The 121,896-nt window shown below is 44.8% G+C and overlaps 4 protein-coding genes across 7 annotated transcripts; 1 reads left to right on the top strand and 3 right to left on the bottom strand.

The window, feature by feature from the left end:
• The first annotated feature begins 8,492 nt into the window (after positions 1-8,492).
• Positions 8,493-20,449, top strand: SFTPD (surfactant protein D). Of its 2 annotated transcripts, XM_016192832.2 has the most exons (8): positions 8,493-8,864; positions 10,176-10,377; positions 12,936-13,052; positions 13,281-13,397; positions 13,672-13,788; positions 14,724-14,807; positions 17,468-17,548; positions 19,986-20,449. In XM_016192832.2, the coding sequence occupies exons 2-8, from the start codon at positions 10,179-10,181 to the stop codon at positions 20,360-20,362; spliced, it is 1,092 nt and encodes a 363-aa protein (XP_016048318.1). In that variant the 5' UTR covers positions 8,493-8,864; positions 10,176-10,178; the 3' UTR covers positions 20,363-20,449. The 2 variants fall into 2 exon arrangements, with proteins under 2 accessions (XP_016048318.1, XP_016048320.2); XM_016192834.2 differs by lacking the exons at positions 8,493-8,864; positions 10,176-10,377 and adding an exon at positions 11,600-11,806.
• Positions 15,478-54,120, bottom strand: LOC103123160 (mannose-binding protein A-like). 3 transcript variants are annotated; one of them, XM_060193861.1, is made up of 5 exons: positions 53,371-54,120; positions 52,181-52,373; positions 51,774-51,890; positions 50,050-50,124; positions 15,478-15,799 (listed from the first exon to the last, which is right to left on the bottom strand). In XM_060193861.1, exons 2-5 carry the CDS (start codon positions 52,362-52,364, stop codon positions 15,501-15,503), a joined length of 675 nt encoding a protein of 224 aa, XP_060049844.1. In that variant the 5' UTR covers positions 52,365-52,373; positions 53,371-54,120; the 3' UTR covers positions 15,478-15,500. The 3 variants fall into 3 exon arrangements, with proteins under 3 accessions (XP_060049844.1, XP_007533859.1, XP_060049840.1); XM_007533797.3 differs by lacking the exon at positions 15,478-15,799 and adding an exon at positions 38,477-38,935 and having other exon boundaries at positions 53,371-54,112; XM_060193857.1 differs by lacking the exons at positions 15,478-15,799; positions 53,371-54,120 and adding exons at positions 38,477-38,935; positions 52,907-52,976.
• A 4,745-nt stretch (positions 54,121-58,865) lies between these two features.
• SFTPA1 (surfactant protein A1) lies at positions 58,866-62,288 on the bottom strand. The gene is made up of 4 exons (XM_007533798.3): positions 61,789-62,288; positions 61,417-61,536; positions 60,620-60,697; positions 58,866-59,585 (listed from the first exon to the last, which is right to left on the bottom strand). The coding sequence occupies exons 1-4, from the start codon at positions 61,958-61,960 to the stop codon at positions 59,209-59,211; spliced, it is 747 nt and encodes a 248-aa protein (XP_007533860.1). The 5' UTR covers positions 61,961-62,288; the 3' UTR covers positions 58,866-59,208.
• Positions 62,289-69,505: 7,217 nt separating this feature from the next.
• Positions 69,506-96,860, bottom strand: MAT1A (methionine adenosyltransferase 1A). Its single transcript, XM_007533800.3, has 9 exons — positions 96,556-96,860; positions 88,674-88,751; positions 87,268-87,390; positions 81,099-81,211; positions 80,659-80,802; positions 75,370-75,588; positions 74,261-74,443; positions 72,724-72,857; positions 69,506-71,573 (listed from the first exon to the last, which is right to left on the bottom strand). The coding sequence occupies exons 1-9, from the start codon at positions 96,647-96,649 to the stop codon at positions 71,471-71,473; spliced, it is 1,191 nt and encodes a 396-aa protein (XP_007533862.1). The 5' UTR covers positions 96,650-96,860; the 3' UTR covers positions 69,506-71,470.
• Between the last annotated feature and the right edge of the window lie 25,036 nt (positions 96,861-121,896).

The following is a 121,896-nucleotide window of genomic DNA, read 5'->3' as shown; positions in this document are numbered from 1 at the left end:
GGAGGTCACCCCGCCAGAGACCCCGACAGTTGATTTCTAGATTTCAACTTCTTCTACCTTAGTGTTTGCATAGAGGAATGCCACTGACTTTTGAATGTTAATTTTGTAGTCTGACACCTTACTGTATTGCCTGCTGATTTCCAAAAGCTTCTTACTGGATTCTTTAGGTTTTTCTATGTATACTATCATGTCATCTGCAAATAGGGAGAGTCTGACTTCTTCTCTTCAGTCTGCATCCCTTTAATTCCTTGTTCCTGCCTGACTCCTATGGCAAGAACTTCCAACACAGCCCCACCGCTATGCCACCGATGTGTAGATCTTCTCCTGAGTTTCCTGGTTAGTTCTCTGTCCTCCAATGTCATCTCAGGGCCTCCCTCATGCTGCTCCAGTCTCTGACAGTGACTAAAGAGTCATTGTTAAAGTATGCCAGTATCTTGCCCTTATTCAACTTTTTCAGTCTTTGCTTTGATAAAGTTATCTTTAGATTAACTGAGGGAAATGTAATAGAAAGTAGGGTGAGGAGGGTATCTAGGTCTAAGTAGAAACTATTTCATTGGGCACTTTATGGTGTTGTTTTAGGTCTTTCTACTTGCTTGCTGCATATATTGACTCACTGTAGACTATTGTGTACTTTCGCTTTTAGGTATATATATCCCTAATTTATGGATACCTGTGCACATATGCCCTATCTCATGGGACCTGGTCTATATGTAGGTTTTGGGACTTTGTTAGAAAGTGAGCCACCCAAAATGGAATTAGAGCATCCTATGAGAAAGGAAAGGTCTCACCCGAGTAATGATGCTGAAGGGTTGACATTCCGTATCTGACGTCTCTGGACACAAAGTGAAGCATGCTGAGGTGGTATGTGTTGCATTGATTAGATTGGGATCAGCAGATGCTGTAAAGTTGATGTGAATTGAGAGAAGCATGTAAGAAAGTGATCCTCATCCTAGATGTTCCAGGACTTGGGGAAATATAGATTTTATAGAGGAAGTGGGAGGTTCCTATTGTCTTAGGGTTTAAGAAGGCAATAGATAGTTATTGCTATAATGATATTATTCGGCATTTGGGTTAACTTGGAAAATCCCTTTGTTAGCATATTCTGTACACACATGACATCACCATAATTTATGTCCTTTGGCATAATTTATATATAGCTGTGTCTTATAGAGTAATGCCACCGGTTGCTTCTCTTCTCCCTGGTCTAAACTTTTAGAGGAGTCAAAATTTCAAAGAACAAGTCATTATTAGAAACATATTAAGAATTTGAGATCACTGTTTAAATTCAGTCCTTACGCCGGTCCCTGCGCTTTGCACCACATGCGCTTAACCTACTGCGCCACCGCCCGACCCCCTGAGTTTCTCTTTTGTGTGTCTTAATTCCAAAGTAAAATGCTCTTTCAACTCTTGCTTAAGTTTTTGTAGAGTTCTCATAAGTTCTCTTTAGTCTGTCTCTGTTAGACTGTCTGTGTTTGGAATTTCTTGGATTTTGTCTGATTTGCTTGTTTGTTATGGCATATTTAGTTGTTTGCCTTTGTTTCCACATGTATGGTGTTATTTATTGTTGTCCAGCAGATGGTGGTGTTGTGATCTTTGGGTTTCATTTGTTTGTATAATCTGAGGTGGTGGGGAGGGGAGGGGTGTTTTGGACTATCATGTGTGCTATCTGAGTTATGTGTCCTAGTCTTAAACTCAGACTGAGAGAAAAAAAATCCACAAAACCCAAAAACAACCCTGAGTCCAAGATTGAGAGGTTTTAAGCTCCAATTTCTTTTCTCCTGGAGAGTCTGATAACTGTGCTACTGTCCAAGATGGCATAGGTTGTCAGCACTAAGCCATCTACCCAGAGCTCTGATTTTGACTGTGTCTTCCAGCCCACTCCCGTTTCCCCAACCACATGCACGGGCACCCACCTGAGGCTATAGATTTTTCAGCTGTAGATTATATGTCCAATTCATTTTCTTGTGTTCAATAGTTGTTTCAGGGAGAACAGAGGTCAGATCATGGCTACTCCATAAATCACGCCTCCCAGACCTCTGACATGAAGTATTTCTATTTTTATTTGTTTGAGGACTTTCCATACAATTTGCATTCCCACCAGCAGTGTAACAGATTTTCCTCTTCTCAAGTAACTTTAGTTCAAAATAATCAATGTTCCCAAGGCAGCATTATATGGGACATTTTGGTCTGAAGCCAATCATGTCTAAGAAGACATAAAATGGACGAGAGTTGAGAAAGTGATTCAAAGCATGGGCGTGAAGGTTATCTGTAAGCATGTTGTGCAAGAAGCATCAGGGCAGAGAACAGGCTATCTGAACTTTGAACAGGGGATGGGGACAGAGAAATACGTGCAGGTTCAACTGTGTTAGTTTGTTCTCCTTTCTGTCTTCAAACTCCTCCAATACTTACAGCTTCCCAAATAGTCTTCTCAAGTTACCCCTCAGGCACCTGGCACTACCTCAGTGAAGTAACTGAGCTTTCAGTGCCTTTCACAAGTTGGCAGTATAGGCTCACCATGAGTAATAGTCCATTGCCATGACCTCCTGTGACTTGACCTGCCCCCCACGTCAGCATCAAAAAAGCAAATGACCCAATCCAAAAGTGGTGAGAAGATATTCACAGAATATTCACTATAGAAGAAATTTGAAGAGCCAACAAACATGAAAAATAGCTACAGGTCACTGATTGTTAGAGAAATGCAAATAATGGCAACAATGAGATGCCACCTCACCCCTGTGACAATGTCATACATCAAAAATGACAGCAGCAACAAATGATGGTGAGGTTGTGGAGATAAAGGAACCCTCCTGCACAACTAGTGGGAATGTAAATTGGTCCAACCCCTGTGGAAAGCAGTCTGGAGAACACTTACAAGGCTATAAATAGACCTACCTTATGACCCCATGATCCCTCTCCTAGGAATATACCCTAAGGACTCAATCACACCCATACAAAAAGATATGTTCGTAGCAGCACAGTTTGTAATAGCCAAAACCTGGAAGCAACCCAGGTGCCCAACAATAGGTGAATGGTACTCAATTAGCCACCTACTTCAACCCATCTTGGATGGAGCTACAAGTAATTACGGTAAGTAAGGTAAGTCAGAAAGAGAAAGAAAAGTATAGGTGATCCCACTCATAAACAGAAGTGGAGAAGGAAGAACAGACAGGGAAAAGCAAAATAGAATTTGACTGAGTTTGGAGTATTTCACCAAAGTAAAAACTCTGGGTGGAGGGTTAGGTTCGATTTTCAGCTTTAGTATAGGGGGGATAGGGGTAGGACACAGATCTTTGGTGGTGGGAATGGTGTTAATATATCATCTACATAAATTACTATTTAATCAGTATGAAGGGGAAATAGATTAAAAGTCTTGAACTTTTTGATACATAGACCCTAGTTCCTTCAATCTAAGAACTTAAGGTTTCAAGTTGGTAACCTGACTGAAATTTAACGATGGGCTTAAATTGTTTATACATTTCTCAAAATAACTATTTATTTGAAATATTAAATCACTTATAGTCTTAGACCAGGGATATCAGAAGCAACTGGTTGTGTCACTCTATAAGATAACAGCTATATGTAAATAGCTTTAAAAGGCATAAATCAAGATGAGGCCTTGTACAGTACAGCAAATCCTAAACATGGGATTTTCAAAGTAAACCAAGTTCCCAAATCACTTGGTTACAGTAATAACTATATATTTCCTTCTTAAATTCCAAGACAGCAGAGAATTCCCCATTCTCTGTTTCTCCCAGAAACCCATATTTCTCCCAGTCCTGGAACCTCTGGGGTGTGGCTTGTTTTCCCACATGCTTCTCTTGATCCGTTCCATTTGATACTGCATCTGATGATCTCAGCTTAATCAATGCAACCAGTATCACCTTGACACGTTTCACCTTGGGTTGTGTCCAGAGATGCCAGGCCTGGAATGTCAACCCTTCAGCTCCAGAACTCTGGTGAGACCATTCCTAGGTCATAAGACTCCTCAATTCCATATCAGGTGTTGCACCTTCTAACAAAGCCACAGAACCTAGATATAGTACCAGGGCCCATGAGACAGAACACATAAACACATGTATCTAGAAGTTAAGGTAAAATATATACCTTAATGTAAAAGTACACAATAGCTTGACTTGCAGTGACTCAGTAAGAGCAACAAGCAAATAGAAAGACCTAAAAAAGATACTTTTTGTATTGGTTACCATAATAATCAAATAGTTTCTACTTAGACCTAGATACCTTCCGCACCTACTTCCTGTTTCACTTCTCTCAATCACTCCAAAGATAAGCTTGTCAGACAATGTAAGGATTACAAAATCTGGGTATGGTCAAGAGACTGGCACACTTGAATGATGCCTCTTTTTGGCCACTATTCGGCCATTCCGTTGTCCAGAGCCCTATCTGGGGAATCCTGGGATTTCCACATAGATAGAATGGGCCTAGACTTCTAGCAGATAACTATCCCCACTATCACTGGTCATCTCCATCAGGAATAGTATAGTGGACCCTGTTGAGGGTCTCTACAGGACCTTGCCCTCAATGTGGGTCAACATTGGTGGGGACTGCTCCATTCTCTGAAGGGAGTTTGGGTGGGCCTACTCTGCTACTCAAAGAAGATGGGTTCTGCAATCAGTGCAGCCTAGAATGTTCCTAGCTATGACCATAGAATGAGAGCTCATACCTATAGGGATGCAGAGGTTACACAGGCTCCAGTGCTGAATATGGGACCCAGATCAAATCAATGAGATTTACAGTTAACAGTATTTGTGTATTTTCCCCATATTGGGAGCTATTCTCTTCCTTGTTCCAGCTTTCTAGTCCTATTTCCAACTCTGACACCATCTCCTGAGACAGCACATTTGGCCCACCTGCATGTTAACTATTGGGCTGCAGGGAGCCAGTGATAATCCTGGTGGCAAGTAAATGAATGAATGAATGAATGAATCTTTACTCCACCATGATTTGTGTTCCTTCAAATATTTTCCCTTCTGGGGCCGGGTGGTGGCACATCTAGTTGAGTGCATGTGTTACAATGCCCAAAGACCTGGGTTTGAGCCCCTGGGCCCCACCTTCAGGTGGGAAGCTTTTTGAGTGGTGAAGCAGGGCTGCAGGTATCTCTTTTCCCGTGTCTCCCCATACCCTCTTGATTTCTGGCTTTCTCTATCCAATAAATAAAGATAACAATTTTTTTAAAGGTCCTTCCTTAATTTTTTAAAAAAGATTTTATTTATTAATGAGAAACATAGGAGGAGAGAGAAAGAACCAGGCATCACACTGGTACATGTGCTGCTGGGGACCAAACTCAGGACCTCATGCTTGAGAGTTCGATGCTTTATCCACTGCCCATCTCCCAGACCACCCTCCTTGGTTCTTAGTTTCTCTGCTTTGGTATGTAATGGGTATAAATAATCTTGATCCACACAAGGTCACTACAAGATTTAAGTTAGATAATACACGAAATATTTACCCGTTGGGCCTATCACTTGGACTTATAGCAATTTGTTCAAATAGAAATGGGACCATGTGGATTCCTTTGACATATGAATTAATCTGAAATAGATGTCAAGCATGAATTGCATTTCCTATACCTTGAATACTTAACAAAAAAAAATCTAGACATTTGGGAAAGTTCTATAGTTTTGCAGAAAATCCCAGTAAACTCTAATTTCCTTACCTGTAAAAGAGAGGTGTGGGTTATCTCCTTTCTTTGCCATTCTCTTCCCCTCTCTCTGTCTCTATCAGAACTTGAAAGAAAAAAAAGTTGGTAAGGGGAAGTGAGATCATGTAGACATGAGTACCAATAATAATAATAATAATAATAATAATAATAAGGTTGCCAAGGTCCTCACTGGAGGAAGCTTTGGTGCTATGATTTCTCTCACACACATTTATTATCATTCTGTGTGTGTGTGTGTGTGTGTATGTGTGTGTCTTTCCCTTGTTGCAAAAGTCATCCCAGACTGGTGAAGTGCGCCACCCTGTCACGAACGCCAGGGAGCCTGACAGGGTCATCTCCTCTGGATCTGCATTCATACTTCAAGGAAGCTGGGCAGGAGGATGAGAATGGGTCGACGCATTCTCCCCCCCACCCCCGTTATTGCTACAAATAATTATACTGTCACAATTGATTAATAGTGCTTTGGCAGTGCCTGGTGGGAATGGAGAGTCAGAAGCACCCCCTCTCCCTTACACAGGGGCATATTTGAAAGTCACATTATGAAAGTGGGGAAGGTGGGTCAGCATAGACAGACAAAAGAAGTCATGTTATGACTTTCCCCTCAAAGAAAGAATGCAGAGATTGAGGCCTCCCTGGTACAAGTTGACGTATTGAAACAAAGAAAGATTAATAGTTAAACTGTACCAGACCTAGATGAGCAGTGGTCCACGACTAGGCAAAGATCTGTATGCCCCCCATAGAAGATTAATGATAGAAGTAGCCCTCCGCAAAAGTCAAAAAAAATTCTGGGTATGACCTCCCCTGAGAACAGGGCGATACTAAGTATTGTACCATTCTTTACAGTTATAGGGGAGTAACATGTAGCTTGCCAAAGCCACAAGACTAAGCTGGTTGTTTAGGCAACCTAAATGTAACCTGAAAAAAGTATAAAAGCTAAAGCAGTTTCACTATTAAAATGAGTCCAGATTCACCCTCCAGTAGAGTGTGGTGTCTATCTGTTCTCCCTTGTGCTGACTCCTGACCCACCGGGAGGTTGCCTTCAAGACCCCTGACCCTCCTGCTGCTCATCCACTGTGGTGGTCCGCGGCAGTGAAGCCCAAGTGATGTCAAAAAAGGAAGAAAGGAAGAAAAAAAGACATCCTATGGGCATGGATTGCCTGTAGCAGAGGGACCGTTTCAGGAGCAAATGACCATTGTAGGTGGCAGCCACTGTGTGCACAGTCATGGGCGGGAGCTACCTGCTCTAGGGGACATATGTCAGACAGCCACTGGCAGGACTTCCTTCTTTCCTGAAGACAGGACAGTGTGGATGGAGTGGGGTCACAATCCAGGAAGGCAGGCACCAGGTGCTCCACCAGTTTTTTTCCCCAAGCAGTGCTCAGCTCTTTCTTACGGTGCTGTGGGGGATTGAACCTGGGTCTTTGACGTCTCAGGCATGGGAGTCTCTTTTTTTTTTAATATTTATTTTATTTATTTATTCCCTTTTGTTGCCCTTGTTGGCATGGGAGTCTCTTAGCATAACCATTACATTATCTCCTCTGTCCACTCTGCCTCTATTTTTTTAAATAAATAAAAGTACATATCTTGTCTTCTATTCCTGCAAAGCAGGTGCTGAGCAGTGAGGGCCAGGTGGGAGGTCAGAGGAATGGTCCCAAGTTGCTGTGGGGGCCAGATTTTGGGAAGGAGGCAGGGGAGGAGCCACAGGGCTTCTGGGAGCCAGGGCCTTCTTGGGCTGATCAAGGTACTGGGTGCAGAGTTTCCCTGAGCCAGCACTGGAGTTTGTTGGCAGTGGGGCTCTCCTGCCACTCCTGTGGGGGGGTCACTGAGGGCCCCCCTGTCCCCTGCTCTGTGTGAGGTCAGGTCCTGTGTGATACCCTGGGTGGAACTTTGTGAAGATAAGCCCAGCAGTCACACACACCCCTCAGTGCCCCCTCCCCCACCAGCCTGTCCCTGCCAGTGTCCTCCATGTCCCCTCCCACTCTGACAGGTAGGGCTGCGCTGTCTTGGCCTACACTGGCACCTGACTTTTTTTTTTTTTTTTATTTCTGGGTTATTGCTGGGGCTTGTTGCTGTCACTATGAATCTACTATTCCTGGTGGCCATTTTTTTCTACTTTATTGGTTAGGACAGAGAGAAATTGAGAGGGTAGAGGGAGATAGAGAGGAGAGAAAGATAAACACCTGCAGACCTGCTTCGCCCCTTATGAAGCGTCCCCCCTGAATGGGGATGCAGGGGCTCGAACCCAGATCTTTATGCCTGTCCTTGCACCTAGCAGTACTGAGGACAACTGGAATTATAGATTCCTCAATACATGAGGACCACCCAAAGTCAGGAGACATCACTCCATGGTAGAGTGGCCAAAGGAGAGGGCTGGGTATATGGGGCTGCTGGTCTTTGTGCACAGACTGGGCTTGATGCAAGGCATGACATTCCAGAGACATGGGGGCAAGCAATGATGGACCTTGCAGTTACTAGAAGTCAATATCTCCTTGAGGATGGCTGTCACAATTTTTCATCAACTCAGGAGGCCTGTGGCATCACCAGAGCCATCAGCAGGGCAAACCCTGCTAAGCAGGTAAAGGATGAGGGCAGGGTAGTTAAGGGAATGTTACCCCCCAAAAACAAGTGGAGGATTTGACTAAGATGGAAAGCAAGAAGAAAAAGCCACCCCTGAAAAACAGAAGCCGTTCAGTTTCTACAGTGCCTCCACCTGCCCCACTCTGCCAGCAAGTGCCAAGGAGCCCCCTGCTCTTTCCCAATACCTGAGCAGGAATGCCAATGTGAAGGAGGAAGAGAAAAGGTTCTCACAGCCCTAGCCCTTGCAACCTACAGGTGCAGAGTGCTTTTGCAATTGCTGTGGGCCTTCATGCAACCTGCCGTCTTTCCTGGAATGCCTGCAACACGCGGACACAGGCCATGTAGGAAGGAACAGATGGGACTGTAGGCTGACCTGGCTCTGCACACACGAAGGTGACGTGTGTGGCGTGGCGAGCACTGGTGGCAGGTTTCCAAACCCAGGTGGGGGTGAGAGTGAGTCAACAGGAAGAAAATGACCCCACTTCTGGAAGAGTGATTTAAAAAAACTCAGGGCTGGGCAGCTCAGATTACAGTGAGGGCATAAATAAGCAGTGCCCGCCAACAAAGGCCTGGTTTGCTAGGAGACCCTGGAGCCTGGAAAGAAGTGAAGGTGAGTGTTCCTGCCCTGGCCTCTCACTGCAACTCCCCAGAGCCCGGGAATGTTTCCCTGCCCATGTGGGGGCTGCCCCACCTGTGTGAAGGAAGCAGGGGGCTGTGTAATTGTTCTGGTCTAAGAGATGGGAGGTATGGGAGGTAAAGACAATAACTCTCTGCCCTCTCTCTCTATCTCTTATCTATTGCTTCTAATTTTTAATCTTTATTTATTGGATAGAGACAGCCAGAAATTGAGGGGGGAGGAGAAGACAGGGAGAGAGAGAGAGATACCTGTAGACCCGCTTCAACACTCACAAAGCTCTCCCCCTGCAGGTGGGTATAGGGGGTTTAAACCTGGGTCCGTGTGCACTGTAACGTGTGCTCAAACAGGTACACCACCACCCGGCCCCTCTTCCATCCCCTCTCTGCTCCCTGAGTTCAGTGGGATGCATTGGATCGACCTTCCCGTGGTGCATCTCGTGAGTACCCATTCATTGGGGAAACTGACGATCCTTCCTAGCCGGGCAAACACTAGAAGAAGTGGGAGACTTTTCAAGCTAGGAGGGGCTAGGTCAGTAGGCTGTGACACTCACGCAGACCCCAGACACTGGAAGCTTCAGTAGGAAGACAATCCCATCTCTCTTCTTGGTTCCCCCCATCCCTGATTTCTCCAGAAAGAAGGGAAACACTCAGACACTCATAGACCAGGGTACTAAATTCATCCCAGCAGCTTTTTATTTTTATTTTATTTTTCACCACAGTGCTGCTCAGCTCTGGCTTATGGTGGTACGGGAGACTTCAGAGCCTCAGACATGAGGATCTCTCTGTTTTCTTTTAATTATCTTTATTTATTTATTGGATAGAGACAACCAGAAATTGAGAAGGAAGGGGGTGATAGAGAGGGAGAGAGACAAAGACATCTGCAGCCCTGCTTCACCACTCACAAAGCTTTCCCCCTGCAGGCAGGGACCAGGGGGCTCAAACCTAGGTTCTTGCACACTGTAACCTGTGCAGTTAACCAGGTGTGCCACCACCCAGCCCCTTGAAGATCTCTTTGAATAACCATTATGCTATATCCCCTCCCTTCCCCTTCACTCTTTCACTTTCCCTGCTTGTCTTCCTCCCTTCCTGCCTTCCTCCCTCCTTTCCTTCGACAGAGAAGACAGAAAAGCATTGAAAGAGAAGAGAGAGAAAATGTGAAAGAAACCACAGCATGGAAGCTTTCTTCTGTGCATTAGGGGCTGGACTCACACCTGGGTCACACTCTTGGCAAAGCAGCACTGTGCCAGTCCCTGAGCATTTCTTTTCTTTCTGTCCCCCTGCCTAGGCCATGTCGCTTCTCCCCATCTCCCTGCTGATCCTGCTCACCCAGCTGCCAGGATCACTGGGAGCAGAAATGAAGACCTCTCTCCAGAGAATTACCACCAACGCCTGCACCCTGGTCATGTGCAGTCCCCTGGAGAATGGCTTGCCGGGTCGAGATGGACGGGATGGAAGAGAGGGCCCCCGGGGCGAGAAGGGGGACCCAGGTAGCATTGGGACCATGGGCTTGTCCCAGTAGGAAGGGATGGGCACTGGGATTGTCACTCTAGATAGTCGTCTGTGGGAGCTTTGAAGATGGATTCCTCCCTAAGGGCTGGGCTTGCCCCACAGACCTAATCTCCTGAGAACACTGATTAACTGGCCACCAGGGGATTCATTGCCTGAGTGCCCACGAGCCTCCCTACATCAGCTAGTTATGCTGACTCCTCTGCTGAGGTCTTTTGGTTCCTCTTCTGTCGTGACTGAGCAAATGACCACTATCTGGGCACTCTGGAACCCTGCTCCAGCACTTGGCAGCTGCAAGTCCTGATAGAACAGTGCCTGTGCAAGGTGTTAGCTACTTTTAATATTTACTTTGCCACCAGAGTTGTCACTGGAGCTTGGTGCCTGCCCAGTGGCCGTCTTTCTCTTTTGTTTTGATAAGAGAGTGGGGGTGGGTGGGTGGGTGGGGAGACACAGAGATGGAGAAACACCTGTAGCACTGCTCTGCTGGTCTTGAAGATTCTACCCCACCTGCAGGTGGGGGCCCAGGGCTTGATAATGTGTGTGGTATACTAGTTACCACCACCCAACTCCTTTAATATTTATTTACTTTCAACAAAGAGTTATTTATTTATTTATGAGAAAAGAGAGAACACCAGAGTATCACATCACTCTGGCACAATAGGTAGTAGAGATCCAGCTCAAAATCTCATGCTTGTCCACAGCTTTGCACATGGCGCAAAGAGCAAGCATTGGTATAAGGATCCCATTTTGAGCCCCTGGCTCCTCACCTGTGGGGGAGTCACTTCACAGGCAGTGATGCAGGTGTCTATCTTTCTCTCCCCCTCTCTGTCTTCCCCTCCTCTCTCCATTTCTTTCTGCCCTAACAAGTATGACATTAATAACACAACAATAACTATAACAACAATAAAAATAAGGACAACAAAAGGGAAAATACATAAATAAATATTAAAAAATGCATTTAACAGAAAGAAAAGGTCATAGACTTCTGTGTCAGACAGGTCTACTGGCTCTGTTTCTATAGCAATGACCACCTGGAACAAGTCATTTAGTGTCCCTGAATGAGAACAAAGTCTGCCACACAGTGGGGAAGAACTGAGTCCAGACTTTGCTTTTTAAAATTATTTATTAGTGATTTAATAATGATTAACATGATTGTAAGATAGCAGCGGTACAATTCCGCACAATTCCCACCACTGCACAGTTCCTACCACAAAGTCCAGTGTGCCATCTCCTATACTGGAAGCTTCCCTGTTCTTCCTCTGGGAGTATGGACCAAAGATCTTTATGGGGTGCAGAAGGTAGAAGGCCTGGCATCCGTAATTGCTTCTCTGCTGGACATGGATGTTGGCAGGTGTATCCATGCTCTACACCTGTTTTTATCTTTCCCTCATGGAGAAGGGTTCTGGAGAGGTGAGGTCATCTGCTCATGGAGGTCAGGATGGCATCATGATAGCATATGCAACTTGGTGGTGGTAAGATATAAAGAAAATTATTCAATAAACAGGAACACAAAGGTAGGAATAGAGCCAATGACTAGGGGTCTTCATGTGGGAAGAAACTAGGAAGTCTATTTTCGGGGCCCATGACTTTAGTAATTTTTTAAAATTTTCATTTATTTATTTATTTTTAATATCTTTATTGGGGGATTAATGGTTTATAGTCAACAGTAAAATACAATAGTTTGTACATACATATGTGTGCACTCAACCAGATGAGCCACTACCTGGCTTCTTACATTTTATTTTTTTTAAATATTAAAAAAATATTACTGGATAGAGACAGAGAGAAATTGAAAGGAAGAGGGGGAGATAAAGAGGGAGAGAGACAGAGAGACACTTGCAGACCTGCTTTACCACTCATGAAGTTTTCCTCTTGCAGGTGGGGATCAAGGGCTTGAACTTGGGTTCATGTGCACTTTAATGAGCCCTTAACCGGGTGTGCCACTGCCTGGGCCCCCATTTTAATTTTTATGATCTATTTTTATGAAGTTGAATTTAAGCTCAACAAAAATAGAATTTAATTTGCATTTCCTTGATGATTAGTGTCATTTCTTCAAATATTATAAACTTTTGTTTGTTTTATTAATGAGAAAGGGATAGTGAGAGAAAGAAGAGATCAAGCATCACTCTGGCATGTGGCAATGCCAGGTACTGAGCCCAAGACCTCAGGCTTGAGAGTCTCACAGTCCATTAAGCTATCTCCAGGGCTGCCATTTCCAATAGGTACTGAGGTCCTGGGAAGGGGAGAACTAGGAGTCTGTGAGCAGAATAATCACTGACAGATCGTCGGCCATGCAGACTGTGGCCTGGGTGCAAGGTCAAGGTGTACTGTTGGAGGAGTCAGACAGGTCTTGGTCTGAATCTTCCTCACTTCTAGCAAGATATTTCCTCACCTGTAAAATGGGGGTGGGTGGGGGGTGGGGAGAGCATCTACATCCTATAGGGCTCAGAAGGAATGAGCAACCAATGTGACTGACCCTGCAGGCAGCTGACCTCTTGGCCTACAGCCAATTTCATGCCCATTTCTTCTGCTGATACAGGTTTGCCAGGACCTGCAGGGCAGACCGGGATGCCTGGCCCAGCCGGCCCAGCTGGGGCAAAAGGTGAAAACGGCTCAGCTGGAGAACCAGGTCCCAAGGGAGACTCTGGACCACGGGGTGAGCAGATGGGCATGGAATGCAGGAGTCTGCAGGTGGTACCAGGGCCTCTGGGACAGGCTAGGTGGCCTGCAGAGAACCCACCCCAGGAAGCTAGCACTGGCAGCTCAGGGGAGACCAAGACCATTGTGGGGCATCATCTTTTGGATGCAGCTGCGTCATCTCATCAGGCAAAACCTCCTTCTAAGAAGAGGTGGAGTTGCTAACAGCCTTGGACCTTTCCCCCAGGACTCCCAGGACCTCCAGGTACGCCTGGCCCAGCTGGAAAAGAAGGTCCTTCAGGGAAGCCGGGAAATGTGGGAGCTCAAGGCAAACTGGGCCCCAAAGGAGAGCCTGGGCCCAAAGGTAGGAAGCTGGGTTATGACTGGACTGGGATGGGTTGGCGTGGGACATAGTGGCTGTTCCTATGTGATGGGAGACAATCTCAGAGTCCAGAACAGCATGTGGTAGACCCCAACCCCACCAGAGAGACTATCAGTGGTGGGATGGGGCGGGGGGTAACCCGGGCAGCAAAGAGTAACTTCCTTGATTTATTCTCACCCTAGAGGTGTGAGTGCCAAATTCCCCTACTGGAGAGGGCTTGGTGCTAAATACTCACCTCACTTTGTTCATTCCCCAGGAGAAGCAGGAACCCCAGGTATACGGGGCTCTGTGGGGGCACAAGGCCCCCCTGGACCCAAAGGGGAGAAAGGTGATGCTGGTGCACGTGGAGCCCCTGGAAGTGTGGGTGTAGCAGGTGAGTGAAGGGCTATGCTGGGGCTGGGCTCCTGGTACCCCACCTCCTGCCCCTGTCACCCATGAAGTCAGAGCTGCACTGCTAGCAACAGGGAGCATCTCTCCCAAAGAAGGTACATTTCTCGGATGTGAGATAAGTAGAGTGAAGTGAGCAGTGGGGAGGGTGTGCTGAAAAGGCTCATGGCTGGGGATGGGAACAGCCTAGGCAAGAAAGGTCTATTGCAGGGCAGCCCGCCTACTGGGAGGGTAGAATGCTGGAAAGTGCATAGAGCTCGGGCCAGGCACTGGCGCTCCTGGTTAAGTGCACATAGTATGAAGGGCAAGGACCAGCACAAAGATCCAGGTTTGAGCCCCTGGCACCACAGCTGCAGGGGAGTGGTGAAGCAAGTCTGTAGGGATCTCTCTTTCTCCCTTGTTGTTAAAATTCGGAGTCTCCAGCTGGCCGGGCTAGCTTCATAGGCGGGTAACAGAGACGACCAGAGACATACGGCTGGGCAGGGAAGCTGTATTTCTTTATTCAGGAACAACGATTCATAAACTAAACCAAACTAATCACCAAACAGAACTCTGCTGCCTCTTTCCCGTGGCGGTGCCAAGAACTCTCTCTAACTCTGCCACTCTGGAACTCTGTCGGGGTTCCTAGGGGCGGGGAGGCCCGCGAAACTAACAGGACTGATCCAATTCTCTTGGCGGGGGAGAGCTAGAACAAACCAATGTAAAGCATACAACACTCCCTCTCTCCCCTCCTCTCTCAATTTCTCTTTGTCCTGTCCAATAAAATGGAAAAAAATGGCCACCAGGAGTGGTGGATTCATAGTCCTGGCACTGGGCATGGAGCCCCAGTGATAGCCCTGGAGGGAAAACAAAAGAAAGAAAAGAAAAACAAAAGAAAGAAAGTGGGTACAGAGCCCACTCAACTCTCCTCTCTGCCCCTAGGAAACAGTGGCCCACAAGGTCTGCCTGGACCACCAGGACCCAGCGGCCTCCCAGGAGCCAAGGGGGACAAAGGTGCTTCTGGAGGTAAGGTCGCTACCCTAGCACTAGACATGAGGTCAGTGTGACATTAGGAGTGTAGCTCTCACACTTCTTCTTGGACTAGAATCGACTGCCCTAAGTGGAAGGTGTTTCCCTACTCTATCTGTCCAGCTCCACATTGTAATAGCAAAGTCAGTTCTGGCAGCTAACAATAGGGGAGGCAGAAGGTGCATGCCTTAGCTCTGTTTAGTGTCAGATCACACAAGGCTTCATCCTGACTTCATTCTTCTCCAGTGATAGTAGCCTGGCACTATTTTTCCATCTGATCATCAGGAAAACCACAGCTATTTATTTAGTTATTCCTTTTGTGCTTTGAAGGTTATCACTGGGGCTTGGTGCTGGCACTATGAATCCACTGCTCCTGGTAGCCATTGTTTCCATTTTATTGGATAGGAAAGAGAGAAATTGAGAGAGGAGGGGGAGATAGAGAGGAGAGAGATAGACACCTGCAGACTTGCTTTACCACTTGTGAAACTTCCTCTCTGCAGGTGGGGAGCAGGGGGCTTGAACTCGGATCCTTGCGTGAGTTCTTGCACTTCACACTATGTGCGCTTAACCAGGTACACCACTGCCCAGCCCCCATATTCAGTTATTCTTTTTTAATTTTTAAAATTTATTTGTAAAATAAAAATATAAAATATTGACAAAACCATAGGATAAATTTTTTTTTAAAATTCCTCATAATTTCCACCACCAGAGTTCCATATCCCATCCCCTCCTTGATAGCTTTCCTATTCTTTGTCTCTCTGGGAGCATGGACCCAGGATCATTATGGGGTGCAGAAGGTGGAAGGTCTGGCTTCTGTAATTGCTTCTCCAATGAACGTGGGTGTTGGCAGGTCGATCTATACTCCCAGCTTGTCTCTCTCTTTCCTAGTGGGGCAGGGCTCTGGAGAGATGGAGTTCCAGGGTACATTAGTGAGGCCATCTGCCCAGAGAAGTCAGGTTGGCAATATGGTAGCATCTGCAACTTGGTGGCTGAAAAATCACTGAGATGTAAAGCAGAACAAATTGTTTAGTAATCTGGAACCTAAAGGCAAGAATATAGCGGGTGAGATTTGGGGTCTCCATTTTGGAAAAAGTTAGTAGGTCTATTTTAGGTATATTCCAAGGGGCCCATGACTTTACTAATTTTTGCCTGAGCCTGACAGCTAACATGCAGGTGGGCCAAAGGCATTGTCTGGGGAGATGGTGTCAGGGTGGAAATAAGACTAAAAAGCAGGATCAGGGAAGAGAGTAGCTCCTACATCTGGGAAAACATATAAATATTGTTAACAATATCAATGCCATTGATATGATCTGGGGCCTATATTCAGTGCAGGAGCATGTGTAACGTCTGTATCCCTGTAAGTCTGAACTCAATATTCTGTGGCCATAGCTAGGAACATTCTAGGCTGCACCCATTGCCAGACCCATCTTCCTTGAGTGGTAAAGGATTTTGGTCTAACCTCCCTTTTGAGAATGGGGCAGTCCCTACCATTGTTGATTCACATTGAGGGCAAGGTCCTATTGGGGCCCACATTGGGGTCCATTATGTTGTTCCTGATGGAGATGAACAGTGACAGTGGAGAGAGGGATCTATTAGAGGTCTAGGCCCATCATGTCTGTATGATTCATTTATTCTTGCCAGGATCTTGTGCTTACGTGACTCCACTGCTCCCGGTGGGCTATCCTCCACCTTTCCAATTTCAGTTAGGAAGAAATAGAGAAAGAAAGAGAAAGAGAAGAGAAAATACAGTACCTCTCCACTGTTCACACAGCTTTCCTTTGGCTCCGTGCATGGTGCTTCCAGGTGGCTCTGGGGGCTCAAACCCCCGGTCCTCACACATGGCAAAGTGTGTGCAGTACTGGGGGAGCTATCTCCTGACCTCCTTTCCAATCCACAGGATAACTTTTTAAATACCTCCCATGGCAAGTCCTTGAAGATCATGCATTCCTGGCCTTATCCAGCCCCCAGCCCCAGCCTGAACTCCCAAAAAGGTGTTATGAGGTTCTCCAGACCTGGGGTTAAATTAGTATTTGGTTCAGTGTAACTGAGATAAAGAAACTGTTGGGGGGGGGGGTTGGTTAGAGGCTAGGTTTCCTGTTTTTGTCATTGACTTTTTCAGATAAAGGAACAAGGAGAGGTGGGGGTTGAGGGGAGAGAGAGAGAGAGAGACAGAGAGAGAGAGGAGAAGCAAATGGGTGGGGAGTAGATAGCATAATGGTTCTCATGCATGAGGTTCCAAAGTCCCAGATTTAATCAACCCCCCCCCCCCACCATCACCACCACTACAACCATAAACCAGAGCTGAGCAGTGCTCTGGTAAAAATAAATAAATAAATAGGCACAGCACCAGAGCTCTCTCCATTGTGGTGGAGGGTGGGCTTGAACCTGGGTTGAGTGCATGATGGAACAGGTGCCCTATCCAGGTGAACTGTCTTGCTGACCCTCCCAGTTTATTGCCAGTGGGAGCACAGGATAGCCCATGGCAGCAGGAGCCAGAGTGTCACCAAATGTGGGGCTTCCTGAGATCAATTCCAGCTCCTGATACCACCCCCACCCCCAATGTGTGCCTGTACCTGGGGCACCCTTCCTTGAGACCCAGGTTCGCAGCTGACCCCTGGCTGCATGGACTGATTTTCACTGGCTTTTTTCTCTTGCAGACACAGCTCTGAGGCAGCAGGTGGAGGCCTTACAAAAACAGCTTCAAAACCTCCAGGAAGCTGTCTCTAGAAATGAGAAAGGTGAGTTCCTTGAGCTGAACCCGAGGCTGGCACCCAGGGTTAGTCCCCTAGGTGATCAGCTGAGGGTAGACTGGGATCCTGTCTGGGACTGGAATGGGCTGGGCCTGAAGCTGGGGCAGAAAGTGAGACTAGGAATAGTACTGGGATGGTGCAGTGCAGACTCCAGGCTGCAGGCTGCAGGCTCCAGAAGCTGGTGCCAGTGGGGTTGCAGCCCATGCCCTGACTCTGTGAGCTGCTGGAAGCTTGGAGGAGGCTGTTAGGCTTCAAGACACCCCCTGGTGTCACAGCCACCTGCAACTTGAACTAAACCAATGCCCTGAGTCCATTGTAGTTTCATAGACCTTCACTCCTGCCTGCCCCAGGCTGGTCTCTGTGACAGGCAAGGGGCTATCTAGCCAGGAGTCATGGCTTACCTATAGGAGGGCACCTGCCCATGGGGTCAGCTATCACTGTGAAGCCCAAGCAGCAGAGACTTCAGACCTGAGAGGCAGGGCTGGGTTCCTACCCTTGGGGTGGGGTTCAAGGCTGGTGGGGACCTGGCCCTGGAATGTCACCATCAGGTGTCTCATCTAGACAAACCCTTAGATCTAGCAGACTCTGTGCATCTCTCTGGGTGTTTAAAGCAGACCCCCCCCAACACAATACACACACACACACACACACACACACACACACACACACACACACACACACACACACACCAATTCTGGACTCCTGGAGAGTCAGAGGCCACCAGAAGCACATTGCAAAATGCCCTGTCACTTTGGAATCACCCCCTCAACCCTCAACTACCCCAATTACACCCCCATCTTCCCCTTTAAGTCCATGTCTTCAGGCAGATCTCAATTTATTGATATATCAAATCTCTCTCCCTCTCTCACATACTCTCTCATTCTCTTTTATTGTTGCCAGGATTATCACTGAGACTTGGTGCTGGCACCATGAATCCACTGCTCCTGCAGCCATTGTTTTCTTTCTAACATCATCATCATCATTATTATTGTATAGGACAGAGAGAAATTGAGAGAGGGTGAGGAGATAGAAAGAGGGAGAGAAAGACACCTGCAGACCTGTTTCACCACTTATGAAGCATCTCTGCTGTAGGTGGGAAGTGGGGGCTTGAACCTGGGTCCTTGCACTTGGGTAGTATGTGTGCTTAACAGGGTGCATCAGTTTCTGCCCCCCTCAAATCTCTAATTAAAAAATGGAGAGTTTATAGAGATAGGGGAGGCAGCATAATGGTTATGCAAAAAGGCTCTCATGCCTGAGGCTCTAAGGTCCAAGGTTCAGTCCCCTGCACTCTGCTCACTGCACCTTCCCATGCAAGTGGCTTTAGCAGGGGCTCAGGGGACAGATTCTCCACAGGTGCAGAGTAAACTTTGGTCAGGGTCAGTGCCAAGGGTCACATGCCACTCCTGAGTGTGTGTCCCCTGTGGCTGGGTGGGCAAGCATGTGCACACCTGAATATGATCAGGAACCCATCTGCAGGAACATGGGGGAATTATGGCTCTGTGTGTTAATGCATATTTATATGTGTAGACACGAGCAGTCAGACATGTAGATGGGGTGGAGTGAGCGATGTTGCATCAGGTACACATGCAATATCATGAGATCCCCTCAGGTGCACCATCATGCACATGAGTGAATGGAGGCATAGACAAATGTGTTTAGGGTGGGGAGGCAGACCAAGTCCTTGGTAGTTACTCAGTTGGCCTGTGCACTGAGAAGTCAACCCTATGCCATTGTCAGGGGTCATTATGTTATATTCCTTCAGAAAACTAAACTTTATACTCCTGTTCTATTCTATTCTGCTCTATTCTGTCCTGTCCTGTCCTGTCCTATTCCTAGATTACCCCTTCACATTTCCTTGACTGAACTTTTCTGCCAATTCTGCACAGTGGTTGCAAAACTAGTTCTGAGAGCCAGGTGGTGGCTCACCTGGTTAAGTGCACACATTATAGTATGCAAGGACCCAGGTTTAAGCCCCTAGTCCCTACCTGCAGAGGGAAAACTTCACAAGTGGTGAAGCAGTGATGCAGGTGTCTCTCTATCTTCCCCTCTCCTCTCAATTTCTCTCTGTCTCTATCCAATAATAAATAAATAAAAATAATTTTAAAAAAGAAAAACCAGTTCTGGCATATAATGTGAATGTCTAAGCTCTGCTTAGTGTCGGATAAGACAAGGTCCAGTTCCTAACTGTATTCCATTACATTTGATAGCTGTGTGGCAGCCTCTCTGGGTCCTAGTGACCCCACCTGTTACAAGAGCCCACCAAGCCAGCACACAGGGACAGCTCTGGAACCGATGGTTTGCTTTTATCCCAGTAGAGGCCCTGATAGCCTGCATGGGCATCCTGGCAGAGTTCAGAAGCCTCAGAGCTCCCCAACTCTGGCTCAGTGATACCATGACTTTTCACCCAGCTCTCCTCTTCTCCTAGTGGAGCTCTTTCCTAATGGCCGTCGCGTGGGCAACAAGATCTTCAAGACCGGACACTTTGAGAAAACGTTTGAGGAGGCGTGGAAGGTATGTGCTCAGGCTGGTGGGCAGATGGCCTCCCCACGCTCTGTGGCTGAGAATGAAGCCTTGCAGCAGCTGGTCATAGCTGAGAACAAGGCTGCCTTCCTGAGCATGACAGACAACAAGATGGAGGGCAAGTTCATCTACCCCACAGGGGAGCCCCTGGTCTACTCCAACTGGGCCCCAGGGGAGCCCAACAATAATGGCAATGGAGAGAACTGTGTGGAGATTTTCACCAATGGCAAGTGGAACGACAAGAGCTGTGGAGAGCGGCGCCTGGTGATCTGCCAGTTCTGAATCATTCCAGGTGGTGGGCTGACTGGCAGAGAGGCGCAAACCCAAGGCCTCATAATGTCCCATTAAAGAGGTGATGCACTTCTCAGAGGTGGGGGTTCCTCTGTTGAGTTGTGTGACCAGGCTGAAGGGTCAGGCTCTCTCCCAGACCCTTCCCTCCCTCAGAGCATAACAGGAAACTAGCTTCCTATGCAGAGGGAGGCCTGTTTGAGGAAGAGAGCACCAGCCCACTTTCTAGATGGCAAAGGTAAAAACTGAGTCTTCCAGACCTCTGTCCATCACAGTGCTCCCTCCTCGGTCTTTCTCTTCCTGAAACCCTACGTTACGAATGGTCACTTCCTCTTCCTTCACACTCTCTGACCTTCCTGGCAACTGGAATACCATTCTTGCCTGCTGTTATCTGAGCCATACGGTGGTTCTCTTGGTTTTTTTTGCAAATCTTCCTCCTTTCTCCTTTTCTATTCTAGGAAGTGGAGTGCCTGAGTGGCAACTCTCAGTCCTTGGCTCCAAAGGTGAGCTCACTCCATCTCATGCCTCCATATTCCATGTCCAAGCTAGTGGCCCCCATGAATACACCCTGTTCAGGACCCTTCCCTGAACCTTGAGCTCCTGTAGCTAATGCAAGCTGGAGACCTCCCTATCCCCAGCTGGAAGGACTCAAGGTCTGTCTCTTGTTTTAAAGCCTTAGCCCAAGCCCCTGCATAAACACAGAGGGGTGTCATGATAGCAAGCCATGTCAATCCACTTGGCCATGAGCCAGGTTGTGTGCCCCCTGCCCCCTGGAAATGCCACCTCATCCTTTCTGTCTATGCCCATTGTTGCTGCCAGTTGGCTCATGGGAGTGAGTAGAAATTTCCCAGTCTCAATTCCTTCTGGAATCTGATGTACAGAGAAGGTTCAGTCACACTTACATGAACCCCCCAGCTTTCTACTTGCCCAGAGGTTCCAGAAATATTTTCCACTCTGCCTCCCAGATAATCTAGCCCAAGCCTCTTCCTCCTCCTTGCACAGACAGACATGGAAACCCAGAGAAGAGAGAGGATTTGCCCAAGGGCTCAGGGAGTATCAGTCCCAGAGCCCAGTCAGGACAAAGGACAACTCATCCCAAGGTCTATGTTTCCACTGCAAATGTTTAAGTGTATTTAGGTAATTTAATTTAATTTCATTTTACTTTACTTTGTGTGTCTCTCTCTACCCTTGTCCCCTCTCTCTTCTTTTTCTACCTCTCTCCAAAATGAATTTTAAAAATTGGCCACAGGCATATGCTTAACAATGGGGTGATTTTATTGATACATTGCTGTGAAGGTGATTTTTTAAAAAATATGTGCTTATGTATTACAACAGCCACAAGCTCACAGGAAAACAGGTCCCTCCCCTGCCCCCTACTTTCAACCAGACACTGTCCTCTGGCCTGTTTCTGGCCCTTCTTCAGTGGAGCTCCCCCCGTCCCACACCTCTGCAACATTGGGGCAGCCACATCTCATTTCAAGGGCAAATCATCTGGAAACTTCTCAACAGCTGCCTGCTGAGACTTTTCTCCTGTTTCTGACCAAAAAAAAAAAAAAAAAGACTCAATTCCCGGCAGCTCCTGAAATGTAAAGTCAGTTACACAATCAGGAGCAAACAACCCACGGGCAAGAGGCCACACCTGGACACACTTATGAGGGAGATTCAAAAGGTCTTTTCATAGAAGCAAGGACAACTGCATCTAATTTAGCCAGAGACAAGTATTGTTCCAAGAACTGGAAGGGGGCGAGTTAGCTTAAGAAGGACTGAGGGGAGGTCAAACACCAGGCTCTCTTCCTGGTGCCACTGGAAGCTGCCACACCACTGTTTGCATCAAAAGCCAATGTGCAGAGAGAGGCAGTTGTTTCAGGGAGTTTTTACAGAGATGTGTGTGTGCGTGTGCGTGTGTATGTGTCTTAGAAACTGGGAGATCTGTTTCAGGGCAAATAGAACCAAGGCCATCAGATCTTTCTGCTTCCTGGACCATGATATATCTCTGAAAATTTTCTTCCTAAAATCAAACTTGCAACAACTTTCCTCTTTGCCTTAAAGAGCCAAGGCAAGAAAGAAAGAGGGTGGAAGGGAAGAAGTCTATGATGTTGTTCCTTCTGTTTCACACATTCCATGATAGATAGCATATTAATTATTCCTTGCAAAACAATTCCCCAAGGACCTTCCCTCATTTCAGTTTAATACTATTTTGCCAAGTCTGTTACTTCTCAGAGCCTTAGGCATGACAGCCTTTTGCATAACCATTCTGTTGACACCCTCACCCAGTGTCTTGGTTCTCAAGGCTCTAGTTACTAAGTCAGCCCACAACTCACTGAACAGCCAGTGGAGAGCCCCCCTTGCTTGCTTTTCAAGAATTCTATCATTGTTCTGAAACCCCTGGATCTAAAAGGCAAAGACAGACAGTGAAGTAGCTCAGGTCCTAATGGAATTCTTAATCCTACTTGCTTTCTGGATGTGGAATGGTATCCTTGCCCTTTTCAAGTCACCTCTGTTTTTCACTCTAGAGCAAAGAAACCAGGTATGTCAAGCATTTATTTAGTGCTGGTGAAATAGCTCACTTGGAGAGTGTGCTGCTTTGTCATGGGCACAACCCAAGTTTAAACCTGGACCCCCCACTTCAGCAATTGGGTGGTGATACACCAGGTTGAGTGCACATGTTACAATGCACAGGTTCAAGCCCCTGGTCCCTATCTGCAGGAAGAATGTTTCATGAGTGATAAAACAGGGCTGCAGAGCCTCTCTCTGTGTGTCTCCCTCTGTCGCTTTCTCCCTCTTTTTTCAAATATTTTTAAATTATCTTTATTTGTTGGATAGAGATAGTCAGAAATCGAGAGGGGAGGAGAAGGTAGACAGCGAGAGAGACAGAGAGACACCTGCAGCCCTGCTTCACCACTCATGAAGCTTTCCCCCTGCAGGTGGGGACTGGGGGCTCAAACCACTACCCAACCCCTCTCTTTATCTTCTTGCTCCATCTCAGTTTCTCTGTCCCTATCCATTAAGTAATAAAAATAAATAAAATATTAAAAAAAGAAAACTTCAGTGCTGTGGTGTCTTTCTTGCTGTCGCTCTTTGTCTCTTAACTAAAAACAGATGGAAGCAGCAGTTCTCATGGATGTGATGGCCTTGCGTGCTCCTCGTCTTGGAGATGAACAGTAGAATTCTCCTCCAGTAGTGGGCCTTAGAAGTGTCAGCAAGTAGCAAGTGACCTATCAGACTGCTTAGCCAGGAGACTAGAGGAGAACCAGGTCTTTGTGTATCTACCATGCTGCTCAGAGAGCAGTTGCTTCTTCCAACTCTTTAGTCTGATGATTGTAACCACCAGGCTTCCATAGGACTAAGAGCAGGTGTTTCTGGTAGATGATATGGTTCCCAGTGATGTTTCCACAAGAGGTTTCCTGAAGACAGCATTACCCTGGGACAGGTGTCTCTTCTGGGTGGTAGCAGATAAGGATCAGTGTGCATGTCTAAAATGCCCTCTTACCCTAAGATACGTGGGGCACATTGTCCCAGGGCTCACCTGTGTCCACTTAGACTTGGAATAATATTTGAGCGTCATTCCTGAAACAAGTCTAGCCCATCCTTTCCAGGTACATTTTAAATATTAACAGACTTGGTCTTATTTTACTTAATCAGCCTACTTTGTCATTACGACTACCCTACTGCTCCCATTAATTTTTTTAATTAGTGGTTTAATGATGATTTATAAGATTTTAAGATTACTAGAGTATACTTCCACACCAAACTCACTACCAAAGTTCTGTGTTCCTGGTACCCCAAGGATATCCACCACAGTTCTCCCAAAGTCTTTCTTTCTAACAGAGGTTGAGAGATAGAAGTAGAGAGGGAAAGAGGAGAGATACACAGAGAGAGACTTGGAACACTGTTCCACCACTTGTAAAACTTCCTCCTGCAGTTGGGGGCTGGGGATATGAACTTGGGTCCTCAAGCATGATAATCTGTAAGCTCTACCAGATGAGACACCACCCAGCCCTGAATTCAGAGAGTAGACAAAATGAATGGAATAAATACATGAAAGATTTGTGAAGGAAAATTCTTCATTCCTGTTCCAAAGTGCTTTTGTGGGGCTGAGTCAAGTGGTTTTGAGATGTTTTCAGACTCTCTGAGCTGAGGAAGTAGCCCTGTGACCTCACTTAGAGTCATGTAGAACAGTGATAGATTCCCCTAGGACCTCAACGCAGGTAGAAGTGGTAGTGGTGGTGGTGGTGGTGGTGGTGGTGTGTGTGTGTGTGTGTGTCCAAGGGGAGGGGGAAGCCCAGAGGGCAGATGGCAACTTCAGGAGAAACACATGCTGGATGAGAGCAAGGAGAGCGTCAAACCAGTGGGGAGTTTTGAACAAGTCTTCGATACCTGATTCTTGGCTGTGCAGAGCTGGAAAGAAAAGAGAGGGATGTGAGTACTCCAAAGATTCAATCCTGGAAGAGTGATTGAGACAATGAAAGGATCCCAAAACATGTATGAGAAAAAAAAATCAACATCCTATGACACCTGAAAAAATTACTTAAAAAAAACACGTATAGGGAACTGGGCTGTGGTGCAACTGGTTGAGCACACGTGTTACAATACTCATGGGCTTGGGTTCAAGTCCCCAGTCCCCACCTGCAAGGGGAAAGCTTTGCAAGTGGGGAAACAGTGTTGCAGGTGTCTCTCTGTTTCTCTCCCTTTCTATATTGCCCTCTCTTCTCAATTTCTGGCTGTCTCTATCCAATAAATAAATAAATAAAGATCATAAATGTAAAAAATACATACAGAAACTAAAAAGGTTGGGAAGATAGCAAAATGATTATGAGGAGAGAGTATGCCTTGTCATGCAAGGCCCAGAATTGAGTCTTGGCATCATATTTGAGTACTTGCCACAGAAAGTGATGGTCATAGAGGTGAATGCTTGTTGGGGAAGGAAGGGTCTGATGGTGCTGTCTTTCTGAAAACATGAGTCAGAACAGAAAAATCACCCATGAATAAGGCCTCCATTCCACAAGGAATCCAAACAAAACAAACAAACAAGCAAACAAAAACCCTTTCCTATCAAAAAGGTAAAATACATATAAAATGAAAGTGGTGACTTAGTTGCCAAATTTGTAACAGATAAGTTATCAAAAAGGAGATGAACACATGAATAGAAAACAAACAAACAAAAATGAGGTAAGGATCCCAAGAGATTTGCAAAAGAGAAAACAACATTGAAATATGAAAATATTCACACTTTGAGTCATGATTAAAGAAGTTAACACTGCAGCAAGTATCCAGAACTCAGAGGAAGTTCTGTTTTTACTGTAAGTAAAAAAAAATGTAAAAGCAGAACATGAGTGTCATTTAACTGTGTTCATTCATGATTATTATTTTACTATTTATTTTATGCATGTGTGACAGAGAAAGACCAATGGGTAGGGATAGATAGTATAATGGTTATGCAAAGAGACTTTCATGCCTGAATCTCCAGTGTCCCAGGCTCAGTCCCCCATACCACCATAAACCAGAGCTCAGCAGTGCTCTGAAAAATAAAAATAAAATAAAAATTAAAATAAAGAGAAAGACCAAGAGAGGTCTCATGCATGTAAAACATGTGCTCTGTCTGCTCCCCAGACACTTAGTTCAATCTTTTAATCAAAATTTAAAAAGAAAAAAAATGAAGGACAAAGTATGTAATATACTTAAAGAACTCTAAGTGAAAATAATAGCAATATAAGGTGAGCTCTCCAGAGGACCCTCTCACAGGGGAAAGGGCCCCTGTGCACCTCTGTGCTTGGCATCTCTTTGTGCTTTTGTGGTTGACAAGGCCACAGGTTCTTAGGCCAACAGGAAGTTGGACTTGACAATTGCAACATGTGACCTCTGCAGGCATTATATTGTATCCCTTATTAATAGCTTCAGGGCCAGAGTGTCCCCAGGGGCTCCTCCTGGTTGAGTAGGAAGGAGGAGGTTAACTAATCACTTGCGCTTCTGACATGGTGGGGTGGGATAGGCAGCTTGTACACTAGTGTTTGCCATTCTCAGCTCAAGTGAGCTCTGTTCTGCAGGACCTTGTGGGCCCCCCTCCCACCCAACTTCATCAGTGAAGCAAGTAAAAGCACCCTTGCACATGCTTCTGTCTCCATCATCTGAATTCCAGGAGGCCCCAGGACAGACTGACAGCTTGGGTGGGCAGGGGCAACTTCCTCTTGGCTTGGGGTCTACAGGAGACCCACCATCTTGAGCCTTGGGTGTGCTGGCCCCTCTGATGGCTGCTGCCTTCCTGGTCCAGGAAAGTCTCTCAAGTATCCTTCAGGGCCTCAGCCTGAACTCCTCTGTGCTTTTGAGAGGATGTGGGGTCACCACAAAAGTGACAAGTAAATACTTGACGGAATTCTCCAAAAACACCTGACATCTTCCTGCTGCTGCCTGGAAGGGGTGGAGACTGGGGCTAGATTCTGACGGGCTTTCAGAGAGGTACCCAGAAATTTCACAAAGGTCTCCTCTCCCTTCCTGCACCTCCAGGAAAAACCCACAAACCCAGGTTCTGTAGGGCCCAGGAAGAGCACTGGGCAGTCCTGTCTCCCAAGGGGCCTCGGAAATTGTCCTAGGCATAGAGTTCTGAGGCAAGCGGATAAGGAAGAGGCTGGGCTCTGCCCTGAATAGCTCTCAGTGAAGGTTAGAATGTGAAACAGACAGGTCATATGCAGAGGGCCCCCTAGGACTGGGCCTGCTGGTGGTGTGCCCTGTCTAGAACCCAGTGTTAGAGTATGAATCTGGATCTGAGCTTGCAGGGCAGGGGCAATAGGAGAAACAGTCCAGCATGGGGGTAGCAATTATGGCAAAAGGGACTGGTGGAAAGCAGCATAAGCTTCTGAAGTTGCAGACAAGAAGTGGGTGGGTCCTCCAGGACCCCCTCATGATTTGTAAGCTCTGACTTAGAGACAACCAGCAAAGAGCAGCATGGGGCTATAGCTCTCTTTGCAGAACCATTATGCTATCTACCCTCCACAAGACATTTATTTATTTATTTATTTATTTATTTATTTATTTATTTATTTAATTTCTTTATTTTACCAGAGCTCTGTTCAACTTTGGATGATGGTTGTACGGGGGACTGAATTTGGGAATTCAGAGCCTCAGGCAAGTTAACATAACCACTATGCTATCTACCCTCAGCCCTGAACCTGAACCCCTTTTATTTTTTTATTTTTTTTTTTTGCCTTCACTTCCTTTTTATTTTATTTTATTTTTAATTATTTCTTTATTGGGGAATTAATGTTTTACATTCAACAGTAAATACAATAGTTTGTACATGCATAATATTCCCCAGTTTCCCATTTAACAATACAACCCCCACTATGTCATTTATCGTCCTTCATGGACCTGTATTCTCCCCACCCACCCACCCCAGAGTCTTTTACTTGGGTGCAATATGCCAATTCCATTTCAGGTTTTACTTGTGTTTTCTTTTCTGATCTTGTTCTTCAACTTCTGCCTGAGAGTGAGATCATCCCATATTCATCCTTCTGTTTCTGACTTATTTCACTCAACATGATTTTTTCAAGGTCCATCCAAGATCGGCTGAAAACGGTGAAGTCACCATTTTTTACAGCTGAGTAGTATTCCATTGTATATATACCACAACTTGCTCAGCCACTCATCTGTTGTTGGACACCTGGGTTGCTTCCAGGTTTTGGCTATTACAAATTGTGCTGCCAAGAACATATGTGGGGAGTCGGGCTGTAGCGCAGTGGGTTAAGCGCAGGTGGCGCAAAGTACAAGGACCGGCATAAGGATCCTGGTTCGAACCCCGGCTCCCCACCTGCAGGGGAGTCGCTTCACAGGCGGTGAAGCTGGTCTGCAGGTGTCTATCTTTCTCTCCTCCTCTCTGTCTTCCCCTCCTCTCTCCATTTCTCTCTGTCCTATCCAACAACGACGACAACAACAATAATAACTACAACAATAAAACAACAAGGGCAACAAAAGGGAATAAATAAATAAAATATTTAAAAAAAGAACATATGTGTACACAGATCTTTTTGGATGGATGTGTTGAGTTCCTTAGGATATATCCCCAGGAGAGGGATTGCAGGGTCATAGGGTAGGTCCATTTCTAGCCTTCTGAGCGTTCTCCAGACTGTTCTCCACAGAGGTTGGATCAATTTACATTCCCACCAGCAGTGCAGGAGGGTTCCTTTGACCCCACACCCTCTCCAGCATTTGCTGCTGTTACCTGTTCTGATGTATGACATTCTCACAGGAGTGAAGTGATATCTCATTGTTGTCTTTATTTGCATTTCTCTGACAATCAGAGACTTGGAGCATTTTTTCATGTGTTTCTTGGCCTTTTGGATCTCTTCTGTGGTGAATATTCTGTCCAAGTCCTCCCCCCATTTTTGGATGGGGTTATTTGTTGCCTTGTTGTTGAGTCTGGCAAGCTCTTTATATATGTTGGTTATTAAACTCTTATCTGATGTATGACATGTAAAGATCTTCTCCCATTCTGTGAGGGGTCTCTTGGTTTGGGTAGTGGTTTCTTTTGCTGTGAAGAAGATTTTTAATTTGATGTAGTCCCATAGGTTTATACTTGCCTTAGTCTTCTTTGTAATTGGATTCATTTCATTGAAGAGGTCTTTAAAATGTATGCGGAACAAAGCAACAATTGCCATCTCAACATGCTTCACCTCAGACTGTATCCAGAGACTTCACGTGTGGAATGACAACCCTTCAGCTTCATTACTCGGGTGAGACCTTTCCTTTAATAGTACACTCTAATTTCATCTCAGGTAGTTCACTTTCTAACAAAGTCCCATAACCTAGATATACACCAGTTTCTGTGAGAGAGAGCTTATGTGCACACGTACCCATAAACTACTGCAAAATATATACCTGAAAGCAGGATTACACTAGAGTTTGCAGTGAGTACCTCCCTAACACTTCCTCTCCACTATTCCAAGCTTGGGATCCATGATTGCTCAACAAATTGTTTGGCTTCATATGTTAACTCTCTTTTCAATCACCAGGTTCCAGATGCCACCAGGATGCTGGCTAGGCTTCCCTGGATTGAAGACCCCACCAATGTGTCCTGGAGCTCCGCTTCCCCAGAGACACACCCTACTAGGGAAAGAGAGAGGCAGACTGGGGGTATGGACCGACCAGTCAACGCCCATGTTCAGCGGGGAAGCAACTACAGAAGCCAGACCTTCTACCTTCTGCAACCCTCAACGACCCTGGGTCCATGCTCCCAGAGGGATAGAGAATGGGAAAGCTACCATGGGAGGGAGTGGGTTATGGGGATTGGGTGGTGGGAATTGTGTGGAGTTGTACCCCTCCTACCTTATGCTTTTGTTCACTAATCCTTTCTTAAATAAAAAATTTAAAAAAAAAAAGAAAAGTTATATTGGTTTTAAAAAAATGTATTATGAGGTGCTATACTCTTTGAAACATTTTACTACTTTTGACACTGTATATACAGAGGTTGTTTTACTCATACACTTAAATATTTTCTATTCAATCTCTGGAGTAAGAGGCTCTTGTAATTTATTTGTTGTCTCTACTGACAGTTTATATATTGCCTGCAAATGTTGACTAAATGTAATTCCTGTTCAATGTAACTCTTATTCACAAAAAAACTCATTTTTGGAATAATTTTTATTTATTAATAGGCATAAGTCTGAAAAGTATATCCTTATTGTTTTTGTTTCCTCACAAATAAGAAAATTAGTAATAAAATATTACTTATGTTGGTCTATCAAAAAAAAAATGTATGCGGAAAAGAGTTCTGCCAATATTTTCCTCTAAGTATCTGATAGTTTCTGGTCTAACATCCAAGTCCTTGATCCACTTGGAATTTACTTTTGTATTTGGTGAAATACAGTAATTCAGTTTCATTCTTCTGCATGTTTCAACCCATTGTTTCCAACACCACATTTCTGGGCTCTCAATTCTATTCCACTGGTCAGTGTGTCTGTTCATGTTCCAGTACCAAGCAGTTTTGATGACAATGGCCCTATAATACAGTTTGAGATCTGGGAGTGTGATGCCTCCGGTTCTGTTCTTTTTTCTCAAGATTGTTTTGGCAATTCTAGGTCTTTTCTGGTTCCAGATAAACATTTGTAGCATTTTTTCTATTCTCCTAAAAAATGTGCTTGGGATCTTGATGGGGATAGCATTAAATTTGTAGACGGCTCTGGGTAATATACTAATTTTGATGATGTTAATTCTTCCAACCCATGAACATGAAATATCTTTGCACTTCTTTGTGTCTTTTTCAATTTCTTTGAGTAGTGACTCATAATTTTCAGTATACAAGTCTTTCACTTCTTTGGTTAGGTTTACTCCTAGATATTTTATTGTTTTTGTTGCTATAGTAAAAGGAATTGATTTCTGGATTTCAATTTCTTCTAACTTAGTGTTTGCATAGAGGAATGCCACTGACTTTTGAATGTTAATTTTGTAGCCTGACACCTTACTGTATTGCCTGATGATTTCCAAAAGCTTCTTGCTGGATTCCTTAGGTTTTTCCATGTATACTATCATGTCATCTGCAAATAAGGAGAGTTTGACTTCTTCTCTTCCAATCTGTATCCCTTTAATTCCTTGCTCCTGCCTGATTGCTATGGCAAGAACTTCCAACACTATGTTGAATAGTAATGGTGATAGTGGGCAGCCCTGTCTAGTACCTGATCTGGGTGGAAATGCTTCCAGTTTTTCACCATTAAGTATGATGTTGGCTGTAGGTCTGCTATATATAGACTCCACTATCTTGAGGAATTTTCCATCTATCCCCATTTTTTGTAGTGTTTTGATTATAAAGGGATGTTGTATTTTGTCAAAGGCTTTCTCTGCATCTATTGATATGACCATGTGGTTTTTGGTCTTGCTTTTGTTGATGTGGTGGATCACATTGATTGATTTACGTATATTAAACCAACTTTGCATGCCTGTGATAAACCCCACTTGGTCATGATGAACAATCTTTTTGATATACTGCTGTATCCGGTTGGCTAGAATTTTGTTCAATATTTTCGCATCTATGTTCATCAGAGATATTGGTCTGTAGTTTTCTTTTTTGGTTGTGTCCCTGTCTGCTTTTGGTATCAGGGTGATGTTGGCTTCATAGAAGCTGTCAGGGAGTATTCCAGTGTCTTCAATCTTCTGGAAGACTTTTAAAAGTAGAGGTATTAGTTTTTCTTTGAAGGTTTTGTAGAATTCATTTGTAAAACCATCTGGTCCAGGACTTTTATTTTTGGGGAGATTTTTGATAACTGTTTCAATTTCATTAGCTGTGATGGGCCTTGAACCCCCTTTTCTTTCCCAGTACTTCACCAGTCACTCAGGGTCACTAGGACAACATCATTTTGCAAAGTTTACTTCTTGGTATCTGTAGCCAATGACCCAGGATAGTATTCTGTCTTTTCTAGTTAATGAGAAAAAAAAAGTTTCCAATTCCTGGCAGGTTCCAAAGCACTGATCAATTACACAATACAGAGCAAACAACTTGACAGGTCAGAGGCTCTCAGCCATGAATGTATACTAAAGGTGTGGACCCAAAGCCTGACTGTGCTCCAACTACAGAGAAGGAAGGCAGCTTGCTTCTGAGCAGGAAGTAAATCCCAGAAATGTGAGTACCAGGCCTTCAGTGGGTGCCATAAGCTCCTGTCATCTGATCTGGGCATGGTGAGAAGTGAGAAGAACAGAAGGCAGAAATCCCAAGAAAGGTTTCCTTACAAGAACAGGACCTTGCAACCCCAGGGTCTATAACCCAAGCCAGAGGCCAAGCCTTAAATGTCACCAATCTTAACAAGTTTCTTTGTTTTGGGGGCTAGGTGGTGGTGCACCTGTTAAGTGCACACACTATAGTGCACATGGAACCAAGCTCAAGCTCCTGGTCCCCATCTGCAGGGGGAAGGCTTCATGAGTGATGCAGGGCTGCAGGTATCTCTGTCTCTGTTCCTCTCTATCTCTTCCCCATCCTTTCTCAATTTCTCTGTCTCTATTCAATAATAAATAAATAATAAACAAAATTTAAAAACTACTACAAGTTTGTTAGTTTTTAAAATATTTCCAAACTATTTTTCAATGGTGGTTTACAAGATTCTAAGATGACAGGATAGGCCTGCACACTGCCTCCACCACCAAAGTTCCACCTCCCAACACAAGCACCACAGTGCTCACAGAATCTTAGAGACTGTTTGTTTTCTTTGTGTGTGTTGACAAGCTCATGTGTTTCAGTTCTCTAGATTCCACATATGAGTGAAATCATCTGGTAGTTTTGACAAGTTGCTTTTATTTGAACCCAGGAATGGTATTGGCTGTGTCTCTCCCTCCACAGAAGATGGCTGATCCACAAACATCACTTGTGTTTGAAGTCACCATTTGAACATACATGCAACAGATCTCTATGGAATGAGAAATAGGTGGTAAGAGCAAACAGTTGTCAGATTCTGTAGTTTTGCTCATGAAATGGGCCATGCTAGCATGAATTGCTGTGTAACATCAATTCATACAGCCTTAAAAAGGAGAAGACTTTATAGGTCATATCTTTTCTTTTCTTTTTTGCCTCTAGGGTTATCACTGGGGCTCGGTGATGAATCCACTGCTCCTAGCGGCCATTTTTTTCCATTTTATTGGACAGGGCAGAGAGAAATTGAGAGAGGAAGGGAAGATAGAGATGGAGAGATAAAGATAGACACCTGCAGACTTGTTTCTCCACTTTTGAAGAGACCCCCCCTTCCAGGGGAGGAACAGGGGAAAGAACTGAGGTCCTTCAACTTTGTACTATGTGTGCTTAACCAGGCACACCACCAACCGCACCCCTAAGCTATTTTTCTTTTTTTCTTTTTTTTTTTTTTCCCTAAAAACTGAGACCACAGCTCAGTTCTGGCTTATGGTGGTGCTGTAGAATGAACCAGGACCTCAGGGCATCAAACATCACAGTCTTTTTGCATAACCATTATATTGTCTCCCAGGCCTCCAGGACAGTTTATAGGTGAGGCCCAGGGTGTCCATTGGGTCCATTAAGGTGTTGACCTCAAACCATAGCCTGCTGCTTCCAAATCTTTCAGTTCTCACTCACTGAGTGGCCTATCCTTCAGGTCTAACAGTGACCCAAGCCTTGTAACCCCCCTCACCCCCAGGCATGACCCCCAGAACCAGAACCCAGAGTCCATGGACCCTGGACTCCAGCTGCCTCTTTGGGAAAATTCTGAGATACAATCTTCAAGTTTACAACCATCATGAAGGTCATGGCTCAGAGCAAGAGGGAGCAAAGGAAAACAGCATTTCAGATATGACTGTCAGTTTCCTCCCTGTTCCCGAAACCAACTCTGGGAAACCATAGACAGAGACTTATGTCCCATCAGAACAAACAGGCTGAAGGTGCTGTTTAGAACCACCTCAACTCTTGAAGTCCCAAGGCTGCCTGAGGTCTCCCTCACAGGTCTCTTTTCAGAGTACCCAACCTCACTGGGTCTCACATGCAAGACATGCCAGTCATCTTATGTCTCCTGAAGTTTGGAAGGGAAATGGGAGAATATGAGCTTTCCCTACAGACTTTTATTGTGTTTCTTTGACTTATGGGGGTGGAGAGAGACACATTGAAGAATCACCCCCCACACGCCCATACACACACACACACACACACACACACACACACACACACACACACACCCCAGAGTACTGCTCAGCTCTGGCTTATAGTGGGTGATACAAGGGGATTGAACCTGTGATTTTGAAGCCTCAGGCATGAGAGTATCTTTGCATAATCATTATGCTATCTCCCCTGCCCTAGAAGGGTAAGTTAAAAAAAAGATTTTAGCAACTCAGGTGTCCAACAGCAGATGAGTGGTTGAGAAAGTTGTGGTCTATATACATAATGTAATACTACTTATATATTAAAAATGGTAAATTCACCTTCTTCACCCCATCTTGGATGGAGCTTGAAGGAATCATGTGAAGTGAGATTGGCCAAGAAAGAGAAGGATGAATATGGGATGATCTCACTTATGAACATAAATTGAACAATAACAACAGAAAGGGAAACACAAGCTGAGCTTGGACTGGGTTTGGTGTATTGCACTAAAGTAAAGGACTCTGGTAGAGGAGGTGGGAGCTTTCAGGTCTTGATGCATGACAGAGGAGGAGGAAGATGAGGAGGAGGAGGAAGAGGAGGGGGAGGAGGAGGAGGACCTAGACTGGGGATGAGAGTATTTTGCAGAAAATAGAAATTTTGCACATGACCCAAAACTGTATTTAACTGTCACCTGTCAGCCATTAATTCCATTTTTAAAAAAGGATTTTATTTAAAGTATTATTTTATATGCGAGAGAGATAGAGAAGAGAGAGAAGAGGGAGAGATCAGTGCTGGATCTAGCCAGGAGCCCCTAGGCATGCAAGTCCCTGGCTGCTGGACTTTGAACCTCTCATTTCTCTCTTATCCCCAAGTTTTCACTGGGGCTACATGCCTGCATAATTCCACCACTCCTGGTAGGCTTTTTATTTTGGAGGTGGGGCAGTGGGTAGAGGACAAAAGACAGAAATGGTCAGGGGTATAGAGAGACACAGTGGCATTGCCCACTACCTGTGAAACTTCCCCTTAGTGGGCTACTCCCATGTGATGGTTGGACCCAGGTTCTCATGTATGTCAAAGTATATGCTTTACTGTGTAAGTTGTCTGCCAATAAAATTCCTTTCTAAAAAGGGAGAGAGAGAGACACACACACACAGAGAGAGAGACAGAGAGAGAGAACTGCTGACTTCTGGCATAGATATTAGGAATTGAATCTGGGGCTCTTTGGGGCATCAGGCATGGAAGGCTGCTTTGCCATCTCTCCAGATCTTAAAAGCTTCTGGAATATAACTAAAAGAGGTCTACTATTTATAAAATGGAAACCCCTGATTCTTCATCTGAACTATTCCATCATTTAGGTTCATGATTAGTCAACAGTTGGTTTGGCACTATATGTTAACTCTTTTTTTTCAGCCACCAGGTTCCAGATGCTAACATGATACCAACTGGACTTCCCTGGACTGACGATCCCACCAATGTGTCCTGGAGCTCTGCTTTCCCAGAGCCCCGCCCCACTAGGGAAAGAGAGAGAGAGGCTGGGAGTATGGATCGACCTGTCAACACCCATGTTCAGCAGGGAAGCAATTACAGAAGCCAGACCTTCCACCTTCTGCATCTCATAATGACCCTGGGTCTATACTCCCAGAGGATTAAAGAACAGGAAAGCTATCAGGGGAGGGGATGGGATACGGAGTTCTGGTGGTAGGAATTGTGTGGAATTGTACCCCTCTTATTCTATGGTTTTTGTCAGTGTTTTTTTTTTTTTTTTTTTTTTTTTTTTTTTTACCAGAGCACTGCTCAGCTATAGTGGTGCAGGGGATTGAACCTGGTACTTTGGAGCCTCAGGCATGACAGTCTCTTTGTATAACCATTGTGCTATCTACCCTGCCCAGTGTTTCCTTTTTATAGATAAATTTTTTTTTTTTTAAAAAAAGCTTCCTGGTCTTTTTTTTTTTTCCTCTTTGCTATAACTTTTGTCTTTAAAATTTTCTTATTTATTTTGGGTTCAGACAGAAAGAAGTTGAGAGGGAGAGAGACACTTGCAGCACTGTTTCACCACTTGTGAAGCTTGTAGAGGTGGGGACTAGGGGTTTGACCTGGGCCTTTGCCTAAGTAGTATGTGTGCTCTATTGGGTACACCACTTGGCCCCATAATCTGTGGTTAACAAATGTGCTTCCTAATGTTGATAAGTTTCCTGCCCCTTTGGTAAGCAATCTGCATTTGAATTGGAAAGGGATGGCACACCTGGTTAAGCCCACAGCAGCAGGGACGCTTCACAAACAGATCTTCAAGTATCTCTCTCTCCCTCTTTCTTTCTCTCTCTCTTTCTTTCTCTCTCTCTCTTTCTTTCTTTCTTTCTTTCTTTCTTTCTTTCTTTCTTTCTTTCTTTCTTCTCTCTCTCTCTCCCATCCCCCTCTCCCTCTCTATCTTCTCCTCCTCTCTCAATTTCTTTTTTTTTTTCTTTTTTAAGAAAGGATTAATTAACAAAACCATAGGGTAGGAGGGGTACAACTCCACACAATTCCCACCACCCAATCTCCATTTCCCATCCCCTCCCCCGATAGCTTTCCCATTCTCTATCCCTCTGGGAGCATGGACCCAGGGTCATTGTGGGTTGCAGAAGGTAGAAGGTCTGGCTTCTGTAATTGCTTCCCCGCTGAACATGGGCGTTGACTGGTCGGTCCATACTCCCAGTCTGCCTCTCTCTTTCCCTATTAGGGTGTGTCTCTGGGGAAGCGGAGCTCCAGGACACATTGGTGGGGTCTTCAGTCTAGGGAAGCCTGGCCGGCATCCTAATGACATCTGGAACCTGGTGACTGGAAAGAGAGTTAACATATGAAACCAAACAAATTGTTGAGCAATCATGGACCCAAAGCTTGGAATAGTGGAGAGGAAGTGTTGGGGGGGTACTCACTGCAAACTCTAGTGTACTTCTGCTTTTAGGTATATATTTTGCAGTAGTTTACGGATACGTGTGAACATATGCTTTCACAGAAACTGGTGTATATCTAGGTTTTGGGACTTTGTTAGAAAGTGAACCACCTGAGATGGAATTAGAGTATACTATGAAAGGAAAGGTCTCATCCGAGTAATGAAGCTGAAGGGTTGTCATTCCACATGTGAAGTCTCTGGACACAGTCTGAAGTGAAGCATGTTGAGGTGGCAATCGTTGCTTTGGTTAGGTTGTGATCGGCAGATGCAGTATTATTTGATATGGATTGGGAGAGGCATACAGGAAAGTGGGCCCTATCCAAGGGTTCCAGGACTGGGGGAAGTAGAGGCTCTATAGTGGAGATGTGAGGTTCTTGCTGTCTTAGGGTTCAAAAAGACAACCGATAGTTAATGTTATCATCACATTAATTGGTAATTGGGTTAACTTTGAAAAGTCCTTTTGTTTGGGTTTGCTGTACAGTACCCAGTATCTTGTATATAGGTGTGCTATTGGTTGCTTCTGATCTACTTGGTCTAGGCTTTTGAGAGAGATAAAGATGAGTATGGGATGATCCCGCTCATCAACAGAAGTTGAGTAAGAAGATCTGAAAGGGAAACTAAAAGCAGGACCTGACCAAACTGTAAGTAGGGCACCAAAGTAAAAACCCTGTGGTGAGGGGTAGACATGCAGCTTCCTGGGACAGTGGGGGGTGGGAGTGGGTGGGAGGGATGGGTCACAGTCTTTTGGTGGTGGGAAGGGTGTTTATGTACACTCCTAGTAAAATGTAGTCATATAAATCACTAGTTAATTAATATGAGAGGGGGAAAATTAATTGTATGTCTTGAAGTTTTTCAAAACACAAACTGAATCTTTTTAATATATAGGCTGTGTAATTGATATGCAGACTCTCTCAATTTATTTCTGTCCTACCCAATAAAAAATGGAAAAAATGGCTGCCAGGAACAGTGGATTCATAGTGCTGGCACCAAGCCCCAGAAACAACCCTGGAGTTGAAAAAATAAAGAAAAGAAAAATAATGAATTGTTCTGCTGTAACACACATACACACACACACACACACACACACACACACACACACACACACACACTAATCCTTTTCTCATTGTCCATAAGTGTGGTGCTCAGAGAGAACTTGTACTATCTAGGCTTGTTGGATAGGTACCAGGGACATCAGTTCTGTCAGCCCCATCAGGCAAGTCCTTCAGTATGTCCCAACCCAACCCAACCCACTGCACTGATATAGTCTTGCTGAAGAAACTCACCTGTGATTTTATTGATTTATTTTTTACTTTTATTTATTGATTACTGGATAGAGACAGAGAGAAATTGGGAGCCTGCCTGCCCTGACATGGATGTGGCTCTCTGTTGGCCCCTCCGTGGGCTGCATCATCCTCACTGTCAGAGGATGAGGGTTTGTCCTGGTTCTTTCAGTGACTGCCTGGCCTAATGCTGAGCATTTAAGCAGGACAGAGTGTGTCCTTGTTGCAGACTGGACTAGAAACCTTCCTACCTCCCTGCCAACCTCTTCTCACTTCCTCATTCCACCATCAAACCTGTATTCTTCTCCTTCCTCCCATTTCCATGAAAGAAAGGACTCAACAAAAGGCACTGGCAAACAGGCATTGAATTCTCTTTCAGAGCAGCCAAGAGTTTCTCAAGAATCCAGAAAGGAGTTTGGAGAAGAGGTCTCATTAGGCAGGCAATTCACAGATAGCCTGGTAGGAAGAAGAGCAGGAGACGTCATTCCAGAACCCTTCTTTTTGGATGGTCACACAGTCCTCTCCAGATTCATGGTCATTGGGTTCATTCTTTTTCCAGTTGTTGTAGGTCAGCCTCCCCCCTGTTACATACATAAACTGGCCTTCGGTCACCTCATCCGTGATGCCCAGGAAGGCAGTGTCCTGGGCCAGGCTCTGGATGGCTGTGTTCTCCTGGGCATTCCTAGGGGTGGCCACGATGGCCTGTAACTCAGCACACAGAGCCTTCACTCTGGAGAAAGGCAGCCGTTCCCCATTGGTGACATAGAGCTTCTTTCCAGACTTTTTCCCCAAGGAGAAGGTGAGCACTGGAATTACAAAGGATGGGTGAGGAGCCAAGAAGAATCAGTTTATTTTTATTTTTAAATTTTATTTATTTTTCCTCCAGGGTTATCGCTGGGGCTCAGTGCCTGGACTATGAATCCACTGCTCCTGGTGGTCACCTTTTTCCATTGTTGTTGCTGCTGCTATTACTGTTGTTGCTACTGTTGTTGTTGGATAGGACAAAGAAAAATTGGGAGAGGAGGGGAAGACAGAGAAGGGAAGAGAAAGATAGATAACTGCAAACATGCTTCACCACTTGTGAAGCTTCCCCTCTGCAGGTGGGGAGCAGGGACTTGAACTGAGATCCTTGTACCAGTCCTTGGGCCATGTGCACTTAACCTGGTGCACCACCACTTGGCCCTCGTTTTTGTAAATTTCTTTTTTGTAATATATATTTTTTCTTTATGGGGGGGCTTACAGGTTTACAGTTGATAATAAAACACAGTAGTTGGTACATGTGTAACATTTCTCAGTTTTCCACATAACAATTCAACACTCACCTAGGTACTCCTCTGCCATCATGTTCCAGAACCTGAACACTTGCCCCACCCCAGAGCTTTTACTTTGATGCAATACGCCAAACCCAGTTCAAGTTCTGCTTAGTGTTTTTCTTTCTGTTAGGAAGAATCAGTTGAACACTAATTATTCATGGCATTCCATGGGGAAAACCTCACCTAGGAAAGAGAACTGAAGAAACTTAACAGGGAACTAACATAGCTCCCTGAACCCCAAATGACTTCCTAAACCAAATGATTGTTTACTATTATCACCATTTTGCTACCAATGTTACCACTGGTATCTCTGTGCCTGTATGATTCCTCCACTCCTGGTGGAGCAGAGGGAATTATATGAAGAAAGATTTAAATAGGAGGAAGACAGATAGGTATAAAGAGACACACTGTTCCAGCACTTGTTGGTATGCTTCTAGTTCTGCTTCTGGGATCTAGTTCTGCTTCTGTTACATTGCTTGACATTGTGGTCTATTTACATGGTCTTTTCTGTTACATTGGTTTGGTCTCACTCCCCTTGCCTCCGGGAGATTGTGGTTTAGTCTTTGCCTTTTCGTGCTTCTTCCTTCTCCCCGCCCCCTGTCTTACGTACTTGCGGAGTTCCTGCCGCTGCCTCTGGAGGAGAAAGATGCAGGACAGAACTGTGTGGTGATTAGATTACATTAGTTTTTGAACCGTTCGCTAGTGAATAAAGAAATACAGCTTCTCTGCTCAGCCGTGTGTCCAAGGTCTCTGTCTCCCACCCATGAAGCTAGCCAGGCATACTGGCACCCTGAACGTTGATGACAAGCACTCATGTGGCTTCCTTGTGCAGGTGTACCCATACTGTGTCAGGGAGACAGAACCCAAGCTCTTGATTATAGCAAAAACTAAGGTAATGTCTACCTGGTGAGCCATCTCGCATCCTTCTCTCCTGACATCCAAATTATCAATATCTGTGCTCAAGAACATTCCTAAGATGATGGTTAGAGACAACACAGGCTGATTTATTTTATATATCAAATACATAGAATTAAAGAAAATGTATTTTTGGGGCAAGAGGAAGAAAAAGGAGTTAGGGGGCCAGGCAGTAGTGCACCTGGTTAAGTACACACATTACAGTGCACAAGGACCCAGGGTCAAGCCCCTGGTACCCACCTGCAGGGGGCAAGCATCATGAGTGGTGAAGCAGGGCTGCAGGTGTTTCTCTGTCTCCCTCTCTCAATTTCTGTCTGGATATCCAATAATAATAAATGAAAATATTTTTTTAAAAAAGAGTTATAATTTTTGGGGATATGGAGCAGCAGCAGCTGTGTTTCTCTCTTCTCCTCTCCTCTCCTCTCCTCTCCTCTCCTCTCCTCTCCTCTCCTGGGTCAACTAGGAATACCAAAGAAGACCACATGGGACTGCAACAAGACAGGATTAGAATGACTTCAGGAACACATCAAATCACTGGTGAGTGCAAACACATGTGGCTCATGGACAGAGAAGAACCTAGGGAGAGATTAAGTGGCTGGTAACAGTCTAGCAGTTTACCAGTTGAGACACCACCTCCAGTCTGTTTCACCACCAAAAAGACAGTTGAAGGGAGGAGAGGACTCCCCTAAGACTCACCAAATGCAACTATGAGTCTTCATTGCTACTGCCCTCAGAAGCTGGAGCAGCAGCAGGGAGGCCCTGTGCTGACACCAGGGGACAGAAAACTGACCAGGAAACTCAGGAGAAAAATCTATGTCAGTGGCCTAGGGATGGGGCTGTGAGAGTCTCTTTGCATAACCACTGGATTATCTCTGCCACACCCTGCTTTATCTCTTGGTCAGGAGTGAGTGATTAAGCTAAGAAGCCTACTTATAGTTTAAAAGCCCTCAGGCTCCCATAGCCTACAGGGAAGAAAAAGAACAAAAGAGGCTTTTAAGTCACTGAGCTCCAACTCAGGGATTAAAATATTGAAACAACTGTCAATTTCCACAACTGTGAACCTTTAATTACTTTACTTAGACATAAGTCAATCCAGGTAAGAGTGATCAGTAATTAGAAAAGTACCAATAGAAGGACCTCATAACATACTATATAAAATGGTTAAACCAACAAGAAGAAATATTGGAGAAATGAACCAGGACAAGAGTCCAGGTAAAAGCCTCCCAGAGACAGAAACACAAAATAATGGGTCAACATCCAAACACTAGTTAAGGAAATAGTCACAGGAGTGAGTAAAGAGCTTGAAAGAATTATAATCAGAAATGCAGAAACAACATATGAGAATCTGGAAGAAAACACTAATTATCTCAAGGTTATTAGAGAGCTGAAAGCTGAAATAGCTGAGCTAAGAACACAACTAGCTGAACAAGCTAAAACAGTATCAGAACAAGATAACAAAATATATGTACTCCAGAAAACAGTAGGGGGGAGAGAGAATAGAATAAATGAAGCTGAAGACAGGATTAGCATCTAGGACAAATTGGAGACAACTAAAAAAGAAGTAACATATCTCAGAAAGAGATTAAGAGATACTGAAAACAACAACAGAGACCTATGGGAAAACTTCAAAAGGAATAATATACGCATTATTGGCTTACCAGAGGAAGAAAGAGAGGGAGGGAAAGACAGAATCCTTTAGGACATAATAGCTGAGAACTTCTCTAGTCTAGACATCAAAGACATAAAGGTTCAAGAAGCCCAGAGGGTCCCAACAGAATTAACCCAGACTTAAAGACACCAAGACACATCATACTTAGAGAAAAGGAATAAGGATAAAGAAAGGATCCTGAAGGCTGCAAGAGAAAAACAGAGTCACCTACAGAGGAAAACCCATAAGATTAGCAACAGACTTCTCCACACAAACATTACAGGCCAGAAGAGAATGGCAAGATATCTATTGAGTGCTCAATGAGAAAGGCTTTCAACCAAGAATACTATATCCTGCTAGACTATCATTCAGACTAGATGGAGGCATAAAAACCTTCTCAGATAAGCAACAGTTGAAAGAATCAACTATCCCTAAGCCTGTCCTGAAAGAAGTTCTGAAAAGTCTCCTGTAAACAGCCAGACCACCATAAATATGCCATATATCAGAACATTCTAAAAATCTACAAGAATGGCATTAAAATATCTTCAATCTTCGATATCAATAAATGTCAATGACCTGAATTCACCTATTAAAAGACACAGAGTAGGAAGATGGATCAGAAAATACAACCCAACAATATGCTGTCTACAGGAAACCCACCTAACTCAACAAGACAAAAAAGACTCAAAGTGAAAGGATGGAAAACTATTATACAAGCCAATGGCCCAGAAAAAAAAGGGCAGGAACAGCTATTCTCATATCTGACACGATACACATTAAAATAAATGAAATTTAAAAAGATAGGGATGGAAACTACTTAATGCTCAGTGGATCAGTCAATAAAGAGGACTTACCAGTTATTAACATCTATGCACCCTGTGACAAGCCATCTAAATACATAAAATATGTACTGGAAGCATTTCCCCTCAGATCAGGTACTAGACAGGGATGCCCACTGTCACCATTACTATTCAACATAGTGTTGGAAGTTCTTGCTATAGCAATCAGGCAGGAGCAAGGAATTAAAGGCATACAGATTGGAAGAGAAGAAGCCAAACTCTCCCTATTTGCAGGTGACATGATAGTATACATAGAAAAACCTAAAGAATCCAGAAAGAAGCTTTTGGAAATCAGCAGGCAATACAGTAAGGTGTAAGACTAAAAAATGAACATTCAAAAGTCAGTGGCATTCCTCTATGCAAATACTAAGGTAGAAGAAGTTGAAATCCAGAAATCAATTCCTTTCACTATAACCACAAAACAATAAAATACCTAGGAGTAAACCTAACCAAAGAAGTGAAAGACTTGTATACTGAAAATTATGAGTCACTACTCAAAGAAATTGAAAAAGACACAAAGAAGTGGAAAGATATTCCATGTTCATGGGTTGGAAGAATTAACATCATCAAAATGAATGTACTACCCAGAGCCATCTACAAATTTAATGCTATCCCCATCAAGATCCCAAGCACATTTTTTAGGAGAATAGAACAAATGCTACAAATTTATCTGGAACCAGAAAAGACCTAGAATTGTCAAAACAATCTTAAGAAGAAAGAACAGAACTGGAGGCATCACACTCCCAGATCTCAAACTGTATTATAGGGCCATTGTCATCAAAGCTACTTGGTACTGGAATAGACACACTGACCAGTGGAATAGAATACTTACCTGGAAGTAAGCCCCCACACCTATGGACATCTAATCTTTGACAAAGGTGCCGAGAGTATTAAGTGGAGAATGCAGAGTCTCTTCAACAATTGGTGTTGGAGCAAATGGGTTGAGACATGCAGAAAAATGAAACTGAACCACTGTATTTCACCAAACACAAAAATAAATTTCAAGTGGATCAAGGACCTGGATATTAGACCAGAAACTATCAGATACTTAGAGGAAAATATTGGCAGAACTCTTTTCCACATAAATTTTAAAGACCTCTTCAATGAAATGAATCCAATTACAAAGAAGTCTAAGGCAAGTATAAACCTATGGGACTACATCAAATTAAAAAGCTTCTGCACAGCAAAAGAAACCACTACCCAAACCAAGAGACCCCTCACAGAATGGAAGAAGATCTTTACATGCCATATAACAGACAAGACTATAATAACCAAAATATATAACGAGCTTGCCAAACTCAACAACAAGAAAACAAATGACCCCATCCAAAAATGGGGGAAGTTCATGGACAGAATATTCACCACAGAAGAGATCCAAAAGGCTGAAAAACACATGAAAAAGTGCTCCAAGTCTTTGACTGTCAAAGAAATGCAAATAAGGACAACCATAAGATACCATAAGATACCATTTCACTCCTGTGAGAATGTCATACATCAGAAAAGGTAACAGCAGCAAATGCTGGAGAGAGTGTGGGATCAAAGGAACCCTCCTGCACTGCTGCTGGGAATGTAAATTGGTCCAATCTCTGTGGAGAACTGTCTAGAGAACTCTCGGAAGGCTAGAAATGGACCTACCCTATGATCCTGCAATTCCTCTCCTGGGGATATATCCATTGGAACCCAACACACCCATCCAAAAACATCTGTGTACACATATGTTCTTAGCAGCACAATTTGTAATAGGCAAAACCTGGAAGCAACCCAGGTGTCCAACAACAGATGAGTAGCTGAGCACGTTGTGGTGTATATACACAATGGGATAATACTCAGCTATAAAAAATGGTGACTTCACCGTTTTTAGCCGCTCTTGGATGGACCTTGAAAAATTCATGTGAAGTGAAATAAGCTAGAAACAGAAGGATGAACATGGGATAATCTCACTGTTAGGCAGAAGTTGAAGAACAAGATCAGAAGAGACAACACAAGTAGAACCTGAACAGGAATTGGCATGTTGCATCAAAATAAAAGACTCTGGAGTGGGTGGGTTGGTGGGGGGGAGAATACATGTCCAAAAAGGATGATAGAGGACCTAGTAGGGGTTGTATTGTTATATGGAAAATTGAGAAATGTTATGCAGGTACAAACTATTATATTTACTGTCGGATGTAAAACATTAATTCCCCAATTAAAAAAAAAAGAGTTGTAATTTGTGAATTCACAAATCGGTCTTTCAAAAAACAAAATGGGTGAGGTTGACTTACCTTGTAGTCCAGCCCAGGGCAGGAGGTACAAAAACCTTTCCCTGGCAACTTAGGGCTCTAAAAAGAGCCTCCATGCCCCACCATCTGGAGTCAGACCCAAGGATGCACTTCTCTTCTGCTTAGATGCCCCAGTGTTGAGACAAATACCTATTAAAAACTGTCCCAGCACAGCCAGACACAGGAAAATACGGTTGGGTCACCCTAGGAGAACAAAGAGGTCTGGATGGCCCACTGCAAACAGTGGACACTGAGAAGGGGCAATAATTCGGTGGCCAGCTGACCTCTGTGTATTCCTTCCTCTGATTGCCCAGCTGTGCAACACTAACTGAATTATTTATACTTCTTAAACTTATTTTTTAATTATTTAATTTTTTAAATCATTTATTTTGAATAGAGACAGAGAGAAATTGTGAGGGAAGGGGGAAATAGTGTGGGAGAGAAACAAAGAGATACCTACAGACCTGCTTCACCACTCGTGATGCTTTCCTCCTGCAGGTGGGGACCATGGGCTTAAACCCAGATCCTTGCACACTATGTGTGTGTAATATGTGTGCTTAACCAGGTGCACCACTGCCTGGTCCCCATTCCTTTAAATAAATTATCACCCTTACAATCTTCAACATAGTATTGGAAGTTCTTGCCATAGCAATCAGGCAAAAGAAAGGAATCAAAGGAATACAGACTGGAAGGGAAGAAGTCAAGCTCTCACTATTTGAAGATGATATGATAGTATACATAGAAAAACCTAAGGAATCCAGCAGAAAACTACTGGAAGTTATTAGGCAATATAGTATGGTGTCAGGTTACAAAATCAATGTACAAAAATCAGTGGCATTTCTTTATGCAAACACTAAATCTGAAGAGGAAGACATTCAGAAATCACTCCGATTCACTGTCACAGCAAAATCAATAAATCTAGGAATAAACCTGACCAAAGAAGTGGAAGACTTGTATACTGAAAACTATGAGTCACTATTCAAAGAAATAGAAAATGATACCAAGAAATGGAAAGATATCCCATGCTCATGGACTGGAAGAATTAATATTCTCCCCAGAGCCATATACAAATTTAATGCGATACCCATCAAAGTTCCACCAAGCTTCTTTAAGAGAATAGAACAAAAGTTACAGTCATTTATCTGGAACCAGAAAACACCTGGAATTGCCAAAACAATCTTGAGGGAAGGAAACAGAAATGGAGGCATCACACTCCCAGATCTCAAACTATATTATAAGGCCATCATCATCAAAACAGTCTGGTACTGGAGCAAAAATAGGTACACAGACCAGTAGAACAGAACTGAAAGTCCAAAACTAACCCCCTACACCTATGGACACCTAAACTTTTATAAGGGGGCCCAAAGTATTAAGTGGAGGAAGGAGGCTCTCTTCAATAAGTGATACTGGGAAAACTGGGTTGAAACATGCAGAAGAATTAAACTGAACCACTTTATCTCACCAGAAACAAAAGTCAACTCCAAATGGATCAGGACCTGGATGTTAGACCAGAAACTATCAAGTACTTAGAGGAAAACATTGGTGGAACATTTTTCCACCTAAACCTCAAGGACATCTTTGATGATACAAACCCAATTGCAAGGAAGACTAAAACAAAAACAAATCAATAGGACTACATCAAACTGAAAAGCTTCTGCACAGAAAAAGAAACCATCACACAAAGAAACCCCTCACAGAACAGAAGAAGATCTTCACAGGCCATACATCAGACAAGAGGCTAAAAACCAAAGTATATAAAGAGCTCACCAAACTTAGCAACAACAAAAAAGCAAATGACCACATCCAAAAATCGGCAGATGATATGAGCAGAATATTCACTATAGAAGAAATCCAAAAGGCTAAAAAACACATGAAAAATTACTCCAGGTCACTGATTGTCAGAGAAATGTAAATAAAGACAACACCGAGATACCACCTCACCCATGTGAGCATGATATACATAAAAAATGACAGCAGCAACAATTGCTGGTGAGGTTGTGGAGACAAAGGAACCCTTCTGCACTACTGGTGGGAATGTAAATTGGTTCAACCTCTGTGGAGAAACCTCTAGGGTGGGACTCAATTTCCTAAATGCTTCTCTCAATTCATATCAACTGATACTGCATCTGCTGATGCCAACCTAATAAATGCAACCAGTACCACCTTGACATGCTTCACTTCGGATTATGCCTAGAGATGTCATGAATGGGATGTCAACCCTTCAGCATCATTACTTGGGTAAGAGCTTTCCTTTCTCATAGGACTCCTTAATTCCATTTGGGGAGGTGCACTTCCTAACAAAGCCCCCAAAGTGAAGCTAGACCCGCCCGGCAAGAGCCGACGAAAATTTAACAACACTCTACCATTGTTGATCCAGGTTGAGGGCAAGGTCCTATGGGGGCCCACAAAGGGGTCTATTTTGTTGTCCCTGATAGAGATGACCTTTTTTAGACTTTAAAAAAATTATTTATTTATTCCCTTTTGTTGCCCTTGTTTTATTGTTGTAGTTATTATTATTTTTGTTCTTGATGTCATCATTGTTGGATAAGACAGAGAGAAATGGAGACAGGAGAAGAGACAGAAAGAGGGAGAGAAAGACAGACACCTGCAGACCTGCTTCACCGCCTGTGAAGCGACTCCCCTGCAGGTGGGGAGCCAGGGGCTCAAACCGGGATTCTTACACCGGACCTTGTGCTTTGTGCCATGTGCGCTTAACCCGCTGCACTACTGCCTGACTCAATTAACGATTGAGTCTTAATTCAACAGTTGATTCTATCCACAGAATTTTTTTTCCAGAACAGGAGCTACTCTCTGCCCTAATCCAACTTTCTAGCCCTTTTCTCTACTTTGACACCATTTTCTCAGACAATATTCTTATCTAACTTCAGGCTAGCTATACAAACTCAAACAAAACTACCATAATTGTGTGCCCCCAGGAACATGCCTAAAATGGACTTTCTAGTTTTCTTCTATCCCATCGATCTGACCTAGGACCCATATCTATGCCTATTTAGCACAAGCGCCTGTGCGACCTCAGCTCTGGCTTATGGTGGTGCCAGGGGATTGAACCTGGGACTTCACAGCCTCAGGCATGAGAGTCTGTTTGCAGAACCATTATGCTATCTACCCCCCTGCCCTATAAATAAATCAGTAAATAATAGATAAGGTAAGGGGGGAAATCACTATAAAATCACTCACAGAAATATATTGTTTTAAGTGTTCACGGGGAAATGAATGAATGAATGAGTGAATGAAGTGAGTAAGTATGGAGGTCCCCAGTGTATCACTGGTTCCCTTGCACTAGAGCAGACTTGAGTGAGGGTTCTCACTCAGGGTATTTCATGTAGCATCCCCCACTGCAGTAGTCACCCTTACCATCTACACACATCTCCCAGGACTATGGACAGGCACAGCTATTCCCAAATGCCCTTCCAGGCCCACCACCCCCCTCCCCACAACTAATCTCTGGGGGTAGAGGAGCAGGCAGCAGGCTAAGCCTTTGTCAATGACTCTGACCCACCCACCCCAGTGTAGGCTCCAGAAGCAGGAACCTCAAGGTTAATAGGGCATTGGAGTAAGGCATGACCCCAGAACAGGCCACCCAGGCTTGAGCCATGACTTTCGAACTCTCTGGAACTGCCCGGACCCTTCACAGCTAAGGAGGAGTAAATGGCTAGGGAAGGAGTCCTGTAGACCTGTCCCTGTATGTCCCCAAACTGTTTATCTACTCCCTCTGGGGAATGTCTTGCCTTTAACTTCATGATTAGTCAGCAATTTGTATGGCTTTATGTTAATGCTTTTCTCAGCTACCAGCTTCCAGATGCTACCATGAGGCCAACTGGACTTCCCCGGGCAGATGACCCCACCAACGTGTCCTGGAGGCCCGCTTCCCCAGAGCTCTTCCCCACTAGAGAAAGAGAGAGACAGGCTGGGAGTATGATTCAACCTGTCAGGGCCCATGTTCATTGGGGAAACAATGACAGAAGCCAGACCTTCCATCTTCTGCACTCTGGGTCCATACTCCCAGAGGGCTAAAGAATAGGAAAGCTATCAGGGGAGGGGATGGGATACGGATTTCTGGTGGTGGGAATTATGTGGAATTGGACCCATCTTATCCTATGGTTTTTCAGTGTTTCCATTATAAATAACAATTAAAAATATATCTTTATTTTTATTTATTTATTTATTTATTTTTATCAGAGCACTGCTCAGCTCTGGCTTATGGTGGTGCAGGGAATTGAATCTGGGATCTTGGAGCCTCAGTCATGAGAGTCTCTTTGCATAACCATTATGTTATCTACCCCAGCCCATCTTTAATTTTTTATTATGTTTATTTAATGGATAGAGACAGCCAGAAATTGAGAGGAGGGGGGAGATAGAAAAAAAAGAGAGTCAACTGTAGCCCTGCTTTACCACTCACAAAGCTTTCTCCCTGCAGGTGGGGACCAAGGGCTCAAATCCGGGTCCTTGATCATTGTAACATGTGTGTTCAACCAGGTATGCCACCACCTGGTCTCTTAAAATTATCTTCATTTATTTCATTGACACAGCCAGAAATGGAGAGGCAAGGAGGAGCTAGAGATGGAGAGATAGAGATAGAGATAGAGATAGAGAGATAGAGAGATAGAGAGAGAGAATCTGCTTCACCACTCATGAAACTTTCCCTCTGAAGGTGAGGGCCAGGGACTTGAACCAGAGTCCTTGCATACTGTAACATGCATGCTCAACCAGGTGTGCCATTACTGCCCCACCCTGAACTTATTTCTTTTTCTAACCCAAAGTAAAATGGATACGATATCTGTAGGGAGATGCTACAGTCAGCAAGATTGATCAGAAGATTGAGTGATAAATGCTCATTCTCTTCCCTCTGCCCCAAAGCTAGTGCATGTAAACACTGAAGACAACTGTGAGAGTCTTGAATACTTTGGGGACAGAGAAGAAACTCACCCTTCTTGGTGTGGTCCAGCTGTGACTTCAGGCTCCTTATCTCTCTCTCTAAGTTAGCCAGCTTAGCTTCAGCATCTGTAAAGCAATAGGGAGAAGGACAATGCTTAAAGAGAGAATACTAACTTGTAGAGCACAGTGTTTGGAGTGGGATAATTCAATTACTAAAAAGTATACTTATTCCAGAAAAAATAAGAAGACAAAAAGAAAGGGGAAAAAAAGAAAGACCTGGATGTCTGCCTTCCCAGATTCACATTAGTAACTATTGTAGACTCCAACTCTGGAATTAATAATGAAAATGATGGTCAAAATTATAATAGTTAACTTCTTTTAATAATGTTTTATTTATTTATTTTTAATGACACACAGAAAAATACACATAGAGAACTACCAGAGCACTGCTCAGCTCTAGCTAATGGTGTTGCTGGGGATTCAACCTGGGCTTTAGAGTCTCAGGCAGGAAAGTCTTTTGAATAACCATTATGCTATCTCCCCAGCCCTTAATAGTTAACTTCTTATGTTCCTTATCTTTAGGGTTAACTGCCTGTACTACATCTTCACTGCTCTTGAAGGCCATTTTTTCATTTTGTTTGATAGAGGTGAAAGACAGAGAAAGATGAGAGATAGGTGAGGGCTGGGGGTTGAACCAGGGTCCTTGGTCATGGTAACATGTGCATCCTACCAGGACTGCTACCACCCAGCCCAACAATTAAGTTACTTCTTGACTATTACTCTGAATCTCTTTCTTTACCTACTGAACAACTATCGAAATTATTGTTTATAGTGGTCCAGGAGGTGGCGTGATGGATAAAGCACTGGACTCTCAAGCAGGAGGTCTTGAGTTTGATTCCTGCCAGCAAATGTCTCTGAGTGATATCTGGTTCTTTCTCTCTCTCTCCTCCTATATTTCTCATCAATAAATAAATAAAATCTTTTAAAAAAAGAAATTATTATTTATAAGGAAAGTTCCAACTCTTCAATCTCTTTTAAAAATATGTTTTTAATTATTCTCCTTCATTTCCTATTCCAGGAAAATACCTTAATATGGTCATTATTTTGAACAAATATTAATACTAAGTCATGATCTTTTTTGTTGTTGTTGCTGTTTTTGAAATATTTATTTATTTACTTATTTTCTCTTTTTGCCTCCAGGGCTATCACTGAGGCTCGGTGCCTTCACCATGAATCCACTGCTCTTGGTAGCCCTTTTTTGTTTGTTTGTCTTATTGAATGGGACAGATATAAATCAAGAGGGAAGGGAAATTAGAGAGAAGGAGAAAAAAAACAGATAACTGAAGACCTGCTTCACCACTTGTGAAGCATCCCCCCTACAGGTGGGGAGCTGGGGGTTCAAACCAGAATCCTTGTGCAGATACTTGTGCTTCATATTATGTGCACTTAACCTGGTGAACTACTGCCCAGCCCCCAAATATTTATTTATTATGATAAAAGAGAAATATCTAAGTAAACACACACACACACACACACACACACACACACCCCACAGCACTGGTCAACTCTGGCCTGTGGTAGTGCTGGGATGCACAAGTGGTGAAGCAGGTCTGCAGGTATCTCTCTTCCTCTCTCCCTATCTTCTACTTCTCTCTTAATTTCTCTTTGTCTGATGAATAAAATGGCTACCAGGAGCAGTGGATTTGTAGTGTGGGCATTAAGCCCCAGTGACTGTAGGCAAAAACAAAACAAAACAAAACAAACAAAAACCTTACCTGAACAATCTCCAGGATCTCCTTTGGGGCCCTTTGGTCCTGAAGACCCAGTTCTCCCCGTACTTCCTGGAGGCCCAGCCTTTCCTGGAGGGCCTTGCAGACCTCTGAACCCTTGTCCTGTTGGGTAGATGAAGACAGTGTGACTCAGTAGCTATCACATGTTTTCTTTCTTCACCAGTTAAATACTTGACTCCCACTGACACTAGAAAACCACCATTGACCCAAGGAAGAAAGACCCTCCTGTGCTCCTGGAGATGGCCTGTCCCTAGATCCAGCACTGTCCATAGGCAGGGCATCCCCTTAGGGACAGTACTGCCACCTAGCATAACACCCATGCTAGATCCCTTGTGTGGAACAGGTGTCTGTGGAGGCAAAGATGGAAGAAAGCAGAGCAACCTGTCCTATACCTGGCTCTCCCTTTTCTCCCTTGGGTCCATCTCGTCCGTCTCTGCCTGGGGTGCCATTGGTCACAGGGATGCCACAGGCAACTACCGAGCAGGTCTTCTGGGCATCCCCACAGGTGATTGTTTCTGAGCAGAAGGCTGTCACCACACTCAGAAGCAGAACAGGAAGTGGTAGAAACAGGAACATGGTCCTTACCTGTGAACAGGGACAATCAAGGACATTTTCCATCACCTCTAGGCTAGTCAAAGTTTGCTTCAGCCTTGGGCACATGCTGAAGCTTTTCTCAGGGCAGCAGGCACCTGAACACTGACAACTCTGAGAGCCTTGAATACACTGGAGACAGAGAGAAAACTCGCCTTTCTTGGTGTGGTCCAGCTGTGACTCCAGACTCCTTACCTCTCTCTCTAAGTTAGCCAGCTTAGCTTCAGCAACTGTAAAGCATTGTCCTGGGAGAAGGACAATGATTAAAGAGAGAATCCTAATTTTTAGAGCAGGGTATTTGGGGGTCCTTGGACATTATAACGTGTGTGCTTAAGCAGGTGTGCCTCCTTCCTTCCTTCCTTCCTTCCTTCCTTCCTTCCTTCCTTCCTTTCTTCCTTCTTCCTTCCTTCCTTCCTTCTTCCTTCTTCCTTCCTTTCTTTTTTCCTTCCTTCCTTTCTTTCTTATGTCTTATAAGAGCATAACTCATAGAAAGAGGGAGGAATAAAGACAGGGAGAATGAGAGATACCTGAAGGATTCCCTTACTGCCATGAACTTCTTCTGTGCAGGTGGGTACAGGGCTTGAACTCAGATCATCAAGAATGCTAATGTGTGTGCTCTACCAGGTGTATCACCACCCAGCCCCCCTTTAATTTATTTTTAACCTTCCCTGATTATGCTGGAGACCAAGGCCAAGGCCAGGGCTTATCAACATGCTGATAGTACACCCCTTTGCCCCATGTTCATGTTTCCTCATTGGCTGCGAGAACCTTCAGTTTACAGATGGTCAAGTGGCCCAGGAAGGATGTAAATATCCCAGATCAGAGACAATCAGAGGACCTGAGTGGTATTGACACCCCACTAGTGCCCTTACCTGGACCTCCTTGGGAACAAACAAATCAAGTGGACACTGGGCCCCATACACCACTTTTGCTCCCCAAGCTCCCATTCTCCACCCTCCAAAAAAAAAAAATAATAACATAAAAGACTTACTAGTCAGTGAAGCTAGCCTTCCAGCTCTGGGTTCTGACAGATGTCTCAACAATGCCAGGATCAATTAGTCTGGTGATCAGCAGTTGTGCTGGGCTGGCCTTCAAACCAGATTAATAAACAACCATCCTTAGAACTACAGTGCATAGGGCTGTTCTCTAGTGCTGCTGATGGTTCTCCAACATAGTGCTGGGCAATGCTCTAATATACCCTAACTCTTACTGCTCCCCCTTCTTCTTGGACCCATCTCCTTGGAGCCTCTAGAATCACAGCATCTTACAATTCCCTTTGGATAGCTACTTCTAGGAGAGACATAGATAGATATCCTATCAAAGAAGGAGCAAGGTTGTGTGTGCACCGAGGGACACACTTTTTTTGTGTGATTTAATAATGATTAACAAGATTGTAGGGTAAGAGGGTTACAATTCCATACAATTCCCCCAACCAGAAACCAGAGTTCTGTATCCCATCCCCTCCATGGGAAGGTTCCCAATTCTTTATCCCTCTGGAAGTATGGACACAAGATCTTTATGGGGTGCAGAAGGTGGAAGGTCTGGCTTCTATAATTGCTTCTCCACTGTACATGGACATTGGGAGGTCAATCCATACCCCCAGCTTGTTTCTATCTTTCCCTGATGAAATAGGGCTCTGGAGCAGTGAGGTTCCAGAATACATTGGTGAGGTTGTCTGCCCAGAAAAATCAGGTTGGCTTCATGGTAGCATCTGCAACTTGGTGGCGATGGCTTGGTGGGTTTCCACAGTAATCTTAGCCCTATTTTGTCTCATTCTCAGGTGATCCTCTTTGCTATTCCTAGTAGATCTCGGGACATACCTTTGTACAGTTGTTCTGACTGGCTCCCCCTCACCCAGTGCCCCATATATGTTTGATTTACTAGGCAAGGAAGTGAGAGATTAGAGACCTACCACACCAGGTCACTTTATTCCTCTCTCCTCTTTCAGAACATGTCACAACACCAGGCACAGGGGAGAAGGAAATGCAGCTCACTCCCATTCACAGCTGAATGTGAGTCTTGCCCTACTAGAAGATCTTACCAGGGCCACTTGCTCTGTTTTTGCTTACTTTTCACTGAGACCCCAGCCTGGATATCGGCTCTGGTGAAAGAGCCTCCCTTAACCACTGAAGCAGCCATCCTGTCACCAAATTGTGATGAACTGTTTCAGCCCTCTGCCAAAATAGTGTATCTCTCTGGAAAACTGCCTTATTTATCTGGCTGCATACTTATGGGCCCTCCACTCTGAGGACATTATCAGACCAGGGATCATGCACCCTAGCTGCTGTATCCCTACCTGGATGCATACCTGGGAACGCAAACGTTGCTCGATAAACAAGTAAGGGACAATTAAATGGATCTTCCAACACCACATCCTCAGAAGCAGTCCTCTTGACTTCCCTCCCATCAGGCTGACGTGTGTCTGACTGTCCAGTGTTGTTATATGTCTAGGGCAGAAGCTGTGTCTGCTTCACTCCTTTATCTCTAGGCTATGCACACAGGAAGGAAAAGGAGAGAGAGAAAGAGAGAGAGAGAGAAAGAGAGAGAGAGACAGAAGAAGAAGGAGGAGGAGGAGGAGGAGGAGGAGGAGGAGGAGGAGGAGGAGGAGAAGAAGAAGAAGAAGAAGAAGAAGAAGAAGAAGAAGAAGAAGAAGAAGAAGAAGAAGTGAGACCTTGAGGATATTGCCCTCCATGCCTGTATTTCTAGGAGTGTCCGCTTCTTGTATTCAGAGCTTGATCCTTTACTGGGAGATTAATGATTTACAATTGACAGTAAAAGACAATAGTTTGTACATGTGTAACATTTCTCAGTTTCCCACATAACAATTCAGTCCCCCTAGGTTCTCCTCTGCCATCATGTTCTAGGACCTGAACTTTCCCCCCTGCAACCCCCAGAGTCTTTTACTTTGGTGCAATACACAAACTCCAGTCCAAGTTTTGCTTAGTGATTTCCCTTCTGATCTTGTTTTTCAACTTCTGTCTGAGTGAGAAAATCCCATATTCATCCTTCTCTTTCTGGCTTATCTTACATGTTTCCTTTAAGCTCCATTCAAGATAAGGTAAAGAAGGTGAATTCACCATCTTTAATAGCTAATTAGTATTCCATAGTGTATATATACCACAAAGTGGCTTTTTTACCCCTCTTTTTCTAAATCCCCAACACTACCATTGATTCCTGTCCTACCCTTAACCTTAACTCACCCTCTGAGACACTTGATCTCACCAAACAACTCAAGAGGTTTGCTTATGCCCTGCCTGAGAGGGAAGGTCAGGCTGCTTCCCATGGCCTCTGCCTTGTGATTGGTATTTGGGCCTCTCCAGGGTCATCAGCCTTGTGTACTCAAGTCACAGCGATGGTCCTGGATTCCTGTACTGAAGGGGGCACTCAGAAGAGCCTCTTGTCAAGAGGAATCCTCTCAGGGCTTGACTTCCTGATGTCATTGATAAAACTTTGGAAGGGCTTTCAGGCTGAGAGGATAAAGAACATTCAATTAATAACAACAAGTAGGCAGATTTCCCAGAAAGACAGAAACATGAAGCTGATAAGATTGCATGAAACCAGGTCCCTACCCATCCTATAGACCTGAGGAAGACTGGCTTGGGGAGGAGGGGACAAGGTCAGGTGGAAGGAAGGTGGGAACTACATAGTGAGCAAAGAGACCAGAGCAAGTCTCCATGCTGGAAGGGAGAAAGATCCCTCCCTACCCACAGATACCCTAGCCTAGGAGACATGGTCACTAGGCCTTTTCTGGATCTGGGGTTTGATTTGTGCTATGATTATTTTGTTATTATGCTCACTACTGGATTTTACTATTTATGTCTAATTGTAAACTTATTTAAGAGTCTCAGCTCATCTTCCGGCAGACTCCCCCAGTCCCTACTCTCACCATAAAGTAGCAATGGTGAGGAGGCTGAGTCAACCTACTCGGCCACTTGAGGAAGACTGATCCTGAAATGAGTACAGCCTAGAGTGTTCCCAGCTGTGATCATGGACTGTGAGCTCAGGCTGACAGGGGCTTGGAGGTGACACAGGCTCCTGTACTAAATATGTATGTATATGGGCCCTGGGTCAGGGCCCATATACATACATATGTATATGATGGGGTAAGGAGTTAATGGTATTTATGTATTTTCTTCAAATCTGGGAGCTACACTCTGCCCTGATCCAGCATTCAGTTTCTATTCTCATCTCTGACACCATCCTCCCAGACAGTGTTTTTAGTCCACCTTCATGTTAACTATCAAGGTCAAGCAAAGATTACTAACAGTCATGGACCCCTAGGATCATACCTAAAATAGATTTCCTAGATTTTTTTCCACCCTATTGTCCCCATTATTATCCACTTTGTTCCTACTTTTTTGGTTCTTCTTTATTAAACACTTTATTATGCTTTTTAAAAATTATCTCTCTGCCTTTCAGAGACCAAATTGCAGGTTCTACTACAATTCTTTTCTGACTTCCCTGGGCAGATGACCTTACCCATGTGTCCTAGAACCTCCCCTCTCCAAAGTCCTGCCCTACTAGGGAGAGATAGAAACAGACTGGGGGTATGGATCCACCTGTCAATGCTCATGTCCAGCAGGGAAGCAATTACAGAAGCCAGAAGTCTCACTTTCTGCACTCCATAAAGATCTTTGGTCCCTACCTGCAGAGGGGGGAAATGATGAGAGGAGATATCCAGAGGGATCTGAATCCTAATTCCACTTGGGTCAGAAATTTTTGTCACCAGGAATCATTAAAATCTAAAATTCATGCAACAGTAGGGAATCTTTCTTTTTCATTCCCATTTGATTTTGTGATTTTGCTCCCGTTTTCTCTTTCCCAAGAAAAGAAGTACATGCACTGAGGGAAAGCATCAAAAAAGTAAAGATGGAAGATGTAGGGACCTTTTGGGAGGACCACTTTTGGGAGGCACACTGCTGCCTCCCAGAGTAAGTAGAGACAGAGTCTCATTTCTTTCTTTTTTTTAAATATTTTATTTATTTATTTATTTATTCCTTTTTGTTGCCCTTGTTGTTTTATTGTTGTAGTTATTATTGCTGTTGTCATTGTTGGATAAGACAGAGAGAAATGGAGAGAGGAGGGGAAGACAGAGAGGAGGAGAGAAAGATAGACACCTGCAGACCTGCTTCACCGCCTGTGAAGCGACTCCCCTGCAGGTGGGGAGCCGGGGTTCGAACCGGGATCCTTATGCCGGTCCTTGTGCTTTGCGCCATCTGCGCTTAACCCGCTGTGCTACAGCCCGACTCCCAGAGTCTCATTTCTATAGTGCTTTGGGACATGAGGCCATGACGTCGTTGACCTGAGATTGATTCTACAGAGGCCCAGGAATGAGCCCTGAATGCCAACACTCTTGGGCCATGACAAACATCTAAATGACAGAGAAGGGAATAGAAGGCATGATCCACCACCCAAAATGGAGCACATGGACTTAGATAAGGAACTCTCTTGGTGCCAGTTGTCAACACTGATGCCTATCTGTTCTTCCAGATGTTTTTTCTAGCTCTCCATCTGCCTATACAGTTGGAGGATGGTTAGCAGGTTGTCCTCTCACCCAACAAAGCATTATCTGAGATTAAATCTTTCACTTTTCAGGTAAATGGAGCTCAGTGACAAATTTTATATGATTCATAGAAATGCAGTGTTTCTGATGGCAGAGGAGGTCCTAGGTGGGAGGGGGGTTAGAGTGTTATTTGGAAAACTGAGAAATGTGACACATGTACCAATGACTGTATTTTACTGCAGACAGTAAACTATTAATTGACCCCAACAAAGAAAAAAAAAGGAAATATAGTGTTGGAACCAAGTAATAGAAACTCATTTTAAGACACTCATAATTTATTACACTGAATCATCTCTGTTTAGCAAGAGGGCAAGGGCAAGGGTGATTGTGGGCATCAGCTTCAGGTCCAGCTAGATCACTCTGGATACAACTCCTGCTGCTAGCTCTATGTCACAGAATTCAAGACACTTCTCTAAGCTTCCATATCCATGTATGAAAAAATGGGGGGGGGTGGAGGGATAAATACTGGTCAAATACTATTCTGTAAGATGTGCGAGCAGAGCCTGCTAGTCAAGGTGCTTGGTGCATGGTAACTACAAGCTCAAAAAATAGTCAGTAGTGTGGTGGATGGTGTGAACACCTCCGCAGGTGGGAAGTGGTGGTGAGGGGGAATGTCTGTCAGCAGGTTACTTGAGTTATGTCTGGGCTCATGATGGGAGGGGTGAGATCTTTCCGAGTGAGTATATGCTGACTGATTCTGTGTCAGAGAGCTGAGTAGTCACTTCAAGACTTGGGAGTGTAGAGTGTAGAATCTTCACCAGGATTGGCTTGGAATTCCCACAGTTTAACTCTCCTGATGTTTGGGCAGAAGTTTTAAAATCTTGATGAACTTTGGCAGGTACCAGAGTGTAAAGAAAGACTATTAGGGACCAGAAAGCAGGGACCTCTGTGTGATTTTTGAATGTGAGTGTGCGTGTGGGGGTGGGGTGGGGTGGGGGGGGAGTCTTCCATGCTAGGACCTTCCTATTGTCACTGATAAGTGAAGGACTTGGACAAGGAGAGGTAGAAGGAAATCTGTATTGCTAGTGGAGTTAGGGGAGATGCCTAGATTAGGCTTAACACTAGGAATGAGCCCCAAAGGCTATCAGGTGAATTAGCAATCACTGGAGGGGTCAAGGTCTACTGTGGAGTGGAGTGGCTAAGAATACCTCTAGCAGCCACTGGAATGTGGATTTGGTGAAAAGAAGTAACAGCTCAAAGGTCAGGGGGAATCCTTAGGGCAGAGGCTGAAAGGTAAGGCCAAATCATATCTATCCTGTGACCTGCTCAAAACTCACAGATGGCCAGCCGGTACTGCAGGCAGCCCTTGTCATTCCACTTTCCATCTGTGTACATCTCCACACATTTCTCTTTGCCCTGACCACTGGGCTCCCCAGGGTACCAGTTGGTATAATTCAAAGGGGCTCCATCCAAGTTGTAAAAGTCACCCAGGGTGGAGCCCTCCTCCAGACCCAGGTAGGCGTATGTATTGTATTTCTTCACAAAGCTGGCAATGGCCTTGTTCTCCTCAGGGCTCTCTGGGGTAGCCACGCGACCTCCAGCTCTGTGACATGACTCTCGAACGGTCTGGAAATTGACTGACTGCCCGTTGGTGGAGAAGACCTTCTCTCCCACCACCAGCATGGACCCCTGAAAACTGAGGACTGGGGAGAAAGGGATCCATGTCAGGTCACAGTTTCTTCATCCCCATTTTTCTTTCCTTCTTCCCCTCTTTGCCTTTCCAAATTCTCTAGGCTCTTACTTCTTTACTCATTCATTTGTCCATATAGTGGGGCTGGGTGGTGGGCACCCAGTTGAGAGTACATGTCACCCACCATGCATGAGGACCAGGGCTTAAGCCCCCTCCTTTACCCCATCCCTACTTATTGGGGAGAAGCTTCGCCAGGGGTCAGCATGGGTGCTGTGGCCTCTCTTTCCTTCTCCATCTCTATCTCCCCTCCTCTCCATTTCTCTGTCTCTGTTGAATCAATCAATAAAGTTAAAAAGAAAATAACCATACATTTTTAAAAGTTATCTTTTATCAACTTTAGCAATTACTTGTTGACTTTTTTTTTTTTTAATTGGATAGGACAGAGAGAAATGGAGAGAAGGGAGATAGACAGGAGAGAGAGACACCTGCAGACCAGTTTCTCAGCTTGTGAAGCGTCCTCCTTGCAGTTGGGGAGAGGGGGCTTGATACTGGATCCTTGCACTGGTCCTTTTATATAGTATCGTGTGCACTTAACTGTGTCTGCCATTGCCAGCACGACCATCCTCCCCTCTTTTTTTTTTTTTTTTTTTTTAACCAGAGCGCTACTCAGCTCTGGCTTATGCTGGTGCAGGAGATTGAACCTGGGACCTCAGAGCCTCAGGCATGAGAGTCTCTTTGCAAAACCATTATGCTGTCTCCCCCCATCCTTGACTGTTGATTGTAGGCTAGAAACTCTAACTCCTAGGCTTCAGCAGAGACCTTGTTTTCTCTAATCAGAGACTCTGCTCTCCCCCAGCAGAGGCAGCAGAATCATGTCTCCTGCAGTCTCCTTGGGGGATGCAAGAACATCAGGAAAGGGAAGCATAGCTTTCTGTTCCAACACCTGCATGCCCACACCTGCTCGTCCACACTTCAGCCCAAGACTGAGAATGAGGGGACCTTAAGTGAGAATTCCCCTTTCTGGGAGGCCACACAGGGTCTGCTTACCACCCATGGACTGTAGGATCTGATGTTTCAAGTCGTGGAGTACACCTTGTAACTCCTCATCTAGATAAGCTGGGAACCCTGCAAAGAGACCCCAGCCACTGTGAAGGGTCTGCCAGCACAGAGGCACCTGCCAGCCTGGCACTCTTCCCTTCTTGACTTGTCCATACCCACTGCCCAGGCCCCAGGCTGTGGGGCCCATGACACTGGAGCGTATCTCTGCACTCCACACACACCTGTTCGTTAGTGACCCCTTAGCCTCTCTGTTCTCTATGACCATGTCCCTCAATGGCTTTGTCTCCCTACTTCTGTGTGATTTCTCTGGGTTTTGGGGCAGAATCCACCAGTGGCCAGACTATCCATCTCTGCACCCTTTTGATGGCCTTTGCTGATGACTCTGTGTTCAGTGTTTTCCTCTGCCAGGTCGGGGCTGTCAATCATACCACCTGCCTGGATCCTTGAAATGCATAAGTCCATATACCTTGCAGAATGCTCCATTACTGCAGCCCTTGGAGGTGCCTCCCCTCCTGCTTAGTGCTGCCACCTTTCCCACAGTGACACCTGATGCCTCCCATCAGCATTGAGGTGCATGGAGCACACCCAACACCCATGAGGCCCTGTACTGTGGCCCATGACGTAGGCACCTCTATTTTCTCTCCTCCATGTTTTGTTGAGTAGTAGTGCTCTTTGGGGGACATCCATGGTTTTGTCTGCTTCCCACCACCCCCTAATAGAGCTGAATGTATGGGGACAGTGTCCCTGTTGCTTCTTCCCTGTTGTCACACACACATTCTGCTCACCTGGAGGGCCCCTCTCACCAGGTTCACCCTTCTCTCCATGCTCTCCAGGACTGCCAGGGGCTCCGACCAACCCATCACGCCCCGGAAGACCTGGCATCCCTCCAGGGGGGCCCATGGGACCTGGAGAGAGAAGGTGTTTGAGTACTCAGTATCTCTATCTCACACATGACTAGGTGACATGGTGGGGGCTGCTGGGACTGGACGTCCACTGTCAGGTGGATGGACTCCAAGGTTGTTCCGGTCTTAAGACTCCAGGAAATTCACTTTCCAACCTCCACTGGACCTTGGACCTAACCCAGAGCTCTGGACAGATGGACTTAAAAACTAACCACTCTCTCAACTGAGGAGAGGGAGGTGGTCCCCACCGAGTACCTGCAGGTCCGGGGTCTCCTTTGACACCATCTCGTCCATCTCTGCCTGGCAGGCCATGGGACCCAGGGGCACCCGGGATGCCAGGGATTCCAATACAAGTATTGTTTGCATTGCACAAGGTGCCAGGAGCTGCCAGGAAGATGAGGGTGAGGGACACGAAGCCCAGAAACATGGCCCCTGCTCAGCTGCTCCTCCTGTGGAAAGAAAAGATGGTCAGCCTGTCTGAAGCAGGTGCAGGGTCTTCCTTCCTGCTCTTGGTCTGAGTGCTGGGGTCCTGTGCAGACAAGAGCACCAGGAAAACCCAAGCCTCCTTGAAAAAACCCCAGTATTGACTGGTGTCTGGCTTGGTCTCACACTCCTTCCCTCCAGCTTATAGGTGATATGGCAGCTCGGCAGGTACAGGGTGGAAGACTGGAACAAACTCTCAGTTGGAGGTTGGTGGTGGGGCCATGTGACAGTCAGAAAACCCCTCCTAACCTTCAGATGAAGCTTCTGTGCCCTGGAGAAAGTCCTAAGCATTCTTCTCTGCAACTGGGGAGACAGATGTGTTCACAGACTCATCCCTCCCACTGCCAGATACTGCCTGATGCTTCTGGAAACTCTCTTATTTCTAAAGAATCTAAAGAATTTCCCAAGAATGAACAGGTTATCGTTGGAGCTAGGTATCAGGACTACAAATCCAATGCTCCATTTTTTTTTCTTCCCATTTCATTAGATAGGACAGAGAGAAATTGAGAGAGGAGGGGGGAGACAGAGAGAGGAAGAGAAAGACACATGCAGATCTGCTTCACTGCCCATGAAGCGACCCCCCTGCAGGTGGGGAACTGGGGGCTTGAACCTTGATCCTTACACTTAGTACTATGTGTGTTTAACTGGGTGTGACACCCCGCAACTCCCCAGGTTCCACAACTTGAACTACCCAAAGATGTTCAGTAATGGGGAATTAACACACTCACGCTCACATTCACACACACCAAGGTGTTTCTTTCTCCTGGCACACCTGCCCACCTGCTCCCTGCTGGTCACTTTACTGAGTCCTTGGTGGGACTGGACCTGAGTAAGAAGCCTGGAGAAGCCCACCTCTTGCACCCCTGGTTGTAGCTGGGGAGAGGGGCAATATCCAGGGGTTCATGGAGCAGATCCCTGCTGCCCAGCCTGGCTTTTTGTTAAGCCTGTGACCTCAGGGATGATTCTCACAGCTGCAGCCCACCCAGTGAGGAAGCTCCAGGGGCTAAACTCACCCACACAAACACAGCTTTGTGGACCTCCTTCTCCAAGTTGGGGGGAAAAGCACCATTTATAAGGCAGGCAGCAGGCTGCCAGGCTTCCTCCCCACCCTGAGAGGCTCCTGTCACAAGGGCCTCTACTCTAGCAAGGGTCAGGCAGGAAGTAGCCATCTTGTTTACACAGTATTTCTTTGCAGAATACTCAGGCTGAGGGGGCACTTGGGAAACCCTAAACAGAAACTCCAGGTCTTTTTTTTTTTTTTTTTTTTTTTAGTGATTTAATAATGATTAACAAGATTGTAACATATCAGGGGTACAATTCCACACATTCCTCACCACCAGAGTTCCATGTCTTATCCCATCCATTGGAAGTTTCCCTACTCTTTGCCTCTCTGGGAATATGGACCAAAGAGCTTTATGGGGCACAGGTGGGAGTTCTGAATTCTGTAACTGCTTCTCCACTGGACATGGGCATTGGCAGGTGGATCCATACTCCCAGCCTGTTTTTATTTTTCCCTAGTGGGGATTCCTAGTGGGGGTTCCTAGAAGGGTTTCCTAGTGGGGGTTCCAGGGCATATTGGTGAGGTTGTCTGTCCAGGGAATTTAGGTTGTCATCATGGTAGAGTCTGCAACTTGGTGGCCAAAGGCAGTAAGATATAAAACAGGACAAATTGTTTAATAATCATGAACCAAAAGCTAAGAATAGAACAGATGAAATTAGGGGTCTTTGTGTGGGAAGAAGCTAGAAAATCTATTTTAGGTATGTTCCAGGGGGCCCATGACTTTAGTAGTTTTTGCCTGAGCCTGACAACTAACATGCAGGTGGACCAAAAGTACTGTCTGGGAAGATGGTGTCAGAGCTGAGAATAGGCCTAGTCTTTAAGGAGAGCAGTTTCCCATTCACTAAGGGTCACCCATTCTTCCCCATACTAGTGTCCCACACAGAGCAGGCTCAGAGCCAAAGGCACTCTGCCCCCAAAGCCCATGAGCAGAAGAGAACATGGCAGTGGTAGACATTCCCCAGAGGGAGTAGATAAACAGTTTGGGGACATACAGGGACAGGTCTACAGGACTCCTTCCCTAGCCATTTCCTCCTCCTTAGCTGTGAAGGGTCCGGGCAGTTCCAGAGAGTTCAAAAGTCATGGCTTGAGCCTGGGTGGCCTGTTCTGGGGTCATGCCTTACTCCAATGCCCTATTAACCTTGAGGTTCCTGCTTCTGGAGCCTACACTGGGGTGGGTGGGTCAGAGTCATTGACAAAGGCTTAGCCTGCTGCCTGCTCCTCTACCCCCAGAGATTAGTTGTGGGGAGGGGGGTGGTGGGCCTGGAAGGGCATTTGGGAATAGCTGTGCCTATCCATAGTCCTGGGAGATGTGTGTAGATGGTAAGGGTGACTACTGCAGTGGGGGATGCTACATGAAATACCCTGAGTGAGAACCCTCACTCAAGTCTGCTCTAGTGCAAGGGAACCAGTGATACACTGGGGACCTCCATACTTACTCACTTCATTCACTCATTCATTCATTCATTTTCCCGTGAACACTTAAACAATATATTTCTGTGAGTGATTTTATAGTGATTTCCCCCCTTACCTTATCTATTATTTACTGATTTATTTATAGGGCAGGGGGGTAGATAGCATAATGGTTCTGCAAACAGACTCTCATGCCTGAGGCTGTGAAGTCCCAGGTTCAATCCCCTGGCACCACCATAAGCCAGAGCTGAGGTCGCACAGGCGCTTGTGCTAAATAGGCATAGATATGGGTCCTAGGTCAGATCGATGGGATAGAAGAAAACTAGAAAGTCCATTTTAGGCATGTTCCTGGGGGCACACAATTATGGTAGTTTTGTTTGAGTTTGTATAGCTAGCCTGAAGTTAGATAAGAATACTGTCTGAGAAAATGGTGTCAAAGTAGAGAAAAGGGCTAGAAAGTTGGATTAGGGCAGAGAGTAGCTCCTGTTCTGGAAAAAAAATTCTGTGGATAGAATCAACTGTTGAATTAAGACTCAATCGTTAATTGAGTCGGGCAGTAGTGCAGCGGGTTAAGCGCACATGGCACAAAGCGCAAGGTCCGGTGTAAGGATCCCGGTTTGAGCCCCTGGCTCCCCACCTGCAGGGGAGTCGCTTCACAGGCGGTGAAGCAGGTCTGCAGGTGTCTGTCTTTCTCTCCCTCTTTCTGTCTCTTCTCCTGTCTCCATTTCTCTCTGTCTTATCCAACAATGATGACATCAAGAACAACAATAATAATAACTACAACAATAAAACAAGGGCAACAAAAGGGAATAAATAAATAAATAAATTTTTAAAAGTCTAAAAAAGGTCATCTCTATCTGGGACAACAAAATAGACCCCTTTGTGGGCCCCCATAGGACCTTGCCCTCAACCTGGATCAACAATGGTAGAGAATGTTCCATCCTTCCTTCAAAGGATGGACAACATACTCTATGCTACACCTAAAGAAGATGGGTTGGTACTGGGGCAGCATGGAATGTTCCTACTCATGACCACAGAATGTGAGCTCAGATCTACAGGGATGTAAATGTCACACAGGCTCCTAAGCTAATATGGGCCCCGGATCACATCAAATTGATGGGGTTTACAGTAATATTTATACCCCTTTCCCATATGAGGGAGCTACTCTCTTCCCTGATTCAGCTTTCTGGTCCTTTTCCCAGCCATGACATCATCTCCCCAGACAAGAATTAGGATTAATTTGCATATCAGATTTCAGGCTCAGGCAAAAAACAAACAAACACTAGTATAGCTACAGGCCCTTTGAAATATAACTAAAATACACCTACTAGCTATCTACAAAATAGAGGACCCCCTAATGCTTCACCTGTACTATTCCAGCTTTTAGGTCCATGATTGTCCAACAGTTTGTTTGGCTTTATATATTAACTCTCTTTTCAGCCACCAGGTTCCAGATGCTAGCAGGATGTGACCAGACTTCCCTGGACAGACAAACCCACCAATGTGCCTTGGAGCTCCGTTTCCCCAGAGCCTTTCCCCACTAGGGAAAGAGAGAGACAGGCTGGGAGTATGGATCGACCTGTCAACACCCATGTTCAGTGGGGAAGCAATTACAGAAGCCAGACCTTCAACCTTCTGCATCCCACAATGACCTTGGGTCCATACTCCCAGAGGGTTAAAGAATAGGAAAGCTATCAGGGGAGGGGTTGGTATACGGAGGTCCGGTGGTGAGAATTATGCGAAGCTGTACCCCTCTTATCCTATGGTTTTGTCAATAAATACATTTTTTAAAAAAAAATCTAAAAAAAAAAGAATTAACTATTTACCTCCATCCACCTGACCCAGGGCCTGCATATATGTTCAGCACCGGAGCCTGTGTAGCCTCTGAGTCCCTGTTGGTCTGAGCTTGCAGCTCATGGTCACAGCTGGGAAGACTGTAGGCTGCACTCATTTCAGGACCACTTTTCCTCAAGTGGCAGGGCAGGATACCTCAATCTCCCTTCAGAGATTGCTACTTTATGGCGGGCCCACAAGAAGGCTTATGATGCCATTCCTGATGGAAGTGGCCAGTGATGGTTGAAAGAGGGATTCATTAGAGGTCTAGGCCCATTATATTTGTGTGATATTGACCAAAAGGGTCATTATTAAGTGGGCCAGTCTCTTGTCCTTACCCAACTTTTGTAGTCCTTTCTTTATATGATGACCCTAGACTTTCTCCCAGTTATTTAAGCATTGAGTTCCATTGAGTGTCACTTGAACTCAACCAGAATTAGGTTTTTGGGATCTGTCTCCTTTGGGCCTTTCTGTTAAACTGCCCAGCTAATCTGGTCTAAGTCTAATCGATTAGAGAATTTATGATGCCTTCTTTAGGCATTTCAACCATTACTGAGCACTTTAACTTTGTTCCCAGTACCCTAAACACTAGCCTATATCTGGTATCTGTTATATGATATAGGCTTAAATGATGCGGATGTAGGTAGTCCCACATGTTAGGAAAGATCTCAACAGATTTTAAAAGTTGTGAGGTTGGCTTCTCAGGCTTGGTATCTCTGGTTACAGTCCACAGCAAGAATTCAGTAGCAGCATGATGTGGGATGGCAACACCAGTAGCAATTTGGTTGAAGTCGGCAGAGGTGGTGTGGCAGTAAGGAATCATAGAAAAGAAGTATCAAGAAGTATGGGCATAGTCCTAGAGGTGTCAGGACTAGGAGAAATGAGAGTCTTAAAGAGAATGCAAGGGGCTTCTTAAGTTTAAAATATCAATAATTAATTATTACTATAACCAGGTTAGTTGGAGGGTTTGTGTTCTATGATAATACAATGGTTAGTATCTATATTAATATACTTGACATCACTATGCTTTGTACCCTTTTAGTAGTATCTGAACATCTTTGTGTTTTAGATACTTACAAGGCCAAATGGTCTTGATATGTCTGCTCTGAAGTTGTAGTTGATTTAGATGTTTAAAGAACTGTATTTGTTGGTACATTTTTAGAGCTTCTTGAACAAGTTAATCCCATCATCAGAGTTTGATCATCTTGCAGATCTAACATAGTAAATGTTTAGGCTAAAGTAAATATTTGTGCTTAGGGCTATGGTCTATGCCCTAAGCATTTTGAACAGTGTAGCCAGTGTGTCTTCTAAACTTCAGAGAAGTACATAATATCTTAGACTTTTTCAAAAAAATTGACTGAGATTAAATTGATGAGCATTGTTAAGTCTAAGGTGTAGAACTTGTTTTATTGAGAGCTACCAGTAGATGACATTTGTAGATATAGGTAAATAGAACTCAAATGAATGCCATCAGTGAATAATATTCAGGCAATATCTAAGACTTCCTGGGCAAACAGACTCTCATGCCTGAGGCTCCAAAGTTTGTCTCACTGGTAGGTTCTCTGTAGTGCACAGGTAGGTGAACTTTAAGCATTTTCACATGTAGAAAGAGCTTCAGCCTCTGCTCCAGGGATTTTGGAGGACTTCAGGTGACCACCAAGATTGACTAGCTTTAGCTGGAGACAGATAGCAAAAAGAAACACATAGAACTTCATCTGTTTAGTCTCCTGAGAGTCCTTGGAATCCCCTGGACAGACTGTCTTCTCGCTGTCTCTGCAGAAGGAGCAATCTTCTGAGTTCCTGGGAGGGGCAGTCAGAGAAAGCCATGCAGGAAAAAAAAATCCATTTTCCACTCCTTTCCTCTATAACAGGTATATAGGTTTTTTTGTTTTGTTTTAATCTTAATTTACTGGATAGAGGCAGCCAGAAATTGAGAGAGAAGGGGGAGACAGAGAGATACCTGCAGCACTGCTTCACTGCTTGCAGTTTTCCCACTGCAGATGGGTCTGGGGCTCAAACCTTGCACATTGTAACATGTGCACTCAACCAGTTGTGCCAACGACCAGCTTCTGGTTTTTTATTTTCAAAGTCCAAGGAATGAAAATTCTGACCCAGACACCAACAGGAAGGGACCTTCCAGGGATGTAAAATGAAGTGAATAAGACAAATGGCCAGGAATCGGGGATGTGTGGGCTATCTACGCCCTCTGGTGGCTCCTTGGCTGCTTGAAGAACCGTCACCCATCAGCCTCTGGTCATTCTGCCTTCTGGGGCCACTTTGCATCGTAAGCACAAACAGAATGAAGATACAATTTAATCCTATCACTGCCCACTCCTCCACTGTCTCCCCATAAAAATTCTGCCCTGCTTCTCTTGACGTAGGCAGGTCATGGCAAAGCCCCAGCTTCCAGGATGGCTTCTCTGGGGACCTGTGTGCAATCAGTCTTAGACAAACCATCTGTGCCTTGCTCTCACATTAGGGGAAAAGAACATGCACCTGTTTGGAGGTCTGGCTACTCTCTCTCTCTCGATCTCTCTTTCTCTCTCTCTTACTGGATAGGACAGAGTAATTGTGAGAGAATGGGGAGATAAAGAGGAAGAAAGACAGAGAGACACCTGCAGCCCTGCTTCACTGCAGGTAGGGACCAGGGGATCAAACCAGGATACTTGAGCTGGTCCTTGCACTTGGTACTGTGAGCTCAACCTGGTGTGCTACTGACCAGTCCCCTGGCTCCTCTCTCCTGGAGATAGACTTTACTTCTTTTACCATTGGGTTAGTAAGGCCTGATGCTCACCTGGTGCCAGCCCAGGTGGAGACAATCTGCAGGAAGGGTCAAATAGATGGGCAAGGACTAGGGTACAGTGTGGTGTAGTGGCCGAGAGGACCCTCTGAAGACTGAGGAGCTCCTTTCTCCAAGCTCCCCCAGTCATATCCAGTCATATTTTAAGTTTTCCACATGATACATGGGGTTTCCTACTCAGTCTGCCTTAGGGTAGTAAGGAGTGGACTAAACGCAGTGGCCAGTGAAGGAGAACCTTAATTCATACTGGACAGCCAAGCTGGACAAGAGCAGGCCTGTCAGGAGGATACTCACTTCGCAGGGAGATGGGGCACTGACACTCACAGAGGCTTTTTTTTTTTTTTTTGTAGGAGTTGGGCACTGTTGTAGACAAAACAAACAGGGAATAATTGTTCCTTGAATTTTTATTTCTTGTCTTTGAAGAAACTATTAACAAATATAAAGGTGCTAGTTTTATAAGTTCAATGCTGCCACCCTAAAAAGACCATGCTGCTTTAGCAACTGGGAAAAAAACAAAAAGAAATTCGGTGAACTTTTCACTTTTCTTTTGAACATGATCCGTGGTAGGGGAACTGAGTCCCCTGAAAAGTTGTGCCTTCCCTCACGAAAGGAACTTGAGGTGGTGTTCTGGATGACAGGAAGTCCTGGGCGGAGATCTCTCTCTCTCTCTCTCACAAACACCCACACCCAAACATACCCCCCCACCACCACACTTTAAGCTTTGGGGTAATGCTGGATTCTTTCCTGCACTGCCTACCCCCTCTTGGAAGGAGAAGGCCTGGGCTCATTGCACCCCAGGCTGAAGTAGATAGTTGCAATCTGTCTCCTATTGCTGATCCCAGCCAGAAGCAGTCCCTCCAGCTCTGGAATGCAATCTAGTCCCCAGTGTCCTTCTGGGGGGGGGGGGGGAGGCTAGGGGAGGGCGACTCAGACCTAAACTCAGGGAGCTGGGAAGAAGGCAGTTATGCAGTCAGATGCCTCCAAGGCTGAGGACCCAAGGTGGGAGGGGGTGGGTGGGAAGGAGGGCGATAACAGAGGGAAATGGAATTGGGAGGCAGGTGAATGTGCAGAATCGAGATTCCGGCTCACTGAGGGCCATGTGGACCATGGGGAGTAGTGCTGTCTGTCCAGCATAGACTTTCCACTGACATTTCAACCCATTTCTCCATCATTAGAAATCAAACTCTGCCATTTAGGTCACTAACAGTACATGATTGGGCCTTAGGACTGGCTTCTCTGGAAGTGACATGGGGTGGGGAGCTAGTTAATCCCCCAGTGTTCAGAATGCAGGGAATACTACTGAATGGGTCAAAGATAAACATCACACAAGGTGCCAGTGCTGTTTATGGACTTCCTTGCTTGTGTGAAGACAGACTACTTCATTGGCTTTAAGAAGTTCAGATGGAGGTCCCCAAGCCCCAGTCCCACATGTTCAGAGGTGGTCAGGATCTGGCTTTACATGGTTGTAAAACAAAACAAAACAAAACCAAACAAAACAAAAAACAGTTCTTTGGTTCTGCCCCTAAATCAGCCTTGTCAGTGGGACTGTCCTTGAATTCCTAGCAGCCTAAGGGCTTTGGGGCAGAGCCCAGGTCTCTGAGTCCTGAATATGAATCCTGCTATGCCATTGCTCAGGCCTGTTTCTGGCGTGGGGGGTGGAGGATGCGGGGTGGGGGCAGTGTTCTATAGGTCCCTAATCAAGGCACCAGGACTATGTCTCGGCTTTAGCCTGTGCTACCTTGGGACTCAGGGACCTTGGGACCATGACTTCAGTGGTCTATGCCACAGTTTCTCCATTTATAAGTGTGGGGGGGACCAAGAGGAGTTCCCACATCATGTTATAGTGAAGAAGAGATTCGACCAGGTGTCTGCTCAGTATTTCCTCTTGCACAGTGTCGGTACCTGTGCCTGTCCCCACCAGGAGCCCAGACTGGCAGGAAAGGCCCTGAACCAGGGTTGTGGTTGTGAGGGCAAGCTCACTGTAGCCCTGAGATGCATGAGATGTGGAGGAGGGAGGAAAGGATCGGGGTCAGGTTGTGGGAGCACTTGCTGTTGACAACGGGGCACTTTTCACTAAATTAGCATTTTCCCTCCAATCTGAGAGACAGGGGGAGTGGAACATCATGACTATTCCTGGGAAGGAAGGAGCTCTGGGCCCCCAGCACCAGGAAGCCCCTGCTCCCTGCCCTTCCTGCTGAAGATAAGAAGCAGGGGGTGGGGGGTGGTAGGAGGGCAGGAGAGGCCCTATGAACAGGGAGCCCATTTTGGGGAGAACTGACAGGATCTTGGAGGAGAGCAAGGGGCCTGCCCAGATGCTTCCAGGGAGGTGCCCAGCTTGGCTCCTACCAGCTCTAAAACACAAGCTTCTTGGGCACTTCCCAGGGAAACTCGCTTCTTCCAAAGTGGCCATAGCATGCCGTTTTCTGATAGATGGGCTTCTTCAGATCCAAGTCCCTGAATAAAAAGAAAGGGTCAGTTTGGATGGGGAGGGGGGGGGTGGTAGACAGCATAATGGTTGTACAGAGACACTCATTCCTGAAGCTCCAAAGTCCCAGGTTCAATCCCCCACGCCCATCCCCACCCCCTCAAACACACCACCATAAGCCAAAGCTGAGTAGTGCTCTGGGAAAAAAAAAACAAGTTTGAAAGGGGTCAGGTGGTGGCACACATAGTTAAGCACACACATTATAGTGTTCAGGATCCAGGCTCAAGCCCTGGTCCCCACCTGCAGGGGGAAAGCTTCATGAGTGGTAAAGCAGGGTGGCAGGTGTCTATCTGTCTCTTTCCCTCTCAATCTACTCCCTTTCAATTTCTCTCTGTCTCTGTTCAAATAAATAAATAAATAAATAGTATTTTTTTTTAAAAAGGGTCCATCTGTGGTCTGGGAGGTAGCACAGTGGACAAAACATTGGACTCTCAAGCATGAGGTTCCAAGTTCAATCCCCAGCAGCACATGTACTAGAGTGATGTCTGGTTCTCTCTCTCTCTCTCCCCTTTATCATTAATTAATAAATAAAATATTTAAAATCTTTTAAAAATAGTGTTGGTTCAATGCAGTTGGAGTAGGTTTCTTTCCTCTGAATGCCAAACACAGTAAGGCTTAACAGACTCTGGTTTTTCTCATCACACACAGCTAGTTCCCATTTGTGCCTCACTCAAAGAGAATAGGCTTAGGGGTTCAGGGACAGTCTGACCACACAGATGAACCCAGGGACCAGGGTTTGGACTCTTCCTGCTGCTGCCTTGCTCTTCTCCCCTCCACCAGCCTGGTTCAGACTAACAGCCAAGCTCTAGAAATCAGGGGGCAGCACTAGAAACAAGAGCAGATGGGAACAGCCAATGTATTTCCCAGTCATTGGCCCTTGGAAGCATTTACTTTTTTTTTTTTTTTTTTTTACTGTTTTCCCTTCCCCACTGGCTCAAAGTTATCAACCAACTTCCTGCAGCCTGCAAAGCAGGGCACCTTGCATATGTGGATGGTGCTCAGTGCAAGAACTTGGAAGGCCTCCTGCTTCTGGAAGGAGGAGACTTCTCCTTCTCAGCTAAGCCCTGGGGGGTGGGGAATGACTAGGAGTCAAGGGAGCGGGCTGAGGGGATGCTTCACCTGACAATGACACCTGGCCTGAGGTCGAAGTTCTTGTTCACCACATCCAGCAGCTCCTTCTCTGTCTTCTGAGAGGTTCCATAGGTGAAGAGGGAAATGGACAGTGGCTCAGCCACGCCGATGGCATAGGATACCTTGCAGGAGACAACAAGGTCAGGGGCAGACACCTGCTTTTCACCTTGATCTCCCCCGGAAGGAGAGAAACATATATCTCTTGACCCGGGTCCTCCGCAACAGTATCTGGCTAGAAATTCTGGGGCCAGCTCACTGTAGAGCAGCAATGGTAGGGGGGCTGGGTCAGCTTGCTCTGCTACTTGAGAAAGACTGGTCCTGAAATGAGTGCAGCCTAGAATGTTCCAAGCTGTGACCATGGGCTGTGAGCTCAGACTGGCAGGGACTAGGAGTTACACAGGCTCCTGTGCTAAATGTGAATCTACCTGGGGTAAATAGTTTTACTGTTTACTATTTAAAGACTTTCTTCAAGTTTGGGAGCTACTCTCTGCCCTAATCAAGCTTTCTAGTTCTATTCTCAACTCTGACACCATCTGACACCAGACAATACTTTTAGTCCACCTGCATGTTAGCTATCAGGCTCAGGCAAGAATTGCTAAAGTCATGAGCTACCTGGAACATACTTAAAATAGACCTCCTAGCTTGTTCCCACCCAAAGATCCCTAATTTCATCTGGTCTATTCTTACCTTTGGGTTCCTGCTTACTGAGACATTTCCTTTACATCTTACTGCCTCAGCCACCAAGTTGCAGATACTACTATGATTCCATCCTGTCTTCCCTGGACAAATGACCTCATCAATGTGTCCTGAAGTGTTCCCTCCCCAGAGCCCTGCCCCACTAGGGAAAGAGAGAAACAGGCTGGGGGTATGGATCCACCTGACAATGCCTATGTCCAGCAGAGAAACAATAACAGAAGCCAGACCTCCTACCTTCTGCTCCCCATAAAGAATTTTGGTCTATGCTCCCAGAGTGGTAAAGAATAGGTAGGAATTGTGTGGAATTGTACCCGTTATCTTACAATCTTGTTATCATTATTAAATTACAAAAAACCAAAATCCTAGGGCTGGGTGGTGGCAAACGTGGTTGAGTGCACATGTTACAATGCATAAGGACTGTTTTGAGCCCCCAGTCCCAACCTGCAGGGGGAAAGCTTTGCAAGTGGTGGAGCAGGGCTGCAGGTCTCTCTCTCTCTCTCTCTCTCTCTCTCTCTCTCTCTCTCTCTCTCCACTCCTCTTTCCCTCTTGATTTCTGGATGTCTCTATCCAATAAATAAATAATGATAATGGAAATCCCCACTGTCTTCACAGTGGTAGGGTTTTTTTTTTAAACAGTTCCACTGAGTTTTATTGAAGTTTGAATCAAACCATGATACTCACACATTTGTTCAAACGCAAACTAGGATGCTTTTTATGTGGCTCTCTCCACTAAAGAGTGTTGCCTCCCCCTCCCTCTGGTGGCTAGAACCACATGAGGACACCCAACAGAATGCACACAGGGCCATGTCCTCCCTACCAGGGGACGCACCTGCACCAGCACTCTTCGGCAGAGCCCTGCTTTCACCAGGGACTTGGCCACCCAGCGGGCAGCATAAGCAGCTGACCGGTCCACTTTGGTGTAGTCCTTCCCAGAGAAGGCCCCTCCGCCGTGTGCCCCCCAGCCACCATAGGTGTCCACAATGATCTTCCGGCCAGTGACGCCAGCATCACCCTATGGAAGGGGAGGGAGGAGTGGGGGGATGAGAGCAGAACCAGGGTCCATAATGGCTGGTGCAGAAACGTCTGAGGCACTGTGGTCACCACCAGGTTCTGACTTGGAAAATGCATCCTGAAGTTTCCTGAGGCCATTTAACAAAGACCCCCTTGGCTAGGAGCCAGTCAAGTGTGTGGAGGGCTTGATAAGTCCAGGAAGAAAAACAAAGACTTGGGGCTGGGTGGTGGTTCACTTGGTTGAGAGCACATGTTATAACACACAAGGACTCAGGATTGTGTCCCCGGTCCCCACCTATAGAGGGAAAGCTTTGCGAGTGATGAAGCAGTGCTGCAGATGTCTGTTTCTCTTCCTCTCTATCTCTCCCTTCCCTCTCTATTTCTTACTGTCTCTATCCAGTAAGTAAATAAGGATAAAATAAATAAATAAAAGAGCCCAATACTTGAAACAGAGAGAGAGAGAGAGAGAGAGAGAGAGACTTTCCTTTCACTCCATCTTTCTACCTTAGATCTGGTCACAGGACCTAGTTGGGGGGCTCCAATCTGCAGCAGCACATCCACATCTCAGGTGTCCTCTCCCCAGATAGTACTGAGCAGCCCTTCAGAGGCACCCACTTCTGCATCCCCATCCCTGGGGTGGCAGGAAGCCCTTCTAACATACAGCTCCACCTCCATGCCCAGGAGACTTGGGAGGTGATCTGTCCAAACACCTGAACAGCAAAGAGGTCAGCAAAGGGTGAGCTGGCACCTGAACAGGTGTGACAGTGGGGCCTGAGGTGCCTGGAGCTACGCTGAGTGGGAGGACCCTGGGGACATGTGACAGTTCTGTAGAGACTAGCAGAACCACACTGTGAGCAGTGCAATGCCGAGTGCTGGTGCACAGGGGACACATCCCAGTACCATGGACACAGCCAAGACCAGGCGCACCTGGGGGCCGCCGATGACAAACCGGCCGCTGGGCTGCAGGTGGTAGATGGTGTCTTTGTCCAGGTACTTGGCTGGCACCACGGCCCGGATCACCTGCTCCTTCAGGGCCTTGCGCATGTCCTCCAGAGTGATGTCCTCATTGTGTTGCACGGAGATAACAATGGTGTGGATTCGTACCGGGATGACCGCACCGTTGTCCTGCATGTATTGCACTGTCACCTATTGGCAAGAATGGTAGCAAACATCAGTCAGCCCCATCCTGTCACAGCTCCAGTCACGGGTACCCAAAAGGCCCAGGTGCTGGGGTCAAGGTGGAGGCTCCTGTCCTCAAAGAACCTCCAGCAAAGTTAATCTGCCTCATTATTTCCCCCTTTCCTTTCCTTTCCTTTCCTTTCCTTTCCTTTCCTTTCCTTTCCTTTCCTTTCCTTTCCTTTCCTTTCCTTCCCTTCCCTTCCCTTCCCTTCCCTTCCCTTCCCTTCCCTTCCCTTTCCTTCCCTTCCCCTCCTCTCCCCTCCCCTCCCCTCCCCTCCTCTCCTCTCCTTCCCTTTCCTCCCTCCCTTCTTTACATGTCAAAAAATTTTGTTTATTTACTACTGGATAGAGACAGAGAGAAACTGAGAGGGAAGGGAGAGATAGAGAGGGAAAGAGACAGACACCTGCAGCCCTGCTTCACCACTCATGAAGCTTTCCCCCTGCAGGTGGAGACTAGGGGCTTGAACCTGGGTCCTTGCGCATTATAATGTGTGTACTTAGCCAAGTGTGTCAGCACTTGGTCCATCTTTTATTTTTTTGTCCTTTCCTTTTCTTTGTGAAACAAAGATCTTTTATTCATTCAGAAAGAGAAGCATAGAGAGGGAGAGACACCACAGCACTGAAGTTTCCTTCATGGCCATTGTACTTTCCATGTGATACTGGGGCTTGAATGTGGGTGGCAGGTACTCTATTTTGTGAAATACATTTCATTCTTTTTTAATCATTATTTATTTATTTAGGATAGAGACAGAGAAAAACTAAATTGGAAGGAGACAAAGAGAGATAGAGAGAGACCTGAAGCACTACATCACTGCTTGTGACATTTTCCCTACCCCCAACTCCCCCACATGTGGGGACTGGGGGCTTGAACTCAAGTCCTTTATGCATTGTAATGTGGCACTAAACTAAGTGTACTACCACCCGGCCCCTTGGTATATTCTTTTTTTTTTTTTTTCTAAAGATTTTATTTGTTTATGAGAAAGACAGGGGGAGAGAGTAAGAGAACCAGACATCACTCTAGTACATGTGCTGCCGGGGATTGAACTCAGGACCTCATGCTTGACAGCCCAATGCTTCATCCAATGTGCCACCTTCTAGACCACCATATTCTTTTATTTGAGTATTAAAATAATACAGTATGTCCTGGAACCCCACTTCCCCAGAGCTCTACCCCACTAGGGAAAGATGGAGACAGACTGGGGATATGAATCCACCTGTCAATGCCCATGTCCAGTGGAGAAGCAATTACAGAATCCAGACCTCCCACCTTCAGCTCCTTATAGTGTTCTTTGGTCCATACTCCCAGAGGGATAAAGAAGCTTTCAATAGAGGGAATGGGATATGGCACTCTGGTTGTAGGAACTGTATAGAATTGTACCCCTCTTACCCTACAATCTTGTCAACCATTATTAAATCACTAATAATAATAATCAAAAAGTTGACAATAAGAAAACACAAAGCAGAAATTGGACTGGGTAAAAGTAAAAGAGAGGGTTCATTTCAGGTCCTGAAACATGATCCTGGAACATGATGGCGGAGGACCTAAAGGGGGTTGAATTGTTATGTGGAAAAGCCAAGAAATGTTACATGTGTAAGCTACTGTATTTTACTGTTGACTATAAAGCATTAATCTTCCCAGTAAAGAAAAAAATTATAAAGAAAAGAAGAAGAAGGAGAAAGAGGAGGAGGAGGAGAAAGGACAAAACGGCTGCCGAGAGCAGTGCATTCATAGTGCTGGCACTGAGTCCTAGCGATAACCATAGAGGCAATAATAATAACAACAATAAATACGTAAATAGATAAAACCCACTCACATACTGTTGGCCCAAGTGAGATGGGAGGCTGTACACTACCATATGGGAAAACAGAGCTTAGGGCTTACGGAGAAGGCCTACATCCTGAGGCCTCTCACCCCTGCTCCCCACAACCCCTGCTCTCCTGCACACTCCCCCGTCTCCCCAGCAGCACTCCTTGTGGAAACACAGTAGTGTGGCCAGGAACAGGGCTCCAAGCAAGGCTCTTATCTCATCCTGTCAGCAAGATGTGGGGGAAAAATACACCATGGAAAACACAGCACGGACCAGAAACAAAAATAGCGACGCGTGCTGCCACCTGATTCCCAGTATCAGCAGCAAGAATTTGCTCAGGTGGAAGGACTCATCCTGTTCCCAGTCAACAGTGGGGAGATACTGGCAATCCCTTACCCATTCCCGTCCTGAGGGCTCTCCCTGTGGGCAGCCACGTGGAGTGAGCTGGGCGGGGGTGGGGTTGGTGGTGAGGAGGAGGCTGGCCCACGGACCACCCCCCAACACACACACACACACACACACACACACACACACACACACAGACAGACTTTCAGCAGGCTCACAATCACACCTTCCCCCACACCTGCCAGCTCCATGCTGCCTGTGCCAGCTGTGGACTCCAGAGTAGCTTCTTCTTCTTTTTTTTTTTTAAATATTTATTTATTTATTTATTTATTTATTCCCTTTTGTTGCCCTTGTTGTTTTATTGTTGTAGTTATTGATGTCGTCATTGTTGGATAGGACAGAGAGAAATGGAGAGAGGAGGGGAAGACAGAGAGGGGGAGAGAAAGATAGACACCTGCAGACCTGCTTCACCGCTTGTGAAGCGACTGCCCTGCAGGTGGGGAGCTAGGGGCTTGAACCGGGATCCTTACTCTGGTCCTTGTGCTTTGTGCCACCTGTGCTTAACCCACTGAGCTACAGCCTGACTCCCCAGAGTAGCTTCTAAAGTGAGCTCTGGGGGGGAGGGCGGTGGCATACCCAGTTAAGTATACATATCACCATGCACAAGGATCTGGGTTCAAGCCCCCGCTCCCCACTTTCAGGGGGGGAAGCTTTATGAGCTGTGGAGCAGATCTACAGGTGTGTGTCTTTTTCTCTCCTCTGTTTTCCTTTCCCTTTCAATTTCTCTCTGTCTTATTAAATGAAGTAGGGGAAAAAAGTGGAAAAAATGGCCACCATTAGCAGTGGATTCCTAGTTGCCACACTGAGACCCAGTGATAACCCTGGAAGCAATAAAAAAATAATGAAAAAAAAGTGGACTCTGTGAATCTGGTAGGAAGGCAGATCCTGGGAGAACCCATATTCCTCTCCTTCTCTCAATATCTTCAACCTGGGAAACCCTGTATTACTGACCAAAATGAAGAAGGCCTTTCCCACTCCACCTTTTCTGGAGAGGGGAGCCTTACCCCTCACTCACCCTCTTTTTAAAATTAATTTACTTATTTAATAATGGGTAGAGACTGTGAGAAATTGAGAGGGAGGAGAGACAGAAAGGGAATGAGACAGAGACATATGTAGACCTGCTTCACTGCTCGTGAAGCTTCCCTCCTGTAGGTGGGGACCAAGGGCTCAAACCCAGGTTCTTGTGCTTGGGAATATGTGCACTTAACCAGCTGCACCACCACCGGGTCCCTGTACAATTCAGTTTTGAAACCCAGCCTGCACAGTATTGAAGGAAGTTTGAATGTGATTTCTTTCTGTCTGTCTCTCTCTCCCTCTCTCTGTCTCTACTTGAAAAAAATAAAATACTTATTTGTTCAGTTAATCATTTAATGAGAGAGAGAAAAAAACTATAATGCCACTGTGGCATGTGCAGTGCTAGGGACTGAACTTGGGAAGTCAGGTCTATAAGTCCTGCACTTTACCACTTAGCCACTGTCCTGGCTGCACCAGCATTCATAACGTGGGGGTTGAGGAGAGCGAAAGTAAGCCAGGAGCATTTCTGCGGGCTCATACTTGCATCACTACTACTGGCCTGCAAATACAGACATCAGTGAGGATTTTAACACAGCGGTGGGCAGAGGTCAAGGCCTGGGAGACAGACAGTAAGCTGACAGTGTTTGTGAGAAGCAAAGCAAAAGGGTCACAGTGAGGTACAGACAGCACTTGTTCCTGCCATGTCTGGCCTTGCGTAAGACATGGAGCCCCATGGATGTAGAAAAGGCAGCATCTGAGAGGCTGAGACCAGGCAAGGAGGATGTGGCTGGGGCAACTCCAATCCACACACACACACACACACACACACACACACACACACACACACACACACACACACCAAGAAGGCAAAACAAGAAACAAACATTGAACTGTTCTTTCAATTCTCCTATATGTTTTATATGTTTCACAACAGAACATTGGGGGCTGGAGCAGAAAACATCTAGAGTTGAAGTTCCTTCCTTCCTTCATTACTACTTCCTCTTCCTCCTCCTCCTCCTCCTCCTCCTCCTCCTCCTTCTTCTTCTTCTTCTTTTTCTCTCTCTCTCTCTCTCCTTATCTATCCCTTCCTTCCTTCCCTCCCTCCTTCCTTCCTTCCTTCCTTCCTTCCTTTCTTCCTTCCTTCCTTCATTATTTTATTTCTTTTTCTTGCCACCAGGGTTATCACTGGGGCTTGGAGTCTGCATAATGAATCCACTGTTCCCAGCAGCCAGTTATTCCATTTTTCTTTTCTTTTTCTTATTTTATTTGATAGGGCAGAGAGACATTGAGAAAGGAGGGGGAGAGTGGTCTGGGTGGTGGTATACCTGGTTGAGCACACATGTTATAGTGTGCAAGGACCAGAGTTCTTTTTGTTTGTTTGTTTGTTTAATTTTATTTATAAAAAGGAAACACTGACAAAAACCATAGGATAAGAGGGGTAAAACTGAGGACCAGAGTTCTAGCCCCTTGTCCCCACATGCAGGGGGAAAGCTTTGCAAGTGGTGAAGTAGGTCTGCAGGTGTCTCTCTGTCTCTCTCTCTCTCTCTATCTCTCCCTTCCCTCTCGATTTCTGGCTGACTCTATCCAATAAATAAATAAAAATAATTTTAAACAATTAAAAAAAGAGAAGTGAGAGGGAGTTGGAAATCAAGGAGAAACCACTGAGAGACACCTGTAGGCCTGCCTGCTTCACTACTTGTGAAGCTTCCCTCCTGCAGGTGGGGACCGGGGTGGGGAGAGGGGATTTGAATCCAGTTGAGTCAGGAGGACTTTGGGGGGGCACCTGAAGAGGTGAAAAGCAGTAGCTCACCTGAGTCTTGGAATCCGGCCTTAGCCAGGGAAGGACACCGGAGCGCCTCAGCTCTGCCATCCGGGAATTGAGCTTGTGAGCGAGGATGATGGTGAGAGGCATGCACTCTTCCGTCTCATCCGTGGCATAGCCGAACATCAGGCCCTGAAGCAGGGGGGAGAGCCTGTTAAGCAACACACAGCTTAGACAGAAGGGCAGCTTCCTGCAGGGAGAGATAAACATTGTGGCCTTCAACACACTAGGCCAGGAGGTGGAATGGGGACCACGCCAAGCCTGGGCACTCTTGGCACTGCTTTGCAGGAGAGAGTGGCCTCTCCTGCTAGGTGGTAAGAACAAGGGGCCTGTCCCACAGTATGGTTCATCCAGCTCCTTTCCTATGGGTCAGAACCAAGGCCAGGATGGATCAACCACATTGACAGTCTGTGGCGGTACTGAGTTACCTGGTCTCCGGCTCCCACATCTTCTTCATTTCTGTCAAGGTGGACACACTGGGCTATGTCTGGGGACTGCTGTTCCAGAGCCACCAGAACATTGCAGGTCTTGAAGTCAAAGCCTAGGCAGAAGGGAAAGGATACCTGAGTGGAGGTCTTCAGTCAGACACAGGGCAGCTCTTGTGTTGAGTGGGGTGGTGGTAGGCGAGGGGGGGGTCTCCCAGGGGGGGGTCTCCCACAGCTGAGGCCTGGGGTGGGGAAGCTCATAGATTCTTCCCATATTATCATGTAAAATCCCACAGAGAATGCTCCCCTACACATACACACACATGTATGTATGTGTAAAGTACCATTTTAAAGTAAAATAATATAGTAAAATATCATTTTACTATATTAAAGTATGCCTTACATGAAACTAAAAAGCTTCTACACATCAAAAGCAAACTAGCCAAGGATAACCAGACAACCCAGTAAATGGGAGAAGATATTTGCCCATCACACACCAGATAAGTGATTGACATCAAACATCTATACAGAATTGGTACAGATCTACAAAAGAAGTAAAAATAACCAAACAAAAAAGTAGACCAAAGAACTAAACATTTTCTAAAGAGATACACATGCCCACAGACATATGAAGAAATACTCCAGTTCACTTGTCATTAGAGAAATGCAAATTAAAACTACATTGTATCGACAGTCCTTAAATAAATAAAAATGAAGTTACCTTATGATTCAGCAATACCACTCTCAGGCATTTATCCAGTAGACACTCAAGCACTAATTAGAAGGGACATATGCACCCCTATGCTCATAGATGCCTATCACAATACCCAAAGAGTGGAAGCAACTTAAATGTCCATCAACAGATGACTGGCTAAGGTAGTTATGGGATATATATACTCCATGGAATACTACTCTGCAATCAAAAAAGATGATATTGTATCCTTTGGGAGAGGGACAAAATAAATTGAACTGGAAGTGATTATACTTAGAAATAAGTAAAATAAGTGAAGAGATGAAAGACAACTACCAGATAGTTTCACTCATGTGGAATCTAGAGATCTTATTTACATGAACTTGACAAAAAAAATCCAAACAAAACAAGTAAGCGAACTGTAAGGCTTATAAGAACTCTGGTGGTTCTTAGGGAGGTGGTAGGGTAGGGATACAGAACTTTGGTGGTGGGTGTGGTGTGGGACTATACATTGTAATCTTGCAGTCTTGTAACAAATTATTAGTAACAAATAGAAATTAAAGAATAAATAAAGTAAGCCTTGATTTAAGAAATATATACCAGCACACAGCAGACTGCAAATGTTACTGTGTGAAAGGACCCAGGTTGAAGCCCTCATTTCCTAACTGGGGGGGTGGGGCTTTATGATTAATGGGACAGTGATGTGGGTGTCTCCTTTTCTCCTCCTCCTCCTCCTTCTTCTTCTTTATTTATTTATTTATTTATTTATTTTTACCAGAGCATTGCTGCTCAGCTCTGGTTTACGGTGGTACAAGGGATTGAATCTGGGAGCCTCAGGCATGAAAGACTCTTTGTATAATCATTATGCTATCTACCCTAGCCTGTGTCTCCTCTTTTCTCTATCTTTATCCCTCTTCCTCAACTTCTGTTTATATATATTCACAGGGAGTCGTGGAATAATGCAGGCAATGAACCCCAGCAATAACCCTGGTGGTCAAAAGGAAACAAACAAACAAAAAACCCTACACATATCTTCAGTATAAAAGCCAGGGCAAACTACAGCTGCTCTGGCAGTAAAACCAACAGGTGACTTAACTCCCACAGCCTCTCCCAGAAGCACCACTAATCCAGTAGAAAATCATTGTGTGAAGTGAAAAATCAAGGGTATGGGGGCCAGGCAGTGGCACACTGGGTTAAGTGTACATGGTACAAAGCACAAGGACCTGTGCAAAGATCCCGGTTTTAGCCTCCAGCTCCTCACCTGCAGGGGGGTCGCTTCACAAGTGGCGAAGCAGGTCTGCAGGTATCTATCTTTTTCTCTTCTCTGTCTTCCCCTCCTCACTCAATTTCTCTCTGTCTACAATAGCAACAACAATGGAAAAAAGATGGCCTCCAGGAGCAGTGGATTCATAGTGCAGGCACTGAGCCCCAGCGATAATCCTGGAGACAAAAAAAAAAAAAAAAAAGCCTTATTGAAAAAAAAAAAAAGAAAGGAAAAATCAAGGGTTCCACTGCCACTCAGAAGCCCATGGATGTGCCCAGTCCAAGAATGAGCCATTCTGAAACAGGTGTGGTGGACAGAAACCATCTTAGCCAACCCCTCTTAGCAGCAGTCCTCTGACACAAGATGGGTACAGAAGCTGGGACAAACAGAAAGGCCCCACCTCTGGAGGTGCAGGCCTCAAATGCTTGTCCCCAAAAGCTCAGGCACCACGTGGAAAGCTAGTCCAGTTCAGGCTAGTGCAGTACACTGGATGCTGGTTTGTGGGGTCTCAACGAGCAGCAGTCCAGCCTAGGAGCCTCCTTAGGGAGCTTCCCTTCACTCACAGCTCTGCTGGGTTCAGCTCCAGGAAGGGGCTGTGTGAATAAGGAGCTACCTGTGCAGAGGCCAAGTATGAGTGACAAACTGGCTCCCATCCTTCTTCCTGCCTAGGCTATCTATTCTTGTGCTTATACTGCCGGGATGGGTCTATTGAAACGAACAAACAAATAGGGCCAATCTACCAGATGAAATCACACGAAACTCCTTAGTGGGCCCATCCAGTCTTTGATACCGGCACACCGTTAGCCAGTGTAAACACAGATACCGTCTTCAACACCATCTGCCTCCACTTGAACACTCCTTCAGTTCTCCACGCCACCCTCTCAAACTGCCTGCCTCTCCCTGAATGCCCCTGGAGCTCTTCCTCACATGCCACACCATTACCACAGCCCTCTGCAGCCTGCACCATTCCAGGCCAGCCACAGGTCTCCTTTGACCCATACAGCTCGTTCTTTTCCAGTGAATGATTTTTTTAAATTACTGATTTAATAATGATCAGCAAGATTGTAAAATAATGGGTAAAATTCCATACAATTCTCACCACCAGAATTCTATGTCCTATCACCTTTACTGGAAACTTCCCTATTCTTTATCCTCTGGGAGTATGGACCAAAATTCTTTATGAGGAGCAGAAGGTGGGAGATCTGGTTTCTGTAATTGCTTCTCTGCTGAACATGGGTGTTGGCAGGTAGATCCATACCCGCAGCCTATTTCTCTCTTTCCCTAGTGGGGCAGAGCTCTGGAGAGGTGGGGTTACAAATCACATTGGTGAGGCTGTCTTCCAGTGAAGTCAGGTTGGCATCATGGTAGCATTTGCAACTTTATCTAAGACAGATTTCCTAGGTTTGTTTGTTTGTGTCTAGGGTTATCACTGGGGCTCCTGCTGGCACTACAAATTCACTGCTCCTGGAGGCCATTCTTTCCATTTTCTTGGATAGGACAGAGAGAAATTCAGAAAGATAGACACCTGCAGACCTGCTTCACTGCTTGTGAAGCTCCCTCCCTGTAGGTAAGAAGCCTGGGGCTCAAACCCAGATCCTTTCACAGGTCCTTGTGCTTCGTACTATGTGCACTCAACCTGGTGTGTCACTGCCTGGCCCCCAACTTCCTAGCTTCTTCCAACATGAAGACCTCATATCTCATCTGCTGTATTCTTACCTTCTGGTTCCCAATTATTAAACAATTTGTTCAGTCTTATATTCGGTGAATGATTTTACAATGCATACCAGCTGACAACCTCTAGAAAGTCACTAGACGCTCTCCAGTTTTGCATTAGACCTTTCCAGCCACTGTCTGAATCCCCCAAGAGGACTCACACGAGCACAAGAATGGTATGTTTGAGGTGTGTGAGAGGGGGAGGAAGGGAGGGAGGAAGGGAAGGAGAGAGAGAGAGAACACTTAGGTGCAGTGTACCATCCCAGCCTGCCTCAACTCTGGCTGCGTTTGAAGATGTCACTTGTTACCATGAGCAACACATGAGTGGTACTAGACAGCAATAGGCAATGTCAAATAGCAGTGGCTCTGTGAATCTCAATGACAGGCCAGGAGGGTGGCTCTGGAGGCAGGCCTTCAATGGCCCTGCTCAAAGTCATGGCATCTTTTTGGATACAGGAAAATTCAGAGAGAGCCAACTGGGACTCAGAAAGAATGCTCCTCTTAAAACCTCTACTGAGTCAGACCCCCCCCCCCCCAAAATAAAACAGCATGGACACAGGGCCCCTGAGCTCCTGAAGTGGGTCAGTGCACATAGCCCTGGGTACCTGCCTAATACACCTTGGCCTTTAACAGCCCCTGTAGGCCTGCCCAGCCATAGGTGCTGGACTTTTTAAAAAAAAAGTCCTCCCTTCTCTCCAGCTCTCACCTACACCTGGCCACAGGGTTCCAAACCCCCCCCCCCGCCCCCGTCACCAGAACCTGTACCGCAACCCTGGGTTCCTATGATGTCAGGCTCTGGAGCCAAACTGAGCCAGACTGTCATCTTTGCTTGCTGTCAGTATCAGTTCTGAGCTGAGTCATCTTTCCTCCTGTCTGTAACAGGAAGCAGGACAGCATATCAGAAACACAGCCTCATGGGCAGCCATGGGCTGATCCAGGTACCACACACAAAGGATTTGCATCTCTACACCTCAGCTTCCTCATCTGCTTAAGTGCAGCTGAGTTCCTGAGAAGATTAGGTAAGGACACACACACACACACACACACACACACACACACACACACACACACACACAAACTAATACCTGAAACTTCACAGCTCCTTTTACTCTGTGTTCCTTTCTTCCAGAGTCTATGCCAGCACCAAGAAAGCAAGACCACAGTCAACCTTTGGCAAGACCACAGTCAACAGGGGATGACCATGTGTTGGTTCAACTGAGCACAGTCACCTGGGATGCCCTAATTTTTTTCCCCCTGCCATTAACTTATGTTTTCTCCATGGTTATCACTGGGGTTCTGTGACAGCTCTATAAATCTACTGCTCCTGGAAGACATTTTTTCCATTTTATTGGATAGGACAGAGAAATTGAGAGAAGAGGGGAGATAGAGAGGGAGAGAGACAGAGACACCTATAGACCTGGTTGAGGCAGCCCATAGTACTGATGCCAAGACTTCAATGGAGTCTTGCAGGAAGTGTCCTCCTTACAAGTAGGGAGGTGGGGGCTCGAACCCGAATCCTAGTGTAGGTCCTTGTACTATGTGCCTTGTACTACGTGAGATTAACTGAATGAACCACTCCCCACCTTACCATTGCTTTGGACTCAAGCAGAAATGCCCATGATGGAAACACTGACAAAAACCATAGGATAAGAGGGGTACAACTCCACATAGTTCCCACCACCAGAACTCTGTATCCCATGCCCTCCCATTCCTACTCATGACCACAGAATGTGAGCTCAGATCTACAGGGATGCGGAGGTCACATAGGCTCCTAAGCTGAATATGGGCCCCAGATCAGATCAAATCGATGGGGTTTACAGTAAAAAAATATTTATATACCTTTCCCATATTCGGAAGCTACTATCCTCCCTGATCTAGCTTTCTGGTCCTTTTTCCAGCCATGACATCATCTCCCCAGGCAATAACTTGGATCCACCTGCATATCAAACATCAGACTCAAGAAAAAAAAAAACTAGAATAGTCATAGGCTCTTTGGAATATAACTAAAATAGGACTACTAACTATCTACAAAATGGAGGGACCCCTCCCAACTCTTCATCTGAGCTATTCCAGTCTTTAGGTTCATGATTAGTCAACAAATTATTGGCTCTATATGCTAACTCTTTTTTCAGCCATCAGGTTCCAGATGCTAGCATGATGCTAACCAGACTTCCCTGGACAGACAACCCCACCGAAGTGTCCTGGAGCTCTGCTTCCCCAGAACCCTGCCCTACTAGGGAAAGAGAACAGGCTGGGAGTATGGATCAACCTGTCAATGCCCATGTTCAGTTGGGAAGCAATTACAGAAGCCAGATCTTCCACCTTCTGCAACCCATAATGATCCTGGGTCCATACTCCCAGAGGGATAAAGAATAAGAACTTTTTATAAAAAAAAGTCCTGATAGTTTACATTTATAGAAGACTGAAAGCCTCAGATGTGAGGCATCAGCCAAGATCAGCACTTATTTCCTGCCAGGGGCTCTGGACGAGGAGCCTGCCCTCACCTTTGGCAGAGTCATCGTAGCCAATGTGCTTGATGGCATCTCGTACCACCCGCTGGTAGTCCACCATGGCTACAGAGGTGATCTCTCCACACAGCAGCACCATGCCCGTCTTACACACCGTCTCTGCAAGGAAGGGAGCAGGTGAGCTGTTCTGCAGCTGCAAAAGGAAGCTCAGTGCCAGGCTGCCCACAGTTCTGATGCCAAGACTTCAATGGAGCCTTGCAGAGGATGGGTCAGAGTACTAGACAGTGGTACTTTATTTTTTAAATTTAATTTTGTTTATTTATTATTGGATTGAGAAAGGGAGGGGGAGATAGAGAGGGCTAGAGAAACCTTCAGCCCTGCTTCACCACTCATGAAGCTTTTCCCCCTGCAGGTGGGCACCAGGGGCTTGAACCTGGGTTCTTGAGCATTGTAGTGTGTACGCCACTGCCCAGCCCCTAATCAGAGTAGTAGATGAAGAGGTAGATTTTCAAGCATGAGGTCCCCAGTTTAGTCCCTGGCATTGCATATGCCAGAGTGATGCTCTGGTTTTCTCTCAGTAATGACTAAATAAATATTGAGAAAATGGTAAAGCTGTTCCACAAGAGCAGATCCCAGCACAGGAACTGACCATCATCTTTTTTCCCCCCACACTTTTATTTAATTATTATTAGATAGAGTCAGAGAGAAATTGAGAGGGAAGGAGAGATAAAAAGGAAGAGAGACAGAGAGACACCTGCAGTCCTGCTTCACCACTTGTGAAGCTTTCCCCCTGCAGGTGGGGACCAGGGGCTTGAACCTGGGTCCTTGCAAACTGTGCACTTAATCAGGTGCACCACTGCTTGGCCCTATGAACATCTTCCAGAATTTTCTGGAAAGAACTGATCTCACCAGAGTCTCCATCCCCAGCCTTCTAGCCTGCTTTCTCAAATGAGAGCAGAAGATGACAATAAGATGACCATGTGGATCAGAGTGTGTGTTTATCATGAAGACTGCAGTCAACATACATGCAGTTTCTACTACACCCCCACGCCCCCACTGCTGGCTGTGGGAGTGGTATCCTGAACAAATCTTGGAGGCAGGATCACTTTCTCTGGGCTATGTATAAAGACATCAGGGTGAGGTCTCCATGCAGAGGGGCTCAGTAGTGCCTGATACAGGTGGCACTGCAGGAGAGGAGAGGGTTGGTCTGTTCAGTGCCCAGGGTTAAGTGACAGTGAGGGGAGTGGGACACCCAGACGCTATGACCATGACCTTGACCCTGACCTTGACCCTAGCTAGGGCCCTAATGCAACTGTACCAGGTCTAGAGTTCTCTAGACTCAGAAGGTCCTCACTGCCGTGCTGAGTGTTTCAGCGTAGGCAAAGGTTTCAAGACCACCCCACTCGGGTCTCTGGCAGGAAAGATGGATGGGCACTTCTTACCGCAGGCCACTTTGGCATTGGGGTCCTGTTTGAGGTGGGCATCCAGCACTGCATCACTGATCTGGTCGCAGATTTTATCTGGGCAAGAAGGAATTCACATAAAAATCAAAGACATAATAGGCATAATAAACTGCAGCATGCAATAATTATACCCTCTGTCAGCTTACCTATCAACTTTACCTACTACGAAGACACTTTGAAATCTAAAAGATTGTTGATCATTATTAAATCACCAATAAAATAAAAAAGCAATATAAAAGATTAGAAGGGGGTCTGAAAATTTTATTTCTTCCCACTCCTGCTTAATTTTTGATAATGTATATTAAATAAAGTCATAGAGTTCCCTAAAAAGGAAAAAAAAGAAATCTATTCTAATGAGTTTTAGGAGTCTAAAGCAATTCACAGGGATACACACACACACACACACACACACACACACACACACACCCTTCTAAAGTTCTCTCATTTTTCAATATATCCCCTTTGATTCTTTTTTTTAAATTTTTATTTATAAAATGGAAACACTGACAAGATCATAGGGGTACAACTCCACACAATTCCCACCACCAGAACTCCGTATCCCATTCCCTCCCCTGATAGCTTTCTTATTCTTTATCCCTCTGGGAGTATGAAGCCTGGGTCATTATGGGATGCAGAAGGTGGAAGGTCTGGCTTCTGTAATTTATTCCCTTTAATCCTAACATCTAAAGAAGTCTTAGAAATAGGAGCCAAAATAGCTAACAATTTCATTAAAATTAGGTGTTGAGATGTAAAATCAGTTGGAGGGGACAAGTGGTGGTGCACCTGGTTGAGCACACACATTAGGACCCCCAGTTCAAGCCCCTGGTCCCTACCTGCAGGAGGAAAGCTTCACGAATGGTGAAGCAGGGCTGCAGGTATCTCTCTGTCTCTTTCCCTCTTTCCCTCCTCCTCTACTCTCAGTTTAACTCTGTATCTATCAAATAATAAATAAATAAAATATAAAAATAGGTCAATAAAATCAGCTGAGACAGATGTCAAGTATGCACCACAGGTTCCACAAGATGCTGTGGACTGTATTAACACAAGATTCCAGTCCATGACTTCACCTGTTTGAGTCCTACACAAACAAACTCCTATACATTTGTTCTGCAGAACATCACCATAAATAGTTCTCAGGTCTTTCCCCCTGAGGTGACTCAGCTTCCTGAAGGGCAGATACTCTCATAGTTGGGTCTGACTTCCTCCGTCAAAGTGGGATGGACAAAGAGTTCAGTGTGAACTGGGTTTTGGTCAATTCTTCCACTGTTTCAACATGGCCCAGTGTGGATATCACTGAATGGCCCTTGGGGAAAACTGAACTCTTGCTTTGAGGTTCTGTGAGGTGTTGATGCTTACAGATGTAGAACTGAAAATGTCACCTACTTAGACATATTGCATCTCACTTAGTGTTCCATATACCCACAGGGTTGGTTCTCAACAGATACATATTTCAGTTCATGCTGCTTTGTTTTCATTTACATTGTTCTGTTTTTTTCCTCTTCAGTGCAAGGGATTGAACCTGGGTCCTTGAAGCCTCTGGCATGAAAGTCTTTTTGCATAACCCCATTCCATGCTGCTTTGTTGATACATACCTGCTATACAGAAATCTGCATGTAAATATTAACATATACAATTTGGTAAATTTGGACATTTGTATCCATTTGACTGCCATCATCACTACAACCAAGGTGATACCTCCCTCACCCCCAGAAATTTTCTCATGCTCTATTTTTTAAATTAAACAAAAATTTAAGGGGCCAGGTGGTGGCACCCCTGGTTAAATGCTCAAATTACAGTGAGCAAAGACCCAGGTTCAAGCCCCTGGTCTCCACCTGAGAAGGAAAACCACAATTGGTGAAGCAGGGCTGAAGGTGTCTCTCAGTCTTTTTCCCTATATTACCCCTCTCCTTCTCAATTTCTCTCTGTCTCTATCTAATAAATAAATAGGTAAATAAAATAAATTTTCTAATACTGCATCTGCTGATCCCAACTTATACAATGCAACCAGTACCACCTTGGCATGCTTCACTTCAGAATATGTCCTTAGACGTCAGGTGTGGAATGCCAACCCTTCAGCATCATTACTTGGGTGAGAACTTTCCTTTCTAATAGGACTCCTTAATTCCATTTGGGGTGGTGCATTTCCTAGCAAAGCCCCCAAACCTAGATATAGACCAGGTCCCATGAGATAGGGCAGATGTACAATGTATCCTAAATTAGGGCAAAATATATACCTGAGAGCAAAAGTACACACTAGTCTGCAGTGAGTCAACATATACAGCAAGCAAGTAGAAAGACCTAAAAAGACACCATAAAGTACCTAATGAAATAGTTTCTACTTAGACCTAGATACCCTCCTCATCCTACTTTCTATTATACTTCCCTCAGTCACTCCAAAGCTAACCTTATCAAAGTAAGGACTACAAAAGCTGAATAAGGGCAAGAGACTGGCATATTTTAACGATGACTCTTTAGTCACTATCAGGCCACCCCATCTGCTGGGGCCCTAGTCGGGGAGTCCTGGGATTTCCACACATACATGAAGGGACTAGACCTCTAACAGATCCCTTTTTCCACTGTCACTGGACACCTCCATCAGGAACAACATAATGGACCCCTTTGTGGGCCCCCATAGTACCTTGCCCTCAAGGTGGATCAACAGTGGTAGAAAATGTTCCATCCTCCAAAGGGGGGTTGGATAACATACTCTATCTACAACCTGAAGAAGATGGGTCCTGAAGTTGGTGCAACTCAGAATGTTCCTACTGATGACCACAGAATGCAAGCTCAGACCTACATGAATGTAGAGGTTATATAGGTCCTATGCTGAATATGGGCCCCAGATCAAATCGATGGGGTTTACAGTCAACAATACTTATACATTTTTGCCATATTTGGGAGCTACTCTCCTCCCTGATCCAGTTTTCTAGCCACTTTTCCAGCTATGACATTATCTCCCCAGACAATAACTTGGGTCTACCTGTATATCAGATGTCAGGCTCAGGAAAAAACTAGTATAGTCATGGGCCCTTTGGAATATACCTAAGTAGACTTACTAGCTATTTCCAAAATGGAGACCCCAAGTCTTCATCTGCAATATTACAGCCTTTAGGTTCATGATTAGTCAACAATTTGTATGGCTTTATGTTAACTCTTTTTTTTCAGAGACCAGGTTCCAGATGCTACCATGAGGCCAACTGGACTTCCCTGGGCAGATGACCCCACCAATGTGTCCTGGAGCACACTTCCTCAGAGCCCTTCCCCACTAGAGAAAGAGAGAGGCAGGCTGGGAGTATGGAACGACTAGTCAATGCCCATGTTCAGCGGGGAAGCAATTACAGAAGCCAGACCTTCCACCTTCTGCATCCCACAATGACCTTGGGTCCATAGTCCCAGAGGGTTAAAGAATAAAAAAGCTATCAGGGGACAGGATGGGATATGGAGCTCTGGTGGTGGGCATCGTACCCCTCTTATCCTATGGTCTCATCAGTGTTTCCATTTTATAAGTAAATACATTAAAAATAAAATAAAATTTAATTATCTTTATTTCATTATTGAATATAAATAGCTAGAAATTGTGAGGAATGGGGAGACAGAGAGGGAGAGAGACAACTGCATCTCTGCTTCATCACTTGTGAAGCTTTCCCTCCTGCAGGTGGGGACCATGGACTTAAACTCCAGTCCTTGTGTACTGTAACATGTGCTCTCAATCACATGCGCCACCACCTGGCCCCCCTCAGATCCAGAATTAAGCAGTTTTCTTCTCAAAAGCACATAATAAATCTGTCATGAAAAATATTAGTAAGCCTGCAATTAAAAGATATTATATATAATATCTTCTTATATATTGTACATGAAAGAATATATATATGAGAGGAATTACATCATCTTTCCTTTAGAAACTGCTAATTGACATGGAATTTTCTATCTGTTCTCCTGCCAGTGGCAGATCCTGGTTGTAAATATAGGTTTCTCCAAACCCAAAACCTTTGCAAACTCTTAATAATGTAGGCTTCTGCTGCCAAAATATCACCTTAGGCCTGCCTATGGAGACCCAGAGGAACAGCTCATGCCTGATGACTCTGCTTGTTTAACGGACACGAGTCACCTGTTCACTGTTGCACACAGGGCAGTGGGGTAAGGGATATTAGGGACAAAGCTAGAGTCTGGAGCAAAGATATTAAGGCTAAGCTCCTCAAGACAAGAAAAATGCTTAGGAAGGGCTTTTCAGGGCTGCTGCTTTACATTTTCAAAATCTCTATCACTCAGTAGGATTACAACAGTCCATCGTTGGCAGGGCTGGCTGGTGGCACACCTGGTTAAGCGCACGTGTTATAGGGCATAAGGATCTAGGTTCAAGTTGCCAGTCCTACCTGCAGAGGGAAAGCTTTGCAAGTGGTGAAGCAGGGCTGCAGGTGTCTCTTTATTGCACTCCTTCTCTATCTCCAACTTCCATCTCAATTTCTGGCTGTGTCTATCCAATAAATAAATATGCATAATTAGAAATTTTGAAAAAGACAATCCACAGTTGGTTTTCTTGGAAGCTTCTTCTTCTAGCGTTTGCCTTCTTGGAAGCTGAGAAAGAAGAATTCTTTTTCTCTTTCTGGTGGAAAGGAATTTCAGCTCTGGAAGGACAAGCAGGAAGGTAACCCAGATTTAGAGGAAAGAGTCTAGTCAGAATGACAAGAAAAAGGGAAATGAGACACACCAAAGTGCTTTCATGGACTGATGAGAATTTTCTTTTCTTTGCTTTTTAAAAAAAATTGTATTATCTTTATTTATTGAATTGACACAGCCATAAAACAAGAAATTTTATTTTCTTTGCTTTTTTTAAAAAAAAATTGTATTATCTTTATTTATTGAATTGACACAGCCATAAAACAAGAAATGAGGGGGAGACAGAGAGGGAGAGAGACAGAGAGATACCTGCAGCCCTGCTTTACCACTTGCAAAGCTTTCCCCCTGTAGGTGGGAACCAGGGATTTGAACCCAGATCCTTGTGCATTGTAACATGTGCACTCAACTAGGTGCACCACCACCTGCCCCCTAGCCCTGGCTGAAATTTTTATTCTTTTCTCATGGGACACAAGGCATTGTGTCCCAGGCTCCCATCTGTCACTGTGTGAGAAGTACCTGCTTCCTCCTGGTAGAGCAAGTCCTTTTCCTACCCTGTACCTGGCCTCCAAACATAGGAATGAACCCGAGACTGTGAAGAGAGTAAACCTAGATCCATTACCTATTAAGCTGGGCACAGTGAAAAAGGCTGTTTACATGAAATGGAGCTAAGTGACATACAAAACTGTTTGAGCCAAAGTTTCCCAACAGTAGCACTATCGACATTTGGAGCCTGATTGTTTTTTATTGATGGGGATTGGGGGAGAGGCGGGATGGTATCATGCATTTAGGATGTTTGTAGGTATACCTGGTCTCTCTCCACTAAATATGTCAGTAGCACTCTACCCCTACATAGTAGTGACAACAATATTATCTTATCTTCCTAGACATTAAGAAATGCCCTTAGAGAAAAGGGAAGCAGGGACCAAGCAGTAGGGCACCCTGTTAAGTGCAAAGACCCATGCGAGGCTCTGGGTTTGAGCCCCTGCTCCCCACCTGCAGGGGGGAAGCTTCAAGAGTAGCAAAGCAGGTCTGCAGGTGTCTTTCTCTCTCCTTCTCTATCTCCCCCTTCCCTCTCAATTTCTCTCTGTCTTATCCAGTAAAATGGGAAAAAATGGCCTCCAGGAGCAGTAGATTCATAGTGCCGACACCAAGCCCCTGCAATAACCCTGGAGAGGGGGCTGAGAGGTAACAAGGCAGGTTAAGCACATGTGGCACGAAGTGCAAGGACCTGTGTAAGGATCCCAGTTTGAGCACCCGGCTCCTCACCTTCAGGAGGGTTGCTTCGCTTCACAAGTGGTGAAGTTCTGCAGATGTCTACCTTTCTCTTCCTTTCTCTGTTTTCCCCTCCCCTCTTGATTTCTCTCTGTCCTATCCAACAACAACAGCTAAACAACAATAACAAAAACAACAACAAGGGCAACAAAATCGGAAAAATGGCCCCTAGGAGCAGTGGACTCATGGTTCAGGCACCGAGCCCCAGCAATAACCCTGGAGGCCAAAAAACAAACAAACAAACAAACAAAAAAAAAAACAGAGAGGGGGAGAGGGAGAGAGAAAGAGAGAAGGAAAACAAAACACTGGCTAAGGCAGACGAGAGGAGCAGAATGTTGAGGTGTCCAAAGCTGAAACCCAAGGTTTGAGAGTTATATTTCTTTGAAAAAGAACAGAAACAGGGAAGTGTGAAGGGGAGGGAGAGGGGAAGGGAGAGGAAAAGGTAGACTTGGTTATATTACCAGAAACTTCATATACTCAAATGATTTTTAAGTTATTATCTTTATTAATTGTATAGAGACAGAGAAATTCAAGGGGGAGAGGGAGAGGGAAAGATACAGAGAGACACCTGCAGACCTACTTCAGCACTCATAAAGCTTTCCCCCTGTAGGTGGGGACCAGGGGCTTAAACTCGGGTCCTTGTGCACTGTTACATGCATTCAACCAGGTGCACCACCACCCGGCCACCTCAAATGACTTTTGGAGAAGTGCTTTAAATACATCAGTGTTCTCCCAAGACAACAGTTTTCAAAACGTTGCCAGCAGCAGCAACATTTTCTGGAATGTATTAAAAATGCCAATTATTGGACCCCACTGCCCAAAACATACCGAATCAGAATCTTTGTATTTTAATTTGCACCTGGGTGATGTGGAGACACCCCAGAGGTCAAGAGCTGCCATTGTCCTACAAGTCAAGGCTCTGCTCACAGTCCTGGTGTGTCCTGCAGGGAAGCCTCTCTTTTCCTCACATCACAGGCCACCCTACCTCTCAGCCCCCCCCATGAAGCTTGCCTTGGTTCCCACCTTTAGGGAAGTTATCACTCTGTCTTGGACATCAGATCTCTGAAGCTTCCTGGATCAGGACACCTATCTCGGCACCTGTTAGAATGCATTGCTGTTCATTTCTCAGCTGCACATGCGTGACATGCATAACTTAGTGGCTTGTGGTCATGGCTGAGGGTAGATTCTCTGCTAAGTGGTTCCCTGGTGACTCAACTCACACACATGTATCTACTGGCCCTTGCATATACACATACAAAAAAGTTTCTACGTGGTTATGCATTGCATATTTAAATAAGTGTACCTTTGTGTTGACAAACAGGTGGTGCCTTACAACATGGATTCCTGATCCTCCTAAACTTCTTTAAAAATTTTTTATTATATTCATTTATTGAGTAAAGCCAGCCAGAAATTGAGAAGAAAGGGGGAGACAGAGAGGGAGCGAGACAGAGAGACACCTTTAGCTCTGCTTCACCACTTGTAAAGCTTTCCCCCTGCAGGTGGGATTGGGGGCTTGAACTCGGATCCTTGCACACTGTAACATGGTTGCTCAATCAGATGTGCCACCACCCAGCCCCCTAAACTTCTTTCTTAAAACCTCTTATTTATTTATTATTGGACAGAGACAGCCATAAATTGAAAGGGAGGGGGAGATAGGGAAAGACAGAGAGACACCTGCATCCCTGCTTCACCACTGGTGAAGCTTACCCCCTGCAGGTGGGTACTAGGGGCCTGAATCTGTCCTTGCACATTGCACTATGTATGGTCAACCAAGTGTGCCACTACCAGGCCCCCAGAACTTCTGATTTATCCTTCACACCAGTGACTTTCATAGAAATGACACATCAGCAGGATAATGAATACTGATCCATAGTGTTCAGCAGTCACTGACGCTGTTGGCTTTTAAAGATTGTTAGGACAAGTGACTTTCCCATCATGATAGGTGGCTATCTGTCCAGGACAACCTACTTACCTGGGTGTCCCTCACCCACAGATTCCGACGTGAACATGAAGGCTCCTTCCTCACTCAGAGAGTGGTCACACAAACCATCCACTGGCCCATTCATCTTCTCACTCCTCTTTGTGTAGTTCCTCCAAGGGAGTCTTGACACGGTGGCTTTGTCCAAGGTTTGCTCTCCTTTAAACCTGACAGGCCTGCCCTTGTGGGAGCCACGGGGCCGGCTTCTGCCTGATGCCCTGTGAGCACGTGAGAGCCTGGCAAGGATGGGTGAGAAGGGAGGGGCTGGCTACAGATGTGTCACTCCCTCCAACTGGACAGAGCTTGCTCCTGGGTGACTCCTATATATGGAAAAGTGAAAGTACCTGAGTAACCATGTGAGAAAACTGGAGGAGTCCATTTCTTGTAAAAAAAAAAAGGGGGGGGACTGTTCCCTTGAAGGATCTCAGTCCTTAGCTCTCACGTCCCAAGTCCTAAATCTCTGGTCAGTGTATGGCACAGAAGGCTGTGTAGATTCTGCAGAAGTAAAGTCTTCTGAGGACTCTCTCTCTGACTCTATAGCTAACCTCCATGTCACCGCTCTGAGGTTAACACCCTGCACTGGAGTGGGGCATGGGGGGGCAGTGTTCATTCAGGGAAACCAGTTGGCAGTAGGAAACCTTGCTGGAGTTATGGTTTCAGCTGATATTGAAGCACAGGTGGCTTTTGCTGTTCACTTCCTCCCCCCATACCTAGTCCAGATTGGACTGTTCCCTGTCTACCTTCTCAGAGCAAGAACATGCACCTGTGTTCTGAGCCAGCTTGCATATTACACAACACATTCACTTCTGGAGAAACGCTCTGAAATCTACATTTTCTTTTTTCAAATATTTATTTATTTACTATTAGATAGAGACAGAAAGAAGTTGAGAGGGGAGAGGGAGATAGAGAAAGAGAGACATCTGCAGACCTGCTTAACCACCAGTGGAGCTTTCCCCTTGCAGGTGGGGGCCAGGGGCTTGAAATGGGGTCCTTGCACACTGTAATGAATGCATTTAACCAGGTCCACCACTGCATGGCCCCTAGAATTCACATGTTTTCAACAATAACAAAAACAAAAGAAATAACCTAAACAGTTACTTCCTTCAGATGCTGGCAGACACACAAGTAAGCAAGGTGTTTAAAATGTATCTGGATAGGTTATGGAGACCAGTTTATGTAGAGAGACAGATTACTGCAGAGAGATTAGCAAAGTCCACTTTCCCACAGATTCCAGGTGATACAGGCTGCATATATCCACATACCTGCTTTACTGATAACTTGATAACCAAGCCTACTCACATGGCTTCTGCATGATTTTTTTTTTTTTTTTTTTTTTTGCTTGGGCCAGGGAGAGAAGTAGCCATGACAGCATCATCTTTAACCAACTCAAGCACTAACAGACAACACAGCTCATTTTATTCTCTCCCTATATCCTCTGGCCCATGGAACAATAGGGAATTGAAACCACAGACAATGAGAATGGGCATTGAAACCAGTTCTCATAGGATGCAACAAAGAGCAGTCAACCAAGACCTTGTGCAGCAAAAGTCAGGGCTGTGGGAACAAAAGGTAGGACAGATGGCCTCAACCAACCATTCTGGGAACCCTGTCCCCTATGTACCTATAAATAAGCCATAGATTCTTTTCTGGTACTCCTGATCTTGAGTTTCACCAATAGGTCAGCAGGGATAGCACTACCCTTCCAGGAAATTACTGCACTGAAGTGACCACTTTCTGGGACAAAATAAGAGATTCTGCATATGCTATAAAAAAAAACAAAAAGTTGTATTCAGGGCTGGGGAGATAGCATAATGACTTCTATGCATGAGGCTCAAAGGTCTCAGGTTCAATCCCCAGCACCATCACAAGCCAGAGATAAGCAATGCTTTGGTTTAAAAAAGAAAGGGGGGGTAGGTTTGGATGGTGGTACACCTGGTTGAGTGGACATATTACACTGCACAATGACCCGGGTTCAAGCCCCTGGTCCCCATTTATGTGGGGGGAGTTTTGCAAGTGGTGAAACAGTGTTTCTCTGTTTCTCTCCCTCTCTATCTCCTCCTTCCCTCTTGATTTCTAGCTGTCTTGATCTAATAAATAAAGATAATAAAAATCATTAGAATATGAGGTGGTTAAAGATATTATAGAGAAAAAAATAACTATTTTTAAAATAAAACATAGCGAGTCGGGTGGTAGTGCAGCAGGTTAAGCGCAAGTGGTACAAAGCATAATGACTGGCACAAAGATCCCGGTTTTAGTCCCCCGGCTCCCCACCTACAGGGGAGTAGCTTCACAAGCGGTGAAGCAGGTCTGCAGGTGTCTAACTTTCTCTCCCCCTCTCTGTCTTCCCCTTCTCTCTCCATTTCTCTCTGTCCTATCCAACAATGACATCAATAACAACAATAAAAAATCAACAAAAGGGAATAAATCATAATAAAGAAAAATAATAATAAAATATAAAATATCAGGTGTATTCAACAGAGTGAGCTGAAATTCTCAGACACAGGGTCACTGAGAGTTTGGGGAGGACTTGACCACTGAGAAGGGCTGGACAACCCAGGACTCAAAACAGGGACTTTAGATGGCACAGCCCCGTCCTTGTCTGCATACAGGAAGCCTCCTGTTTACAACCTGAAATATTTCAACATCACTGTCCCTTTGTCCATATCTTCTGCGTCCACAGGTTTCAAACCTGGAGGCAACATGAGCTAATGTTTAATATGAACTGTAGACCTGGGTCACCTTGCCGGTTACAACTGTGGTTGCTGCCTTGTAAGCTGGTTTTGAGAGCAAGATGAAGTTTTGGCATCTGACATTTTACCAAGGTTCCCTATAGCTACCAAAAAGGTTATAAAAATAAAGGAGTTTAATTAGCCTATGGATTCCACAGTGGACAGGAGGACAGCTGGGGCAGAGGAGTGCTAGACAGAGGGGGAGGGCAGTTGAGGGATTTCAGCAGGCCAGTTCAAATTCAAAGTGAGGGGTGGATGTGGAAGACACCAAGTGCTTGGGTGAGGCTCGCGCAGGGTCCCTACTAAGTACCAGGTTTGCCTTACATCTAAGGCTGAATGCCCTGTTGTTCTCAGCAGCTAAACACTAACAAATGGCACCTGGCACCCAGTGGGTGAGAGTTAAGGCTTCAGGACTGGAGTGGCACTTTTGCCTCTCACCTGCTCTGCATGGGGGTCGGCTCCCTTACTGTTTCCTCATCTGGACGGCAACTTCTATAACTGCTTATTTCACAGCTTCGTTGAGAGAGTTGAAGTCATAGCAAGGGCATTTATTTCACCTGAAGACATTTTTACATGCATGAGTCATTCTCCCTGCTTTATGGTTAGAATTTCATGCCCTTGTATTGCACCAATGTAAAAAGGAGGGCTCTGGTCCTGGAACGTGATGGCAGAGGAGGACCTAGTTGGGGGTTGAATTGTTATGTGGAAAACTGAGAAATATTACACATGTACAAACTATTGTATTTTACTGTATTTTATTGTATTTTACTGATTGTAAACCATTAAGCACCCAAGAAAGAAATTAAAAAGAAAATCTAATGCCTTCCCAGGATATGCCAATCAAACAACACTATTCTCTATGTGGTATGTCATGATGTATGTTCAGAAGCCTGTGAGCAAGACCATAATTGTTTGCCTTTGTTAGAAATAGCAACCATGTCTCTTGCCCTTATTCAGCTTTTGCAGTCCTTGTATATCAGTTGTCAAGCTCAGGAAAGAAAAAAAAATCTAGTATGGTCATGGGCTCTTTGGAATATAACTAAAATAGGACTACTAACTATCTACAAAATGGAGGGATCCCCCCACCCCAACCCTTCATATGAACTTTTCCAGCCTTTAGGCTCATGATTAGTCAACATTTTCTTTTTTGGCTCTATATGTTAACTCTTTTTTCAGTTACCAGGGCCCAGATGCTACCATGATGCCAACCAGACTTCCCAGGGCAGACAACCCCACCAATGTGTCCTAGAGCCCCGCTTCCCCAGAACCCGCCCCACTAGGGAGAGAGAACAGGTTGGGAGTATGGATCAACCTGCCAACGCATGTTCAGCAGGGAAGCAATTACAGAAGCCAGACCTTCCACTTTCTGCACCCCATAATGACCCTGGGTCCATACACCCACGGGGTTAAAGAATAGGAAAGCTATCCGGCAGCGAGAGGATGGGATACGGAGTTCTGGTGGTGGGAATGTGTGGAGTTGTATCCTTTTTATCCTGTGGTTTTTGTCAGTGTTTCCTTTTTATAAATGAAAATTAAAAAAAAGAGAAAAAAATAGCAACCATGAAACATCTTGAAAAAATAGCCTGCACCTCTGCTGTAAGACCACTGAGAAGTTTAACAGCCTTAAACTAAATTAGCTCAGAAAATTTAAGTAAAAGAATAGGAAACACATTGCCATGACATGCTGAGGGTTTAATCAGATTGAATTATAACTAACATCTTAATTATAATTATGCACATATGATGTGGTTTTCTTCTGAACAAAACAACAAAAAACATCATTTTGTTTTGCTCTTGGGAAATATACTGCGGGTCCTCTTCACATTTCTTTTTTTTTTTTTTTAACATTTTATTTACTTAATTATGAGAGACAGGCAGAGAAAGAGAAAGAACCAGACATCAGTGGTACGTGTGCTGCCAGGGACTGAACTCAGGATTTCATGCTTGAGAGTTCAATGTTTTATAAACTGCGCCACTTCCCGGACCACTTTGTTTCATGTTTGTACATACACAGAGATTTCACTCTTCTCAGCATCTTAATAGTATCCTACAATAAGCTATTCAACCATCTACTCACTGAATATTTCCAATTTCTCTAATTGCAAAATATCACCATGAAGTGGCCATGGAGAAATTTATTCATTGGCATGCTTTTGTAAGGAGATAGAATGCAAGATCATAAAAATGCTGAACTATCAAAAAAAAAAAAGCCAACAAACAAACAAACAAAAAAACAGTCCTTTTGCGATAAATTTTGCCCCAGAGAGAAGAGAATCATCACTTCAACTAAGAGTTAAAATAGCAACACCCATATGCAACCCCCTGCAGAGAACTGGTTCATCTTGACAGGAGTGTAGCTATTTATGAGAGGACTTTGAGGCATAACTGGCAACCCCCCCTCCCCACTCAAAGGTTCCCTGCATGCACAAACTGTCCTGTGCTCCCTTACGCACAAGCTTTCCTATTGCCCCCAGCCCCACCAGTGACCTAAGTCCAATGCACAGTGTCAAATACCCACAGCTGATCTCACTTCAGCCCAACAACCTTAACCTCTGAAGCTCTGATGATAAACCTCTGAAGAAACTTGGCTTGGAGGACCTATCTCCTGCCCTGTCACTTTACTCCTGATGAGGCACTGAGTGTGAGAGGCCAGATGGGAGAGTGTGTCCAATGAGCAGAGTGCAGAAGTCATGGTGACCAACGTCATGAAGGTGTTGTTTGTTCTTGGGGACCCCAGGTAACCCCAGGCAGCAGAGCTGGCAGAGCCACACCAGCACGATGGGACCTTTAACCATCCCAGCACTGTTGTTTCCCAATGATCATGCTAGAGGCAGGAAAAGGGGCCTGTGTTGCTTCTTGAACTCCTGAACACAAGTGTAGTATGCACCCATCTCTTCACTCTTTTAAGTGTAGACATGTCTACATTTCTACATTTGGGGCCAGGCGTTGGCACATCTGGTTAAGCACACATAGTACTATGCATAAGGACCAGGGTTAGAGCCCCCAGCTCCCCACCTGCAGGGAGGAAGCTTCACAAGTGGTGAAGCAGGTCTGCAGGCATCTCTCTCTCTCTCTCTCTCTCCACCCCCCTCATCTCTCAATTTCTCTCTGTCCTATTCAATAAAAAAAGTGGGAAAAATGGCCTCCAGGAGAAGTGGATTAGTAGTGGTGGCAACGAGCCCCAGAAATAACCCTGGAGAGAGAGAGAAAGAGAGAAGCAGATTATCTCTCTCTAGCATATGTGATGAATCTGGGGCTCAAAACATAAGTCCTGCATTCTATTCTGCCCACTGAGACACCTGCCCAGCTGCTACCTTGTCCTTTCCAAAAAAAGATTTATTTCTTTTTCTTTTTTTAAAATAATTTTTGATCTTTATTTATTTAGTGAATAGAGACAGCTTGAATTGAGAGAAAGGGAGAGATAGGGGAGAGAGAGAGAGAGAGAGACCTGCAACCCTGCTTTACTAACTGTGAAGCATCTCCCCTGCGGGTGCACTTGAACCCAAGTCCTTAAGCTTTGTAATATGTGTGCTCAACCAGGTGTGCCACCACCTGGCCCCAAAAAGGACTTATTAAGATTTCTCATTAAAAGGACTTACTTTCTAATGAAAATCAGCCTCTTCTCCCAACACAGATGCTTCGATCTCTAGATCTGAAATACTGACACTATGATTCATATGCATTTTCCCTGACCATCCCCCTCCATTGCCATGTCCGCAGAGTCACCTCTGCAACCCTCATTGTCACCCCACATTGACATTAGGTCCCCGCTGGGCTCTACTCCTCCAAATACCCCTCTCAGAGGCTGTGACCATGTGGCCCCTATTAGATGTTTTCAGAACTGCCTGATTAGCACTTGCTAGAAGACAGAGGATCCCTTATGGTGATCCCCCTCAATTAGGACAACACAGACAAAATATTTACACAATGAGGGCTGAATCAATCTCCCAGAAATAGTCCTGTCCTAGAATCCTGCTCAGCACAGCAGCCATAGGGGGCCACACATGATGATGACAGAAGGATTGACCAAGATGCTGTTCAGGTCTCAGAGTGTCATGTTCAGAAAAACAAACATGAGATTTTTAGAATTTAGCATATATATAACAGAGATATGAAAAAGGAAAGAAAGGTGTGCAAGCACTGAAAAAATGTGGAGTGTAGAAATGGAGGGGGACTATGGCACCCCTGGTTGAACGCACACATTACAGTATGCAAAGATCCAGGTTCAAGCTGCCCATCCCTACCTGCAGGGGGAAAGCTTCATGAGTGGTGAATCAGGACTGCAAGTCTCTCTGTGTCTCTCTCCTTCTATCTCCCCTCCCCCTCTCAATTTATTCTATCCTATCAAATAAATAAATTAAAAATTTAAAAATATGGGGGGAGTACTACAGCACTGTGGGAAGCTTTGGTGCTATGGGTTCTCCCTCCTCTCTCTCTTTCTCTCTCTACCTCCCTCTCTCTCTTCCCCCCTCCCTCCCTGTCTCTGTCCTTCCCTTTCTGTCTGAAGAACTTGACCTGGACCAGTGAAGTTCACATTGATGACAAAAAAACCAAAACAACCAAATAAACAGTGAAAAGTGTGTATAGTGTATATAGTGAAACAAGATTGTGATTAGTCAATTTCTGTGTAGTTATGATCTAAATCAAATATTCTCTCTCTCTCTCTCTCTCTCATGATCCTCCACAATGGTCAAGGTGGCTAAGGGACCCCTTGAGAGGTGTTGCTGTGCTCCTTGGACTTTGTAGCCTCTGCCCTAGCTCTAGGCTGACCAGCAGTGAGTGGGGCAGGACAGGGTGAGGGCAGACCTGAGGGAAGATTGCGTGTCACTGGGCCATCATCTAGTCCAGGTGAACTGTGGGACAAAGTCAAGGGTAGCATCCCCAAACTGGAAAGCAATATAGTATCCCCCAAACTGCTGGGTTTCAGAACCAGGGGCCAGGTGGTGGTACATCCAATAAGCAAGGGTTTAAGTCTCCCAGTTCTTACTTTCAGGAGGGTGGGGAGCTTCACAAGTGGTAAAGCAGGGCTTCAGGTGTCTTTCTTTCTCTCTCCCTATTCACTCTCAATTTGTCTCCATTGGGAAAAGAACAAAAAGAAAGAAAGAAAGAAAGAAAGAAAGAAAGAAAGAAAGAAAGAAAGGAAGGAAGGAAGGAAGGAAGGAAGGAAGGAAGGTGGGGGTAGATAACATAATGGTTACACAAAAGAGACTCTAATGCCTGAGACTCCAAGGTCCCAGGTTCAATCCCCCATCCACCATAAGCCAGAGCTGATGAGTGCTCTGGTATGAAAAAGAAAATTTTAAAAGCTTTATTTATGTATTGGATAGAGACAGCCAGAAATTGAGAAGGAAGGGGGAGATAGAGAGTGAGAAAGACAGACACCTGCAGCACTGCTTCACCACTTGTGAAGCTTTTCCCTTGCAGGTGGGGACTGGGGGCTCGAACCCAGGCCCTTGCACACTGTAACATGTGTGCTCAACCAGGTGTGACACCACCTGGTCCCTAAAAAAGAAATTTTTTAAGAAAGAAAGAAAGAGAAAGTGATAAGAAGAAAGAAAGAAAAAAGAAAGAAAGAAAGAATTGAAAGAGAGAGAAATCAAAGCCAAATGTTGTAATCCAATGTTGTGAGCATCTGTAACAATATTCAGTTGTATTAGGACTTTTCTTTTTTTCTAGTATGGCATCTATTGGGTTTTATTCTGGTGTAATTTATAGTACCTTTGAAAAAAAATAAGAAAATTTATATACTATGGTTTCACCTATTCATAGAGTTAAGTATGCTATGTTAGTATATTTTCCCTTCTTTAATATTTTTCTAGAGTGAGAGAGATAGATATAGAGGGAGAGGTGAAGGGAGAGAGAAACACTAGAGCACAGCTTACTCTGCTCTGGTATATAGTGGTGCCAGGAATTGAACCTGCAGCTTCTGGGGCCTCAGACATGTTAAGTTCTGTGCTTGAACATGCTGGGCTATCTGCCCAGCTCCCTGCCATTTTTGAAATGGTGTTTTCTTTGAAAGGTACTATATCTGAGGGGAGAGTGGTAGAGAATCCAGTAGTAGCACTTATGTGTTACAATGCACATGCCCCATCCCTACCTGCAGGGGGGAAGCTTCAGAGTGCTGAAGCAGGGCTGCAGGTATCTCTCTGTCTCTCTCCTTCCCTTCTATTACCAATGCCAGGTGGTGTTGCATCTGGTTAAGTGCACAAGGACCTGGGCTCTAGCCCCTGGCCCCACCCGCAGGGGGAAAGCTTCACAGGTGATGAAGCAGGTTGTAGGTGTCTCTCTGTCTCTATCTCTCTGTGCTTCTCCTCCCCTCTCAATTTTGGTCTGTCTCTACCCAACAACAACAAAAATACAATTTTTAAAAGAAGGAAAACATAAAAACAATTTAAAAAATAAAAGGAACTATATCCATATGTCTATAGGTATAGTGCCCTGTCTACATAGACAAAAATGTCAAAGTTAGCTAAACAAGTGAAGACATGTTTAGCAGCATGAGATGAAATGAACACAGCCTATTCTCCCATTGAGTGGTTACCAAAATCTAGATAGATCACCTGAAGCAGCCAAGTAAGGACTGTGACAAGCAAACAATAGCAGGTGAACAGGGAAAGAAGTCTAAGTACCGCTGCTAAGGCCATGAGATTCTCTCTCTCCTCCAGTACCCCCTCCCCTGAGTTCAGAACTGTGCTGGAAGCAGGCAGGGAGGCACACACAGAGAATTGTCCCAGAGTGGACTTCTGACTTTGGCCCAGGAGCAGGGAAGGGTGGAGCAGGGAGATAGCTCACCCAGTAGAGCACACATTTTACCATGTATGAGGATCCAAGTTCAAGCCCCCTGGTCAGAAAGAGGGGATTCTCAATGCCTTGGATGGAAGGAAATCCTTTGTAAAATACTTTACACAATCTCTTGCATCCCAACCTCCAGACAGTTTCTGTGATGAGAAAATTAGTACTGGAGGCCTGTAGGCAGCTACACAAGGAAGGGAAACAATCTATTTGGAGGAGCCGTGAGCCTAAGAACATGGAGCTGTCCTTCCATCTGTGCACCCCACCTGCTCTCGGAGTGGGATAACTGAGATAACTGATAACCCAGGTTCCCCAAAGCAGAGACTTAATGTGGGAGGAGGTAACAGGGAATATTACAGGTAGGGAAGCTCTCAGGAAACTGTACTCAAGGTAAGATGTTAAACAGAAACTCTGTGGTGACACACCTGGTTAAGCACACACATTACAGTGCGCAAGGATCTAGGTTTGAGTCCCTGGTCCCAACCTGCAGGGGTAAAGCTTTGCAAGTGGTGAAGCAGGGCTGCAGGTGTCTCTCTGTCTCTCTCCCTCTCCTCTCAATTTCTTTCTGTCTCTACCCAATAATAAATAAATAAAATGTTTAAAGAAAATTAAAAATAAGGGGCCAGGTGGTGGTTTACCTGGTTGAGTGCACACATTGCAATGTGCAAGGACCTGAGTTCAAGCCCCTTGTCCCCATCTGCAGGGTAAAAATTTTGCAAGTGGTGAAGCCATGTTGCAGGTACCTCTCTATCTTTCTCTTTTTCTATCATCCCCTTTCCCTCTTGATTCCTGGCTGTCTCTATCCAATATATAAAGATAATATAAATTAAAAAAATTAAAAAGTTGTAAAATAATTATTATTAAAAAAGAAGAAGAAACCGTATTATCAACACAGTGATTCTATGAATCTAAAGCTGTCCTAAAATCTTATTTCATGGCATTTGGGAGTGAACCCAAGGCTTCACGCATGCACAGTGGCACCACCAGGTAGCTTCCCTAGGCTGATTTCTCATTCTTGTTTTCTCTTTTAGAGAGGCGTGTGTGTATGGGGGCGGGGAGTGTTGGGGGAAGAAAGGCAGGGAGAAAGGAGAGAGAGAGAGAGAGAGAGAGAGAGAGAGAGAGAGAGAGACAGACAGACATCTCAGCACCACTCCACAATCTGGAGTTCCCAATGGTGCTGTCCACAACAGTCCTAGGTGCTTTTAGGTCTCAACACCAGTACTTCATACATTAGGTAAGGTGCAAGCTCTACTAGGTGATATATATATATATATGTCACCTTAGTTCATTCATTCCCATTTTCATTTACTTCACTTTGAATTATTCATTGACCACCCACTCGGTCTTCCAGACATCACATGAGTCATTCTACTGTCTGGAAATACAAGCAAAACTCAAGGGCCTGGGTGGTTAAGTGCACATCGTAACAAGGACCCATGCAAAGGTCCGGGTTCAAGCACCCGGCTCCCCACCTGTAAGGGGCACACTTCACAAGTGGTGAAGCAGGTCTGCAGATGTCGCTCTTTCTCCCTTTCTATCTCCCCCTCCTTTCTCAGTTCCTCTCTGTCCTAGCCAATAAAATGGAAAAAATGGCTACAAGGAGCAGTAGATTCATAGTGTGGCACTGAGCCCCAGTGATAACCCTGAAGGCAAAAGCAAACAAACAAATCCCAACAGGATTCCTGCCCTCAAAGAGCTCAGAGTGCAGTAGGCTGTTGAACCACAGGAGAGGAGAGACTGCTCCTTAATTTAAAAAAAAAATCTTCTTTAGTCTTGATTATAGAAGAAAACGCTTTAAGAAGTTTAAGGATGGGATTTGGGCGGTAGGGCAGCGGGTTAAGCGCATGTGGCGCAAAGTGCAAGGACCGGTGGGTGTAAGGATCCTGGTTCGAGCCCCCAGCTCCCCACCTGCAGGGGAGTCACTTCACAGGTGGTGAAGCAGGTCTGCAGGTATCTATCTTTCTCTCCCCCTCTCTGTCTTCCCTTCCTCTCTCCATTTCTCTCTGTCCTATCCAACAACAACATCAATAACAACAATAATAACTACAACAATAAAACAATAAGGGCAACAAAAGGGAATAAATAAATATAAGAAAAAGAAGTTAAAGGACTAGACTGATGACCACACTGTCTGGCAAGATGACAGCTAAAGAGCAGAATTTCCAAGAATGGAGCCAAACCAAGCCAATTCTTAGGAGGAGACCTAGCTTCCTGGCCTGAATATTCTGAGTCAAGGGGGTTACAACAGAGAGCCAGGTTGGCAGCTGGCTCTTGGCAAGACATCTGTGCTTGGAGACAGGGTGTGATTAGGGGGCAAAATGCCCTGGAGGAAGATGGGAGCACATCAGGACAGGCTCTGCCCAGTGGTGCAGGAACTGTTGTAGCCCATCCCCACCCCCCAGTTATCCCCATCTCATTTCTTCATCATGCATTCTTTGAATGCAAATCCTGCATCCGTCATACATCAGGAGTAGAGTTCACAGTAAGAACAAAAAACAGCTTTTCCACAGGGATTGGACCACTGCTTGCATCCCTACCAGCAGCAGTGTGAAAGTTTCCTCTTCCCACCCCCCAACCCCAGCACTTGTTGTTACTGTCCCTTCTAAAGTATGACATTCTCACAGGAGTAAAGTAGTATCTCTTTGACACTGTTGTCTTTATTTGCATTTCTCTGATAACTAGTGATTTGGTATTTTTTTCACATGCCTGTTGTCCCTTTGGATTTCTTTTTTGGTCAGGATTCTATCCATAAAAAGAGAAGTGAGTGGCCAAGGCGGTGATGCACTGGTTAAGTGCATGGTAATAGTGCACAGGGACCCAGGTTCAAGCCCTCGGTCCCCACTTGCAGGGGGGAAGCTTCACAAGTGGCAAAGCAGGGCTGCAGGTTTCTCTCTGTCTCCCTATCCCCTCCTCTCCTCTCAATTTCTGTTTGTCTCTATGCAATAAATAAATAAGCAAATAATAATATAAAATAAGAAGAGAAGGATGCATATCAGATGATCTCACTTATTGGCAGAACTTAAGAAATTAGGAAAGAGAAACAACAACAAGGGCAACAAAAGGGAAATAAATATATATTTAAAAAAAGAAATAAGGAAACAAAGAGAAAGCACAAAGTAAAACTCAGACTGGGTTTGGTGTATTGTACCAAAGCAAAGAAACCTCGGAAGGAGGGCAGGGAGTGGACTGGATTGGGGTGGGGTGGGGACTGAGGGTCTTTGGGGTCCTAGTGCATGATGATAGAAAGTGGGGGTGAGAGTGTTCTGCAAACTCCTATCACAGGGAGATAAGAGGATGCACCCAAGTGAGAACAACTGTATTATAAATCATTAGCCCCCGTCACCCAATAAAATGAGAAGAGAAAAATAAAGGGGGACAAGGGGCCAGGTGGTGGTGCATCTGGCTGAGTGCACATGTTACAGTGCACAAGGACCCAGGTTCGGGGCCCTGGGCCCCACCTGCAGGGGGAAAGCTTCATGAGTGGTGAAGCAGTGCTGCAGGTATCTCTCTGTCTCTTTCCCTCTTTATCTCCCCCTTCCTTCTTGGTTTCTGGCTGTCTCTATGAAATAAAGATAATTTAAAAAGTGTTGTAAGAAAGCAAAGGAGGGTGACACACACAGACATAGAACAAAGAAAGAGGGGCCAAGTGATGGCGCACCTAGTCACTGCGCAGGTCACAGTGCTCAGGGACTTGTGTTCAAGCCCTGGTCCCCACCTGCAGGGGAAAGCTTTGCGAGTGGAGAAGCAGTGTATCAGGTCTCTCTCTCTCTCTCTCTCTCTCTCTCTCTCTCCCTCTTTGTCATCCCTTCCCTATTGATTTCTGGCTGTCTCTATCCAATAAATAAATAAATATAATATTTTTAAAATAGTGGATATATATATATATATTTATATTTATTTTATTTATTTATTCCCTTTTGTTGCCCTTGTTGTTTTATTGTTGTAGTTATTATTGTTGTTGTCGTTGTTGGATAGGACAGAGAGAAGTGGAGAGAGGAGAGGGAGACAGAGAGAGGGAGAGAAAGACAGACACCTGCAGACCTGCTTCACCGCCTGTGAAGCGACTCTCCTGCAGGTGGGGAGCCGGGGTTCGAACCGGGATACTTATGCTGGTCCTTGTGCTTTGCGCCACCTGCGCTTAACCCACTGCGCTACAGCCCGACTCCCATAGTGGATATATTTTTAAAAAGAAAGAAAGAAAGGGAGGGAGGGAGGGAGGGAGGAAGGAAGGAAGGAAGGGAAGAAGGAAGGAAGGAAGGAAAAGAACAAACACAGGCCAGATAGCACTGGCAGAAAATGATCTGTTATACAACAGAAAAGACTTCTTGGGGTCAGGTGGTGGCACACCTGGTTTAGTGCTGACATAACATAGCTATTGAAATAGTAATGATGATTTTATTTTCCTGGCTTGAGAAATCATATGAGGGGCCAGGTGGTGGCATAGCTGGTTAAGCGCACACATTATGGTGCACAAGGACCCAGGTTTAAGCTCCTGGTCCCCAACTGCAGGGGGGAAGCCTCACGAGTGGTAAATCAGGGCTTCAGGTGTCCCTCTGTCTCTCTCCCTATGTCCCTCTCCCTTCTCTATTTCTCTCTTTCTCTATCTAATAAAAAAATAAAAATATATAAAATAAAGTATTTTTAAAAGAAAGAAAAAAGAAAATGACTTGTTAAGGCCCACAAGTGAGAATGTGGAGTATTCACAGTCCGGTGATGCTGGAGGACAGTGAGAACAGGGCTCAGGTAAAAGAGAGAAGACTGGAGATGGTGGCTGAGGTCAGCTCATGAGGGGGCTCATGTAGGTCCCCCAAAGGGGTTTAGACTTTTTTTCCCTGATGACACAGAGAAGCCAAGGAAGGGTTTCAAGTGAGAGATGGCTGTGGGTGGGACATGTAACTGCCTGCCTGTAGATCTTAACAGAATACCACCTTGCTGGATGTCACTGTTGTTATGGGGGGGGGGGGTAGCCTGGGGCCAGGCAGATTCCATGGGGAAGTTTCAATGCAGCAGGTTTCAGACCTCACCAGATGAGAGCAGAAAAGGGATAGGAGGCCCATCACCTGGGGCACTACTCAGGGAGTCCTGGGATTCCCACACAGACATATGGGCCTAGACCTCTAACAGATCACTTTCGCCACTGCTACTGGTCATCTCCACCAGGGTCAACACAATGGACCCCTTTGTGGGCCCCTATGGGACCTTGTCCTCAATGTGGATTAACAATGGTTGGAACTATTCCATTCTCCGAAGGGAGGTTGGGCAACATCTTCTACCACTCAAGGAAGATGAGTCCTGAAATTAGTGCAGCCTGGAATGCTCCTAGTAGAATATTCCTAGCTGTGACCACAGAACGCGAGCTCAGACCTACAGGGATGCAGAGGTTACACAGGCTCCTGTGCTGAATATGGGCCCCATATCAAATTATGGGGTTTATAAGAATATTTATATACTTTTCCCATAATTGGGAGCTACTCTCTTCCCTGACGCAACTTTCTAGTCCTTTTTCCAACTATGACACCATTTCCCCAGACAATATCTTGGGTCCACCTGCATGTTAGCTGTCAGTCTCTGGAAAAAACTAGTAAAGTCATGGGTCCCTTGGAATATACCTAAAACAGACCTATGAGCTTTTTCCAAAATGGAGACCCCAAATTTCATCTGCAATATTCATGCTTTTAGGTCAACAACTTGTTTGGCTTTATATCGTAATACTTTTTCAGCCACCAAGTTCCAGATGATACTATGATGCCAACCTGACTTCCCTGGACATATGACCCCACCATGTATTCTGGAGCCCCACCTCCCCAGATCCCTGCCCCATTAGGGAAAGAGAGAGGCAGGCTGGGAGTATGGATCCACCTGTCAATGCCCATGTTTAGCAGGGAAGCAATTACAGAAGCCAGGCCTTCCACCATCTGCACCCCATAATGATCCTGGGTCCATACTCCCATGAGGTTAAAGAATAGGAAACTTTCAAGGGAGGGGATGGGATATGGAGTTGTGGTGGTGGGAACTGTGTGGAATTGTACCCCTCTTATGCTATGGTCTTGTCAATATTTCTATTTTATAAAAATAAATAAATAAAGTGAAAAAGTAAAGGAAAGGAAAGAAAAGGAAAGAGGTAGGAGGGTCCTGGAAGGTCTTTCAGTGACCTGGGAGGTAGCACAGTGCATAGAGGAGGCTTTCCAAGTTTCTGACCTGCAAGAATATGTGGGATGCCAGAGGAGGATGGGAATGACAATAAACACAAATTATGAGTGTTCCCAGGACACAGTCAGCAGTGCCAGAAGATGATTATGTCTTGGGGAGGACCAAGTGCCCTCAGCAAACTGGCCTGATCTCCTACCCCATAGAAACTAACACAGCCTTTTACGTGCATCTCCCATGGCTTCTCTTCAAGTAAATACCTTGCTCAATAGGTCAGAATGCATCCAACAAGCACACCAACAGTCTGTGAACATATATATATATATATATACCAGGTACAAAAGTAATCCCTACTTTCTGATCAATACAAACAATTTCTGCCAAGGGCTTTTATAATGTGCCCTCCTTTATTAAGCACAGGATATTCTGAAGGGCTGTTGTTATCACTAGATAAACAGTGCTCATTTTACACAAGCAGAAACACCCAAGCTAAATGACCAAATGCAGTAAAATAAATAAAATATAATCCGAGCCAACATGGGTGTGTTCATAATTAGCCAGTCATTTTGGAGGGGGAAAAAAAATAAAAGGCAAGAAGCTGGGTGGGGTGGGAGGGCAGCAGTTGATTGGCTAGTTGCTGGCCCAACAAAGGGCTGCGCTGGAGTAGGGGAGGAGAGGGGTTGCACAAGCCGTCTCTTATCACAGAATCACACAATGTGGCTGCCTGTGGAAAGTTCTCAGCTAATGGCAGCAGTGATACAGCAGGACTTTACATATTTTGGACATGAAATAAATATATCAATGAATTCATAGCACTCCTTATAAATATATTTTTAAACCTTATTTATTTATTTATTTATTGGATAGAGACAGAGAGAAACTGAGAGGAGTGGGGGAGATAGAGAGGGAGAGACAGAAAGAGACAGCTTCAACCCTGTTTTATCACTTGTGAAGCTTCCCCCTGCAGGTGAGTACCAGGGGCTTGAACCTGGGTCCTTGCACACTGGTGTGACACTACCTAACCCCTCATAAATAGTATATATATATATATATATATATATATATATATATATATATATATATATATATATATATGTATATGGTAATAAGGACTTTGGCATCACCTCTTAACTCTATATACAAGATGGGTCAGACAGATCTAGAGGTCTGCCAGTACTCCTCAAGACCAAATCCTGCACTCATTGTCTATTGTCTGCTAGCCAGAACCAGTCCTATTTAAAAAACAAACAAACAAAAACAAAAACAAAAAACATGAAAAATATCTCAACTGACCTTAGTGAATTTTTGAAGACTGAATCACTCTCATGTTGGAGAAAGTAAGCCAATAATATTTGACCATGTATAGTGCCAGGGATTAAATCTAGGGCCCCACACATTCTCAGAATATGCCTAACCCACAGAATCACTTCCCCAGCCACCTTATTAAAGTGATAAGAAGAACAAAGGCCCTATCAGACAAACTCATAGCCTCTACTATACTCATTGCTGAATGACTGTAAGTTTTCCCTCTAAGGGAACATGTAAGACAATGATCTCTACTGTTTATTTATGTATTTGTTTATTTTTATGGGGTAGGACAGAGAGAAATTGAGAGGGCAGGGGGAAGAAAGAGAGAAAGAGAGATACCTGTAGGCCTGCTCCATTGCTTGTGAAGCTTCACCCCTGCAGGTGTGCTTACTGGATGCACCACCACTGGCCTCGAAGATATCTACTTTTACCACTGTTATTTAATGTAGTAGTAGAAGTCCTAGCCAGGGCCATTAAGCAAGGGGGAAAAAAAACATAAAATGAATCCAAATTGGAAAAGAAGAAGTAAAACATTATTTGCAGAAGATAGAAGATTTTAAAATAGACATAGAAATCCCTGGTGGGGCCAGGGCTAGATAGTATAATGGTTATGCAAAGAGACTCTCATGCCTGAGGCACTCAAGTACCAGGTTCAATCATCCACACCAATATAAGCCAGAGCTAAGCAGTGCTCTGGTAAAAAAAAAAAAAAAAAAAAGAAAAGAAAAAGAAATCTCTAATGGTGTCATTAAAAAGAATGAATAAATAATAGGTCAGATCAACAAAATGACAGGCTACAAAATCACTGTACAAAAATCTGCTGCAACATGTACAAAATGAACTAGAAGAAGGAAAAAAAATAAAAAAAAACAACTTCATTTATAATTACATAATAAATAATCAAGCAGGGACTTCGGCCTGGATAGCAGCAGACTCGTCATTCCTGTTTGCTCTTGGTGCCACCACAAACACAACAAAAACTATAACACACCTGGAAAAACCAGCACAGAAATGGATTTGAAGCACAGATGAACCAGCAATAGAGAGGGGCAGTCCAGAGTACAGGTGATAAGGACAGAGGGAGTCGCAACCAAGGTTCCCTGCTTGGCTGAATGCTGCCCTGGCCACTGAGCACTAGCAGTTCTTGTTGTTTCTGGTGGAGCAGCTGGTGCCTGCACAGTCTCTGTGGTGACCACCCACTGCAGAGTAGCCAGCAGCTGGATTCTGTCCCACTCAGCCTGTGCTCCACTGACACACATCCTGCTGGGCCCACAGTTGCAGGTGTCTTTCTCTCTCCCTCTCTATCTTCTCCTCCCCCTCTCAATTTCTCTCTGTCCTATCCAGTAAAATGAAAGAAAATGGTCTCCAGGAGCAGTGGATTCCTAGTGCTAGCACTGAGCCCCAGTGATAACCCTGGAGGCAATTAATTAATTAATTAATTAATTATAAATAGATAAATACCAAAAGAAAATGGAAGAGATAGCATAATGGTTGTGCAAAAAGACTCTCATGCCTGAGGCTTCAGTTCTAGGTTCAGTTTTTCATACCAGTAATGCATTGGTGGTTCAGCGTCAGAATTCTCAATTTCTCATACCACCATAAGCCAGAGCTGAGCAGTGCTCTGGTAAAAGCTAACACACACACACACACACACACACACACACACACACACACACACTCTCACAGTACTACCACCACAACCGCCAACAACAAACACATAGCAAAGAACACCTGCAAGAGATAGACACCAAACACCAAATTGGAACATAAAAGAAGTCACTCAGAAAGGCAGCAAAAGGGGGGAAAAGACAAAAATAAATGAAGATAATATAAGAGAATGATAGGACAGTATCAGGAGATACAAATTTAAGTCATAGGTGTACAACAAGAAGAGGAGGAACATTATTATTCATATGTGGTGAAACTTTAGCTGAAAATTTCTGCAGATGAAAGAAGATGAGGGGCCAGGTGGTGACACATCTGGTTGAGCACACATGTCTTAATGAGTAAGGACCTGGGTTGAAGCCCCCAGTCCCCACCTGCAAGGGTACAGCTTCTTGAGTGGTAAAGCAGTGTGCAGGTGCCTCTCTGTCTCTTTCTCTCTACCCTTTCTCAATTTCTCTCTGTCACTATCTAATAAGTAAATAAATATCTGAAAAGACTATGTGCTAAGAAGGAGGAGGAGGAGGAAGAGTAGAGGATGAATCCCCAGATGGAGAAGGCTGCAACAGTTCCAAGAGAAATTAATCCAACCCAAGTTCAAATAGTTAAAATGATATGATGCAATGAGATACCACCTCACCTTTGTGAAAATGTCATACATCAGAAATGACAGTAACAACAAATGCTGGAGACGTTGTGGGGACAAAGGAACCCTCCTATACTGCTGGTAGGAATGTAAATTGGTCCAACCCCTGTGGAGAGCAGTCTGGAGAACCCTCACAAGGCTAGAAATAGACCTTCCTTATGACTCTGCAATTCCTCTCCAGGGGATATATCCTAAGGAGTCAAGCACACCCATCCAAAAAATGTATGTGTACACACCTATGTTCACAGCAGCACAATTTGTAATAGCCCAAACCTGGAAGCTACCCAGATGCCCAACAACAGATGAACAGCTGAGAAACATACACAATGAGATAATACTCAGTTATCAACAATAATGAACCCACCTTTTCTGACCCATCTTGAATGGAGCTAGAAGGAAGTATGTTAAGCAAAATAAGCCAGAAAGAGAAAGATGAATATGGGTTGATCCCACTCATAAACAGAAGTTGAGAAGAACAGAAAGGGAAATGCAAAGCAGAATCTGACTAAGTTTGGAGTATTACACCAAAGTAAAAAATTCTGAAAGGTGACAAAGGGCATATTTCCAGCTCCACAGTAGGGGGTTGGGGGTGGGGACACAGATCTTTGGTGGTGGGAATGGTGTTAATATATTGTATTAACCTATAGCCTTATAAATCACTAGTTAATCAATATGAGAGGGGAAAATATACAGAATGTTTTGATCTTTTTAAATCAAAGTTCATTCTGAAGGCTTTTAGTGAGAAGCAAAGAATCATTTACAAAGAAAATCCTTTAAGACTATTTGCTGACTTCTCAACAGAAACTCTAGAATCTAGAAAAGACTGGGAGGTGTGTTCAACAATTTGTTTGGCTTTGTATGTTAACTCTCTTTTCAGCCACCAGGTTCTAGATGCCAGCATGATGCCGACCAGACTTCCCTGGTCAGAGGACCCCACCAATATGTCCTGGAGCTCCAATTCCCCAGAGACCTACCCTCCTAGGGAAAGAGAGAGGCAGGCTGGGAGTATGGATCTACCAGTAAACGCCCATGTTCAGCGGGGAAGCAATTATAGAAGCCAGACCGTCCACCTTCTGCAACCCACAATCACCTTGGCTCCATACTCCCAGAGGGATAAAGACTGGGAAAGCTATCAGGGGAGGGGATGGGATATAGAGATCTGATGGTGGGAATTGTGTGGAGTTGTACCTCTCCTATCTTATGGTACTGTTAAAGTCTCCTTTTTAATAAATAAATAAATAAATAAATAAATAAATAAATAAAAAGGCTGGGAGGGTGTACTCAAAAAGGTCTCCACCCAAGAATGCATCACCCTGCTGGGTTAGCAATCAGGCTTGAAGGAGACAGATTATTTTCTCAGATAAGCAAAAGCTGAAGGAATTCATCACCACTAAGCAGAAGCTACAAGTGATGATCCTAAAGAGACTTACAAGAAATGAATATGTGGCATCACCTCATCCATACATGGAAAACAAAAGTCAGAAAAAGAAGCAGAGTGCAACAAAAACCAGTGACTCAATAACCGAACTAAGATTAACATCAGATTATAGGGGAAAGTTCTTGGAGGGAGGTGGCTCCATGGTAGCATTTTTGTGGGAGTGGGGTAGGGGTAACACATTTTGAAGAAACAAAAAACTATACTTCTAAAAAACTAGCAGGATTGTAACCCAAGGTTACCTCAAAAACAAATAGAACTATTAAAATGATAATTAAAATGATAAGTACTTAGGAGTAAATTTAACAAGGGAGCAAACTTGTACAAAGAAAACTATGAAACAATGTTAAAGTCAAGGAAAACACAAGGAAGTGGAAAGATATTCCATGTTCATACATTGTAAAAATTAACCAACAAAATAGCCATCCTCAAATATATATACATATAGATAGATTGTTATAGAAATAATGGTCAACCACATCTATGACCTTTGGAGAACTACTGCAGTTTCCAATGTAGACAATGGGGACACAGAACTCTGGTGGTGGGAAAGCTGTGGAATTATACCCGTTATCTTGTCATTCTATAAATCAATATTAAGTGACTAATTTTAAAAAAGGAAAAAACAGCCATCCTACCCAAAGGAATTTACAGATTTAATGAAATCCTTAGACATGTTCTAATGTCATTCTTTAAGAAAACAGAACAAATATCATTAAAATGTGTATGAGACCACAGTCAAAGTAATTCTGGAAGAAAAAATGCAGATGTATCTTGCCTCCTGTCTTACTTAACTACACTACAAAGCTACAGTAATCAAAACACTGTGGTATTAGAACACACATTTCTTTTTATTGTAAGTATATACTTTCATTAGAATTATAAGACTCCACACATATATGGACAAAGGGATCGAGGGCATACAATAGGGAAAGGAAAGTCTCTTCAATACAAAACGTGCAGATAAATGAAACTAGACCACCATCTCTGCACATAGAGATGATCTGCTCCCTCTGACTTTGTGAGCCATTCACAGTGCCATGTCTGCTGAACATTTAGACGTCACAAAGGAGAAAGTGATGCCATGCTCAATCAGGATTCAGAACACACAGCATCAGCCAAAGGCAGTGTAGGCCAGTACCCACATCACCCCATTCTCCATGACATCCAGGGCTCATTCCATCTGTTTCTTTACAACAGAAACACTGTTGCCCTGCTCGCTTTATTTTATATTTTTACTGGTGACTTAATATTGGTTTGCACTATTAGAAGATTATAGATGACAGGGGTATAGTTCCACATAACACTAACCACCAAAGTCCTGTGCCTCCTTCCCCCATATTCCTCCCCTTTGTTCCCCACAACCTCCACAAATCTCACAAAGTCTTAGGCAGTTTGGCTAATTATTTTTTCTTTTTCTTTTTGCCTCCAGGGTTATCACTAGGGCTCGGTGCCTGTACCATGAATCCACTGCTTCTGGAGACCATTTCCCCCATTTTTGTTGCCCTTGTTATCATTGTTGTTATTGCTGCTGTTTTTGTTGGATAGGACAGAGAGAAATGGAGAGAGGAGGGGAAGATAGAGGGGGGAGAGAAAGAGATATGCCTGCTTCACTGCTTGTGAAGTGACCCTCCTGCAGGTGGGGAGCTGGGGGCTCAAACAGGGATCCTTGCACTTCGCACCACGTACACTTAACCTGCTGCGCTATCACCCTGACTGCTATTCTTCTTTTTATTAAGTTCATGTGCTTCAATTATATATATATTGGATGGACCTTGAAAAATTCATGTTAAGTGAAATAAGTCAGAAACAGAAGGATGAATATGGGATGATCTCACTCTCAGGCAGAAGTTGAAAAACAAGATCAGAAGAGAAAACACAAGTAGAACCTGAACTGGAATTGGCATATTGCACCAAAGTAAAAGACTCTGAGGTGGGTTGTGGGGGAGAATACAGGTCCAAAAAGGATGATAGAGGGCCTAGTGGGGGTTGTATTGTTATACGGAAAACTGGGAAATGTTATGCATGTACAAACTATTGTATTTACTGTCGAATATAAAACATTAATTCCTCAATAGAGAAATAAAAAAAAATATTTATATATTCCAGAAATGAGCAAAATCATAAGGTCTTTCATCTCCTGAATTGCTTCATTAAGCATGGTCATCCACAATTCCATCCATTTTGCCCCCCAAAGGATATTGCCCCCCCCAAAGGATATAGTATCATCTTAATCAGAGGGTAATTTCCTATTGAATATATATTTCATAACTTTTTATAATTTTTTAATCATTTATTTATTTATTGTATAGAGACAGCCAGAAATTGAGAGGAAAGGGGAGACAAAGAGGGAGAGAGACAGATACCTGCAGCTCTGCTTCATCACTCATGAAGATTTCCTTCTGCAGGGGGGGACCAGAGGGACTTGAACCCGAGTCTTTGTGCACTGTAACATGTGCACTCAACCAGGTGCACCACCACCCAGCCCCTATTCCACAACTTCTTTACTCAGCCATTCATTGATGGGCTTTGACGTTGCTCCAACTCCTTGGCTATTGTTAATAAAGCAGCTGTGAGCACAGGGGTTGCATATGGCCTCTCAGAATTAGCATTTTCCAGTCCTTTGGATCTGTGCCTAATAGTAATATTGTGGGATCATCAGGCATCTCCACTATTACCTGTTGAACTCTCTCCACATTATTTTCCACAGGGGCTGCACTAGTCTGCATCCCTACTAACAGTGTACCAGACTTCTTTTTTCTCTACATCTTCACCAACACTTGTCATGTCCATATGCATCCTTCTTGCAGGTGGAATCTCAGTGTGATTTTAATTTGCATGACTCTGCTGTCAAACTCCTCTGGTCACCCAACTGTCTGTCTGTCAAAAACTCTATCCTTTCTCTCCAGTCCAGTGCCCACCACACACATCCTCCAAGGACACTCTGTACAGTTAATATATGGTGTGGTTGTCTAGCTGGCAGCTTCCGCCATCCCCTGTTCAGTCCTCAGAAACTCAAAAGATTTTCAGGCTCCACTTCAAACTCAGGGGTTAGAATCCACACTTCAACAAAATAAATACTTCCATTGATTTATAGGAAATTAACACTTAGCAAACAGACTCTAGGAAAAAGGACAAAGAAAGAGAAATTTCCCCTGAATGGTTACAGCCTTAAACTGTCTTCTAGTTCCCATTCTTTAGGCTTTGGAAGGCATCAGGGACAAGTTCAAACCCTCCTGTACCAACTTAACCTCTCACTGCCTCTCCTAGTGTATATCATCAGACTTAGGTTTTTAAGTTAGTAAGATAACTCTGGGCACTGAAGTAAGATAACTTCACACTGAGGGATGAAGTGCTAATAAGGACAGCAAGCAGACATCCTTGTTACCCATGGAACACAGTGGTAGCAACAGTTTTAAAGGAAGAGAAAAAACTGGATTTGCATTTCAGTCTTTCAATAATTAGCAATGAGAAGGGGCCAGGAGGCAGTGCACCTGGCTAAGAGCATACACTACAGTGTGCAAGGACCCAGGTTCAAGCCCCCTGGTCCCACCCTCAGAGGGAAAGCTTCATGAATGGTGAAGCAGGGCTGCAGGTGTCCCTCTGTCTCTTTTCCTTAATCTCCCTCTCCCCTCTCAACTTCTGTCTCTATCCAACAACAAATAAATAAATAAATACAATTTTTAAAAGTTAAAAAAAAATCATACGGGTGTTGGGCCCAGGCAGGGTACACCTGGTTAAGTGCACAAATTAAAGTCTGCAAAGACCTAGGCTCAATCCTCCTGGCCCCCACATGCAGGGGAGAAGCTACAGGTATCTGTCTCTTTCCCTCTCTCTTCCCCTCTCAATTTCTCTCTGTCTTTAGCCAGTAAATTTTGAAAAATAAAGGAAAATATTTTTTAAAATAAGTGAAATTAGGGAATCTCAGAATTTTTATTAACTCTATGTATTTTCACTTCTTTCCCTGTAAAATATGGATACTACTTGATTTGCAAAGGAAGAAGGGTGTAGGCTGGGAGATCACTCACCAGGCGGAGCACACACCTTGCTTTACAGTGCTGGAGGATCAGGGTTCAAGCCTCCACATCCCATGCGAGCACCATTCTTTGCACTAAGAGAAGCTCTATGAAAGTTGGGGAAATGGTACTGTGGTGTCTCTCCTCTGACTCCCGCTCTCACAATGTGAAACTAAAAGTGAAAACAAGTCTGCTCTCAGCAGGGGAATCACGCAAGTGGGCGTGTGTGCATGCGCAAGGCAAGCAAAAAAAAAAAAAAGGTGGGGGTGGGGGGAGCCTCACGTACAATGCAAAGCACCGTGTATACTCGCCTAGTGCCTAACTGTTCTCTTGCTTTTGAATGAGTGATCATGTCATAGGTAGCTGGACTTCAAAACTGTGGGATGCACATACCAATCTCGTTGGTGTTCCAGCCAATGAGGCATTATGAGAGGCAACCCAGTGCAGGGAAGTGCTTCTTTTTTAATTTATTTTTTATTTAAGAAAGGATAAATTAACAAAACCATAGGGTAGGAGGGGTACAACTCCACACAATTCCCACCACCCAATCTCTATATTCTATCCCCTCCTCTGATAGCTTTCCCATTCTCTATCCCTCTG

This window comes from Erinaceus europaeus, chromosome 1 (genome assembly GCF_950295315.1).
Source record: "Erinaceus europaeus chromosome 1, mEriEur2.1, whole genome shotgun sequence".
NCBI classification, from domain to species: domain Eukaryota; kingdom Metazoa; phylum Chordata; class Mammalia; order Eulipotyphla; family Erinaceidae; genus Erinaceus; species Erinaceus europaeus.
The sequence above is the reverse complement of the archived record's forward strand: the minus strand, read 5'-3'. Positions and strand labels throughout refer to the sequence as shown.

Bases quoted from the DNA above. Each gene is read 5' to 3' on its own strand.
- LOC103123160 (XM_007533797.3), bottom strand. From the start codon at position 52,364: ATGTTCCTGTTTCTACCACTTCCTGTTCTGCTTCTGAGTGTGGTGACA. The intron at 51,891-52,180 runs GTATAGGACAGG...TCTACCCAACAG, and splicing joins GGGAGAAAAGGGAGAGCCAG to GACAAGGGTTCAGAGGTCTG. The intron at 38,936-50,049 runs GTGAGTTTCTTC...TTGTAATTCCAG, and splicing joins GCTGGACCACACCAAGAAGG to TGCTCACCTTCTCCTTGGGG.
- SFTPA1 (XM_007533798.3), bottom strand. From the start codon at position 61,960: ATGTTTCTGGGCTTCGTGTCCCTCACCCTCATCTTCCTGGCAGCTCCT. The intron at 61,537-61,788 runs GTACTCGGTGGG...TTCTCTCTCCAG, and splicing joins AGGAGACCCCGGACCTGCAG to GTCCCATGGGCCCCCCTGGA. The intron at 60,698-61,416 runs GTGAGCAGAATG...GTCTCTTTGCAG, and splicing joins TGGTGAGAGGGGCCCTCCAG to GGTTCCCAGCTTATCTAGAT.
- MAT1A (XM_007533800.3), bottom strand. From the start codon at position 96,649: ATGAATGGGCCAGTGGATGGTTTGTGTGACCACTCTCTGAGTGAGGAA. The intron at 87,391-88,673 runs GTAAGAAGTGCC...CCTTCCTTGCAG, and splicing joins CAATGCCAAAGTGGCCTGCG to AGACGGTGTGTAAGACGGGC. The intron at 71,574-72,723 runs GTGAAGCATCCC...CTTTTTATTCAG, and splicing joins AGGCCAGGTGTCATTGTCAG to GGACTTGGATCTGAAGAAGC.
- SFTPD (XM_016192832.2), top strand. From the start codon at position 10,179: ATGTCGCTTCTCCCCATCTCCCTGCTGATCCTGCTCACCCAGCTGCCA. The intron at 10,378-12,935 runs GTAGCATTGGGA...CTGCTGATACAG, and splicing joins GGGCGAGAAGGGGGACCCAG to GTTTGCCAGGACCTGCAGGG. The intron at 13,398-13,671 runs GTAGGAAGCTGG...TTCATTCCCCAG, and splicing joins AGGAGAGCCTGGGCCCAAAG to GAGAAGCAGGAACCCCAGGT.